Raw genomic sequence first — 144,179 nt, 5'->3', positions numbered from 1 at the left:
CTTGGAGGCTCCATCTCCTTGTCTCTCAAGGTCGCAAGGAGAACTTTGAGCCAGCCCCATGCTCATACCCACACAATGCTGGCATTGCATAGTACTCAGTAAATAGATCACAAGCTGACATTGAGTAGGCACTTACTGAGATGGATTACTTAATATGTAAATAAATATATAATATTTATATATAATAAATAATATATATAATACAAATATATATTATAGATATCTATATCTATATATTATTTAGATTAGATATTAGACAGAGATAGATTATATATTAAAAAATAAAATTAAATAATCTAGAACTTTAGATTTAGTGCTGAGGAAAAGAGATTAAAAATAATCTAATATATAAATAAATTAAATATATTGTTTAATATATAAATAATTTATAAATATATAAATATATTAATATATGATAATCCGATTAATATATTAATGTGGATATGATTATGTATACTTATATGGATCATATAATTTATTCATTACCATTTCTCTCCATTTTACACATGAAGAAACTGAGGCATACAGAGATAAGCAACCCGCCAGGCTTCAAGTGTCAGAACTGGGATCCAACCCAGGCAATCTCATTCCTCAACTTTATAGTGATTACAATTATTGATGTTGTTATGTATTCTCAATTACTAAGGGGAAAGAAGAACACATTATTTCCTAGTCAAAGTCTCCACAGCTGAAACAAAGTGAAAAGTTATTGTGGTTAAGCAGGGCCCTGTTTCACCCAGATCATCAGTGTTTGTCAGTAAATTCTCTTTTCCCAAGCCTACAAGCTCACCTCTAGGGCATGCTTTATTTCCCGCTGGCTGAACTCCAGGCTGAACTCTGCCTGGAGGAAAGAGACAGAAACGCTCATGAGACCACTCAGGGTTTGCTGGACCAGGTGCCTCAAAGTCCAAGTAGCACTGACAGCAACTTTCCCCAGCCTCACACTCATCCCCACAGCCCTGGCTTCTCTGGCCACAGTGCAGGTACCACTCCTCAATCTTTCTGCTACGCTCTGCAGTATTTGAGCCCCAAGAGGGTCAAACAGGCCTCACACCTATTTGCTTAACCCTTCTCTGCCCTGGTAATCAGGGCTTCCACTTGTGAAGGGCCTACTGTGTGCCAGATGCTATTTCAGTCAATTAACACATATTATATCATGTAATTCTCATGGCAACCCTGAAGTCATCCTCTGCACTTCACAAAAGGGAAGCTGAGCCTCGGGGAGTTGAAATAACCTCCTCATTTTGCATCTCATGCCCATCTCCTCCCTCTGACCTAAGCAGTGCTTAAAGATAGCTACTCTGGGGGGTTTTCCATGACATCCCTTTTCTCTCCCCAAGCCACAGTCTGTTTGGATGCCTGTTTCTGGGCTCACAGCGCAGAGGCTGGTCAATGCTCCTGTCACCCTGTGTTAGAATCACAGATACCATTTCCTGGCTTTCGCACTGGAATTGAAGCTTCAGTGTACATACAGAAGCTAACAGGGCATCCATGAATTAATAAACAAGTGAACAAATGCATCCCAAGGTCACATAGAGGTCATACATGTGGTGGTAAAGCACAAACTTGCAAGCAGACCGCCTGGTGCTTATCTGGCTCTCTCTGCCAACAGTGTGTCTCTAGACAAGTAGCCTAACCCCTCTGGGCCTCATTTTTCATCATATATAAAGTGGAGACAATGGCAACTGCCCCATTAGGTTGTAAAGAGCATTAAACAAGTTAACATATATAAACTTTTAAAAAGTGTCTGGCATGTACAAGCCATCAATAAAGAGTAGCGATTCTTACTATACCTTGTCATTATCCTCCTCATCAGAGCTTTACCAGGCAAAGCCAACCTTGAAGTCCACGTACTTGCCTTGCTTGGGGTAAAAATAATTATCAAAATTATGATCCTGGAAAAAGAATTAAATAACTCAATTAAAGCATTGTGAAAATCGAACTAGAAAAAAATGTAGACCTGCCCTTGATGGTGCTGAGGAAAAGAAATAGAAGAGCCCACCAGTGCTTCTTAGGTGGGCTGCCCAGCATGCTTCTGGGGGTGACCAAGCAGTGACAAGCCACAGGGCTACAGAAAGGGTACAAGCCTGAGTGGGGCCTGCTCCTCCGACCCTGTCCTTTTCACCTTGGAATCTTCCTTCTTGCCTGAAGCCAGAGAGTCCAGTGGGTGATGAGGAGAGAGCCTGGGCTGAACCACGTGGGCCACATTGCTGTGCTCTGGGCAGGGGCCTCAGGGAGCCCCCAGATATCATTAGCCATTCCATAAAGACATCATTAGTCATAGCAGATAGGCCAAACCCACCACTACTGTTAAAAACCAACTCCACAGACATATCTTCAAGAGTCTTCAGCAATATCATTCTCATACCTAAGAAACAGTGACTCCTTCTCTCTAGGTCAAGCCAGTGGCCTGCTCCCGGGCACTCACTGTGGATCCCTCCTCTGAGCCCAGCCCCTGCCCTGGAGGCCCTTTCTGCTCCATTCCACCTTTAAAGGCCTTTTCCATTCCCTATAGCTCAGGTCCAGTCACTGGTGTTTCTCCCACTCTCTGGCTTCTCTGAAATGCCCAGCAAGCACCTGGCCAGCACAGTTCTGGAACTCTTCACACCTGTGACCTGCATCCGGCCCGAGTTGTTCCGGCCCAATACCTATCAATTATTTTTCCAACACTGTGCTGCAAATATGGCAGGCCCTTAGAAAAATATGTGTAGACTAAAAGATAAGATTCAGTGGGTGATGAAATAACCCAGTGATGCTCAAAGAAGATTTGGAGCTAAAATCAAGTTCATGTGATACTGAGCGTTCAGAAAATCGTTTCTCATGTTTCTAGTGGAAATAGCTTATGGCATGCTTTTATCACTTAAACTTTGTTGGGTTTTTTCCCACAGAGTATTTTACCTCTGTTCGCCATGTGTGAAGGAATAACTATAACTCTGTGGCCTGCGGGAGAGCTAGCTCCCAGCTAAAGTCCAAAATGACGAAGTCAAGCACAAGAAGGCATTTTGAGCTCTAACGAGTTTTGGAGGGGAAGCACGTATAATTCACCATGTTCCACATGGCTGTTTTTTCCCACTCAGAGCCCTTCTTACTTAGATGAAAAATACAGATAATATACTGACACATGCCACAGTTGACTACATTCAAAGATGTTATCCTGTTCCATAATGGGAAAAAAACATCAAGTAAACATAGAGAGTGTAATAGATTACCAAGTTTTCACCATTGCTTTTTAAAGTTTCTTTTTTGGGGGTGGGCAGGATTCTGCGTAAGATTTTATATTGATTAAAAAGTGATCTGAAAATACTACAATCAAATTTTTTGAAAAGAGAGTATTGGTTTAATGATCTCTGTAAAGTTAAATTATTCAGCTGCACCTTGACTTTCAAGTGCACTTAACTCATTATCACTCTTGTTAGGGTAACACTTCTTTATAAATGCTCAAAACAGTCAGATCTTGAAAAGGGTGCCTTAATGAGGGTGGAGTGTGGTAATTGTAGTCAAATCCATCTATTTAGTATAAGCGATTTACATTTTGGTAATCAATGGAATTAAGTGATCTTGAAAGAATAACAAGTTTGCTTAGTTGTCTCTATAATTGCAGATACGGACTTGATTCTTACCATTGCTCCCTTATATAGAGTTTTAGATATTTTGATGTATAGCTATTAGACGTTGTTAAAGATAAACAAATGAAACCCTTGTTGTTCCCACTTCATGTTGTAATTATTCCTCCTGCCTTATGAGTAAGTGTAAAGAGAATATCAAAAGTCAGAGGAGACTCTACTGCTCACAAACGCTACCAATTTTCCTGTTAACACAAGTGAGAAAGTTAGATTGAGTAACTCTTCTGATGCGAAGCTGATTATTTATTTGAAAAAGGTAATGTTTTAATTTAAATTAATTTGGCACTAACTGTTTTGATTTAATTTAATGTAACTTAATTTAGGAGAGCTAAGTAATTAAACATGAGGCCAAAGTACATAAGAAAGTGACAGTCTTTTATTGCAAATATGCATACACTCTCGGACTAGGTTCTCTGGTCCTCAGGTGTGGGGGGCCAGGGAAGTCGCACCGGCGCTCTCGGGTGATGTTCTCCGGTCCACAAATGCGGGGGCCGAAGAAGTCACGCTGGCTCCTGCCAGTGGCAGACTTTTATGCATTGGTACTGGAAGGGGGAGGGCAGTGGGCAGGATAAGGGCATGATAGGGGCGTCTCCATAGGCGTGGCTGGGTAAGTTTTGATCTCTTCGGATTGACATCACCTGGAGCATGCTTGGTTGATCTGCATCTTCCCGCGCGCGGGAAAGTTGGTGAGGAAGAACCCGGAAGCAACAGGGACTGCTCCATCTTGTTCACCTTCCTCCATCTTGTCCCTTTTCCTTCACCCAAACAGGTAACATTTTTGTTTTCTGCAATTAACTATTTTATTGAAGAGCAACAGGCATAGAAGAATCACACATCTATGGTGATTTTTTTTCAAAGAAAACAATTAGTACCCATATCAAAAAAGCTAATTCAGATTAATTAAAGAACACCCACATCAGTTAAACATAATACCTCCTCTTTCACTTAACTTGCTGTATACAATGTGTTGCTAAAAAGTATTGGGCTTCAAGATAATAAAGAATGACAGTTGAAGGGTCTGGAACTTAGAAAAAACTTTAGGGTCTGTAACCATTTTAATTGCACATAATTATGGATAAGGAAGTGGAACAATTTAATTTCTGGGCCTTCATGCTATTAGAAGGCTAATAGAATAGTATCAAAATTAGTTATTTAAGTAAAATTGCAAGAAGCTGTTTTTCATTTCGAAGTATAAATGGAAACTAAATGGAAAGATGACTAACTTTTGTTCCATCTTTTCATTTATATGACATAATGGTGATTCAAGATCTGGTGGAAATTATTTATGGAGATTTGGAACAAGTAAAGTAAAATATATTTTTAAATATTTGTGTTTTTTTTATTTTAGAAAATATAGCAAATTATGATGAAGAAAATAAAAATCCATCCTAATGTGTGCAGAATGTCTCTGGAAGGAAACATAAGAAACTTGTAATGGTTGCATGAGGGGAGGGATCTGGTTGTGTGGAAGGTAGGCATTGGAAGGAGTCTTAGCTTTGACTAAATACTTTTTATTATGTTAGACTGGTTTTTTTTTTAATAAAATTAAATTAAGTCCTTAGGAAATTACCCATAACCTCACCAATCAAAGATTAGACTGTTAATATTGAGGTATGCTTCCAACACTTTCCTATGGACTAACATTCTATTTCTCTCTTATAAAATTGGGCTCACTATATATTTTATACCCCATTACGTGCTGAGCTTTTCCTGTGTTATTAAACATTCTTCTTAAGCTTGACTATTAATAGGCTAATGGTGTTCATTTATGGATGAATCAATTATTTAATTAAATTCTCTGTTGTTGGGCATTTAGATTATCTTTCATTTTCCAATGATATAAATAGCTCTGCAGTGAACATCCTTGTTCTTCACCCTTTCTAAGCTCTCCTGAGTATAGTTGACCCTTGAACAAGGCAGGAGTTAGGGGTGCTGACCTCTGCACAGTTGAAAATCTATGTATAACTTTCGACTCCCCCAAAACTTAACTACCAATAGCCTACTGTTGACCGGAAGATTTACCAATAACGTAAACAGTCAATGAACACATATTTTATATGTTACATATATAAATACATACATATATATATACTGTATTCTTACAATAAAGTAAGCTAGAGAAAAAGAAAATGTTATTAAGAAAATTATAAGGAAGAGAAAATATATTTTTGCTATGTATTAAGTGGAAGTTGATCATTATCAAGGTCATCACCCTCATTTTCCTCATGTTGAGTTGGCTGAGGAGGAGGAAAGGGAGGGGCTGGTCTTACTGTCTCAGGAGTGGCAGAGGCAAAAGAAAATCCACATATAAATAGACCCACATGGTTCAAACCCATGTTGTTCAAGGATCAACTGCATTTTCATAAGAAACATTTTATAGAAGTTGAATTACCAAGTCCGACAGATAAACACTCTAGAGCTTTTGATACATATTGCCAAAATGCCCTCTAGGAAGAGATTATCAGTTTCCACTCTTTCAGCAATATATGGGAATGTGCTTTTCAGAGCACCCTTCCCACACCAGGGAGAGACATTAGGGGAATGCATGTGTGCGAATTGGGTCTAATGAAATGTTCAAATCAAAAATAGGGATTTCTGCAAATATTTTATTCCAAATTTTGGGTGTTGTAGAGTTGCTGCCATAGTTAATTCTACAAAATACATTTCTCCCTTTGGGGCTTCCAATGAAGTAGAATGGTTTCTAAACTTCTCTATCAGAAGACCAGGACTTCTCAAAGGCCAAGAGTTGGTTCTGTGCCTTGAAAGCTGACAATATTTTGTAAACCACAAAGTGTTCCAAAGCAGGAAGTCTTGTCAATCCATCACCCAAATCCATCTTTGACACAGATTTGGGGGATGAGTTTATGATTTTATGAGAGAGTTTATGATTGAGGGTTGTATGCAACCTCCAGCGATTCAGCTTCCCCAGGGTCATCCTGTTCAATATGAGGTCTCCCTTCCCTGAACTGGTGTCACCATCTCTGACCTCCCGTTTTGGGAGGTGCAACAAACCAGCATAGGACATTGGATGTAATCCCCTTGGGACACTCACCAGAAATAATTGTAACCTGCTTTTAACTTAGAACTAAAATATATGCCTTTATGACAACACAGACACTTATACAGAATTTAGAAATTATAGACAAGCACAAAGGAAATAGATACCACCTTTAATTCCACCCTACAGAGATAATCTCTGTTAATGTTTCAGCATGTTGTTGGTAATCAATATCCAATCTTTTGTGCATATGCAGATTCTTATTTTGTAAACATGAGATACTATTATGCTTTCTGTGTTGTAACCTCCTTTTTCACTTAATATATCATGAGCTATTTTCCAGGTTATTAAATATGTGACAAAAATGTCTTTGATTCCTTTATAATATTCTGTCACATATTATAAAGTTCCTCTGTTATTTTGCAATTTAAAATTACCTTGCTTTGTCACTGTATAGATGTAACTTTTTTTAAAAATATCAACTCCTAATATTTATTTTTAAATTTGTTTGTGAAGGTAGAAACTCTCTTACTCATTGGTATAACATATAGCAAATGCTCCAGGCATGTGCAATGGCTCATGAGCTCAACCTAGAGTCCTTTGAAAAGACTAGGTAAGAGTCAGACCCAAAAAAATGTTCTATCAATTGTGGAAGAGAAAACTCTAAAATGCATGCAAAAATTAAAACTAGAATAATTTTTCACTTAAATTACTTCACAAACACTTTCAAATTCATGCCCCAGTTTAAAGAAATTAACTCTGGAAATGATAGGTAATGCCTTAAGGGTTTGTTGAATGCAAAAAAATATATAAAATCTAATCAACAAGCCCACACTCACAGAAAAGGCCTGGGCCTCATATCAAAATATTGGTAAATTAAGCACAAATAAATGTTTTAAGTTAAAATAGGATCTTTTGAGTCTAGCTCTCATGTGTCATAGTTTAGAATTCTCTGCTTTAACCCATTTTTTCAATTAATTGAGTGATAACTATTTTTCACTGTACTGGATAATAGGATTTACAATCAATGGATAACCTTGTGGAAAAAAAATCTTTATGAGCAGAATGGATGATGTCATTAATTTGTTGCTGAAAAAATAGAAAGCCATGTTGGCTCAAATGCATCATGAAAACAAATTGAATGTTAATAGTTTAACTCATTCACAGGATATATAGTCATTTTCTACTGACCTTTCTATATATGGTATAAATGGTCGTTTTCCTCCATATTCAAAATTCTTTTCCTCAGAAAGCCCTGTTTTACAGGCATGTTGCATTATCTATAGTTAGGAGAGCTATTTCTCATTTTTGGAGACATATCTTCCATGTCAGTACCCCAGGACATCATCCCTCTGTGCAGATAATGACTGGACTGAAAGACATTTAATGTAAGCAGGACTAAGGAAATGTCAGTCCCACAAGGGAGGATGGTATACTTTCTCATGTTAGAATCAATCCATCATGAAAATAAAAGGTAAGAGTATTTCCCATCTGCCAGTCTCTCCAAATGATATGGTAACCCCAGCTCATTAAAGATGCCATGTTTTCTTTGGGAGGCCAAAGCGGGAGGATCACGAGGTCCAGGAGATCAAGACCATCTTGGTTAACATGGTGAAACCCCGTCTTTACTAAAAATACAAAAAAATTAGCCGAGCGTGGTGGCAGGCATCTGTAGTCCCAGCTACTCAGGAGGCTGAGGCGGGAGAATGGCGTGAACCTGGGAAGCGGAGCTTGCAGTGAGCTGAGATAGCGCCCCTGCACTCCAACTGGGGTGACAGAGTGAGACTCCATCTCAAAAAAAAAAAAAAAAAAAAAAAATGCCATGTTTTGCCAGTAGAAACTTACATGGAACTTACTACATGTAGATGGAACCAACAATGATTTGGAATATTACCAAGTGATTCTGTGATTTTCATTATTACAGTTTTTCAAACCATAACAACACAGTGTTACTCCTCGGAAGTTGTTTAATAATATTGGTTATTGTTCCATCTTCAACCTTAAACACCATTGTTACCAATTGTTAATATTATTAGAATAAAAATTTTCCTATTATTATCAAGTTTGCTTTTTCTCTTTAGATTTTGTTTTCTTTAGTGGGTCATTTAATTATTTCCTATCTCCACAGTCGAACATCTGTTCTGATTCCCATTCCACCAACATCTCCTTTCGTTCTTCTTCTTTCAGCTTCAATTAGAAGTTTGCTGATGCTAGGATCCCTGCTCAGATCTTGGACCTTTGCAATTAATTTTAATCAGGCTTGTTAACACTTTTTTTAATATGTAAGAAATAAGCAAATATGTAACTAAAAAGCCATTTATGTCTTTTATGAAGGTAACAAATATGCAATTAAAAACTCCTTCTCTCTGTGACTTCGCAATAAATTAACTTGTTTTGTCAGTATTGTGCCTGTATAATGTCATTTACTCTGGAGTTTTGACAGTCAGATTTTTTTTATCCTTGGCAAAATTAGCAAGTAATATTAAGATCTAAGAAATGACAATTAGTTTGTGAATTAGGTGGGATATACAATGTGTTAATTATTGAGGGACCAGGCTGCACGCAATTAAAATTTAGCATCCAGATAATGATAATGTAGTAGGCTTCTGAGTATCTAATGAAGTTGAAAATATTCATTACCAATAAATTAATTCTCAGTTGCTTAACCAGTCTACACAGATATCTGTGTCTATACAGAAGAATAGATCATAATAATCACTGTTGTTCACAAGTAGTATAATAACATGAGATCTTGAAATTCTTTCAGGACTATGATTTCATTGTTAGAGTTCCTTGCATATGGACAGGGAACCTTCCCAAAGACTCAGGAATATGATAGCTGTAGAGATCTTTGCTTCTCTTAAAAAATTATTTCAAGTCATCTAAAGATCAAATAATAAGATGAAAAGAATAAAGGACATTGAGAAGAAAGATGGGTTCGGATATCCTACATTTGCTCTAATGAACCCTTAATATTTTAATGGTGATTGGGAAAATGTCGTCTTAACTTTACCTAAATGTATTCTTTGTAATTTGGAAACTCAGTTCCATGTGAATTTCCTACTGTAATAGGTGCCCTTACTGTTCTAGGTGCTAGAGAATCAGTAACAAGTTGCAACTCAAGGAGACCCAGTCTTGTAGGGGGTCAAACACAAAACCAAATCATTATATTACAGCATGATAACTGCTATGGTATAGACAAAAAGGGTGACTTACATCCTACAAAGTCGTTTCCACTGATGAACACAGGGTAAATTGTAGGAGGCAAGAGTGGGAATGGGGAGACCAGGCTGGGTATGCCATGGTCCCTATGAACAATGATGCTGGTCTACATGGTGGTGGTAATGCTGGAAAGAGGAAAAGTGTAGGATTGTAAATATGTTTGGAGATAAAATTGTGGCCAGAAGTTGGCTTGAGGAAATCAAGAGTGTATTGTTGCCTGATTTGGGGAAGACTTGAGGAAGAAGTGGTTTGCAGGGAAACCTCAAGAGTCCTATTTGGGGCTTGTTAAGATTGCAACATCCAAAGGACATTGTGTGTGTAGGTCTGCGAAGGCACTGGAATTCAGAGGTGAGGTTTCGTTGAGACAGAATTTGGGCAATCATCAGCATATAGATGGTTCTAAGGCTCTGGAATGGATGAGCATACTTAGGGAGAAAGTGTGGGGAGAGAAGAGAAATCTCAGTAACTTCAACATTCAGGGGACAAAGTGAAAGAAGAGAAGTTGGCAGAGGAGACTAAGAAAAGGCAACAAAAGAAGGTCACAAGACAACAAGGAAAGCGTAGCATCATGGACACCAAAAGAGGAGAGGGTTACAAGGGAAAGGGGGACAGGTAATCCCATACCTGTGTTAAGGTTATTCATTGAGGCACTGTTATAATAGCAACAGATTGGAACACCCTAAAGACCCATGATGAGAGACTGAAAAAGTAACTTAAGGCAGTGGTCCAAACTTTTTTGGCACTGGGAACCAGTTTCATGGAAGACAATTTTTCCACGGACTGAGTTGGGAGGATGGTTTTGGGATGACTCAAGCACATTACATTTATTATGTGCTTTGTTTATATTATTATTACATGCTCACCATGATGTAGAATCAGTGGGAGCCCTGGGCTTATTTTCCTGCAACTAGATGGTCCCATCTGGGGGTGATGGGAGACAGTGACAGATCATCAGGCATTAGATTGTTATAAGGAATGTGCAACCTAGACCCTGATCCCTTGCATGCACCGTTCACGATAGGGTTCATGCTCCTGTGAGAATCTAATGCTGCCACTGATCTGACAGGAGGTGGAGCTCATGCACAATGTGAGCAATGGGAAGCAGCTACAAATACACATGAAGCTTCACTCACTCACCTGCCACTCACCTCCTGCTGTGTGTCCTGGTTCCTTATGGGCCACAAACAGGTACCTTCATATGGAGAGTCCTTAAGTCAAGGGTCCCCAACCCCAGTACCCATCTGTGGCCTGGGGGTTAGGAACCTCTGACTTAAGGCCCACCCATACAAAAGAATATTCTGAAGTTGTAGAAAAGGAAAGGGTGGAATAATTTTCAAAATAGTACTGTTACAAAATTCACTGTTATGTGAAAAAAAAACAAAGTTCTTTAGTATGTTATTTGTGCAAAAAAAGAGAAGTATATATGGAATTGCTGGTATAAGTATTGAATATTTCCAAATATACAAACTAAGATGGTTGCCTATAGGGAAGGCAACTGAATGGCTCAGGAACAGAGGTAGAAGGCATAAGAGTGCTTTTTATCTTAGTGGTGCAACCTTTAGGACTTTAATATTTATATTTTATGCTATCTATTTTGAATAATCAATATCAAGAAATAACATTGTATTCTGAGTGTGATGGGGACACTTTGGAAGATTCTGTCAAACAATAGAAATAATATTTCTTGATGTTTATGATACTGTTTTCGATATGTAGATATGTTATATGTTTATGATATGTAGAAATAATATTTCTTGATGTTTATGATATTGTTTATCATTGTCTTTTATTTCTAAGAGTTACAATATTTACATTGCTCTAAAATGACATTTACCATGGTCATTTGACTAATTCTGTGTTTTAATTGGTTCCTATGCTCACTACTGGTCCTTTTTACATTTTCACCCCTTATTTCCTAATTCATGAAATCTTTGCTTTATTTACTTCTCATTTGGATGTTGTATATATTCAGGTAATTTTATCATAAAGAGTACATATATGTATATTTTCTGGGTCCTCAAATATGTGAAAATTTCTTTCTCTTGCTTTCATACAAAAATAACACTTTGGTAGGCATCTTAGTTTAGGTTCTGCCCAAAACAGAGCCTGAGACAAGGACTTGAGTGCAGGTAGTTTATGTTGGAGCTGCTCCTGGGAAACAGCAGTGAGGGAACAGAGAGAGAGAGGGAAGATGGAAAAATCAATAATGAGTGTATAATAGAGCTGATTAACACTGTGGGCAACTGGAGCTCACTGCTACTGGGGACCTCTGAGGACCCTGTAAAAAGTGCCTCAAAATTGTTCCACAAAAGGTGGGAGACCAGGGCATTCATCTACCAACTCTCCCCTCCAACTGGTCAAGAATTCACCTAGGAACATTATTAGCTCCCTTTGACTTCTTGCTTCTACAGCTTTGGAGGCTTGAAGTGAGAAGCTGACAGCATATCTGGAAACTGCTACCATGGGCGCTTAAAATGACAAGTGGCCTAAGAGTTGTGGTGTAGGACGCAAAAAGCATCTGCTACAGCTGACCATAAAATTCTTGCACTGCACCCCTTTTTACTCTCAAACCACCTTCATGAATGTTGTTCCACATCTTATGGAATCTAACATTGCAGAAAAGTCTAGAACCAGCCTTATATCCCTTTCTATTCTTGGTAACCAGGATGCTTTTAAGATTCAAGATATAGATATTTCTCCAGGTCTTGGCAATTTTTCACTAATTTTACCTATATGTAGTTCACCTTTCAATCCATGAATTCAGATCTTTCTTTGGTTCAGGAAAGTTTTCTTCTATCATATCTTTGACTATTTTTCTCTTCTTCAGTAAATCCACTTAGATACCTATATCTATGGAATCTCACCACTGCATCAATTAGTATCCCTCTAACTAATCTCCCCACTGTGATCTTTTCCTCTGCATCTGGAAGATTTTTCTCAAACCTGTTTCCCACATCTTACAAAAAGTTTCCACAGTGTCAGCTCTGCTACTAAATGATTATAATATTATTTTAATTTCTATATTGGTATTATCTGTTTCCATAAATTTTTTTCTTACCTATGTCAACATCTCTTTTATTTAGGTCTAATAGTATAATGAAAATCTCTTATTTCATGTAAATACTTTTCTTTTCATATTTTTATTAGGATTTGGAATACATTATTTCCTCAAACATATGTTTTCCATTATTTGGCTTCCAAACAGATCATCATTTATGGCATGGAAGTTTTTCATGATTTCCTTGTGTTCGTTTCCTGTTTTGAGTGCAGATCTCCCCTGTAGTTCATCTCAAATAAGTAGGGATGGGAACAAAATATATTCCTTGGATCCCTTCCCTGGTTCCCTGAGCACTGTAAGAATTGTCTTTGTATTTAGGGTAGAAAGCTAGATGATGTCGGTTGCTAGTACCATTTCAGCATTCATCAGCCTGTGGGGGTGGTGAGGGGCTAAAGGGGCAGGCAGGGGGCTAAGGACTGGAGCCATCCCAGTCGAGGGGAACTTTGTCCTTGAGCAGCTGTTCTCTGTCTCTGAGCGGTCTCTTGTAACTGTTCATGGGAGCCAGCCTTCTGTGTCAATTTTCTCTAGGGAAATGCACTTCGTGGAACATCTGCCCAGTGGAGAAATGCAGTGTCTCTGGAGAAATGCACTTCCTGGAACATCTGGCCACTAAGTCAGGAGCAGATCCCTTCCCATTTAGAGGAAGGTGACTTCCCTCATCCTAACCCCAGGTTTACTACCTCTGAGGCAAGGCCAGTTACATGGGTGTACACCCTGTGCCATTACTGAGAAGGGCCCTGACTTGGTCCTGCTGCTGCCGTCTTGATTTATGAATTAGGGCCCTGCATTTTCATTTTTCACTGGACCCCACAAATTATGTAACTGGTCCTGGTCAGATGTTATTCCCTGAGGTCTGAGGCACAACAGTGACCAAACAGTGCCACACCTAGCCTCAGGCCCTCCAATCCTGGTCATGCCCTACAAACTCTATTAAATGGACAGTAGAGAAGAAAAAGGATCAGTAAAACAAATGCTGTCAAGAAGGGCGAGAAGCTGGGTGCTTTGGCTCCATAAAACCACAAAAAGACGGCCTAGCAGAAGCACAGCCACTGACAGCAGAACCAGAATGCCACTTGGTATCTGAACTCTCCAGACCAAACACTGGTCTGTTCTTACACTCACTTAACTCAACGGTCTCCAAAACTCTACCACTGAACTGTCAACAAGCTGTCTAGGGGAGGCTCGTTACAGTCTTGACATAGATTTGAGTCCTATCCCTGTAAAGTGCTCTATTCCATTTTCTATTACCTTCCTTGGGTATCATCCTACCCCAAGCTCTACAAACTAAAGCTGAAGGAGAGAAGTGGCAAACTTTGCCTATCAGATCTGCGAAGCAATGGCCTTACTGTGTTCTCATCAGCCATCCCTGAGCCAGCTCACATCTGCTCTGAAAAATCAGAATCCACCTTTTCAATCACAGCATGGTGAACAGAGGTCATGTTAGCCTGCTGACCCAGTAAGCTGATTTATATTTATTTGCTAACACGAATCATTTGGTCTAATAAAAATAACTTCTAACAAACTAGCTGCTGTGATGGAAAGATGGCCTCCCTCTTTGAAAATAAATGTCAAGTCTTTACCTATCATTTATTTTTGGTAAATGCCGGGTCTCTGCCTTGGCATTTAAATAGCAGAGGGAGACTTTAATCACACCACTGAAGGTCTTCAGGACTGGCTGGAGAGGACAATTGACTTTCTGTTGACTAAGAAGTTCAAAGTGTAATGCTGACTACTGTATATTCCCTGTGGAGGTGCCTGGGGAAAGAGCGGGGAGAAATGGTTATCCACCCTTTTGGATTTGTTTGTGCATTTGAGCCAAAAGAAATGACCTTCTTGCATACCTCCTTTTGTAGAAAAAGGAGCACTTCGAGGTCATCTACTCACTCGCTTTGTGTACTCAGAGCCCCCATTTCCAAATGTCACCTGCAAGCGCCAAGGCCAAATACACCAGCATAAACCAAAGTGCCGGAAATCGGAATCGGAGACATAGAAGGTATTGTCTGCCCAGATTGATTCAGAAGGAATTTCTAATTCATTTGTAAGGCTTCTTCACACTATGCCATTAAAAACAACAATACAAAAAACCAGCACCCTCTTTTTAACCATGCTAACTAATCAATGCATTTCGTGTGTGTGTGTGTGTGTGTGTGTGTGTGTGTGTGTGTGTGTTTTAAGCATTCTCTGTTCCAATAGACAGAGGTTGTGCTCATGTTGCCAGGTTCAAAATGCAGCACATGATTAAATTGTTTGCATGCTAGTGTCCAGTGGCCAATACCACTGACTGTGGAATATGCTGTGTGCTGCCTCTCTACCTGGAGCATGGAAGCTGGCAGCCTCCCAATGCTGCTTAAAAACAATGGGAAGAACATGTCCCTTAACTAAGACAGAAAGCCACCATTGCCATTAAAAAAAAAAACAAATTAAAACCCTCTAAGTGTCCCCTCTCCTCATTCCCGGCTCCAGGATGGAGCTCACTGAGGGACAGGCCAAATGCCTCCATTACTCATGTCCTCCCATGCAGTGGAGCCCCCACACCAGGACTCACCCCTACAGCTTCCTTCCAGAGAGTAGGGGTGGCTTCCTAGGCAAGCAGGTGTCACTTGCTGCCCTGCAAACTCCAAATTACAACCTGCCAGGTGTACATTGTACAAATCCCACACCAGGTGCTTTTGGAAGCTCTGGGAACACCTGCCATCTTCAGGAGAGCATGGAGCTGTTTGCTTCAACCTGCGGCAGGACCAAGGGGCTCCACTCTGACCTGGATCAGATTGCAGTCATTCCATGATGCTAACACCAAATGGAAACTAGACAAGAGCCATTTGAGGGGAAGGGAGGATGGATTTTTATTTTCAACTTGACATTTTTAGAAACTCGAAAGGCATAGGGAAGCAGGGAGTTTGGCAAGGAGAAAGGTGCTGTTTTCTCCCTTCTGTTAGCATCTTTCTCCACTGGGGAAAGGATGTGAACATCAACGTGGCCCCACAGAAGTAACCACACATTGAGACTCAAATTCTCAGTAATTCTGGCCATGTCCTACAGGCTCTTATATTCTCTGTGGGGTTCCAGATAGACACAGGATGTAAAGTACATATGTTAACCAAGAAAGAATAAATCCATCAAAGGAAAGAGAACTGTCATTTACTAAGGGCTACAAAGTGCCACACACTGGCCTTAACATGATTTCAGTTGGCCCTTCTTAATTTACAGAGGACACCAAACCCTAGAACACGTAATTCATTCTCCCAGATACTTGGCAAGCAGCTATGTCAACACTAGAACTCAAATCGTACCACTCCAGGGCTCACACTTCCTTTGCTTTACCAATATCTGCTCTAAGGATAGTGAGGTCCCATCTGGTGACGATGCCAGGCACTTCACGGCCCTGTGACCTGAATAGTCACATAGGACTCCACACTTAAAAGGGCCCTGGAATTGTCTAATGCTGCTGTCATTGTCTTAAAATTCCTACTTTTTTTAAATTAAGGGCTCCTGCATTTTCATTTTGCACTGGACCAGCAAAGCTGGTTTTCCTTGCAGGTGTGATCTATACTCACCTCCCACACTTTCCCGATGCACCATGCCTCGGACACATTGGCTGCCTCTCTAAGACCCACATCTGTGTTTTCCCTTACATCATTATTGATACCCTACTGGGAAAAAAGTAGAGAGTAAGTGACTATCACCTACTATTCACCTGTGGGTGTCATGCTGTTTGCATTTGATCATCAAGAAAACCTATTTTACAGATAAGGAAACTGAGACTCTGAGAAGTTAACTTGCCCACAGCTGATGAAGGCTGAACTAACATTTGGACCCAGATTTCTGGGGGTTGTTTGTTTGTTTGTTGAGACAGAGTCTCGCTTTGTCACCAAGGCTAGAGTGCAGTGGCATGATTTTGCTCACCGCAAGCTTGCCCTCCTGGGTTCAAGAGATTCTCTTGCCTCAGCCTCCTGAGTAACTGGGACTACAGGTGCAAGCCACCAAGCCTGACTAATTTTTGTATTTTTTTAGTAGAGACTGGGTTTCACCATACTGGCCAGGGTGGTATCAAACTCCTGACCTCAAGTGATCTGCCTGACTTGGCTTCCCAAAGTGCTGGGAATACAGGCGTGAGCCACCACGTCTGGCCTTGGACAGATTTCTCCCTCTTTTTCCATTATATTACACTTCCTCTTTCATCCCTTCTGTCAATCCAACTTCTATGCCAGGGACTGGCAAACATTTTATAAAGGGCCAGATAGTAAATATTATTCAGCTTTGTGGGCTTTACAGTCTCTGTTGGCAACAACTCAACTTTGCCACCATAGCATGAAAGCAGCAGTAGACAATACATGAAAAAGTGGTTAGGCTGCATTCCAATGAAGCTTCACTTACAAAATAGATGGTGGACCAGATCTGGCCATGGGCTACAGTTTGCCAGACCCTGTTCTATACCAACTGCTGCTTGAAAGCCCTTCATGATGACTCCAGCTCAACACAGTCATGTCTTTATCCGAATTCCATACTTTATGAGTCATAAATCAGACAGGAAACAGAATTACACTCAGGTGGTTCAACTAAAGAAACGTTAATGAAGAAACTATTATACAGAGGTGTAAGCAGGTTAAAGGAACCAGCAAGGATATTGAAACACCCAGAGACCAGCAAAAGTGGGACACTGTTACCACTCCTCAGCTCCAGTGGCAAAAAGAGGAAGTAGTGTTAGCGAAGCCCAGTGTGTGCTGGTACCCAGAGAAGAGGCCCCTCAAAGGAGTTGTAGTTGTGTGCCATGCTGCCACTTTGAGAGACATGGCACCAAAGCAGAAGGGGTAGAGGAGAACCACTCCAACCCCTCTCTCTTCCCACCCTCTGATTACCAGCCAGAATATCCCATTGGCCAAACCCTAATGGAAGCCAGCCAAGAGGGGTACCTTGGTGATGCCAAATGGAAAGGTCATCCCCTCAGGGCATAGAGCAAGCAGTGAGGGCTGGAGGATGAATCTGGGTAGAGGCAAGTGGAGAATGAACCACACTCTTACTTATCTTTTGTTCCTCACATTCCAGTGCTCAGCTGAACACTGCATTAGATACCATGTGTAGTTTTCATGTGTAGCTCCTGACTCTTCAGTTGGCATGTAAGATCTGGCCACAGTTGTTAACAGAGTACTGGGCAGACAGTAGGTATTTTTAATGCAAGAGCCTACTGCTCATGGACCAGAGACACATGAATGCTCAGAACCCTTCTCAGCATAACCATGGGGTCAATCCATGCTCCTCCAATTTCTCCCATTTAATTTGAGCACCTTCCAAGAAACCCCAACCTTCCTGTCCTGGGGCTGATCCTATTAGATCCTGGTAGAGGATTTCTTTAAGAAAGAATCACCCAGAGCAGGCTTACTGTGATTCACATGGCCTTGGAAGTAAACAAGTTCTGAAATAACTCTACCCTCCATTTCCATGTTCATGATACCTCAGAAAATTCCTAGTGAGCTTAGGTCATCATGAAACATCTATAAGTCCTTTCTCTGCTTTTCAAGAAAAATGTGGTTCTCAAGAAACATCCTGAGGTGATTATTCTCTACAACTATCCACTGTTAAAAATAATGAATAAGGCCGGGCACAGTGGCTCACACTTGTAATCCCAGCACTTCGGGAGGCTGAGGCGGGTGGATTACCTGAGCTTAGGAGTTTGACACCAGCCTGGGCAACATGATGAAACCCCATCTCTACTAAAATACAAAAAATTAGCCAGGTGTGGTGGTATGTGCCTATAATCCCAGCTACTCAGGAGGCTGAGACAGGAGAATTACTTGAACCCAGGAGGCAGAGGTTGCAGTGAGCTGAGATTGCACCATTGCACTCCAGCCTGCGTGACAGAGTGAGATTCTGTCTCAAAAAAAGAAATAATGAATAAAAAGGACATTGAATGTATCCAATAAATTTAATAACATTATTGCTATAAATAATGTTTTGATTAGAGAATGCATTTAGTGAAAACAGAAAATGCAGTCAAGATAGCTAATGGCCCCACAATCTCCTCGTCCTTTTAATAATAAAACTGCTGTCAATGCACACACAGACACACACACACACACACACACACAGAGTCACAGAGCTAGAGACTACATTTTCCAGCTTCCCTTGCAGCTAGGCAAGGTGCTGTGACTAAGGTCTGGCCAATGGCCTGTGAGCAGTAGTGTCTTCAAAAACCCCTGGGTCATGCCCTTACAAAGGAGACTACTCAGCCTCCAGTCTTCTTTCCCCCTTCCTAGGGGCTGGAGTGCAAACACGGTTCTTTTTGAGCTACCCACCCTCAAACATGACATGGAGAGCAACACTCCTGGAAATGGTAGACCCACAACCAAAAGAACCCTGGGGCTCTGAGTGACATCATGAAGCAGAGCAGCCTGTATACTCTGTACCTCTCACCTCTGAACTGTTACATGAAAGAGAGAATGAGCCATCTGGTTTAAGCTACTGAATTTTAGGGTGCCTTTGTTACAGAAGCTTAGCCTATATCCTAACTAATACATGGATTAACCTCTTAAGATGTAGCTCAAACTCTAGGATGCTCCTAGAGTTGGCCCTGCAGAATCAACATATACAAAAAGTCAGTCTTTCTTATAAGCAGGTTTTACATCATGAGAATACTGTGTATTTTTTGTCCACATTTGGTTGAAAAAGAAATCCATGTATAAGTGGACCCACGCAGTTCAAACTCTTGTTGTTCAAGGGTCTACTGTATTTCTTTCTTTTTTTTTATTTAGCAAGAAGTCTAGTAGACATCTGCTGGTTTTGGTTCAACAGGTTCCAGAACTTCAGGACTGAAGTCTCTGTGATTCTCCTGAACTTAGCATGACCGCAAAATGGCTATTGTACCTCCAGTTATCATGCCTTATATGATGTGGATCTGTGTCGCCACCCAAATTTCATGTGAAATTGTAATCCCCAAAGTTGAAGGTGGGCTCTGGTGGGAGGTGATCAGATCATGTGCATAGATTTTCCCCTTGGTGCTGTTCTCATGATAGTGAGTGGGTTCTTATGAGATCTGACTTTTTAAAAGTGTGTAGCACCTTCTTCCTCTCTCTCTTCCTCCTACTCTGGCTATGTGAAGTGCTGCCCCTGACTTTGCCTTCCACCATGATTGTAAGTTTCCTAAGGCCTCCCTCAAAGCCAAGCTGATGCCAGCATCAGGCTTCCTATCATGCCTGCAGAACCGTGAACCAATTAAACCTCTTCTTCTTTAAAATTACCCAGTCTAAGGTATTTAGTTATAGCAGTGTGAGAACTGACTAATACAATGCCTGTACTTCTGAAGGGAAGAAGAAGGAAAGGCAAAGGAAGGTGTAAATAAAAGACTTCCCAGAAACCCTCAGTGCAGTCCGCTTCCATTTGATTGGCCAGACCATGTGCTATGGTTTGAATGTGTCCCCCAAAAGTTCATGCATTGGGAACTTAATGCCTAATGTAACAATGTTGGGAGGTAGGGCTTAATAAGAGGGGTCTGCCCTCATCAATAGACTAATGTCTTTAGTAAGGGAGCAGGCAAGTTAAAGTGAGAGGGAGTTGTTGTAAAAGTAAACTCTTGTATGTGCTTCTTTCTCCTCCTCCTCCTCCACCACCTCCTCCTCCTCCTCCTCCTTCCCTTCTCCTTCTCCTCCTTCTCCTTCTCCTTCTCCTTCTCCTTCTCCTTCTCCTCTCTCTCTCTCTCTCTCTCTCTCTCATGCTTGCTTCTTCTACCTTCCACCATTCCACCATGGGATGACCCTTGCCAGATGTTGGTGCCATGCTCTTGGACTTTCCAGACTATAGAACCATTAGCAAATAAACTTCTGTTCTTTGTAAATTACCCAGTCTGTAGTATTCTGTTGTAATAGCAACAGAAAACAGAGATAGACACTATGTCAAACGGCTATTCCTAGCTGAGATCTAGAGAAGTGAATTTTTCATTCCTCTGCCTTTCTAGTAGAAGAGAGTAAGGAGAAAGGGGCTGAAATGGGTGTTGAGTGAGCCATAATTATTAATATGATTTTTATAATAGTTCTGAAAACTTCCAGGGATGTCCCATGGGAATTTCTGACTTTTCTCAACCGTGCTGCCCCTTCCATTGAAGGCTTTGGATCTTAGGCATTGTCCTAAGTATTCCAAATGGAAAGTGGCAATCAGAGGGTTCCCCTGAGACTGCCCCTCCATAACTTGTTTTCTAAAAGCAGCTTTCCTTTGGGCTCTGATGTAAGTCATACTTGTTGATGAAAGAGGCTATGTCATTAACTAAGGAAACCAATGGAGAAATGGCTGGTGTTTGGTGTCCATGAGTGTGTAGGATGTTGCCATATTAGCAAGATTCATTCTGAGGCCCAAGGGAGCTTTGTGGGATATGGGTGTTTCCATAGGACTGGATAGATGGAGGCTTAATATGAGCTGGGCACTGTGCTGAACACTTTACAGGTATTATTGTAGTTGGTGTTTCCTAAAACCCTGCCAAGTGGACAAAAGTATTGTTCAGATTTTTCAGATTAGAAAACTGAGGCTTAGAGAGGCTCACAGGAATGGAGAGATATTTGGGGAATTTTCCTATAAACTGAACAAGATATCTCTATTTTGCTTGGAATGACCTTGGTAAAGATTTGGATGAGTTTTTAATGCTTTGTGGGTGCCAAGCTAATGTGTTTTCTGGACCTGATCCTGTACTGAGCATGGCCACCAGGCAGTTCTTTCCATGGGTTACATGCATTATCTCATTTCAGGAGGAGACATGGCAGATGACCTGTGAAGCAGGCTGGGGTTAGTGTCAGGGCTGCCTGAAGTCTGACTTCTGAGTGTGTGGGACTATGGCTCCCTTTAGAGTAGAGCAAGGAGCCCCCTTTCTCAGCTAAATTTTTACAAGATTCTCTGTGTACACTGTCTTATTGCTTACTCAAAAGCATTATCAGAGGCATATTCAGTTTCAATACGATACAAACTTGTCTAGCAAAATATTTACTCAGCCTTTGACCCTGTGAGTGTAAACTTTGATAATGACGAAAAAATCTGGAGCTGAAAATCAGAGCCACGGAAGGAAAACGCAGGGCTTTGAATAAGCTGCTGCATCGATGAAGCATCCTAGTCAATCAGGATGGCAGCTCTGTCCCTCCATGCGGTGAGGCCCTGCTGGCCACCGCAGCACCCTCTGAGGCACAGTCAGACCAATGCGCCTCAGGTCCTATCAGATTGGCAGTGACCCTCCTGAGTGCCCAAGTCCTTTCTCCCACCCAAAAAATAGTCTGAACCTCTCTCACCCCCACGCAAATAATGAATACAATGAGCCAAGTGTAAAGAAAGCCAGGAAGTTCCTACCCACTTGGATTCTGCACTACAGCCCTGGCACCTCCTCTGAGTGGGCCTACAGGGGATGAACAGCAAGAGATGACTGACCTTTCTAGAACTCTGCCTGCAGAATCCCCAGGAAATTGGGATTACATTGCTTCCCTGGGTCTTGAATGGTATCTTCTTCTCCTCCTTATTCCCAGTCTTCCTTGTGGTTTACTCCTAAATAAAAATTTTCCTCAAATTTCCAACTTTTATGTCCGGCCACCACCCCATAAACATGTGGCTCCTACATTCATTCCAGTCCTACCAGATTGCTCCCAGAGAATGTTACAGCCGCAGATGTACAGCCATCATGGCCCTTTGTAGTGGGAGTGAACACCTATTTTTGTTTGGTTAGTGGGTTTTTAGAGACAGGGTCTTCCTCTGTTTTCCAGGCTGGGGTACAGAGATGTGATCATAGCTCACTAGACCCTTGAATTCCTGGGCTCAAGCAACCCTCCTGCCTCAGCTTCCCAAGAAGCTAGGACTACAGGCACATGCCAACATGCCCAGCTAAGTTTTTTTTAAATTTGTTAATATGTAATATGCACGTGTAATTTTTATTTTGGAGAGCCAGGATCTCACTATGTTGCCCAGGCTGGTCTCAAACTCCTGACCTCAAGCTATTCTCTCACCTTGGCCTTCCAAAGTGCTGGCCACCACCCCGGCCAAACACCTATCTTAATAGCCTGCTAGGCATCCTATCTTCTGGTAATGACTCACTGATTATCCTTGAAGTTCCAACACTCCCTCATGTCAGTGCCCATGGTCTAGGTGGGGTGACCCCTTTCTCTACTCTAGGAATCTGGCTGATGAGAGCGCTGTTCGCCCTGGCTGTGGAGACAGACTTAGGAACGGGCATATAATCCAAGCCAGGTCAAGAGTACTGACTCAATTCTAAGATGTCTGTGCCCCCATAGAAAAGAGGCATGTAGCCCATGCCTTATGGATTTCATTCTAAAGGCCAAGGGAGGAAGGGACAATCATAGAGCAGTTAAACCAGAAAGTGACATGATTTGATCAAGGCTGTGAAGAGATCTATCTGGCTGCTACGTGAAGAAGCTAGGTGATGGTGATTTGGGCCAGTGAAACGGAGAGAAGTGAATGGTTTCAAGATATATTTCACAGTTCAAACCAATAGTCTCTCTGCTCTCTCCAAGCCAGATTCACATGGGAAAATGCTCTACCAATACCGTGGCACACTTTTTCCCTGATGAAAACTACAGGAGCTTCCTTATCCAGGAAGTAGCAGTAAGTGCAAGTGCATTGAACCAAATAGGACTTTGCAAGAAAGATCACAATTGAGGCACTGACATCTGCCCCCACGTAGCAATGAACGCTGTTTGCAGTCTTCATTCCCAAGCTCTTTCTTCTTGGGTTTCCTTCAGAAGATGGGAAGGCCATGGCTGGGAAGAGTGCTTTTAAAGATCCCCCAAAATTTGACTATTGCACATACCTGGGCAAGTAGGGGAAATAACCACAGGGAAATACCTTGGGTTGTCTTGCTTCAGCCGTCTATGAACCTTGGGAGAAAAATGAGCCTTAACTAGGTGTCATGAGTTGAATTGTGTCCCTTATCAAAAAATACATCGGAGTCCTAACCCCTGGTAGCTGTGGATGTGACCTTATTTGGAAATGGAGTCTTTGCAGATGTAATTAACATGTAAGTTAAGATGAGGTCATACTGGAGTAGAGGGGACCGTTCTTCCAATATGACTTGTATAGTGTCCTGACAAGAAGAGACACGGGGATAACACCACCATGTAATGACGGAGGCGGAGATTGGAGTGATGCAACTGCAAGCCAAGAAGCACCAAGGATTTCCAGCAACCACAGAGACCGAGGGATGCATGCCCCTACCAACATCTTGATTTCTGACTTCCAGCCTCCAGAACAGTGAGAGAGTAAATTTCTACCATCTTGAGTCACCTGGCTTGTGCTTTGTTGTGGCAGCCCTGGGAAATGAGCATACACTGCAGTTTTAAAAACTGAAACAACTGGCCGGGCAAGGTGGTTCACGCCTGTAATCCCAGCACTTTGGGAGGCCAAGGCGGGTGGATCACCTGAGGTCAGGAGTTCGAGGCCAGCCTGCCCAACATGGTGAAACCCCATATCTACTAAAAGTACAAAAATTAGCTGGGTGTGGTGGTGCACACCTTGTAATCCCAGCTACTCAGGAGGCTGAGGTAGGAGAATCGCTTGAACCCGGGAGGCAGAGATTGCAGTGAGCCGAGATCGCACCACTGTACTCCAGCCTGGGTGACAGAATGAGACTCTGTCTCAAAAAAAAGAATTGAAACAACTTTTGAGTTTTTGCCACAACTCCAAATGTGGGTTTCAGGATGTATATTTAAGGTATTTAAAAGCACACCTTTCAGTACTTTCCAATCATTTCATATGTAACTTTTATTTCTTGGAAAAGTCTTCAGGGTTATCTGGGCAGTCATATTTTGAGCCTTTTGGGGGTTCTGCTGCATTAAAAAAAAAAAACTAGTACATGTTGCTAAAAAATTTAAAAGCACATTCATAAACACACATATAAACACACACAAAAAAACATATGTATAGTTTCATATTATAGTTGCAAAATGGTTTCATACAGCTCTTTATTCAAATACTAGTTATTTGTGAGTGACTCCTTTTTGCGTGCCTCTCTGGGTCTTTAGCCAAGCAGATTCTCAAATATTAGTTGAACAAATGAAAATCAGTATTAATGGTGTATTAACAGAGGCAAATGATTTTCGTGGGGGAAAAGGGCATTCATCCAAGGATACCTTAATTAAAGACTCAAATCATAAATCGGAGAGCCAGGAAGGAAAATGAGGTTCTGTGTCCAGTCATTCCTCTCCCATTCTCTAGCTCATTTGAGGAGAGTGGTCTCCATTCTAGTCTCAATGAGTATTGGGCTCTCTCGCTTGTTCTCTCTCTCTCTCCCCCACCTCCAATTTTTTTTTTTTTACCAAAAAGTAAGTGAATTTGCAGCTTTACATCTCACTTTATTTTTTTTATTTTAGAACTAATTATTTCCTTTTCTATCTCCATTCTATTCTTTAAAATCTCCAGAGAAAAAATTCACAACTGTTCTTCCCAAGAAATAGCAGTGAAGCTTGCATAGCAGTATCTTTAACACAATAAAACTGGGAAGGCAAGCCATATATTGGGCCATAAAAAACACTCAGCCAGTCTCATTTCCAACTGTGAGTAGAGACTTGGTTTCAGTGTTACAGAAGCCCCCCTTCCATGTTCCCCTAGTTTTCAAACATGTTTGCAGCAATTTAAATATTCCTTCTTGCTTTGACGGGAGTTTCCATCCCATGCCCTAGGCAGCCTCCTGTTTGAAGAGTCCCACAGAGAAGGTGGGGATCAGAGCTAGGTCAACTCACAAGTCTCCTTGCTCCCCTCCTCTTCCCCTTTTAGTGACTGTGTGAAGCGCTTGCCGTAGTCCGTGGTCTGAGTGGGGCAACAGGAACAGGAAGAAGCCATTCCCACCCTGTCTGGATGCCAGGGCCCTCGCAGAGACAAGTTCACATGCGTAAGCTCAGCCCTTCATCTCCCGCCTAGTTATTATTTTTAACAGGCACCATGTGCAATTCATTGATTTTTGTTTAACGTTTTTCTCTTCCTTCCTGGGCCTTCGCAAACTATTCTCACTGTAGCAGGCAATCAAGCACAGCTGGGGAGCACACCCCACTATGAGAACCTGGTTCCTCTGAAGCCTCCCCTTTTAGATAGGGGAAGAAGGTGCCAGGGCAGGGAGGCAGGGGAAGTGGCTTGTGCGCTGGCCACTTCCCCTGGGCTGGAGGGAGTGATGTCACCCTAACTTATCAAAGGGAGCCAGGGCTATGATCCATTTATGGGAAACTGCTGTTTCTTCCAACTGAGTACATGCTATCTCCTTTAATTTCATGATTAGTGTCATTTCATCATTGGGAAGACCAAGCTTTTTCCTGTTCAGTGGCATAAAGCTAATATAAAACCAAGCGTGTGGTTCCTGGAAATATTCACACAATATTTTTTTTCAAATTGACATAGTTCAGGAGTTGGGCAATAAATTTCCTTCCTAATGAGACACCACAAAGAAGGCAAACATTTGATGTTATGCCCAAAGAGAGTCCGTTGTTGCAGATTTATGGGCAATCTGTGCAAATACTGTCCTTTCCTTTCGATGAGTTTTTAATTTTGGTTTGATAGTCTCCAGGTGTCTATATTTGCCCGTGATGTTAGATGCATAAAACTGTAGTAATAGACATGCATTTTCCTTTTTTCCTTCTGGAAACGTACCTGTCCCCTAGGCATTCACAGCAGAGTCTTACACAGCCTTGATTCATATGTCAGCTGTGTTTACATATCCATACATATATGACACCAAATAAAGACAGTCCTCTATCCACGCACACCAGCAGATGGTGTGAGAAAAGAAAAAAAAAAAAAATCTCCTTTCTACAAGTTTTCCCCAAAGAAAGATGGCCTTCCAAATAAGGAGTGCAGAGGCTCCCTGTGGAGTCTGAGACATTCCCCAGTGTAATGTTCAGAGGCATGAGGGCAGGGATGGCCGGTGATTGGGACATCTTGGGTCTTTCAGCAATGAGGCACCTGGCACACATTTACTACTAATGTTCAGATAAAACTTTCTTTGCATGGGATCATTCTGGAAGCCTGGCTGCACCAGGCCTGTTATGTCCAGTCCTGAACTATGTTGAGAAGCTATAGAGACCCCTTCAATGTCCTTTGCCATCATCATGAGCATTTCAGTGGGTTTGTGTGTTGGCATCTTTATGGAGCCACATTGCCATGTCCTAAATCAAATGGCGGACCAAAGAGGAAACATCAGAGGTCTTGCTAACGGTCAGCCAGATACACAGTGCCCAGGAGGAGCAAAAGTGTCCATTCTTTAAGCTCCTGGCCCCTACTGAGATGCACATGGTGCGAAGGCAGCTGTAGTCTCTCTGCCCTGGTTAGCTGTTCTTTCCTGCCCTGCTGGTATGCAGGGGGGCCTCTTCTTCTCACACTGGGGATACCCACACAGTCATTCCTCTTCTGATCTACTGGGTATCTCCCAAAGAAACCAGAAGATGGGAAATGGGACAAACATGCATTGCACAGAGAAACCGTAGTCACCCAGCTCTCCTACCGGGCCATCTCTCCAAGCTCCCTGGGCGCTGTCAAATTGTATGAAGGTGTCTGGTAAAGATCAAGTGATGGAAAGTACACAACACATGTAAGTTAACAAATGCAAGGCATTCTTCAGTCTGCAGAGCTCTTAGCGTATTGTAGGGGTGGTGGTGTGGTGGTGGTGATTATGGTGATGATGGTGGTGGGATGGTGGTTAGAGTGGTGGCTGCAATTAGAGTATTTTTATATATTACTATTTCTTAACCTCAGTCCCATATCCCTCTGATAAAGTATCCTATTGCTTAATAGAAATTTTTGCTAATCCTTCTTTCAGGTAGATATTAATCAAAGCAAGTTGAACGGCACAGGTACTTGGCTCAGAAATTGGCAACGACTTCTCTCAAGGAGGAGTGTCAGGCAACAGAATAGCTCTAAAAGAACAGAATCGGCCTGGTGTTTAGTATCACTGCCTCTCCTCCTGGACTAACTTTTTTTAATTGACTCAAATTTTTAGGTAAGCGAGCTGCCTATATAGGGAACAGTGGGAACAGTTAAGACATTCTTTTGGTTCACCGATCCCATTCTTGTTGGGAAAAACCTGGGCTCTGGACCTGACAGTCCTGAGTACAATTCCCATCTACCCCCAACTCAGTGGCTGGGTAACCTCAGGCAAGTGGCCTAGTTTCTCTAGGTCTCAGCATCCCCCTCTGTAAAATGAGGGCACTGATACCCGCTTCGGGGTTGAGGATGATACGAAGACTAGGCACAATGAATACACAGCACCTGGCATGGCAGCTGGTGCCTAGTGGTGCTCAAGGAATATAGACAATATTATTATTACATAAAATGTAAGCAGTCATAAAAAAGAATGAGTTCATGTCCTTTGCAGGGACATGGATGAAGCTGGAAGCCATCATTCTCAGCATACTAACACAGGAACAGAAAACCAAACATTGCATGTTCTCACTCATAAGCAGGAGTTGAACAATGAGAACACATGGACACAGGGAGGGGAACAACACACAAGGGGGCCTGTTGTGGGGTGGGGGGCAAGGGGAGGGAGAGCATTAGGACAAATACCTAATGCATGTGGGGCTAAAAATTTAGATGATGGGTTGATAGGTGCAGCAAACCACCATGGCACATGTATACCTATGTAACAAACCTGCATACTCCTGCACATGTATCCCAGAACTTAAAGTAAAATTTAAAAAAAATTTTTTAAGATTATATATATATGTACACATAAGCCAGATCATGTTGATACCATCCTTAAAACCCTCCAGTGTGGCTGGGCATGGTGGCTCACACCTGTAATCCCAGCACTTCTGGGAGGCTGAGGTGGGCAGATCACAAGTTCAGGAGTTTGAGACCAGCCTGCTAATATGGTGAAACCCCGTCTCTACTGAAAATACAAAAATTAGCTGGGTGTGGTGGTGCACGCCTGTAGTCCCAGCTAGTCAGGAGGCTGAGGCAGGAGAATCACTTGAACCTGGGAGGCAGAAGTTGCAGTGAGCCAAGATTGTGCCACTGTACTCCAGCCTGGGCGACAGACCAAGACTCCATCTCAAAAAAAAAAACAAAAAAACAAAAAAACTCTCCAGTGTAATCATATGGCTCTTAAAATAAAATCCAGACTCCATTCTCCAGGCACAAGGCCCACATGACCTGGCCTCTGTCTCCTACTTCAGCCCCATTTAGTATCTTGTGACATCTCCTCACCAAGCTGTGGTTCCTCTCGACTTCCTTCACGGTTTCAAATGCATGAAACTTTTCTGTGCTTCAAAGTCTTGGTACCTGGTCTTTCCTGACTGCAGCTTGACGTCACTCACTCTATTTTTTCACTTGTTTGTTTGTTTGTTTTGAAGCAGAGTCTCAGTCTGTTGCCCAGACTGGAGTGCAATAGTGTAATGGTGCTCACTGCAACCTCCGCCTCTTTGACTCAAGTGATTCTTGTGGCCCAGCCTCACAAATAGCTGGGATTACAGGCATGCACCACCACTCCCAGCTAATTTTTTGTATTTTTAGTAGAGATGGAGTTTCACCATGTTGCCCAGGCTTGTCTCAAAGTCCTGAGCTCAGGTGATCCACTTGCCTCGGCACCCCAAAGTGCCAGGATTACAGGCGTGAGCCACCATGCCCGGCCCACTCGCTCTATTTAAACACACACGTGTAAGTAAGTGCGCACACACACACTCCTTTTTATTATGGAAAAGTTCAAACATACAAAAAAGGGAAAAAAGAGTAGCATGCACCCTGTGTACCCATAACTCGGATTCAATTTGTGAGCAATAAACCAGGGCCATCTCTACCCTCCCTTCTTCCCCTTCTACCCAGACTTATTTTGAAGTAAATCTTAGCATAACAATGAAACTGTAAATGTTTATGTACTTCTAAAAGATACAGATCTTTTTAAAAATTATATCATCATGCCCTAATCCTAAAATTATAAAAAATATTAAATGATACCATCATATACCTAAAATATTAATAATTCCTTAATTTTATTAAGTTTCCAATCAGTATTCCCATTTCCCCCATGGTCTCATAAATCCTATTTTTTAACAGTTTATTTGCTAGAATCTAAATCAAAATAACATTGCAATTGATTGATACTTCTTCTATGTTTCTTTTTAATCTATAGGTTCCCACTCTTTCCATTTTTATGTTCTTGCAGGTTATTTGTTGAAGAAACCAAGTCATTGATCCTATAGAGTTTTCCAGTCTGTATTTTTCTGATTACATCCCCTTCATGTCATTTAACGTGTCCTTCTGTCTTCTGTGTATTCTATAAATCAATCATTAGATAGTTTAATCAAATGTAGGTGGGAGTGTGTTCTATCAGGAGATATAGAATGTCTAGCTCTCTCTTTCCCTTATGTTAATAGCAACTAATAAGCTTGCCTACATCCATTTTGTCATCAGAAGTTACAAAATGATGGTATTCTAATTGTATTTTTCTTTTCTATTTATAATAAAATAATGAATAAAGAGGAATTATAAAGAAAAGATTTAATTTGTCAACTATTTGGTTACCCAAAGTATAGAATCCTATAGGATAAGAAAGGCAGAAGAAAAATGTTTGGTTATCTTCTTTTATTTAATGATGCAGCATTAAATCACCTAGCACCCTCCAAAGGTGACAAGTGGTGGTTTCTTATATTATGAGCTACTTGTAGATTTAAACATATATGTTACATTTTGAACCAATGTAGTTTTTATTCTTAAAGTAAAACTTAAATTGCCTCATCTTTGATCAGATAAAAGGCTCCCGAATTTTTTGGGCACACCTTCAGTAAACTTTGACGTGTCCTTCCTATCTAGCATAACAAAAAGCTTCAGGTTTGTCTCTTTTATTTCCTGGCACAGACTTGGAATCAACTATTTCTCCAAAGAACCCTGTGGTATTGTTGATTTATTCTAAGTTTTCAATTTATTCTCTATTGTTCTTTAAATATATGTATAATACATGTGTATGTAGAAATATTTTCATTTCCCTTTTATGCATACATAGTACTCCACTATTTGAATGTTTCACAGTTCATTTGACCAGTCCTACTGATGAATACTTCCTGGTTTTTTAATATTATAAATATAGCTGCAATTAATAACTTTATACATGCAACTTTCATATTTTTACCACCAAATAATGCCACTATAAACATTCGAGTCTTTGTTAGAACCTATGTTTTCATTTCTCTTAAGTAAACACCTAGAAGTAGATTGCTGAATCATATGGTAAGTTATTTGTTTGGATATAGCATTCTATAAATATCAATTATGTCAGAAAGATTGATAGTGTTGTTCATATTTTATTTGCTTTTGCTGATTTTTTTTTACTATTGTTCTATCAATTGCTGTTAAAGGGGTGTAAAAATCTTCAGCTATAATTGTGGAATTGTCTATTTGTCTCTCTAATTCTATCCTTTTTGCCTCATGCATTTTAAACGTCTGTTATTAGATATCTACTACTTTGCTATTGTTATGTCTTCCAGTGAGTTGACCTGCTTTTACTACGAAATGTCATTTGCCACTGGTAATTCTCCTTTAGTGTGGAAATCTATCTCATCTGGTATCAATCAATAGATTCACTTTGGCCTTGTTTACTGTCTGCATGCTATATCTTTTCCATGTATTTACTCTCAAATTATCTGTGTCATATTTAAAGTGCATCTTTGTAGACATTATATAGTTGAATCTTGCTTTTTAATTCATTCCGACAAACTTTGTTTTTTAATTGGAGTGTTTATTCCATTAATATGTAATGTGATTATTAATATGATTAAGTTTGTGCTATCATATTATTTATTTTGTAAATGCTTTTTTAGATCCTCTGTGTCTTCTTTCTGTGATTGTTAAGAAATATTATTTGAAGATTTTATAGAATTCCATTTACATTTTTATTGGCTTTTTAGGCATATTATTTCATATTGTTTTATTGATGATTACTCTAGAGATTACAACATAGATTCTTAACTTTTTATAGCCTACTTACAGTTAATGTTATTCCACTTCACATTAAATTGTAGAAAACTTGTTGTCCAGTTAACGTCCCGTCTTTTATGCTATAACTAATGTATAATATACACACGTGTATGTAAATATAACCATACACATGTATGTATAATCTACATGTTATAGACAGTGTTATAATTTTTGCTTTTAACAATTGCATGTATCATAAAGAAATTAAAGCCTAGGGGGAAGAAAAAGCATAGGTTTTAATATTTACTGAGATATTTATCATTTCCAAAGCTTTTTACACCTTTCTGAAGATCTGAGGTAACATTTACTGTAATTGAAGTCTGCTAGTGATGAAGTTAGTTAGTTTTCTTATATATGAAAATGTCATTATTTCACCTCTACTCCAGAAATACATTTTTATTGGATATTGAATTCTGGTTTGACTTTTTAAAAAATTCATTCCTTTGAAAATGCTCCATTTTATTCTTGCCTCCATCATGTATGATGAGAAGCTTGCTGTAATTGAATCACCTTTACTCTATACATAGTGTGTCATTTTTCTCATTTTCTGCTTTATAGATTAGCTCATTGGCTTTCAACAGTTTGACTATAATGTGTGCATAGACATGGCCTCATTTGTACTTATTCAGCTTAGGGATAAGTACCATTAAGCAAGTTGAATCTGCAAATCTATGTCTTTCATCAAGTTTAGGAAATTTTGGATCATTTTTTCAAGTATATATTTTGCCCTATTTCTCTTCTCTTCTTGAACTAATATACATATGTCATTCTGTTAGATATTATCTAACAAGTCTCTGAAATTCTGTTCTTTTTAAAAAAATCTTTTTCTTTCTTTTTTTGGCCTGTACAATTTTTATTGATCTATTTTCAAGTTTACTGATTCTTTTGTTTTTGCTGTTAAATCTGTACAGTAAGTTTTTATTTGACATATTGTATTCTTTTCAGTTCTAGAATTTTTAATCATTTCTATTTCTTTGCTGAGATTTCCTAGATTTTATTCATTGAAAGCATATATACTTTTATGTCATTGATATATTTATAATAGCTACATTAACATTTTTGTCTACTAATTCCAACACTGTGGATCATCTTAGGTTGGTCTCGTTTGATTACCTTTTCTCTTGGGGATGAATCCTCATTTTCCCCCATTTTCCTGGTTCATTGTATGTCAGGTGATTTTGGATCATACTGTAGACCTTTTAAGTCTTTGTATCTTAGCCATTACTGTGATTGTGGAGAGTCTGGATTCATTTACACTTGACCAATGAGTAAGGTTTCTTTTGTTTCAGCAGTTAATTGACTTGGTTGGATACAAACTTTAACTTTGTTTCTTGGGCCACAGCTCCCATCTCAGCTCAGATTTTTTTGTCTTCAGCTGGGAAACTTTGAGTGGCCTCTGTGCTTGCAAGTTTCAGGGGTCAGTCAGAGCTACGGAAAGACAGAGCTTGAGGTCACCCTTTTTAGCTCTTTCCTGCAAGATTCCCCCTCCTGTCTCTCCAATGGCTAGACACCTTGCTCAGTGCTCTTGTTCTCCAGACCAGAAAGACTACAGTTTTTCCACAAACACCCCCACTACTTCATGTGTACACAGCACTCCACATGCCTCCAGGCTACAAGCAAAAAAAAAAACAAAAACAGAAAACTTAAATCAATATAACTCCCCTACTCTAAGCATGAACTCCACAATGGAATCTGCCTGCTTCTCTTTACACTCCAGAACCATCCAGTAGCTGCTTTGGTCCACATTTTATTGTTGTTATCCACAGAGGGTTCAATCCAGTAGTAGCTTACAAATCAGTCATTACTGGGAGAGGGCTATTTCTGTGAAGTTTTAATTTGTATTTCTCTTTTGAGCGGAGTTAAGCTTCTTTTTATGTGCTTGTTTGAATTTTTTCCCTGTTAATTCTCTGTTTACATCTCTTGCTCATTTTTCTATTCTATTTATGTTGGTCTTTCTCTTCTCTGTTTTTAGGTGGTGTTTCTATCTTAGGAACACTAATTCCTTCTTTTCTGAGCATCTCTGGGTGTGCTAGTGTAGAAGCTTCTTCTTAGGGTTTGGTTCAGCATTGGATATTTTTTCTTTTCTGTCTTTATTTTAAATGTATTATATTTTTTATTTTATTATTTTATTATTTTTTGCTAGTAGGACTGTTTTCATTTTTATTTTTAATCTTCAACTTTTAAGTTCAGGGGTACATGTGCAGGATGTGCAGGTTTGTTACATAGGTAAACGTGTGCCATGGTGGTTTGCCGCACAGATCATCCCATCACCTAGGTATAAAGCCTAGTATCCATTAGTTATTATTCCTGATGCTCTCCCTTCGCACCCTCCCCCACCCCTGATGGGCTCCAGTGTGTGTGTTCCTCCCCACCAACCCCAGTCATCCATGTGTTCATGTGTTTTTATCATTCAGCTCCCACGTAAAAGTGAGAACTTGCAGTGTCTGGTTTTCTGTTCCTGTGTTAGTTTACTAAGGAGAACAGCTTCCAGCTCCATCCATGTCTCTGCAAAGGAGATGGTCTCATTCCTTTTTATGGCTGCACAGTAAGGAATACTAATTCTGTATTATATAAACTGCAAAAGAAAAAGTTCCACTTTGACATTTATCAATCTTTTTCTTATTACATTAAGATTTTGTATTATAGTTAGTAAAATTTTTTCCTAATCCTAGATTATAGAATAATTTACCCAGATTTTCTTCCAACCCTTGCATGGTTTCACTTTCTTATATTTAAATATCTGGTTTATTTGGAGTTTATGCTTGTGTTCAGCATAAGGAATGGACCCAGTGTTCTCTTTTTCATATGGATAACTTATCCCAACTTACTAAAAAAATCCATCATTTCCCCCACTGAGCTGAAATGCAGCCTTTTTTTTCATTCTTAATTTCTATATACAATTTGGTTTATTACTAGATTTTCTATTCTGCCCTATATGTCTGTATCTCTCTTCACGCACCAATGCTACACTGTTTTGATAATTGAAGTCATACTATACTTCAGTATCTGGTAGCTATTCCTCTCCCCTGCTGGTTTTTCTTCTTTCCCCGCCCCCCACCCTCCCCCCCACAAATTTTAGGTGTTGGTTTTTGCTTTCATTTTTGTTTTTTTCTATTATTGCTTGAGAAATAATTTGAAATTATTCTTTCAAATAAATTTCATAACCAACTTTGTAGCTCCACTAAAACAAAAACCTGAAGTGAAGTTTACTGGAATAACATGGGATGATCTTCGCCACACTTTATATGAGGCTGGCTTCTCATCTTCCTTGGACTCTCTGTTTAAATCTCACTTCCTCAAATCAAAACTTACAGAACTTATAGGAAACACCATCTCCAAAATTATTCGGCATTATAGTCTTCTCCAACTGCAATACGCTAATGATTCACATCATATATTGTGGGAGTAGAAATGTGATCAAGAAAAGACAGCTCTACCTCTAATGAGCTGTGCAACCTTGGGCACCTGTTAAGCCTCAGACTCCTCATCTGTACAATGAGGGGTTTATACATGACTTGTAGATTTCTTTTTTTTTTTTGAGACGGAGTCTCGCTCTGTTGCCCAGGCTGGAGTGCAGTAGCCTGACCTCAGCCTACTGCAAGTCTCGGGCCCCGGCTTACGCCATTCTTCCTGCCTCTACAGCCTCCAGGAAGGACCACAGGCGCCCAGTCTTCCCCGGCTATTTTATTTTAGTAGAGACGGGTTTTCCCACCGGGTTAGCCAGGGATTAACTTCTGATCTCCTGACTCTCATGATCCGCCCGTCTCGGCCTCCCAAAGTGCTGGGATTACAGGCTTGAGCCACCGCACCCGGCCGACTTGTAGATTTCAAACCCCATTCTTTGGAACCCTGGAGATGCTGTGAGGGTTAATAAACTGAGTGTCAACTTGATTGGACTGAAGAATACAAAGTATTGTTCCTAGGTGTGTCTGGGAGGGTGTTGTCAAAGGAGATTAATATTTGAGTCAGTGGATTGGGAAAGGCAGACCCACCCTCAATCCTCGTGGGCACCATCTAATCAGCTGCCAGCACGGCCAGAATAAAAGCAGGCAGAAGAAGGTGAAAAGACTATATTGGTTAAGTCTTATCTGGCTACATCTTTCTCCCATGCTGAATGCTTTCTGCTCTCAAACATCAGAGTCTTCAGCTTTAGGACTTAGGCTGGCTTCCTTGCTCCTCAGTTTGAAGATGGACTATTGTGTGACCTCACCTTGTGATCATGTGAGTCAATATCCTTAATAAATTCCCCTTTATATATACCTCTATCCTATTAGTTCTGTCCCTCTAGAGAACCCTGACTAATACAGATGCCTAGGAGCTGCCAAGGGCACCCCACCCCTGCACTATCCGGGGAATATCTGTTTTAGGAGATGTAGTTCTAAGACAGATTTCATTTGAAAAATGGTTTCGCTACCATAGTAGATTCTGAAATGGCTACAGATTTTGTCCCTTTCACACTGACTCTGAATTGGCCATGTGTCTATATCCATACCAACCTACACATACCCAATCTCGTCTGAATTGGCCATGTGTCTCGCTTGGACAATAGGACATTAGGAAACATGACACAGAGATTTTAAAAGTGCTTGCACATTGGGGCTTGTTCTCTGGGTGCTCATGAAAGCCAGTTGCTACATGAGGAAGCACGGGCTAACCTGCTGGAAGAAGATGAAAGACCACAACAATCATGATCCACTCCAGCCTTCCCAGCTGAGCTCCTATACATGCGAAAGACTCAGCTGACAGCTAGCCAATCCTCCTACAGAAGCAGATAGGCAACTGATCGCAGACACATGAGTAAATCCAGCCCCTGATAAGAACAGCTCAACCAACCTGCACATTCACGAATTAAGTAAATGCTTTCTGTTTAAGTCACCAAGATTTGGAGTTTGTTTGTCTTTTCATTTTTGCTTTTTGTTTTTGTTTTGCAGTAATGGCTAACTGATACAGCTGCTAAGTAATATATTTCACACCATTGGCTTAGACAATCTCTAATGGCCTTATCAGATGATGTTCCTAAACAGCTGACTTCTATTTTTCTAAGGTAATACAGCTGCACTTTCCAGCAGTGTGGTCAGATCAATGCATGGAGCATCTTCCTACCCACTTGTCATTTCCTAGGGCATCCCTCCCCGGGTCAGGCCCTAATGCTGCCAAGGTGCCTACCTGGGATGCCCTACACAGGCACAGGGCCAGCACCCCATCATCCCAGGGAAAATGTTTCATCTCTGGTCAATTACTGCTTTTCTTCTGAGACAGGACCCCTTCGTATCTCTTAAGAGCCACTGGCCCCCCTGGTAAGCAGAACAGGGTAATATGTGTGGTAGGCAGTTATTGGTTGTCATCCCATTATCCCCTCCTGTAGGCAACCTCCCTTCCCCTATTCCACGCAGTACCAATCAGTCATGGTGCCCTGCCACAGAGGTTAGCACATGTTCTGGCTGGCTAATGAGAGTGCCCCATTCACTTTAGTCCAGGAGTGAGCATATGACTTAAGCACAAGCACTAGGGAAAGAGTTTTACCCAGGTGGAAAAGGTTGTCTATTGCCTTCAAGGTCAGGTACTGCTGTACCTGTGTCAGGCTTGCTGATGGCTGTCTTCTATGGCCCCCTGGTGAAGCCTCTTGCTGGCAGAGAAAAGGAAAACAACATAAAGAGAAAGGTAGAGTCAAGAGATGGAAATGAGAAAAAAGAATCCCAGTGATCACCTTTGAGTTCCTATATACAGCTATGCCTGATGCCAATTCCATTTCTTAATTTCAAAGGACATAAAAGCCCATGAAGTGCCTATTTTGCTTAGCTCATTGGAACTGCTCTTCTACCACGTGGAAGTGAAAGCTTCCTGACCAGCCACTGTGATCAGGAGCCTGATGTGGTAGGAGGAGCTTGGGACCTCTTGGGCCTGCTCTGCCTTGATCTCCCAAGGGCTGAGCCATGTCTCACTTTCTCCAAGCCCCTTCCTCTCCTCTATACAGTGCCCTGCACAGAAGAGGGGACCAGCAAATGCTTGTTGGACTCAATAATGATGCATTGGCAGGGATCTGATCCGAGTGCTCAGTGCCTCGGTTTCCTCCTCTGTAAGATGAGGATAATAATACATGCCCTGCTTAGTTCACAAGACCAACATAAAAGCCCATTGGAGCAAAGGTAAATGAATGCACTTCATATTATATAAAGTTCTGGACAAATACAAAGTCTTAGTTTTGAGAAAATGTTTGCTTTACACTTTATAATACATAATCTCTATGAGCTCTTCCAGGTCTAACGTTAAAAATATTTTTAAATGTAAGTGTGTAATTAAATTACAAATGTTGCATATCTCTGCTTGTAATTCATTCATGTATTCCATGGGTATTTGTTAACCACAGATGCCATTGTTGATGCATTATATATAGTGGAAATATAGGTCTGCATGTAGATGTCTCTCAGCTATACCAAAAACATACGTCTTCACCAACAGCAGCTGCCCTGTTCTGTGTGCAGAATGGGGAAGGAGACTAGCGGTATTCACCACCATGCAAGACACGTGCTAGACGTGTTCCCATGATCTCTTATTTCATGCCCTCAACCCCATTTTACAGACAGGAACATTAAGATTGCCCAAAGCTCAACACCAGAAAGTGGCTAACCTGTCAGGCCACCACTTGCTTTTGGAGTCAGGATTCAGCTTCCAGTTTGACTCCGAAGCCCTGTCTCTTCTAACCTCACCAGGCAACTTCCTTTGGGGGGAAAGTCAAACTCTGCCCACCAGGCATTTTCCTGCCCAAACTGGGTCATGTCTGGATTGAAGTGGGGGACAGGGGTCACCTCAATTGCTAAAACGTAGCTTATGCAGCTCCTCCTCGGGAGGCGAACAGTGCTGAGGCTCACCCGGGCGAGGAGGCCAGGGCTCACATGGGTGTGATTTCTCCACTGCCCGGCGTTCCATTGCCGTCTCGTCTTCCCTGGCACCTCTCTGAGATGGACAGGGAATCCTGGGATTCTTCTAGAAACTTGAATTAGCCAGGATTCACCTCCTGCCCAAACAGGTAAAAATCACAGAGGGACGCCTCTGCCTGACTCAAGAAAAGGGACTGTCATAGATGGCGGGCAAAACCTATAAGGCTTCTCTCCTTCAGCCCGGAGCCAAACACACAAACCTGCCAGGCGGCACTGCAGAAGCCTTGGTGCCATCTTCTGGCCATGTTGAGGATGGCGCTCTGGGAGGTTGAACTGACCTGGAAGAGGAGGTGGCTGGATCCACACACGCTCCAGGGAGTAATCTGCTCCATGTGCTGTGTGGACTCGGGATCAGCAGAGGACAAGACAAGGTCCCTGCCTCACAGACCATCTGGAACATCAGGCACATACCAAAAGAAGATGCATGACTGGTGACTGCCACAGGCACGTGCTTTCTGGGTCCTGAGGATGGAAGTAGGTAGCGTGTCCCAGAGGAGCCTGGAAAGCCAGCCTGGGAGACATGGGTTAGAGGGATATGGCATTCCAAGGGTAGGAAACAGCAAGAGCCAAGGTGGGAAGCTGAACTGTGCCTTCCTTGGTCCTAGAGCAACAAACAGAGCTCCACAGCAGCATCATAGGGCATGTTAGGGAAGTAGGGGCGAAAGCCTTGGAAATGCGGATCGAAACCACTTGAGAAGGGCCTTGAATGAGTCAGCAATGTGGGGTGTCAGTCTCCCAGTGAATCCCAGAGGGTGCCCAGTGGTGATCTAAGGGTTTGAACAGAAGGAGAAACATGGCACACTTATTCAAAGATTTAGGAGGAAAATGGCAGCAATTTTAAAGACATTTAAATTTAAACAAACGCATATGTGTTATCCAGTAGGATACAAAAGTCCCTACAATTTTTAAAGACCAAACAGTAGACTTCAAAGACATTTTCCACTTGCAGCAGCTCTGTTTGGGGTACCCAGGCACCGCACACTCTATAGCCGGGGGCATTAGTGACAACTACCTCATAGGCTTGCAGAGGCAGAAATGAGATAGTCCACAAAAAGCTTCATGCTTACCACAATGCCTGGAACATGGTGACAGTCAGTGTCATCTTTCAGTACTCTGGTCCTGTCCAATACAGCTCTTTGTCTGGTTCCTGCCTGGCTTCTGATTCCAATTCAGCCTTTGGCTTCTGGGTCTTCCCTGCATCTCTACTCTCCACCACATCTCCCAGTGCCCCCTCACCCCAACCTCACCCTCAGCCTCCTCCCTGACTTCTTTCTCTTGACCTCCCACCTTGTGTCCCCAGTCCTCCAAGTCCAGGCCCAACAGGACACGTTTTTCCAGAAAATAATTGCCTCCTCTGCCAAGTGATGCGCCCATAGGGCTAGTCTTCATCCCCAGATGCCTGAGTGGACCCAGGAGTGCTCCCCAGCACCCTTCCCCACACTGATGGCTTAGAGACTCCCTCACACCTCTGCACCCCAGACCTTGGGTTTAGTAGTTTCTCCACAGCAGCCCACATGTGTACAGCCCTTGTGGACTGCAGCTGGCATATCCGATCCATCCCTTCCCAGTCCTGGGGGAGCTCAAGCTCACCTTCTAGCATGAGCCACCTCTGCAACCTCACATGGCTTCTCCAAAGGCCTAGCTCCCCAAACAAAGCCAAGATGGGTCAGGGAGTTACCTCCCATGTGCCTGGCAGGTGACATTTTTTTACTGTGAAACATCATAGCAAACGAAGCCAGAGAGGCCCGCCTGGGAAAGGCTGGGTACCTGCTCAGGCCAGAGGAAGGAAGATGCCGCTCCTCCTTTAGAGCATCAAGGACAATGTTATCTACGAGCTACTCAACAGATCCCGCTGCCCCACAAGCACCCGCAAAGCTGTTGTGTTTTCCACATACATTTCATACAAACCGTACATGGGCAGTTCATTCCCATTGCTCCAACCCTGATTTTGTGCTCTAAATAATATTTCTTAGCACCCTCAAAGACCTGGTTTGTCCCAAATTCCCATGATGGCACAGAGCTGCAGAAAGGACAGTGGCCTTAGAAAAGTGTTACAGGTTTTCTAAGTATTTCTAAAAAATACAGGTGCGGAAGTATTTGCTATAAAATTGCAAAAGCCACAGTTATACTTTTTCACTAACCTAATATTTCAAGCATTAAGGGAACATGGGGAACAGCCAGGTTTGGCTCTAGTTTTTTGTTAATTTTTACTTATATTTTACTTATATTTTCTTATATACTTATAAGTAAATATATGTAGAGGACTACGTGCTCGCAAAGGAAGTCCTGCTCTTGCAAACGAAGCAGGGCGTTCCCGGTAAGTCCTGCTCTTGCAAACGAAGCAGGGCGTTGTGGGCTTGTTTATGTGTAAACATCTTGAAAATCCAGAAAGTCAAGGAAAGGTCAGAAAAACAACAATGTGTCTTGTGACTTGGCAACATTCCACAAACGACTGTATAAAATAAAGCAGAGCGCGCCATTCGAGGCGGCCGCCATGTTTGTCTTGTCTTGTGTTGTCTTGTGTGTTCATTCCTTTGTTTAGGAAACACGCGGACCCCAACAAATATAAGATTTATATTACTTATATTTACTTATATTACTTATATACTTAAGTTATAATATACTTATAATTTTTACTTATATATTACTTACATGCATTCAAAAGAAATATTTGCATATTGTAAGATGTTCAAAATATTACAGAAATATTTGCTCTAATAAGCAAAAGTCCGCAATAGTCTCACCTCTCAGAGTTAAATATCAATAGTGGTTCAGTGCATACTCCCCCAGGCAGCTTTTGTTCATGTGCATATTTTAATTATTTTTTAAAAATAGAATCATAATATATGTGAAATATTTTTATCAAACAACAAATTTTGCACCTGTCAAAACAAAGAGATCTACCTGTCTTGATCTAAGAGTTGTGCAGTATTTCATTGTATCCCCCATAATTTATTCACTCTGTCCTCTATCAGTTGACATTTGATTATCATCTCATTTATCTTATCTTTTTTTTTTTTTTTCCAAGACAGGGTCTCACTCCACCACCCAGACTGGAGTGCAGGAGTGTGATCTTGGCTCACTGACAACCCCACCTCCTTGGACTCAAGCAATCCTCCCAACTCAGCCTCTTGAGTAGCTGGGACTACAGGCATGCATCATGACATCCAGACAATTTTGTTCATTTTTTCTAGAGATAAGGTCTTACTATGTTGCCCAGACTGGTCTCAAACTCCTAGGCTCAAGGGATCCTCCCACCTCAGCCTCCCAAAGTGCAGAGATTGCAGGTATAAGCCACCATGCCCAGCTTTATCCAACTCTATAAGTGAGAAATTGAATCCCAGAGAGGTTAACTGCTTTGTGCAAACCTCATCCCACCCAGCCAGTCTTTCTCCTCTCCATGCTGTCCCTTGCGTTTCAATTTCTTATTCCAGTTCTCATGGGCAGGAGCAGGGCCTTTCCTGGAGAAAAACTGTTTGTCCCAGGGATTCCAGAGAACTGAGGATGACTGGCAGTCACAGCAAACAGAATGCCAGCCAGGTCCTTTCATTAAGGAATGAGTTAGATATGTGCCTATTGAATTCGTAAGAACTTAGAGACAAAGAACATGAAAGAATCTAGAAGGGGGGAAAAACTGATATCTTGTCCTTAAATCAATTTTTGATAATGAGTGTCATATATTTAAATGTTCGCACATAATCATCACATTAGCATTAACTATACCATCAAAGACAGTCTGATTACTAATATGCTGCTTCGTGCATCACCACCATGAACTTGTTAATACATGTAATTATAAATGGAAAAGTGGATTGGGGGTATATCCAGTAGAGGCGTCTGGAAGTCTGAGCATGTTTTCCTGCTGTTTCCCATCAACTTGAGTGATAGGTTTTCAGGTCATCTGATCAGTGGGAATATTATATTTAATTGAGCTCCTTTCAACTTTCAAATCTGTGTATTACTACAGAATAAATGGCACTCCTTTTTACACCAAAATGATGGTAGCGTAATCCCTATCTGGCTTCAACTGGACTATCACTCTCTGCTGACTGTCCCACACATTTTTCTGGGAGTCCCTAAGAGGATTCTCACAGTCATGCAGTGGCAGTCACCACGTGGCATTTGTCCCCACTTCCCCTCCTGCCGCAACTCCACTTACTCACATCTGGGTCCTTATAGCGTCACGAGGTGCCTGTTGTGGACACTCCCATCATCAGAGCCCCAGGGGCCACCTGCATGACCACAGTGCTCTCCAAGTCTTCTGGTCTAAAGGTGGCGGACCCCTTCTGGGTGTTATTGTCTCCTTCCTTTGTCATCTGAGCCCCAAATCAGCTATGACTTTGCCCAGAGTCTAACAAGATCCCTTATAGAACCAAATCTGTCCATTCCAACTCTCATTCCTTCAACCACAGTAGCTCCTACTCTATCCAAGGGATCAGCTAAGTGGCAAATCCTATCAACCCTCTTCCTCCCCCATTTATCCCATGGTCTGCTCCCACTACCAGAAGTCCTCCTCCTTACCCCAGTTAAAATACAAACACTCCTAGACAAATCCATGGATACCAGCAGATCCCAAAGGTGGGAGAAAGATGCAGCCCTTATTAGTTGCATTTGAACTCCTGCCAAAAATGCCCACAACATGCAGTTCTTTGAATTGGACAGATGCTGAGAGCAATAAAAGTGTAAAGAGAAGTAGGCAGAGTTTCTCAATTTCAAAATAATCATTTGCATAAGGCTGGATCCTGAAGACATCTATCTTCATAGGTACCAGCGGCTATAGACTGAATGTCTGTATACCCTCAAAATTCATATATTAAAGCCCAATCTCCAATGTATTTAGAGGTAGATCCTTTGGGAGGTGATTAGATCATGAGGGTAGAGCACTCACAAACAGGATTATTGCCCTAATAAAAGAGACCACAGAGAGCTTATTTCCCCCTTTTACCATGTGAGAACACAATGAGAAAGTCCTGTATGAACGCAGAAGCAGGCTCTCACCAGATGCTATTAATAAATCTGCCAGTGCCTTGATCTTGGACTTCCCAGCCTCTAAAACTGTGAGACATAAATTTCTGTTTTATATAAGCCACCTGGTCTATGGTATTTTGTTATAGTTGCCCAAACTAAGACACCTGCTCTCAGAACCAGCTGAAGGAGATACCCAGTGACTAAAAAAACAAGAGATCTCTGACATTTAGTCTTGGAGATAACCACATACCTACGGTGAGAGCACTGTGACATTACATGAAGTACTTTAACCCTGGAGCAGAGAAACCTGGGTGTAAATCCCCTCCTACTATTTCCAACCTGAAAGACGTTGAGCAAGGCCCCCTTCACATCCTCAGTCTCAATTTCTTTATTGGGTTTGATAATGTATGTGTGTCAAGCATCTGGTATGTGGGAGATATTAATAAATGATAGCAATTATTATTATTATTACTGGCTGATAGTGGGATGCACAGGCTATTCTACTTTCTTTTTCTACCCATGTCTCTTCTAGTTAAAAATAAGTTTTAAAAAATTGTCTGGGCCGGGTGAGGTGGCTCACGCCTGTAATCCCAGCACTTTGGGAGGCTGAGGGGGGCAGATCACCTGAGGCCAGGAGTTCAAGACCAGTCTGACCAACAAGGAGAAACCCTGTCTCTACTAAAAATACAAAACATTAGCTGGGCATGATGGTGCATGCCTGTAATCCCAGCTACTCAGGAGGCTGAGGCAGGAGAATTGCCTGAACCCAGGAGGCAAATGTGGTGAGCCAAGATCGCGCCATTGCACTCCAGCCTGGGCAACAAGAGTGAAACTCTGTCTCAAAAAAATTGTCTGGAACGTGTTCAATATTTATTGTCAAATTGCCCTTTAAAGACCTATCCAAAATCTTATATTATTTTAGCAAGAAGTTATAGAAATTTCATCTATCAGATTTAAGACTGTTTTCTGTCTATTTGGAATTTCCATTGAGCCATATATTGAAGGTCTCTCTCCTCCACCCACTGACTGGGTCTACACAGGCAGCCAGTGGCCCTGGACTGCCTACGACATGGCTGTAATGCAGCAGCAGGCCCAGAGAAGCCCTCCGGGCCGGAGCTTGTTGGCCGGACGTCCTTTGGTGGAAACATGGCACTTCACTTTATCCTTTCAAATGGGAAACAGAAATGCAATTATGCAAATTTTTAGATTATTTTTTAACCATGGAAAAAAGCAGGGAAATTCCTCAAGGAGGCATTGCTAACTAATCCATCATCGGATATGGATGGCTCCCCTGAAATGACCTTCAAGGTCACTGCTAGACCTTTGACGTTGGTGTGACTATCACTTCACAACTGGAAAAGCCTCCGGTTTGGTACCTACATGGTAGCCATATACATAGGAGCTGGGCTTGGTGCTGCTGCTATAATAAGAGGAGTGGGAGGAATGAGCCAGGAATCAGGAAGGAGAAGGAGTCTTCAGACCAAGAATTTGCTTCTCCCACCCCTTCTTTGCTCATCTCCCTGGGTAGACCAGCTGCCTCTGTTTCTCTGCTGGGCTCTGCAGAGATTCTGGTGTTTCCATCCATATTGGTGGGAGGCAAAGCTCCCTATGGACATTGTACCCCATTTCCAGTGAGTAGGTTGGAAGATGGACTTGAACATATGTTAAATCACCATTGGCCAGTGGAGTAGGCAACTGGGCAGAGGCAGACAGGAAGGAATCGTGACTCTCCAGGTACTCCTTGTCTTTCCCTCTTTCTCTATCCTTACTCCTTTCAGAAACTCAAAATCTTACAGTAAATTGAAGCTGAAATTAACCCAGATCTTCACTAAACTGGATTTTTAAAAACATCTTAGAAAAAAAGGCACAAATTTGGGGGGTCAGAGACAGGGGTAGACGTTCATTTAAAGGATATATTTCACTAAGGTATGGGCCGGGAACCATACGTCTAATCCTGGGTGAAGACAAATTTATCATTGTGGAATGATAAGCATCATGGCTGAGACCCCAACATCCTGGGTCTTGAAGGAGAAATTTAATTATGATAGGGCTATTTTACCTAATAAGTTAGAAAAGGATGGGGGAGAGAACACATTAATAGCTTTTAGAAATGTTTCAAACATCAAGAGTTGGCCACAAGAAAGACTATTGTGTCCTGTACTGTATCATCCAGGAAACTGAAGCCCAATATCTTTTGGAAAGATCTTTGTGTTAAGTGAAGTTTTACTGTCAAATGCAGCTCCAAGGGTATAAGATTCAATTCCCGCAAACTCACAACTGGATCTTTTCTAAGAGACTTCTCAGGACTTTAAGAGTGTGTGGTGTGTGTGTGTGTGTAGTTTATCTAATGAACATCTTCATTTTTTGTGACAGTGAATAAGTGTATAAAAGTTTAAAAACTCCATATAGCTTTGAGTGTCTCTGAGAGGGTATCTCAGGACCAATGGAGTCAGATTTTAAACAGCTGGCATTGTTACAGGACTGCCAGAAACAGACTCTTTAAGCCTCCGATGTCCGTAAGATTGGACTTATGGGTGGGTAGCACGTGCTGTCGTATACAGCCTCTTTTCCTCTGCCTCTGACCCCTGGTAGGAGGAAAACGGAAGAATTCCTCACTCTCCAGCCTGTTCCCATAGGACTTCACAGCCCTATGGATACGTGCCCAGAGCCAAACTCCATCGCGGCTGACTGTACTCCAAGGTGACTGTGTGACCATGTGATTCAGGGTTGGCACTAGTCCTCCCCTTGGCAGCTCTAATTTTGCTCCCCAATTTATGAACAAATCTAATTCACTCTGTTGTCCCCTGCCCACTATTTCCTCTTTACTTCTTCCTCTTTTTCCTTCCTTTTCTTTTCTCTGCATTGTGGCTTAAATTGAGAAGGAGGGAGAGGGCTTTGGTCAGAATTGGGAGCAGGAGTGGGGAGCCACTGGCCAGGTTTATGATGGCAACAATTTCAAATGTCTGCATGCCTGTCTGCTTGCTTTAGTCCATGGCTCACAATTCATCCAAGAGAATCTACCTTGCCTGGATTGCTGTGACAGATTCCTAGTTGGAGCAATTTTAGAAGATACAAAATGCATGGGATAATGTTCCCAAATCTTAAATGCATCTCAAAGGTGTAGTCTGATGAATTGTTACTTTTGTATATACATGAGTGGCCATACCCAGATCAAGACACAGGACACTTTCAGCCCCTAGAAGGCCTGCTGCCACTTTCCCAGTCAATACGCCTATTGAATAGGAAACTAATATTCTAGTTTCTAACACCATAATAAATTTTGCCTGTTCTTGAACTTTAAATGAATGGAATCAACTAGTACATACTTTTGTATGTTGGCGTCTTTCACTCAATGTAATGTCTATAAGATTTAGCCATGTTATTGCATGCAACAGTTGTCTTTTTTATGGCTATATGATATGGTGGTGTATGAATATGTTGCAATTTATCCATTCTACTATCGATGGATATTTGGGTTATTTCCAGTTTTTTCTATTACGAACAAAGAATATATGCATGTTCTTCTATGAACATTCTTGGATATGTCCTTTTGTGGGCATATGAAATCATTTCTCTTGAGTATATATCTAAGTGTAGAATTACTGGGTCACAGTGTAAGGTGTGTGGTTAGCTTTAGCAGATACCACCAAATAGTAATTTTCCAAAGCAGTTGTGCCAATTTACACTCTCACCAGCAATGTATAGGAGGTCTAGTTATTCCGTGTCTTTGGCAACCCTTGGTATTGTCAGACTTTTAAATTTTAGACATTCTGGTGGGTGTGTTGTGGCATCCCATTGTAATTTTATAATTTTCATTGCATTTCTTTGGTAATTAATGATGTTGAGCACCTTTTCACATGTTCATTGGACATTTAAATATTCTCTTTTGTCAAATACCTATTCAAACCTTTTGCCCATTTTTAAAAAATGGATTATCTCTTCTTATCAATTTGTAGTAGTTCCTTATACACTCTGGATACCAGTTCTTTGTCAGACATACGTAATGCAAATATCTTTTCCCAATCTGTGATTTGCCTTTTCACCCTCTTAATGATGCATTTTTTGAACAGAAAATTCTTAATTTTATCAAACTTTTTGCCTATGGGTAATGCGTTGTATGTTCTCCTTAAGAAATCTTTTCATGAATAGTTCTTGTATTTTAAATAATTTTCCTATATCTATCGAGATGGTTAGATGATTTATTTCTTTTATTCTGTTATTGTGTGAATTATATCCATTAATTTTGAAATATTAAGTCAATTTTATTAGGTAGGTGCAAAAGTAATTATTACGGTTTTTGCCAAACTAATGACAAAAACTAATGCAACAACCTAATATGTTCCTGGACAAATCCCACTTGATCACATAAAGTATCAGTTTTATACATAACTGAATTCACAGAGCTAAAATTTTTCTGCGGATTTTTGTGTCTGTTTCTAAGAGATGTTGGCTGGTAATGTTTCCATCGGGTTTGTTGTGAGAGTTATACTAGCCCCATAAAACAAATTAGAAAGTATCCCTTCTTTTTCTATGATCTGGAAACATTTGTAAAATTAGTATTATTTCTTCCTTATATATTTGAATACTTCTCAGTAAAGTCATCTGAGTAATGAACTTTCCTTGAGGAAAGACTTTTAGTTATGGGTTCAATTTCCTTATCAAATGTTGTAGTTTTCAGATTTTCAAATATTTTTTGTGTGAGTTTTGGGAAGTTGTGCTATTCAAATAATTTTATTCATTTCATGCAAATTGTCAAATTCATTGTTGTACAGCTGTTCATAATATCTAACTTTATTAATGTCTATGGGATATATAGTCATGTTCCCTCCTCTCTTATTCTTATTGATAATATGTGTTTTCTCTTGTTCCTCTTGATAAGTTTTGCTAGGGTTTTCTCAAGATTATTAACGTACCCAAATACTCAACATTAATCTTTTCAAATTTTCTTTACTGTATGTTTACTTTTTATATCACGGATTTATGCTCTCTCCTCTATTGTCTCCTTTCGTCTACTTTCTTTGGGTTTAATTTGCTGAAGTTTTATTTTTCTAGCTTCTTGAAATGAAATCTTAGATCATTGATTTTCCATCTGTCTTCTTTTTTATTATATGCACTTAAAGCTATAAATTTTCCTCTAAGCACCGTTTAAGCTGTGTCTCACAGGTTTGGATGCAACATGTTTTCATTTTCCTTCCATCCAAATATTTTCTAATTTCTCTTATTATTTCTTCTTTAACCCATGAGTTACTTAAGAATATGTTGCTTAACTTCCAAGTACTTAGGTATTTTCAAATTTTCTTTCTTTTGTTGATTTCTCATTTAATCCTACTGTGTTCAGAAATATACTATGGTTTTAATCATTTTAAATATGTTGAGGCTTGCTTTATCATTCGGTGTGTGATCTACCTTGGTGAATACTGAAAGCTATGTGTATTCTTCAGTTTGTGTGTGGGTTCCATAAATGTCAATTAGATCAAGCTAGTTAATTGTGTTAATCTAATCTCTGCCTTTACTGAATTATTTATTTATTCTATCAGTTGCTAAGAGGGATGTTAAAATCTGCAACTATAATTGTAAAATCATGTATTTCTTCTTTTAGTTCTATCAACTTTTATTTTGAAACTATATTATTAGTACATATATATACAGGGTTGTTGAATTTTCTTGTTAAATTGATCCTTTCATCATCATGAAGTTTATTCTCTATCTCTAGTTAAAATTTTTGCCTTAGAGTCTACTTCACCTGGTATTAATATGGCCAGACCAACTTGTTTTTGGATATTGTTTTTGTGGCATATCTTTTTCCATCCCATTACTTTAAATATATCAATGTATTTGTCCAGGCAAATGCTGCATGATCTCACTTATATGTGGAACCTAAAATAGTCTAACTCAATCAGAAAATAGAACGGTGGTTACCAGGGGTTGAGTGGTGGGGAAAACAGGGAAATCTTGGTCAAAGTGTACAAATTTGCAGTTATATAATGAATAAGTTCTGGAGACCTATTTTACAGCATAGTGACTAGAGTTAATAATAATGTACTATATACTTGAAATTTGCTAAGAGAGTAGATCTTCAATATTCTTACTACAAAAACATACCTACACAAAGTATTAGATATTTTAATAGCATAATTGCAATAATTATTTTATACTATTTACATCTATCAAAACATATTGCACACCTTGAGTATAAATAATTTTTGTCTATTACACCTTAACAAAGCTGAAAAAAAATTTAATTAAGATACTCACTTATATGTATATATACCTGTGTCCTTACTCTATTAGCATTTCTCTTACAAATAGCATGTAATTGGGTTTTTAATCTGGTCTGATAACTTTTGCTTGTAATTAGAGTTTTCATTCCAGCATCATCAAATAGCATTTTCTGTGATTATGGAAACATTCTATATCTATGCTGTCTAATTCAGTGGCCACAAGCTATATATGACTTTTGAGCGCTTGAAACATGGCTAGTTCAAATGAGGAACTAAACTTTTAATTGTGTTTAATATTAATTTATTTAAATTTAACTAGCCACCTGTGCCTACTTGCTACCACACTGGATGGTTTAATCGAATTGAATCAATTTACATTTAATGAAATTGATTATACTGTTGGGCTTAGACCTACTATCTTGCTCTTTTTTACCTACCCCATTTGTTCTTTCTTCCTTCATTTTTTCTTACCTTCTTTTGGTAAGCATTTTATATTTTTCTCCACTATCAGCTTTTCAGTTTGGACACTGAATGAAAAACACACACATTTGACTTATTAGAATATACTTTAACTTAGTACTCTTGCCACTTCAAAAAAATGAGAATTTTACAATTAATCTCCATTTAGCCCTCTCCTCTCTTTCATGCTATTGATGTCAGACATCTTACTTCTGCATATATTTTAAGCCATACCGTGTATTATTATCAGTCTTGTCTTAAATAGTCAATATCCATTTATGTTTACTCACATATTTACGCATCCTGGTATTCTTTATTCCTTCCTGCATGTCTGTGCTTCCCTCTGAATTCATTCCTCTACCAATTGTTTTTAATATTACCTGTAGTACAAGTCAGCTAGCTTTAAATTCTCTCAGCTTTGGTTATCTGAAAACATCTTTATTTTTCCTACATTTTTAAGAATATTTTTGCTGGCTATATAATTCTAGGTTGACATTTATTTTCTTTCAGTTCTGTAAAGATGTCATTACATTTTCTTCAGACTGCCACAGCTTTTGTTGAAAAGTAAGCCATCATTCCAATCTTTGTTCCTCTGAAGGTAATGTGCCTTTTTTCTCTAACTCCTTTTAAGATTCTCTCTTTGTCCTTGGTTTTCAGAAATTAACTATGCCTAAATGTAATTTTTATATTTATTTATTCTATTCGAGACTCATATTCTTGAATTTATTATTCAATGTCTTTCATCAGTTTTTGGAAATTCTCAAGCATTATTTCTTCAAATATTACTTCTGTCCTATTCTCTGCCTCCTTTCCTTCTGGAACTCTTAGTAAACAAATGTTAGACCTACCACTTACTATCTTATCCTTTTTTCCTCTATTTTATATACCATTTTCTGTGTGTGTGTGTCAATCTGGATACTTTCTACTGACCTACATTCTATTTCGTTGTGTCCTGCCATGTCCAATCTACTACTGAATTCCCAATTTTAGGCATTGTATTTTTTAATTCTAGAATTTCCACTGGACTCTTTTTTATGGAATCCAGGTTACTGTTTAAATTCTACATTTTTATCTTCATTTTCTTGAACTTACTAATCATTATTTAAAATCTGGTTCCTGAGAAATTATCTGAATCACCTGTTGGTCTGTTTTTGTTTTTGTTTTTGTTTTTGTTTCAGACGGAGTCTCACTCTGTCACCCAGGCTGGAGTCCAGTGGCGCAATCTCAGCTCACTGCAACCCCTGCCTCCAACTATCCTGCCTCCAGCCTCCTGCCTAGCTGGAATTACAGGTGCCCACTACCATGCCCAGCTAGTTTTTGTATTTTTAGTAGAGACAGGGTTTCACCATGTTGGCCAGGCTGGTCTCAAACTCCTGACCTCAGGTGATCCGCCCGCCTCAGCCTCCCAAAGTGCTGGGATTACAGACATGAGTCACTGTACCCGGTCTGGTCTGTTTTATTGATATTATTTCTCTTAATTTCTAGTTAAATAACCTTTTTTAGGCTGGGGGTGGTGGCTTATGCCTTTCATCTCAACACTTTGGGAGGCCAAAGGCAGGCAGATCACTTGAGGCCAGGAGTTCGAGACCAGCCTGACCAACATGGTGAAACTTCATCTTTACCAAAAATACAAAAAAAACTTAGCCAGGTGTAGTGGCGTGCACCTGTAGTCCAAGCTACTCAGTTGACTGAGGCATGCGAATTGTTTAAACCCAGGAAGTGGAGGTTGCAGTGATCTGAGCTAGTGCCACTGTACTCCAACCTCAGCAAAAGAGAGAGACTGTCTCAAAAATAATAATATTTTTAAATCATTTTTTATAGTTTTTATTAATAGACATTGTGAATCAAAACAAAAATGTGACGCTCTGAATTATGTCATCTCTCTCCCAAATGGTTAATATTTTTCTTCTTTTTCGTTTTGGTAAGTCAGCAGATCACCTTATTCTATTGAAAGGAAGTTTTAAGACTTTCTTAGAGATCATCTCTTTCAGTTTTTCCTTCTCTTACAGAGCATGGTCCTTCTGAGGTCTTAACAGAGAATCTGAGGCATTAACCAAACCTCTCCCAATTTGAAAGAACTTAAATTCCAATTTCTAGCTCCTCAGCAATGGTAAGCTTTGGGATCTCTACTCAGAAATCCAGCCTCCCAACTGCTGCTTTCTGCTTGGCTCTTTGGAATCACTCTGTATGTGGAAATCTCAGGAGACAGCGAATGACCTACGAGGCATTTTAGAGCTCCTCTCATTGTAGCTAAGTCTTCCAGAATTTTCTACCTCAATCCTTTCCTGCTCTGGCAGACTCAGACTCCATCCATTGTCTCCTTGGCCCAGTCAGATTATAGCTTTCTGCTTGGTGAAGACCTACTGGTTATTGAACTGGAATGTGCTTGCCCTTAGGGGGAAAGCTGAGGTGAGTATCTAAGCATGGAACTCACTTCAAGTATTTCCTTTCATTCAGGGATTGTGCTTCCTTCAGTTCCTGCCTGTTTTGGCTGCTCTCCAGGGCCTTCACATCTGTATTTCAGCCTCCACATCGGTGGGTTTCACATTCACAGATTCAACCAACCACAAATTGAAAATATTCAGAAAATAAAAATTAAAAATAACAATACAGCAATAAAAACAATATAAATTTAAAACACAGGATAACTATTTACATCGGATTTGCATTGTATTATGTATTATAAGTAATCTAGAGATGATTTAAAGTATACGGGAAGATGTGCATAGGTTATATGCAAAAACAACACTTTTTTCTTTTTTTTTCTTTTTGTTTGAGATGGAGTCTCGCTCTGTGCCCAGGGTGGAGTGTATTGGCACAGTATCGGCTCACTTCAAGCTCCGCCTCCCGGGTTCACGCCATTCTCCCGCCTCAGCCTCCCGAGTAACTGGGACTACAAGCACCGGCCACCACGCCTGGTTAATTTATTGTACTTTTAGTAGAAACGGGGTTTCACCGTGTTAGCTAGGATGGTCTCAATCTCCTGACGTCGTGATCCGCCAGCCTCGGCCTCCCAAAGTGCTGGGATTACAGGCATAAGCCACTGCGCCCGGCCAAAAACTACAACACTTTCTATCAGGAACTTAAGCATCTACAGATTTTGGTATCCAGGAAACCAACCCCCTGAACTATAACTGTACATATATCTATATCCATAATGTGGATAATTTTTCCTCCAGCTTTTATTATTACTGTCAGAGAAGAGCTAACTCAATACATGCCATTTTGACAGGAACTGGGACACTAGTTAGAACAATTTTTTATTGTGAAAGGAAACACATCCACAAGACTGTCTTCAAATGAAATATTATGTAAAGCCTAATATATAATACAGGTGAAAGAAAATCTAGTCTAGTGTTGATCAGTTCAGTAGAAAGTGTCCAGATTATCACCCAGAAGGTGGGATATACGGCTGGTTATATTCTTTGAGACTCTGGAAGTTTGAAAATCACCAAGAACAGGAAGAAGTGTGGGTTTCAGATTCAAAGAGACCTCAGTATGAATACCAAACCTACTGCTTACTAGCTATGTGTCCATGGGTCAATGATTCAACTTCTTGCAAGCCAGGCTCCTCATCTACAAAATGGAGACAGTCATGCCTACCTTGCTTTGTTGTGAGAAGTCATTATAAGAATTATCACAAAGTACATGAAAAGTAGCTTGCACATTCCTAAGTGTATAATGGACAGAATTATGTGCTTCTCAAAGGCAAGGATGTTTTCTCTACTTTTCTAACACACTTACCTGCCATCCCAGCATTGAACGCTTGGTTGCTGAATAAATACTTGTTGTTTTACTTGCCTTTTCTCCATTAAAAAGATTTTCATGTAAAACTAGGCCTCCACAGCCCTAAATCCTGAGCTATTATTATTCTGAAATAGCACAATGGGACACAAGATCATATTGAGAAGAGTTAGGCTAAACAGAGCTTTTAAATGCAAATGGAAGACAAATGAAGATGGGCTCCCATATATGCACACATGTGAAAATTGACAGTTCAGATAGTGATATAAAATTGAAACTGTTACCTATAATGCTTGATATGAATTATAAACTGATCTTCTATAATAGCCTAAATATCTCTAAAGACATTTAATGTAACCATTCATAGCATGCTCCTTTTAAAAAATAAATTTCCTTTACTGAATGTGTAAATGGATTAACTGAAAGACAATCATGAAAGGCTTTGCCACTGTGTGATGATAATCTTGTTAATAAAACATCATGAAATTTTTCTAGAAAAAAAAGATGAGTTTTCTGATTTCAAAAAAAGGGGAAAATGTTCCTTGCAGCACAGCAAATTTAAGAAAAGCAAGAGAGTAAATATTAAAAAGAGATGTTAATTAATCAGAAAACAAGAAAGAACACAGTAAAATAAACAGATTTCCAGAAAGTACTGTTTTTTAAAAAAGGAAAACAGATATTGAGAATTAGAAATAAGTAAAGAGATATAAACAAAGATATGTAAGACATTTTAAGTCATGGGAAAATAACATGTATAATTCTGTATTAATAAATTTGAGAAACTTGATAAAATAGATGGTTTTTTAAGAAAATATAAATTTTCAAAATTATCAAAAAGTAAATGGTAAATCTGAGCAGACTATTAGCTCTACAAGAAATTTAAAAAGTAGGCTAATTATTGAAAAACACAATTTAGAAAGATCCTGGGCCTACTTGGTTTTACAGGCTATATTTTTCTTTGAATTTTCAAGAAACTATCACTTCTATTTTATATATTTCCATAAGTCTGTAAAAAATAGTAAGTTTCCCAATTCAATTCATTAAGCCTAGAATACTGTTGACACAGTATCAAGAAAATAAAAAAATTTGCATGAATATAGATACAAAGTAAATTTACAAATCAAATCAAGTAGTGTTTTGAAATGATAATAACACCATAACCAACCATGATTTGGAATACAAGCATGGTTCAATACCAGGAAAGCTATTAATGTGATTTATCACGTCAGTAGATCAAAGAAGGCGTAACAGTAAGAACAGAATAGTTAGAGGCCAACAGTCAGATTTTAAAGACAGGTCCCCTGGGCTAGAAACCTGGTTTTTCCACTTCCACTGTGACTTTCATCAAGCAGTCTAAGCTCTGTGCCCAATTCTTTTGTTATGACATGGGATGGGATGTATTGTAAATGTTTTTTCTTAATTTTCTATATATTATAATGTTTTGGTGCCTTTAAATAAACTTTTCTGGATGGGGAGAGATTGTCCTTCCTAGGGCTAGTTAATTCTTAGAGATTACTAAGGGTCCAGCCTGCAGCATGCCTTTGACACGCAAACTCGCCAGTCCAGAGCCACACCTCCTCTCTCTGGCCCTGCATTCCAGGAGACAATATTCCTCTGCCTTAGTCATCCCAGGGCCAGGTACCAGGCAACTGGTGACCACTACCCCTGTAGCCCAAAGCTCACTGAAATTATCCAGACTGGCCAATCCTAAACTGTTTCCACTGACCTTCCTTGCCTTGCCTTTCCCTTGGAAACCCCAAGAAAAGGCAGTGACCTAAGTCTTCCCCTACCCCTGTCTTCTCTCTCCTGACTATCTGGTGTCATTCCCATGTGGTCCTGCATGGTGTGCCAGTGCTTCCTGTCTCTTGGACCCATGAGTATAATAAACTTAGTTTTTTCCAGAGCCTTTCATCTGTCTCCTTTTGTGGCCACATGTGACAGCCACATAAAATAATACTACAAAATATGAGAATACTAACATTACATACTTCGTGGGGATATTGTGAGAATTAAATAAACACATGTAAAAGATGTTTACATCAATGCCTGGTATATAGTAAACCCATAAAACAAATACTTGCTAGATAAAATAAAACCTAAATCATCATCTATATAAATGCCAACGATAAAGTTTATCATCCTTCTCTGTCAGAAACTCTTGGTAAACCAGGAATAGTTCAACACCGTAAAAATTCTCTATCCCAGACTAACAACTAATATCACTCCTCTGAGACAATAAAGGGACACCCACTAAAGCCAGGAGTAGGATCCCAATGGCCACTATCACCCCCTTGGCCTCCACCAGACAAGTTCCCAAGGCAACCTGACCACAGGGAGAAAGAAATGGCTCTCTAACTGTGCAATTTTATTTTTTATCAAATTTCCTTCTTCATTTTCTTGATCCTAGGTTAGGATTAAAATAATTTAAGTTATTAAATCATTTCCTCTCCCACCAAGCCTGGCACAAAATGCACAAAGTGAGAAGCAAAGTGGCGAAGTGTCCCAAGGATGCTGTCAACAGTGATGCATAGCTCTATGGTGAGATGTTGAGAGCTTCACTGGGGATGCAAACTCCAATCAGAGAATTTGACACTGGAAGAGAATTCATTACTTCTTCTAAGTCACTTTTCCTCTCTGACCTGGGTTCCCTTTTATAGCATAAAAATAGTGTGATCCAAGTAACTTTTGAAGACAGTATTTAGACAACATGTCCTCATGCTAAAACTTAAAAAAAAAAGAAACCTCTGAACAAATACTGAACTCTAGTTAATAAGGTACTTCCTCCCCCTCCCTTCCCCCCCACAGAGCCATGGGTTAGTAATTCTGAAACTAGGACTGAATAAATAAATAATATAGCGAAGAACATGGGAGCCAGTTTTCCCACTGGTAGAGAAAGGAATTACAAATACAGGAGAAGGAAGGCAAGAATATGCTCTGTAAGACATGACTGAAATTGGGGGTATCAGTGGGAACTAATGAGTTTTAAAATATACACATTGCTCAATACAAAAATAAAGACAGATGCATGTGCATGTGCATTCATTTATTTCTAAGCTCTGCCTACTGCGAGGGCCTAGAAGCAATGACATCCACCTAGTAATAAACTCCTAGCACTAAAACATTGGAGCAAAACCCATCTTAAAAAAAGAAAGAAAGAAAGAAAAAGAAGGAAAGTTCTTCTTTACAAAGGAGAACCAACAAATAATGTATTAATAGAAGAAACGATAAAATTAGAAAATCACCATCACGATAATGATTGATTAAAGTCAGAATAACATATGAATCCTTAAACTAGTGGGTGAAATTTTTATTTTTACACATGAATATGTACATAGTCACAAATTATCTCTCCATAAGATATTTATTAATGATAAATAGCAAACTAGTAACTTGACAGTAGAGAAACTTAGCAGATACCACCTTAATCAAGTGATTGATGTTAACATCATCATTTATGAGTCAAATTGAGATTATGTGCCTCCTGATACAATGCACTGAGAAGAATACAACATCACTTATAATGTACTCCTGCCAAAAGGGCATAACCTGAAACTGACAATGAGGAAACACCAGACACACCCAAAGGAGGGTCATTCTAAAAAATGAACTGCTCTATACTCTTCAAATGTAAATATATGAAATACAAAGCAAGTCTCAGGGTCTATTCCAGTTTAAAGAATATTAAGGAGTCATGGCAACTGAGTACCCCACACAATCCTGGGTTTTCTTTGGTTATGAAGACATTTATAATGTATTTATAATTTATAATTGACAATTAGATCTGAATGTGACCTTATAACAGAAATAGTCATATTTGTTGATTTCCTAATTTTGGACATTGTACTATGGCTATATAAGAGAATGTCCTCGTTTTTAGAAATACACATAGAAGTGTGTAGAAATAAGGAAGTATCACAGCTGCAACTTATTCTGAACAGTTCAGCAAAAACAAATAATGTAGACATATATAGAGAGAGAAAGGGATAAATTTTAAAGACTAAAATTTGGAGCTTGGTGAAAAGAATACAGCAATTCTTTGAACTATTCCTGCAACTATTCTGAAAGTCTGAAATTATGTCGAAATTTAAAAATTAAAATTAAGAGTGTTGGAGTTTTTAAACATGGCTATGAATTCCACAGTACTCCTCCCATCGGAGAGGTGGCCTACATCCCCACCCCTTGAATGCAAATGGGCTTGTGTCTTCTTCCACCTTTGATTGTGCTGAGATTCCACAGAACTTCAAGGCAAGGTCATTGAAGACCATAAGGCTGCCACCTTGTTCCCTAGAAAGCTTGCTGTTGGATCCCTGAGCCACCCTGAGACTACCATACAGGAGAGACCACATGGAGGCTTCCCGCAGTCAAGAGTCCCACCTGATCCTGATGGCCCCCAGCAGCCCCAGCTCCGGCAAGGGAAAGTTGAGTGAAGCCACATTGGAAGTGGATCCTCACTCCCAGCTGTTCCCACCTCTAGCTTGTCACATCACCCCCCATCCCAGCTATTTGAATCATTCCCACCAAGGTCCTGGCTGACACTGCAGAACAGAAAAGAATGACCCCTCTGTTCCCTTCCAAAGTCCTGATCCACAAAATCTGTGAGCGTAATAAAATTGTTGCTGTTGTGTGCCACTTGCTTTGGGATGGTTTGTTACACAGTGATAGGTAACTGGAACAAGTACCCCATCTGACTAGGCACCAGGCACTGTGCAGAGTCTCTGGCACTCCTTTCCACAGCCCTGTGTAATAAACACCATTATTCTCCCCATCTTACAGATGAAGAAACTGAGGGCCAAAGTGCTGTAACAACTTGCCCAGGGCCACAGAGCTAGGCAAGTTACAAACCTAAGATTTTTTTCATCGAAGCAAGCACTGACACCGGGGCATCCTGTTATATTTCATCTCCCCAAAAGCATTCATTCTCAGCTCAAATAAACCTTATTAGAGCTGGAGACACCATGGTGAACAATGCAGATGTGGTTTTTGTCTTCATGGTACTTACAGTCTGGTGGGACTGACAGAAACCAAACAAACAGCATCGGCATCATCAGGACATTGGACCTAAGGCCCCTGCAGTCCCTTTTAGAGCCGAATTCCTGGGTTCTGGCAGCCTCTCTTCTTACTCCGCCAGTTTAGGGTCCAGAAACGCCACAGACCCCTTGGGCTTGGCTGGGCTGGGCCCCAGTGGGTACGGGGCAGATGAACTCATGAGGCTGTTTCTCCAAGAGTCCCCCCGAAAGGGAAAAGAGAGTGTATGAAACATGGCTATTGTCCCCTGTAATTCAATCAATAGAAAAAGACAGGTTTCAAATAAATCCTAATGCCTCCCACTACCAAAAACATTTTTTAAAAGATCTGGTAGGGCCTGAGAATTTGTTTGTCCCTCCTGGTCATGTGTTCTGAGCTCTTACAGCGAGGAGAGGGACCCCAGCACCCCACCATGCACCTCCCTCTCTGACTTCAGAAGAGTAGCTTTGACCCAGAACTGCAAGAATCCAGCCCCGGTGTGGATGCCAGGACCCCTGCACATCCCCTCCCTACCCTCAGTGCCCCCTCCCAACTCTCCTAACGGGGCATCTGTGGGAGGTTAGCATTCCAGGCTGCGGCTGCTGCTGCCGCCTGGCAGAGCCCAGGCATCATTTCCATTCCGCAGCTTTAGCCTGACATCTGGTGGAGGGATGGGAAGCGGTGCATTTAGTCAAATGACAAGGAGGGTGGCTGCAGCCCTGGGCAGTCAGAGTCTTCCTCCTATGGAAAGTGAGGTGTCCAGAGTCACCTGGAAGCTTCCAGGAGTCAGAGGCTTTTCCTTCAACCAGTAAGAGCCACCATGTCCTTCCCCTATAGGAGCCCACCAAAGCCTCAGAATGTGGCCATTTGGTAGCTAAGACCTTCCTCAAAGCGGGAAAATGATCCCCAAGAAAGGTTCCCCAACTCTTCCCAGTCAGGCAGCTGGGAGTGGAAGCAGCTGAGGCAATCCTGGGTTATCTGATTTCAAAATCGTAGTCTTAAGGGCTCTGTCACCTTGGCCCTCAGTGAGTCAACTGAGGTGTATGGGGGAAGGAGTCTCCATGGGGACACTCAGGTCCGTGGCCATTCAACACCCTAGGTTCACAGACATCTGCAGAGCATGGGACACAACCTGCCTGATGACGCATATCAGGGTCCCAAGTTCAACATGCAAGTTCAGGGCCCCGATTGCAGCCTCTGCATTTTAACCCACCCCAGGTGCTCACTGCCTTCAGGTGAACCTGGGAGGCGTGGCTCTGCTGTTTCCTGCCCAGATGCGGTGGCCTAGCCTCATGAACGGGGTGGGAGGTGGGTGAGGTTACCGATCCCTACTCACCAGGGGCCACTCTCTCACACCAAAGAGCACACTCCAAGAAGGGGGCAGGGGTGCTCCCCCCAGAGCCAGGGCCTGAGACAGGGCTGGAGGCTTCCTCCCAGCCTGGTCATTCTCTGGAGGTGCCACGCGGTGCCTTAAACCTACTGTGGGTGGCTTCTCTGATGCAACATGGCCAAACCAGAACGCTTGATTTTCACACTGGACCTACTATTCCTCCAGCTTTTCCATCTAAGTCACTACACCACCATCAACCAGCTACCCAGACCAAAACCACAGGGGGCATCATGCTTGGTCCCCTTTCCCTCCCCATGCCCCACATCCAATCCATTGGCCAGCCCTGGTGGTGCTCCCACAAAACACATCCCAAGTTTGCCCCCTCAATGTGGTTCCTACCCAAGTCCCAGCCTTCACCTTTGTCCAATAGGACCTGGCAGAAGCCCCCTAACTCTTCCCCTCCCCTCCTACTTTCTCTCTTGCCCCCCATGTCAATTGTTCAAGTGACCCTTTTTATTTTTTTTATTTTTTTTTCAAGACAGGGTCTCACTCTGTTGCTCAGGCTGGAGTGCAATGGTGTGATCTCGGCTCACTGCAACCTCCGCCTCCCAGGTTCAGTTCACTGCTCTATCCCCAGGGCCTAGCATCTGGCACTGGCTCCCAAATATGGAGTTGTTTACATAATTAATGATTCCTCTGCTATGACCCAGGCTGTTCCCTGTTGTATTTTGTACAAATGAAGCAGTTGACAAAATGAGACACTGAGAGACTCTAACGCCCAAATGGGAGTGGCACAGACGATCAGGCATGTTTCCACACACTCCAGGGAGAAGGCTAGGGCCTGGGGTCCCCTTAATTTGGTCAGGTCTCCCCCAGCTGAGGGAGACCAAGATGCTGGCAGAGATGGTGAGGTCACAACCAAGCCTGGGCCCTCAGCATACCTGAGTCCTGCCCCTGTGGTGGGGTGGCTGGTAGAGAAGCTGCAAAGCCATCCCACAGCTCGGGTGTTTGTGAACTTTGCAGGGCTCCAGGGAACCTGGCTCTGCTGACCAGTCTGCTCTCCTGGCTCATGTGTGTAAGATGATATGGTGAAAATGACTTCAGTTCCATGAACACAGGCTCAGGGTGGAGGGTTCCTATTTTAAGCTGTGCCTTCTGAGTTTAGAGTGTGCAATCATGCACTGTATAGACAAAGAGCTCTTCATTGATGGGACAAGCGCTGGAGTCAAAAACCTGAGCTGAACATCAGCTAAGGGGTAAAAACCAATTTCACTCAGGACTATTGCAATAAGGAGAATAGAGAACCAGGCTCAACTCCCACTTATAAGGGCAAGTGGAGTCTTGGAGTGAAGGAGCAGCGTGGGCGTCAGTGGGTGGAAATGGCTAAGAGGAAACATTAGGGCCAAGGGGATTCTTGCTGAAGACAGGACAGGGAGATCAGACCTCCCCAGGGCAGTGGTGAAAGATGAGGAACCCGATCAGTTATTGAGGGTGATCAGAAATGGAGAATGACAGCCAGGAGTGGAGGGGTCTAGCTAACCTGATTTAGGAGGACTCTTGCTAAAGCTGGATTTTACAAGAAGTGCACAGAGGTGGGCCTAGGAGAAGGTGCAGGACGCTGACTGAAGTTTGGCTAAGCAAAGAATCTTTGTCATTGGCTAGGGGAAGTATTGGTCCTAAAATCCTGGATAGGAAGACAAATCATAGGCCAGCAGTGAGAGAAGAAATATCTATGTCAAGAAAGTTGGAAATGTGTCAGAGACTAATTTTAGCCCTGGGAATACGTCCATAGGAAGAAACAGAACGGAAAATGGGGAGTCTGGGAGAAACCACCGACGTTCCTTCATCAAGCATTTATGGTGTGCCTGCTCTGAGCTGGCCTGCAGGGTCTGTAGGAAGAGACAGTGCCTGCCTCTCCAGGGCCCCCATGGGACACTTCTCATAATCTTTTTATATATATATACTTTAAGTTCTAGGGCACATGGGCACAACATGTAGGTTTGTTACATATGTATACATGTGCCATGTTGGTATGCTGCACCCATTGACTCGTCATTTACGTTAGGATTATCTACCAATGCTATCCCTCCCCACTCCCCACACCCCACAACAGGCCCCAGTGTGTGATGTTCCCCTTCCTGTGTGCAAGTGTTCTCGTTGTTCAATTCCCACCTATGAATGAGAACATGCGGTGTTTGGTTTTCTGTCCTTGCGATAGTTTGCTCAGAATGATGGTTTCCAGCTGCATCCATGTCCCTACAAAGGACGTGAACTCATCTTTTTTTATGGCTGCATAGTATTCCATGGTGTATATGTGCCACATTTTCTTAATCCAGTCTGTCATTGATGGACATTTAGGTTGGTTCCAAGTCTTTGCTACTGTGAATAGTGCCACAGTAAACATATGTGTGCATGTGTCTTTATAGCAGCATGATTTATAATCCTTTGGGCATATACCCAGTAATGGGATGGTTGGATCAAATGGTATTTCTAGTTCTAGATCCTTGAGGAATCGCCTAACTGTCTTCCACAATGGTTGAACTAGTTTATACTCCCACCAACAGTGTAAAAGCGTTCCTATTTCTCCACATCCTCTCCAGCACCTGTTGTTTCCTGACTTTTTAATGATCGGCATTCTAACTGGTGTGAGATGGTATCTCATTGTGGTTTTGATTTGCATTTCTCTGATGGCCAGTGATGATGAGCATTTTTTCATGTGTCTGTTGGCTGCATAAATGTCTTCTTTTGAGAAGTGTCTGTTCATATCCTTTGCCCACTTTTTGATGGGGTTGTTTGATTTTTTTCTTGTAAATTTGTTTAAGTTCTTTGCAGGTTCTGGATATTAGCCCTTTGTCAGATGGGTAGATTACAAAAATTTTCTCCCATTTTGTAGGTTGCCTGTTCACTCTGATGGTAGTTTCTTTTGATGTGCAGAATCTCTTTAGTTTAATTAGATCCCATTTGTCAATTTTGGCTTTTGTTGTCATTGCTTTTGGTGTTTTAGACATGAAGTCCTTGCCCATGCCTATGTCCTGAATGGTATTGCACAGGTTTTCTTCTAGGGTTTTTATGGTTTTAGGTCTTATGTTTAAGTCTTTAATACATCTTGAATTAATTTTTGTATAAGGTGTAAGGAAGGGATCCAGTTTTAGCTTTCTACGTATGGCTAGCCAGTTTTCCCAGCACCATTTATTAAATAGGGAATCCTTTCCCCATTTCTTGTTTTTGTCAGATTTGTCAAAGATCAGATGGTTGTAGATGTGTGGTACTATTTCTGAGGGCTCTGTTCTGTTCCATTGGTCTACATCTCTGTTTTGGTACCAGTACCATGCTGTTTTGGTTACTGTAGTCTTGTAGTGTAGTTTGAAGTCAGGTAGCATAATGACTCCAGCGTTGTTCTTTTGGCTTAGGATTGTCTTGGCAATGCAGGCTCTTTTTTGGTTCCATATGAACTTTAAAGTAGTTTTTTCCAATTCTGTGAAGAAAGTCATTGGTAGCTTGATGGGGATGGCATTGAATCTATAAATTACCTCAGGCAGTATGGCCATTTTCACGATATTGATTCTTCCTATCCATGAACATGGAATGTTCTTCCATTTGTTCGTGTCCTTTTTTATTTCATTGAGTTGTGGTTTGTAGTTCTCCTTGAAGAGGCCCTTCACATCCCTTGTAAGTTGGATTCCTGGGTATTTTATTCTCTTTGAAGCAATTGTGAATGGGATTTCACTCATGATTTGGCTGTCTATCTGTTATTGGTGTATAGGAATGCTTGTGATTTTTGCACATTGATTTTGTATCCTGAGACTTTGCTGAAGTTACTTATTAGCTTAAGGAGATTTTGGGCTGAGACGATGGGATTTTCTAAATATACAATCATGTCATCTGCAAACAGGGACAATTTGACTTCTTTTCCTAATTGAATACCCTTTATTTCTTTCTCTTGCCTGATTGCCCTGGCCAGAACTTCCCACACTATGTTGAATAGGAGTGGTGAGAGAGGGCATCCCTGTCTTGTGCCAGTTTTCAAAGGGAATACTTCCAGTTTTTGCCCATTCAGTATGATATTGGCTGTGGGTTTGTCATAAATAGCTTTTATTATTTTGAAATATGTCCCATCAATACCTAGTTTATTGAGAGTATTTAGCATGAAGGGCTGTTGAATTTTGTGGAAGGCCTTTTCTGCATCTATTGAGATAATCATGTGGTTTTTGTCTTTGGTTCTGTTTATATGATGGATTATGCTTATTGATTTGCATATTTGAACCAGCCTTGCATCCCAGGGATGAAGCCTACTTGATCGTGGTGGATAAGCTTTTTGATGTGCTGCTGGATTCAGTTTGCCAGTATTTTATTGAGGATTTTTGCATCGATGTTCTTCAGGGATATTGGTCTAAAATTCTCTTTTTTTGTTGTGTCTCTGCCAGGCTTTGGTATCAGGATGATGCTGGCCTCATAAAATGAGTTAGGGAGGATTCCCTCTTTTTCTATCGATTGGAATAGTTTCAGAAGGAATGGTACCAGCTCCTCCTTGTACCTCTGGTAGAATTCAGCTGTGAATCCATCTGGTCCTGGACTTTTTTTGGTTGCTGGGTTATTAATTATTGCCTCAATTTCAGAGCCTGCTATTGGTCTATTCAGGGATTCAACTTCTTCCTTGTTTAGTATTGGGAGGGTGTATGTGTCCAGGAATTTATCCATTTCTTCTAGATTTTCTAGGTTATTTGCATAGAGGTGTTTATAGTATTCTCTGATGGTAGTTTGTATTTCTGTGGGATCGGTGGTGATATCCCCTTTATCATTTTTTATTGTGTGTATTTGATTCTTCTCTCTTTCTTCTTTGTCTTGCAAGTGGTCTATCAATTCTGTTGATCTTTTCAAAAAACCAGCTCCTGGATTCATTGATTTTTTTTAAGGGTTTTTTTGTGTCTCTATCTCCTTCAGTTCTGCTCTGATCCTAGTTATTTCTTGCCTTCTGCTAGCTTTTGGATGTGTTTGATCTTGCTTCTCTAGTTCTTTTAATTGTGATGTTAGGGTGTCAATTTTAGATCTTTCCTTCTTTCTCTTGTGAGCATTTAGTGCTATAAATTTCCCTCTACACACTGCTTTAAATGGGGACACTTCTCATATTCTAAAACAGTGCTTGCCAGGTCATGTTGTGTTATCTGGGTTCTCCACCCCTACGAGGACTGGAGCTGGTTCTCACCACAGGTGGAAGCTGAGCTTGCATCTGCCGCCCAGCGGGTTCTCCACATGGTGGGTAATGTTCTGTGTCCCTGGCATGGAGTCCCGAAAGGCCCAGTGCTATTCTACTATCTAATTCACGAGTTATTCTGGTTACCCTCTTGCCACAGTTGAGGAGACTAAATGGTTCTCCATAGGACAGGCCGTGCAATGGCATCTAATGAGTCCTTTCTCTCTCCCTCCCTCCCTTCTTTCCTTCCTTCCCACAGCTGAAGCATTTTCCTGGGAAAATGTCCAGGTTGGGCACGGTGGTTCACACCTGTAATCCTAGCATTTTGGGAGACCAAGGCAGGTGGATCACCTGAGGTCAGGAGTTCGAGACCAGCCTGGCCAACATGGCAAAACCCCATCTCTACTAAAAATACAAAAATTAGCCAGGTGTGGTGGTGGTGGGTGCCTGTAATCCCAGCTATTCAGGAGGCTGAGGCAGAAGAATCGCTTGAACCTGGGAGGAGGAGGTTGCAGTTAACTGAGATCAGGCCACTTCACTTCAGCCTGGGCGAAAGGGCAAAACTCCGTCTCAAAAAAGTCCATCCTAGAAAAATTCCACTCTTTGCCACAAGGTGGTGATCAAGGCTCACATAGTTTTGGACCTACACTTTGCCAGCTGAAAGTGATCGTCCCACCCCACGAGGATTTTGGGTTTTGTTTTGGTTTTCCTTTTTAATATCTGGAGGGGAAGCAAGTGTTCCCAGGCAGCTCCCCCTACCCACCACAATCCAACTGTTCTTCAAACCAGACTCTGGTCTGTGCAAACAGGCCATAAGATGGACTTCTGGAGTTCTCTGGGCACCTGGCTGTTGACTTTTCAGATGGCCGTAAAATGTGGAGTGATTTGAGTTGCTGCTTCTCTGTTCTCAGTCAGCACATGGGACAGACTAGATACTGCTGCCTCGCTGGCCTTGAACACATGGGTCTGATCCGAGGCCATTGCCTGACTTTATTGGAATTATTGAGGTCAAGAAATTCCAAGAGGCTGAGGCAGGAGAATCACTTGAACCCGGGAGGCAGAGGTTGCAGTGAGCTGAGATCATGCCACTGCACTCCAGCCTGGGTGACAGAGCAAGACTCCATCTCAAAAAAAAAAAAAAAAAGAAAACAAAACAAAACAAAAAGAAAAGAAAAGAAAAAAAAGAAAAAGGAAAGAAAAGAAATTCCTTCACAGCAGGGCTTGCTGGTTATAAAGCTGTATGCCTGAGCTGCCCATGGGTGAGAATAGCACAGAGGAAAGGAAAACAGCACCAAAGATGGGGAGACAAAAGCCTGGGGACCTCATCTGAGCCCGTGGACGCTGAAGCCAGCCCAGCTTCTCAGTTGCATCAGCCAACATCAGCCAATAATTCTCTTTCAGCTTAAAGCCAGTTTGAGTTAGGTTTCTCTCCCTGCACTAAAAAATCTCCTGCTACTACATGTGAAGAAAGGTCCTTGTTCACATGAAATGGTTTTTATAAACCAAAGGTAGAGGTAGTGGCTTGGCCTTTGGCGACAGCTACTTGCTTTTGAAGGAGGGAGTCCAGGCACCAGCTTGAGGAAGCCCAGAGACCACCTCAGAGTTGTCCAGCATCTGGAATCCAGACATCGTGCCAGGCACTGGGAGTCTCTGGGCCTTCGGAGGCTAGAGCAGTAAGGCAGCCTCCAAGTTCTAGCTCTGTGGTAATAAGGCTGACCAGTGTAACTAACCTTGCATGAGTAATGTGTGCTAGCCCCTATTTTAAGTGTTTTATATGTGTTACCTCATGTAACCCTCATGACATTCCTACACAGCAGGTGCATTTGTCCTCCCTCTCAACAGGTGGGGAAACCGGATCTGAAAGAAGCTAAGACACTCAGCCAAGGTCACTTGCTGGTAAGAAGGAGGCTGGATTTGAATCCAAGAGGCTGAGAGGAAGAGTCCACATGAGGCTTCTCAGAGCCGGCACCCAGGGTCCAAGCTGATGAAATATAACTGCCCAGGATGAGTCATCTGATCCACCAGTCCAGGCCTTCTACCCCAGCTGGTCCTAACTATGGGTGGAAGCTGAGCTTGTATCTGCAACCCTTTGTCAACAGAGGCCTAATGGAAAACCTGAATGTCTACCTCATCTAGCAGTAGTGAGGCAGTGCCTCCCGCTTCCCCATCGGGGTGAGGTCACAGCTTCCACCTACAAGTTCTCCAGCTGGTTCGCCATGGGGACAGAAGTCACTGGCATGAGTAGTTGAACTTTGGAGTTGGAATGTGTGTCCAACTCCTGGATGTGCCGCTTACCAACCAGCTGGGTACTTAACCTCTCCACGCTTTCGTTTCCTTGTCTGTAAGATTGGGATAATTTTAAAATGCCTGCTTTACAAGACTGTTGGATTCCAAAAGATCATACCCTGGCTTTAGGCTCTCATTAAAAACTCATTATCATACTTACAATTTTCTATGCAATAGGGAGAAAGTGATAAGAAAATGACCAAAAGAATAATAATACTGAAAGGCTCTGGCTCATTTCAGACTGAGGCACAGCCGTGGAAAGGTAGCAATTCTATAAATCAGTGGTTCTCAGCCTGAGCAGCCCATTAGAATCACTTAGGAAAGCTTTGTAAAAATCATGCCTGGACTCCATTTCCAGAGCAATTAAATCAGAATCCTTGGGCTTGGGGCACAGACATGGGTTTTTAAAAAGCACACCAGCTGACTAATGTTTGGCGGAGATATAAAGAGCCACTTTTGGGGTATACAAGAGGTTTTTCTGGCAGAAGAGAGTGGTGGGCCCCTCAGCAGCTTTCTTCCCAAAATAGAAGGGGGTGGTCTCTCCAGCAGTGAAATCAAAGCTCGGGATCTCACTCTGACAGCTGAAATGTACAAGGGGTTTGGACAGGTCTGTCCTCAGCCTTGGCATTGCAAGTAGCAGCTCTTCCTGGCTTCAGTGGCATGGTGGCAGATGGATGAAATGAATACACTACAAGATTAAATAACGAGGAGATGTTATGCCAACAAAATTAACTTGTCCAGCCTGTTCCTTAGCAACTGCACCATTATTTCAGGTTTCCTTCAGAAACCTCTAGTTGTTCCCTCCACTCCTTTTCATTAAAATGTGAGGCGCAGTTATTTCTTACTTTAATGAAAAGGATAGAAAAGCAAGGAATGAGGCAAAAGAAACTTCTAACCACCCCTCAAATTGCATCAGGCCTGCCCTAGACAAATAGGATCAAATTGGTAACTTGTCAATTGGGGTGCTTATTTCATTTTCCTGCAGATGTAGCTTTTCCGGCCCTCCAAGGGCCTCACCATGCAGTCTTGCCTTTTATGAAGACGCGGTGCATTTGCCAAACCAATCTGAGGCTGCCCAGATAGCCATTGTTTGGGAGTCAGGCCCTGAACGTTGGAATTCAGCACACAGTGTCCTCAGAGGAAAATCACTTTTGTGCAGCAGGAACAGGCGCAGAGTGAGTCATTGGCTGGTTTGGGAAGGGGTGTGGGAGGCTTCTTGTTTCTAAGCTCTGCCCAATTGAATTGTCAAAGACCCACTGTCTTCTCAGATGCACCTTTCCCGGGCGATCAGCAGAGGCCAGGGTTTCACGGGGTTTGCCCACTTGACTGACTCAGCGTCCATGGTCCTGGGCAGCAGGAATCCCGTGTTTGGCTCAGAAACTTGGCTTCCTGTCATCCCCTAATCAGATCCAGCTGTGCTCTTGGCTATCCTTGCCTGATCATCTTATGTATTGATCGTTGTGGGCTTTTGGTCTCAAATGATTTTTTTTTAAAGTCTGCCAGAAATCTCTGCTTATAAGGTTTGCTGTTGTTACTCTGGGCTTGAGGTTAAAAATGTATCCAATCTTATCCTTAAAAGCAGGGGCTGTGAGCCAGGGTTAAGGATTCAGTGGGTCTGTGAAGTGGGATCAGAGAACAATTGACTTTTATTTTTCACTCATCTATAACTAAAATCTGTCATTTCCTTCCATTATAAATGTGGACAAAAAAGCAGGGCTGTATGAGAGAAACCAGTGACTCTGTCACCAGTAGGAATCAGATCATTTGACATTACCCTGCAACTGTGGCAATTTCTCAGAATATCATTTATGCAAATTATTATTTCAATATTACAGTGACCATGAGACCTGCCACTAGATATTGTATATACTATAGTAATAAAGAAACACATATATTAATATATCCCAAGTGTGGACTTTTTAACAGTTTAAATGTTTTAGTATAATTGATTTCCCTTGTAAACCTCTACATAGTATTTTATGCTTTTAAAAACATTATCTTGGAACTCCTGCTTCCAGGAAGAAAATAGATTTACTTTTCCCTATTGCTCCTGCCAAGTACAAATAAAAATCCTGGATATTACAGAAAAGAAAATATAAGAAGACTCTGAAGGGTGGAAAGGAGACAGACCAGACAAGGACCGCAGACTCTGGGGTACAACACAGTGGAGAGTTCCCTGGTTTGTCTTTTTGCTTCATATAGCCCAAAAAAGCCCCCCAAAAAAGTCTGCTGTCTCTAGCCAAGCCCAGGAAAGAAGCTTAGCAAGATAGGTAACCTTCAGACGATAACTGCTCCACTCCAGCCACAGACCACAGAAACACTGTGGCCAACACCCATGTGAGCAAAGCCAGGTGGGAAGCCCAGACTTCCACCTTCACAAGGCACCCGAACACTCCCACGGGGTGGGATCCGAAGAGGCCAAGCAGGGAGCCAGGACTTCTATTCCAGCCGGACCTTAATGACCCCCATCTCCTTCTCCACACCCCCAACCTGCCAGTATCCGTGGAGCTGGGACATCCACCCCACCCAGCAGTAATAAGGGATCCCTCCCCCTCCCTATTGGGGTAGTATCGGAGGGGGCCTTTAGTAGGGTCAAGACTTTCACTATTATACAGCAGTAATGAGAAATAAGTTCCCTCTAGAGTGTCAACGGAGGCCAAATGGAAAACCCGAACGTCTACCTCCCCTAGCAGTAATGAGGCAGTGCCTCCCTCTTCCCCATGAGGGTGAGGTCACAGCTTCCACCCACAAGTGCACCTCTACCACCCTCATTGCCAGGGAGGTGCTTAGCACTCAGGGCCTGGCTGACCTCTACAAAGGCCTGGTGCTACTCTCCTTAAAGATATTCCCTTCTCCAGCATCTTCTTCCCACCATTTGCCAAATTTAACCACCCAGGGTTCAATGAGCTTAATGGAAAGGCATCCTCTGCTCGTTCCTTCAGGTCAGGCTGTGCAGCAGGTTCTAGTTTGTGATCACAGTGACATCTCTGGACATTCTGAAAACTTGAGTCCAAACCCTCAAAGAAGGCCTGGGTGAGGACATTTACAGCAGGATCACCTACTGTGCCAGGAAACTCTGGAGTCCTGGCCCAAATATTTTCACTGGAGATTTCTACCAAACACTTAAAGAAGAATTAATACAAATTCTACACAATCTCATTCCGACGATAAGAGGAAGAACACTTTCCAATTAATTTCATCAGGCTAGTATTACTCTGAGACCAAAATCAGACAAGGATAGTACAAATCTTTTTAAGAACAGACCAGCATCCTTCACTAACATAGATGCAAAAATTCTTAGTGCAATATTAGCAGATATAACTCAGCAATATATAAAAAATAATACGCCATGACCAAGTGGGGTTTATTCCAGAGATGCAAGGCTGGGTCAGTATTTGATAATTAATCAGTGTACTCTACCTTGTTAACAAGCTAGAGAATAAAAATTTCATAATCATGTCATCTGATGCATAAAAGGCATTTGCCAAAATTCAACACCCATTGTTATGACAATAACCTCAGAAAAATGGGCATAGAGAGACACTTCCCCAACTTGATAAAGAGCATCTACAGAAAAGCTACAGCTGACATTAGGGACAAGGCAAGGATATTTACTCCCGCCACTTTTATTTAACATAGCAGTGGGAGCAGTAGCCAGTGCAATAAGGAAGTAAAGGTAATACAAAGTAAATAGATCACAAAGGAAGGAAGAATTAAAACTATCCCTGTTTGCAGATGACATGATTGTCTTTGTAGAATATCCCAGGAATACACAGACACACACACACACACACACACACACACACACCCCCACACACACCCTCCTAGAATTAAGTGACTTCAGCAAGGTAACAGGTAAAAGATAAATGAAAATCAAAATCAATTGTACATGTATACATATGCAATGAAAACTTGAATATGAAATTGAAAATTTAAAACTATGTACCGTTGCTCAAAAAATGGAATACTTAGGTATAAATCTAGCAAAACATTTATAGGACTCGTGGGCTGAACATTACTGATGAAAGAAATCAAAAAAGATCAAAATAGAGAGACATACCATGTCCATGGTTTGAAAGACTCAACGTCATAAAGATGTCAATCCTCTGCTTCCTCTATGCATATTAACTGTGTAGAAAAATGGGGAAAATATATTACTTAGAACAAATTTGGAAATATTTGCTTTGTTTTCTAGGGAGGTAGGGAGATAGAGGCAAGACAAATTTTCCACTCTGCTTGCTCCTTTCGTTTACAGTGAAATGAAGAATGGTGCCAAGGGAAAGGAACTCCTGAAATTTCAATGCTTCTCCTAGTTTTCCTGTGATACTAGAGGAGGGATCTGAAGATGAGTAGAGTCCCTTTACTTGGTAGAGCACACAAAGCATGCTGAGCACTGTGATGTGTCACCCAGATCTGCCTTCAGGGAAAAGGGATGTATTCCCCAGCTGCTGGGAGTGCCGGCAGAAGACAGCTCTCAGCTGTCAGCCCTCTTCAAGGATTGCTTCAACGGGAAAGAAAATTGCCTCCCCCAAGATCCTGTCTCTTTTAGGGACAGGCTGCATCTAGTATCTAAATTGGTGCTGGGAAATAAAGACCCAACTCCTTGCTCCAAATCAGAACAACTCTGAAGAATCATCCCAGCTTCAGAGCAACCTGTCGGATCAGCTAAGGCCTCCACTGACACTTAATAGAAATCAATTTCTCCTTCTACCTTCCCGATCTTTCCCTTTCCTTCCACAGATATTGATTCCAAGAGCATTTCCTAATAAATACCCCCATGTGCTAATCTCCAATCTGCTTCCTGAGTAACCCAACCTGCAATCACGGGTGCCAAGAATGGTCCAAGAAAGCACACGCTGGTATAGAATCATGCAACTGGCACGTGGACCCCATCACTTACGGTGAAGCTCAGATAGCTCCTGGTGATGCTGAAAGGGTGTTGGCTGTCGCTAAACTTGATTGTCACTTTGAAACCCCATCTCTACTAAAAATACAAAAATTAGTCTGGCATGGTGGCGGGCACCTGTACTTGCAGATACTTGGGAGGCTGAGGCAGGAGAATTGCTTGAACACAGGAGGCAGAGGTTGCAGTGACCCGAGATCGCACCATTGCACTCCAGCCTGGGTGACAAGAGCAACGCTCTGTCTCAAAAACAAACAAACAAACAAACAAACAGCTGAGGGTAATTAACTGGCCACTTAAAGCTACGTGTAAAAGCCAGAGAGTTTTCCTGGGAGCATATAAGAAGGCTCTGATCTGCTGCCAAAGGGCAGAGAAAGCTGAGGACCAAAGCTAGACTTAATTGCAAAGGTAACCAAGCTCTTAACCTAACCTTGTTACAGTCAAGGCCCCACTGGGAAAGAATGGGATGCTGACACATGGGACAGGGATATCTGGGCTAACATAACCAAAATTTTGATCCAGAGATTGAGAATAGTCATGTCAATAAAAAGTCATGGTCCTGTGTCCAGTTTTTGTACCCAAGCCAATTTTCAGACCCAGAATCCATTGACTAAAGCAGAGATAGGTCTTAGGAGGAAGGATTCAGCAACACCCGAGCAAGTATACATGGTAGTGATTCTTGCAGTCTTTCCCTAAGAGGTCCTACAGCCGTCTACTTAGGCTACTGTACACTGAGGGAACAGGAATACCCAAACAGTTCAAGGACTGTCAGCACGGGATATCCATTGGCACTGACACCTAGAGACCCAAAGCTCCATCATGCCCCCCCAATTATAGTTGGGGGTATTTGGGGGCCAGGTAATATATGAACTCTCAGCCAGATTTGACTTGCAGTAGGCCTACTGGGTCTATGGATTCACCTGGTGTTCATATTTGTGGTTCCCAGATAGTTAGAATAAACTCACTTGATAGTATAACATCTACATTAGTTTCATGGTCTCTGGGATAAGACCTATCAGAATGGGGAAGGCCTTCAGAAAAATTAAAACAGCCCCTCCCAGCCAAAACAGTAAATCAAAAGCAACACTGTGTCCCAGAGGGAATGGCACAAATTAGTGCCACCCTTATAGACCTAAAGATGCAGAGGTTGTGATTATTCATTACCTCCATTTTATTCACAAAGCTGGACCTTGTAAAAACTAGATAGATGCTAGAAGATGACATTGGAGTGCTGTAAACTCAGCCAAGCAACTGCAGCTGCTGTGCTGAATATGGTGTCTTTGCTATAAATTATTAACCTGGCCTCTGATATGTGATATATAGCCTTTCATCAGGCAAATGCATTCTTTTTCATCCCTATCAGAATAAAAGTATCAAAACCAGTTTGCATTCAAGATACATTTGTAGTTTTGCTCCTGGTCTATGTTAACTCTCCTGCTCTCTAGCGTTATAGTGCAAAGAGATTAACCTGGTTTTGTTCCCGTGGCCACACAGAGCAGGGAACCTGACTGCAGTCCCACCTATCTGGAACTACAGAGAAAGAGTTAATTCCACCAAAGAAAGGGGAAGTTCCGTCAGGAAGGGGCAATGGAGGCTGGGCAGCCCCAAACACAAATGTTCCTAGAATCATCTGACTACAGGGAGAAGAGTGTCTTGCCTCTTTCAGATGCTTCACTCACACATCCATTCACATACTCACCTACTCATTCATATTTTTTCATACTAAGCTGTCTTATCTGGGAGGTACAAGAGATGAAACATGGTCTCTGTCACTGGGTACTTACCATTGTCCTGGGGTCAGAAAACAGGCATGAAAACCATGATTAAACCACAGAGGATGGAGTACAGACCAAAGACTGGAGCAGTTGTTATCCAGTTACCAACAGAAGTCAATATCCTTAGAGATTTAAATGAAGTGGGCCAGGGGAACAAAGTCAAGTCCATCATGTATTCCCTCCCTGTAATTTTAAGCTTGATCTGAGGGAGACAGAGAGTGGAAGAAGGTGGCATTCATTCATCCCCACTGTGCTCCCCACTGGACCAGTCTGGCTTCTTATTGAATAAGCTTATGAAGCTTCTTGCTGCCATTCTTGGGCAAGATAAACTCATCTCTTAGCACCTAAATTTCTTTGATATTAAATGCATACACTACTACCTATATCTTAAAAGTTACTGTAAAGATATATATGTCAAAAAAAAAAAATAGTAAACACCCAACAAGAATTCTTGCATTGTGGGAACTCGCCCTAAGTGAGTCCCCGCTATACCCTCTCCTTTCTCTATTTGTCCCGGAATCCAACATTGCAGCATCATGCTTCATGATGGAAAAGTGAGGTATAAATCAACATCTTTGCTTTAAATAAGCTTCACTGGGAACTGAATCCACTGACCTGCTGTCATTGTAAAAGCTGAGTGTGTTCAATAAATTGTTTTAAAAGAAATCCATCAATCGATGGCTATCTGCTATTCAATTATCTGCCAGTTCTAGTCTCCTTGGCTAATTTATTCTTTTTTTTTTTTTAATGGAGATGAGACCTCGCTATGTTGCCTAGGCTGGTCTCAAACTCCTGGACTCAAGCATCCCTCCCACCTTGACCTCCCAAAGTGCTGGGATTACAGACGTGAGCCACCACACCTGGCCCAGCTGCTTTATTCTTAACTGTGTCTGAAATAAGCCTAATCATGCATAAACTCACAGTGATATTCTTGTAGAGTTTAACAAACCACTTGCATTTTTCCATGTCTTCCTTATATTTTTATATATTGTTTAGTTTAAAAATAAGACGAATGATTTATAAAGTCAGAAAAATAATGATACTAAGAATTGAAACAAAATCACTGACGTATGTTCCTGCTGTGTCACTAACACAGGCTGTGTGCCCTGGGATAAGCCCTATACCCTCTCTGGGCCTCAGTCATCTCATCTGTTGAATGAGAGGAATGAATCAGATGTTCCCTCATGGTCCTTCTGAGGATCTTGGCCTCTACGTGTATGTCAGTCTCTCCCCGCCCGGAATAGGATATTTTACAGCATGACTAGCCAGCAGGAAACTCAATCTTCTCCAAGTCCCAGCAGGCACAGCAGCAAGCAGAATTCTGTAAAGTGGGCAGTGCCTGGCGTGTCCCAGAATAACAGTCAACAATCAAATGCAGAAATCAGCCTTATTGCTGTAAAGTGCAAGGCTGTGTCTGCTCCTCTTAGGTTCTGTTCCATCAGCTGCAAGCATCCAGGAGTTGGCCTGTTCACCGTGAGTCTGGTTTGCAGCCAAAAAACAACACGATGAACTATGCTCTCTGAGCAGGTGCGCTGACCACAGGGAAGGGATGCTGAGTGTTAAATAAACACAAAACCAAATCACCCTTAATGAACAGATTCATTGAGACACACATCCTAACTACCTTGACAATAAGCATGAGAAATGGGTGCGTAAATACAGTCTTACCATGATTTTTCTTTTCTTAGTCCAACCAGGCTGATTTCTATTCAGGCTTTAGCTGCGGCCCCCGAGTATTATTACCTGCTGATTATCATAATAGGCACCTGAGCAAGAATGGCTTGATAAATTGCTCATGCACTGGTGTATTTAGTAGGGCATTCATTCAAGCAGCCAGAGCATTCTTCATCCTTCCATTGGAGTGGAAAATAACCAGTAGCAAAGGCAGAAGAAAGATATGGGTAATAAATGTTATGAGGGAGGGAGGGTAAGGAGAGAAGGGAGGGAAAGGAGGAGAGAAAGAGAGGCAAGGGAAGTCTATCTAATGACAGAATATCAGACCTCACTTGGTCAGCATCCACAGAGGGTACGGGTTGGCTTGGGAGACCCACTGTGGGTTTAGCTTTGTCTCGAGGCCAGCCTTTGCACAACATGTGCCAGGAGACCAGCTGTCTGGACGTCGAAGGATACTGGCAAACACAAGCAATGGGGACAGGGAGAGAGAAAGCACAGTTCAGGAAAACCCATCACATGTTAGGAAACAGTACAGTTCTCGAGAGGCAGCATGGGATAGTTGGGAAGGAATATGGGCTTTGGAGAAGCCTGCCTGAGCTTGATTCCCAACTTTGCTGCTGACTTACAAGCTGTATGGTCTTGGCCAAGCTACTCAATCTCTCTGTTACGTACTTTCCTGACCTACAAAGTACGGTATACATAGATTGGCAACGGCCACAAATATTTTGTAGCTCTTTCCTTTGAGAGGTGGAGCCTATTTCCCCACCCCTTGAATCTGGGCTGCCTTGTGGCTGATTTTGCCCAATAGAATAAAGCAGGGGTACTGTTGTATGAGTCCCAAGCCTAGACTGTGATAAATTTAGAAGCTTCCACTCCCTCTGTTGGAATTCTACCACCATGTGAATAGCCCAGGTTGGCCTACGAGGATGAGAGGCTATGTGAGGAAGAGATAAGTGGTTCCAGCTGAGGGTCCCTAATACAGTAGCCTGCCAACCACCAGACTTGTGAAGGCACTGTAGGTTGATTTGTGAGGTCAACTAGTCCCAGCCAACTCACCAGGAGACGGAAATCAGCTGAGCCAGCCAGAGGATCAGAAGGACTGCCCAGCTGACCTACAGAACGGTGAGCAATAACTTTTTATTGATTTAAGCTGAATGGTAAACACACCTGATAGCAGTAGTGTAAGCATGCCCTTAGAATGACCCTATGGCAGACGCACCTGAGTGTGTGTTTTGAGTTAGGGAGTCCAGGTGTGGCCAACTCAGACATTCATTCCTTATCTATGAGAATCATCTGAGCCCCTGGTCAGTCCCATTAAATACAGGCTACACAGATGATTTGGGGCCCTGAGTTTTGGGTCAAATGAAGGTTGCCAGGTGGAGGTTGTTAACGGGAGGGTGTTAAGTCAAAATGCTACAGAAATTGCAGGCTGTTAGCAAGTGGTTGTGGTATCTTGCCCAGCCCACTACCACAGGGCTGTGCAGTTATGTTGTCTAGCCCACCACCACTAGGCCGTTTCTGTATGTAAGGCAGTTCTCCCGCCCAGCCCACTACCACTGGACTCTCTCCCCTGTATGTAAGCCCCTAATAAAACCCCATGTCTCATTTGCTGGCTCTGGGTCTCTTCTTTAGTCTCTTGAACCTGGTGCCTTCCTTATTGGAGTGGTTAGGGGTTTGACACAGCATGAGCCACTATGTTTTGGGGCGGTTTGTTACACAGCCAAAGCTGACAGATACATGGGATTTCCATAATTCTAACCTCATAGAGTTTCTATCTATCTGTAAAATACTTCACTGCCTAGTATGTAGTAAATTTTCAATAAGATGTCTAATCAGGGGCTCAGATGCTCCTAATAGCCAAGGAATGAATCTCTGAGTTGGCCACACCTGGGCTCCCTCACGCAGAACACACATTCAGGTGCATCTGCCATGTGGTGATTCTAAGGGTGTGCTTAAGCTACTGCTATCAGGTGTGTTTCAATAGTTATTACTATTATTGTTTGTCATTATTATTATGTCCATTGTGTGAGGTAGGACAGTGTAACAGAAAGGGGTTTAGGGACCAGACAGGTCTGGATTCAAATCCCAGTGCCACTGCACTGTGGATAAATGACTTCTGTGAGTTTCAGTCTGTTTATCTGTAAAACTGGGATACCAGTATCAATCCCGCAGGGCTGTTGTTGGTGTTGAAGATGTGTGAGCACAGCTTGGAGTAGGAATCTCAGGAAGAAACATGACCCCACCGCTTGTGCTGACTTTGCATTGCAAGGACAGCAGGACCCCAAGCACCCACTGTGTGCACCATCCCGAGCCCACCAGGCTGCCCCCAGTTCCTGGAGAGAGCATAGAGCCCTGAGGCACCTGCAGGGCTTACTTCACCCTCCAAGAGTTCTCATCTCTTGTTTGAAGTTGGACTGAGAAAATGCTCCAAAGAAGATTGCACCTTACACATTTGAGGCACCTGAGAAACACCCGCCCCATGACCTAGGCCAATTTGCTACTAGAATTCTGGTTCAGTAACACAAGGATGTGTCTCCTAGCAAGCTTGATTTTGTTTTCTTTTGTTTTGTGACAGGGTCTCAATCTGTCGCCCAGGCTGGAGTTCAGTGGCATGATCTTGGCTCACTGCAACCTCTGCCTCCCAGGTTCAAGCGATCCTCCTGCCTCAGCCTCCCGAGTAGCTGGGATTACAGGCACACCATGTTGGGCTTATTTTTGTATTTTTAGTAGAGATGGGGTTTCAACCATGTTGGCCAGGATGGTCTTGAACTCCTGACCTCAAGTGATCCACCCGACTTGGCCTCCCAAAGTGCTGGGATTACAGACATGAGCCACCATGCCCGGCCGAGCTTGTTATTTTTAACATGTTCACTACATCAACATTTTTTTAATTGATTCCCAAACATGACATTTTGAAAATATAGTTTCACATCAAGGGTTTCTTATCTAGTAGGTCTCGGGTAGGTACTAGGAACCTGTGTTTTTAAAAAGCTGTGCAAATGATTCCAATGCACAGCCAGGTTTGGGAGCCTTTCAATTTAGTAAAATCAGATAATGGTACCTGCATTCTGAAGCAAGTCATTTAACTCGTTTGTTTTTGCTATTTGAAGTTTCATAATCTCTGATCTCATAGTTGTGTGATTAAGGGAGCCTCTAAATGAGAAAAACAAGAAGGGAAATCTAGTACATTCCTGAACAAGTCATTTATGGGTACTTTCAAAGACAATACTGGGAACATAATGGAAATTCCCCTGGCAAAAGCCTATGCCCAGCCCATGGATGGAGGCACTAACCTTGTGGTCATAGCCCTGTTGGGTGCAGCCTGGCTCACTGCAGGGAAGTGCGCTGGACCCTGGAGATACATGGGTGAAGAAAGGAGATATGGCCTCTACGCCCACAAAGTTCACATCTCATAGAGAAGGACAGACCAATGTGTCATGACAAACTGTGATGAGCATCATGAAGAGAAAAAGCAAAGCGATAAACTAAAGAATAAGAGGCCAGAGCCCTTTAAATGAAGGCAGTCAGAGAGGGCATCTCTGAGGAGGTGACATTTAAGCTGAGACCTGAAGGAAAAGATCTCTTCCTCCAGGAGAGCAAGGTAGAAGATGCTGCAGTAGGAAATGGGGTGTTATTCTAAACAGCACTGCAGAAGCATTAGGCCAACTGTAGGACGGATTGAGCTACCCACGGTTCCTAAGAGGAGGAGGCCATGTGTCACCTCAGGGTTATCTCTTAGGGAACAGCTATGCCTTCCTATGGTCTTCTTCTCTGAGGGACTTTGTCACAGAATCCTGGGCCTGGTGAGATTCAACGTGACTATGCCTCAAAACAATGGAGGTTGACTTTGGCAACTTCTCAGAAAACTGGAGGTTTTGAACCCTGAGCTACAAAAAGTATACAGCAGGCACACACTAGCCCCTGGCCCTAAGGGAAGGTTGACCAAAGGTGCTGTAACAAATGCCAACATCTGTGCAGGGACCTACATGTTGGGCAGAGCGGGAATCCTGCACTTCAAAATTGCCTTAAAATGACCAGGGTTGGCCGGGTGTGGTGGCTCACGCCTGTAATCCCAGCACTTTGGGAGGCTGAGGTGGGCAGATCACGAGGTCAGAAGGTAGAGACCATCCTGGTTAACACGGTGAAACCCCGTCTCTACTAAAAATACAAAAAATTAGCCAGGCGTGGTGGCGGGTGCCTGTAGTCCCAGCTACTCGGGAGGCTGAGGCAGGAGAATGGCGTGAACCCAGGAGGCGGAGCTTGCAGTGAGCCGAGATCGCGCCACTGCACTCCAGCCTGGGCGACCACCAAGACTCTGTCTCAAAAAAAAAAAAAAAATGACCAGGATTCTGCATTGTGGGAGTTTGGCAACAGAGCAGGTAACCAACTCTCCCTCTTATCATTATCTGGAAGCATAAAAGCAAGAATAGCATCATAACATAAAAATGGGGAAAAAACTCAGCAGTGAGCACAGTTATGCTTTAGCATCAAGTACCTTTATGTTGGTTTTCATCCATTTTCATGGCCGTCGAGTCTCTATGCTTTATGATTACCTTATGACATTTTTAAAAATGAAATTAACTTCAACTTTCTAGCAGCTATCTGCTAAGACACAGCTGATGACTCATAAAATGTGAATCCCAACACTGGCAGGCCTGACTGGAAGCCATTCGTGAGCAGTGGTTACTCAGGCCCATGTTCCCCGAGTTACAATCTGCCACTTTTCAGAACCCAACACGTGTTTGTTCCCTCTCATTTGGGAAGCATATGGAACAAGGGCTCTCGAATATGGAACAAGGCCTGAAGAAGATGCCGCCCCAGACTTGTGGTAGCCCTGTGGGCCGGATAACCCAGTGGCCAGTATGAACCTCCCATTTTAGAGGCGTAAAAGTGTTTCTTTCCCAGCCTCCCTTTCAGTTAGGGGTATGTCACCCAATTCTAGCCAGTGATACATAACGAGAGCACCTGAGAAAGCCTCCGCCTTCCTGCACTGAGGGAGAGCTGCTGGTGTTTCCCTTTCCCCTTCCTTCTTGCCTTGGATGTGGATGAGTATCCGGAGTTTTAGCAGCCATTTTGAAGACCTGAGGTAACAGCATGAGGACAAAGGTGAAGCAGTTAAGGATGAATGGAGGCAAAAGACAGAGAAAGATTTTAGGTCTTCAATGACATGTTTGAGCTACTGGGCCAACCTGAAAAGCACCCATCTCCAGACTTCTTTGTAAATCAGATGATAAAGAACCCTAGGACTTCTGCCTTGTGATTAGTTTGGTATTCTGTTACTTCCTGCAGAAAGCATTCCTGATTGATGTGGGTATTGAGCACCTATGGACTAGATCCTATATGCTACCTGTTCTTCCTGGGGCAAACGTGAAAAGTTGAACCAGGTAAGACATTCAGATATCTGATGCTAATTTTTCTAAGACCCTTTTCCACTTATCTCTTCTTCATCTTCACTTAAACTGCCCCACTTCCAGTCCTGATTCTCTCTCTCCAGGACCATGCACTAATTCCTTAATGTATTTCCCCACTTCCTGCCTTCCCATTCCACACTTTCCCTTTTGCCAGCATTAGGTCCCAGAGTACATTCCTAAACAAGTCATGCTTTTATTTCCCACTCACCCTAAACCTTCACTGGCTCCCCACTGCCTCCCAAGAAGAGCCAGACTCCTTAGGTTGAAACTCAAGGCAGGACTTTACAAAAGTGGTTAGGAAGGCAGGCTTTGGACTGAATCCCAGCTCTACCACCTCCCATACATCACACCTTGGCAAATTGCTTGACTTTTCTAAATGTCTGTTTTCCTATCCGTAAAATAAAAATAACAATGAGAATGTCTACTTCCTAATGTCCTGAGAAATAAGTGATGCAATGTAAGGTACAGCACTGTGCCTTACACACAGTAAGAATTCAGCAAACCTAACTGGTATTATTAATCTTCCTGAATCTAGTTTCAGCAAACTTTTCACCACTCTCTCTCGTAAGCACAGCCTGCACTCTTTCAAATGGGCATCACCCTTTCTTTCCTTTGCTAACTGCCTTACCCTGCCCATAGCATGCTCTCCTGCCACTACTCTCTTCGTTACATAAAATCCCAGGCATCGGCCGAGGGTAGTGGCTCATGCCTGTAATCCCAGCACTTTTGGGGGCCAAGGTGGATGGATCATTTGAGGTCAGGAGTTCGAGACCAGCCTGACCAACATAGTGAAACCCTGTCCCTACTAAAAATACAAAAATTATCCAGGCATGGTGGTGGACACCTATAATCCCAGCTACTCGGGAGGCTGAGGCAAGAGAATCACTTGAACCCAGGAGGCAGAGGTTGCAGTGAGCCAAGATTGTGCCACTGCATTCCAGCCTGGGCAACAGAGGGAGATTCTGTCTCAGAAAAAAAAGGAAAAGAAAATCCCAGGCATCCTTCAAAGTCTAGCTCAAATGTCACCTCCTGCATGAAGGCTTTTCTGACCGCCGGGGTCATATGTGAATAGCCCCACCATTGAATTCGCATGGCATTTGTTTATGTATCACTTTTCTGACACTTAGTACAGAAGTCAACTGGCCCCATTTCTCCACCCCAGGCTGACCTCATCCTTCCATCCTGGGCTGTCCCCATCTCTCCACTCCAGGCTGGCCCCATCCTTCCACCTGAGGCTGGCTCCATCCCTCCACACCAGGTTGGCCCATCCCACAGTCCCAGGCTGGCTCCATCCCTCCCCACCAGGCTGGCCCCATCCCTCCACCCCAGGCTGGCTCAACCCTCCATCCTAGGCTGGCTCCATCCCTCTACTTAAGGCTACTGCTCATCTGGAGACAGTCTCCTTTAAGTGATTCTACCCTTGGGAGTTTCAGCAAATCCTCCCTGCCCTCTGGTCTCTGGATTGAGAGATAACAGCTCCTCTGCTTGTAGTAGCTACTGGTTCCTGCACTATACTTCATATTTCCCTACCCTTCACCTTCACCTTTGTTGACAAAACCTCAACAGTATTAGGGCCCTGCTGAAATGCTTGCCTGTGGGCAAATAAGGTGAAGGATTTGACTCTTCATGGACCTGTGCCCATGTGGATTCATGGCTAGAAGAGGGACCCTACTATGCTCCCGACTCCTGGGAAAATCCTTCCCTGGGTGGGCAGAGTCTCATAGACAACAGTTGCTGACTGCCAGAGGACAGCTGGCGGGCCCACCCCAGCCCTGATGGGGTGCTGTGCAGGATCTGGAAGCAGCTAAGGGGAAGGAGTCCCACCCCACCACTCAGATGGTTTTGGTCTCTTGGAGAGCTTCAAGGAGGACCTCACCCTCCAAGGACAGAGGGACAGCTTTTCAGTGGCTGTGATTAGACTTCGACTCCTCTGCATTTCCTGCGGGGCTTCGGGGACCTTCTAAGTTCAGATTTGTCCCTTCCAACCCACACCACTCACTGGCTGAGAAATGATTGAATAGTAGTCTATCCAGGCATGGATTCCTCTTCAGCCAGAATGAGTATGACCCAACATAGAAGTCTTCTTTGATATAATCTTAGGAGGAGGGATGTGGAAGTCAGTTACACAACAGTGATGTAGTTTAATCGCATTTTGGTAAAATACTGTGAATATGTTTGTGAATACTCCTGGAAGGGCCTAGGAAGGAAAAGCACAAACTGTTAAATCCTCCCAGGGAAGACAGGTGGGAGATATTCACTTATTAAAGGAAAAAAAAAGTTGATTTTGTAATTAAAAAAAATCTACAGCTGTCTTTGCTATTCAGCAGGACTAGCTTTAGATCAACGAATTGCCTGGGGCAACGGACTAACAGGTGGGTTTGGCTTTTCTTCTGGGCTGCTGTGGTTCCACCAGCTGACCCCTCCTCTTCCAAAAGCCTAACGTATGAATTCACCACGTTGCAGGAACCTCGGCTTTCAGTGCGTGTGGACTTAGCTGGGGGCTGCACACCCTGGAAAAGCAAAGGCAACTGCTGCTCCAGAAGCCCCGCTGGGAGAGCCCTGCGGGGCGACTACCTCTTGACCTGCAAATTTCCTTCCCTCTTTGCCCCTAGTCCGGACCATTTCCTCTAGCAAGGAGTTCGAAGGATGTAGACTCCTCGAGCCCCCATCACGCGAAATAGGTGGTTTGTGCTGCTTCGAACTTGGAGGTGATGCGCAGAAAACAATGACCAAGGTGACGCAATAATGCCAGAGCTGGACGGGGAGCCCAGCACCTGCCAAGCGGCCCCGTGCCCAGTCACCCACTCTCGAGGATGCTGGATCGCCCTGCTCTGCGCCGGCCAGCGCTCCACCATTCGGGAGCTCCGGATTTCCCTCTTGGAGGTGGAGACGTCGTTTCCACAGTGATCAAGGGACGTCTGAAGGAACTGAGTGTGGATCACCTGACCAAGGCGACAGAACCTGCCACGGAGAAGGGCCCCAGAGAGCGTCCTCTGTGCTCCTGGGGAGCTCCCCGTGCCAGGGCTGGACACACAGCTAGCCAGGGCAGGAGAGGGTCCCCACAGATTCCCCGAGGACCCGGCTTGTGAACGAACATCCGCTCTCACCCCCGCAGCCAATGGCTGGGCCTCTAGAAGAACAGCGGGTCCGCCTCAGCAGGCAGGTGGGCCCAGGACCCTGGCTGCGCACGGGTGCAGGGACCCGGGCACCGCAGCGCTAGCACACGCCATTCCCCACCACTTCCGGCCCAGCAGCCTCGGTGCCCCGGGCTAGGACCCGGGAAAAAGCCAGCAGCGGGAGGAGGGGAAGGGGCGTGGGCAGAGGCCGAGACACCAGGCATGGACCCTGGCCTCCATTTGGGTTTGGGGAGTAGAAGAGTGAGGGCGACAGGCAGAGGACGGAGACCAGAGGCAAGGCCCGGAGTTCAGCAAGAACTGAGAGCATCCAGGGTGGCGCTGGTGTCCACGGCGCCAGGGGTGGAGCAGTTCGAGGCACTGAAAATAGCGTTAGGGATGAGGTTCATGTCCAGTCCCTGGAGCAGATGAAAGAGCGCAAGGGGTGGCAGCAGATTTCGCACGTCACCCTGGAGAGCAGTAGAAGGCGCCGCGACCCTGCGGCCACCCTCCTTCTGGGGGCGCCCGGTGGCCGGGGCTGGCAGCGCTCAGAGACGGCTGGGAGGACCGAGAGCCTTCGTCAGAGGCCACAGGGAGGCGAACAGGGGGTCGACTATATGGCATGCCCTTGGCGGAGATCTGGCGCTCTCCACCACTACAAGGTCAGCTAAATAGGTGTGCAGCCTCCTGGGAACGTCCAGCGTGGGGCTCAACCGCCAAATAGCCACGAACTCATAAAGCGAACCACGGCGAGGACACCTAGCGCGGCTACACGAGGACCACAAGACAGCGGTGCATCCAGCACCGCGATTCAACTGCGGAGGCCGAGGTCAGCGGTACCCGCAGGGGCACAGGAACACGTGGGTCACGCTGTGCAGGGGCCGGGTCCTGCTGCTGAGGTGGGTAAGTAGGGAGTTACCCACGACCCCCTCCGAGGTGTCAAGAGCACAGCCCACGATGAACAGCGGCTTGCAGCACCCCAGGAATGACCGCCCAGGAGGAAGCCTTTGCCTTTCGAGCGGATGAGTGGCCCCAGCAGCCGGTCTGGGACGCACAGGCGGCCTGGGAGCCAGCTCAACCTAGCAGGGAGGGAGGCTCTGGTGGTGGCGCCCGGTGTGCTGGCGCTGCATACAGGCCCAGCAGGGCTCCCGGGTTCCCCTGCAGCTCTCTGAACATGTGATCTTCCTCAGCCCTGAATCAGAACGCCTCCTTCGCCACCAGATTACCATCCCATGGGCAGCCCGGGTGGAGCCTAATTCCCGGCGGGCAGGTGGAGGCCGAAGAGTTCCGGCCAGGTCATTTTGCTTTGGCCCAGCTGCACCGTGAGACTGCTCCTTGTTAATCTCGCTCTAGGCTTTCCGAAGACATCCCGTCCTCTCCCAGAAACTAACGTTGATGTGTCAGTGCCACAAGCTCTGTAGTTATGTCATAGAAAGAGTTTGCTGAAGGAGTCTGGGATAAGAAGAAACTAGGGTAGAAGTAAATAGGAATTGAGGTCTGTCCTTAAGAGTCAGTTACTGGCCCTGCGCGGTGGCTTAGGCCTGTAATCCCAGCACTTTGGGAGGCCAAGGTGGATCACGACATCAGGAGTTCGAGACCAACCTGGCCAAGATGGTGACACCCCGTCTCTACTAACAATACAAAAATTAGCCGGGCGCAGTGGCAGATGCCTGTAATCCCAACTAAGGAGGCTGAGGCAGGAGAATCGCTTGAACTTGGGCGGCAGAGGTTGCAGTGAGCCAAGATTGCACAACTGCATTCCAATCTGGGTGACAGAGTGAGACTCCGTCTCAAAAAAAAAAAGTTATTGCCATTGAAGGTGCTTACCAGTGCTCCAGTTTTCCACCTGTAGCTGCTCCTGGGTCTTCTTTCTAAGGTCAGTGTGCCCCTAGCATTTGCCCTGCAAAAGGCAGTGGCTTCAGAAGGACATTCTCCTCACAGGAACCTGCTTGTGGGCATACGGGCAGTGGCCAGGCTACCACATCTGACTGCCAGGGCATATCATGATGCAGCACTGCACCTCCTACCCAGGTGGTGGGCCAGCATTCTGGGAAGAAGACCCCAGAGGGACTGTGGTATAGGCTAGGGAGGAAAGCCCAGTGCCTGACTGCTAACCTAGAGCTCAAACCTGGAGTCTTTGCTTAATTTTTCCAGGTCAAAAGAGTGTTTTCATTGCTTGGCAATAACTGGGCGGGGGGCAAAGAGGAGTTTCACCGTATAACTTTCTATTTTTCATTGGATGCCATTTCAGAAGGAGGAGATGGGTCCTGAGACCAGGGGATTTAGTCATCAGCAAGTTAAGAAGAGGATATTGTGAGAGCTGAGGGAGGCAGAGAGGCAGAGAATGCTTAAAAGCAGAGACTATTTCTCCTTTGCTTTTTTTTGGACTCCAGTTTCTTTACTCCAGCACCAAACATAAAAACGAAACACATTTGACCTTTCATTGTTAGGCTCCTCTGGAGAGCTCTCTGTGAGACTTACCAGGTTGACAGCCCTGTGGAGAGTCTGTGCAAACTCCTGTTATCCACCTGAGCCTGGAGTTTCACTGCAAAATGACCAATTGTGTGAACTCCGAGAACCCACAGTGGGTGGGAAATAATAACACACTGCAGCCTTGTAGGAGCTCGGTGCAGACTGCCTTCTGCAGTGGAATTAGCCAGGGTTCTCACCATCATCTTTCACTTTGTAGTGATTGACCAGGAGATGGGTACTTGAATCCCACCAGTTCCCCTTCACTGAGGCAGAAGGGGCTTCAGAGAGGAGATATAGATAATATAAAAAATTAGCAGAAAAAGGCATGAAAAATAAAGTGTGGGAAAGAGAGGGATTGTGTTAAAAGCAAAGAAAATTCAAAAACCTGTGAGAGGAGTGCATGTTCAGTTTTCAAAATAAGACTTTCTGCTTCCAAAGATTGATAGGAAAATGTGCAGTCTTAACAAGATTGTAACTCTCATCCATCCAAATATTTTACATTTCCCACATCTGTATACTAGTTTCCTTTGCAGGATAAGTGGGTCGCTGAAAAGGTATACATATGTCCATTTTTAGATGGTATTTTAGGAGTACCGAAAAATCTTTGACTCCATCATGAACATTTTAGAAACTTCATGATTTTGCTTATAGACCCACATGTGGGACGTTAGACCTTCCCAAGTTATATGTGAGAAATGGGTGATAAAATGCAAACATTTAAATAACTGATATTTGATGGTATAGAAATTAGGCATGAAGTTCTCATTTTGATGGACCCATGGATTTAGGCACATGCAGTCTTGGGGAGTAGACAGCTTGATGCCATATATTTAAATGCCGGCCTTACTGAGGTTGGGGGCAGGGAGTCACAGAAGACCCAGAATGAACAGTTCATTTCTGAAATAAGGTGGAGTTGACAAATCTAGATGGAGTAGCCTGTTTTCCTTGACATGATTTATCCTTGCTTTGACTCTGGCTATCCTGAGGTTGTGGAGTTACCCCATGTGTATAACTGGCTTGGTTTATTAATCCCGTGACTGAAGACTGTGCTGATTTAGTATTTATTGAGCTCCCACAAAATGTCAAACAGTATAAACCCCAGCATGTAGAGCTTCACATGTGATTCAGCAACATGTGCATTTTACACAGCAAAGACATCAACGCAGGGAGGTAAATCAATCAAGAACCTGCCTTGGGAAACAAAGGTGCTCCTGACCTCTCGTCTGTGAGGGGACAGGCCTTGGGTTCAACCCCAGATCTAACCACACTCTTGAGGTTAGTTTTGTGCCTTGCATTTGAAAGACTACTAGATGTTCAGGAAGGAAATCACAGGACAGAGGTGGTGGGTTAGCCTACCTGAAAAAACAAACCTGGAACTTAGCTATCCCAGTAAAACAGCAGATTGAAAATTCACAAGGACAAAAAATCAGATGGTTATAGGAATTGGAATCATTACCTTAGCATCTCTCACAATTGCTATTTCCAGGTAGCTGTTGGAGCATACATTGAAACGCTCTTCTGCCAGTTTAGTGAGATAAATCTATTGAATGGCTGCCAAAAGTGAGACCTGGTGACAATGCTTGCAAAGAGGATTACAGAACCTCCCATCAGCTTTGAGAAGGGCTGCTGCCAAGTACCACTGGCTCAGTTCCCAGTTTGCCTGCCTATATTACTCCTTGCAGGAAGAGCCCTATGTATACATCTTAGATGCTTGATATTAACCAAAATGAATTATTAAATTTTTCTACCTACAATCCTATGCAGTTCTCTCTGGGACTCACCTCTGATTTTTTTGAAATTTGGTTTGATTTATAAACTAGTCCAAAACAGATACCAGATGTTGTGAGAATTGCTGTTCAGTTGCCAGTTTTCATAATATATAAAGATGTTTATAAGCACAACCTAATTCTCCAACCTCTTTAGACTGTTTATAAAGTCCATGTAAGTGTTTCAAACTTAAGTTGTAGGCATGACAGAAACCAGTGGCAACTTTTCCAGTAGTTAATGGAGATGCTTGTTCTTCATAGTTGATATAAACTTAAGCTAATCAGGGAGCACTTTTTCTAACACCCTGACAACCAGGATTCAAAATAATTCATGCTATGTAAATTATTTTTGGTTTTTTGTTTGTTTGAGACTAGGTTTTGCTCTGTCACTGAGACTGGAGTCAGTGGTGTAATGACAGCTCACTGCAGCCTAGTGATCCTCCCAGGCTACAGTGATCCTCCTGCCTTGGCGTCCCAAGTAGCTGGGACTGCAGGTGTGCACCATCATGTCCCTCTATTTTTTGTAGAGATGGAGTTTTGCCGTATTTCCCAGACTGGTCTTGAACTCTTGGGTGCAAGCAATTCTCCCCCTTCAGCCTCCCAAAGTTTTGGAATTACAGATGTGAGCCATGGTACCAGGCCATGGTATGTAAATTTATAATACAATTGAACTAAGGTTGAATGATGACATTCCTTCTGACTTGATTGGACTGATACAAAAGAAATATGTAAGTAAACTGTTGAATGAATCCCTATATATTTGGATTTCAATAATTTGCCTCTGATTGAGCAGGTATTGTCTGAAGACTAAAAGAGTATTCTCTAAGTATGACATGTAACACCATCCAATTCAACTCCAAATTATTAACACCTTTCACAGGTGCAACTAAAGCTTCATTCGGACGTTTCTAAGATTCATTAGAAAGAGGATATTTCCCCACCCCCACCCCCACCCCACCCAACCCCGAGACGGAGTCTTGCTCTGTCACCCAGGTTGGAGTACAGTGGCACAATCTCAGCTCACTGCAACCTCTTCCTCCCCAGGTTCAAGAAATCCTCCGGCCTCAGCCTCCTGAGTAGCTGGGATTACAGGTGTGCACCGCCACACCCGGCTAATTTTTGTATTTTTAGTAGAGATGGGGGTTTCACCATGTTGGTCAGGCTGGTCTCAAACTCCTGACCTCGTGATCTGCCTGCCTTGGTCTCCTAAAGTGCTGGGATTACAGGTCTGAGCCACCACTCCCGGGCCTAGAAAGGATAATTCTTAAGGTGCTTAATTTTGGTTTCACATTAAAATCCCCTGAAGTGCTTTGGAAAATGCTAGTGTCCAGGCACCATCTCAAATCAATTAGACTCTTAGGAGGAGGGCCCAGACATCAATTTAAAAAAAAAAGTTCCCCAGGTGATTCTAGGAGTAGCCAGGGCTGAGAACCAGTGATTCAAACCTTCCAACAAAGAGCCCACAATGAACCAGATCCCTCCCCAAATAATCTCTCTCCTTCCCCCTACCACCTACACTCTCCACACATGACCATCAAAGGAATCAAAGGGAATGGGAAATGTCTGGCCCTGAGCCTCCCAAGTAATAGAGCTGCTAGAAGCAGAGAAGCTATCCTCAGGATGCCTGGGAGATGAACTCATCTGGGGCGGGGTGGGCTGCAGTGTTAGCACACAGGTTCTTTGTTCTCCAATCCATGGATGAAGCTCAAGTTCATTTAGCACCATTGCCAGAGATAGCCTCCATACCATCTTTGCCTGCCTTTTCCTTTCTCCCAAACTAGCCTTTCCTACCCTTTATTGTGTGCAAAAAGTCTAGCCCAGTAACTACTAAAGACTCCTATGCTAACCAGCCCAACCGTGATCACTCCCACTCCCACCGTGGTTATTGACATGAATGTAATAGGACTAAACACTTGTCATTCCCGTATCATCCCTCTTTCCTTTTAGTGCACATTTTAATGAAGGAATGAGCTTATTTCTGAGAATAAGAGAAGCAGGAGGAGGGAAACAGTGATTCTTGTGTTCAGTGAGTTGGGAAAGTAGTTGAACCTTACGGATGGTGACTGAGTTACTGGGAACACAGAGGCTGATGTGACAGCTGGATATTATGTATCATTTCCCGAGACTCCTGTCCTCACTGCCCGAGTTGCTGTTCCAACAGTGTGGAGACCCTTGTCCCAAGGCACTTGTCCTCATTTACAGAACTCACAGGAGGTTAAGGTGATGATTATCAGCCTGGTATCATGCTCCACAGTCTTCACCTGTTCCCTTAACCCTGGAAGTAATTAGTGTTTGATCTACACAGCATGTGGATGGTAGCTTATTCTTCTGTTCTGTCCTTAAGTAAACTTCTGCTGGTTCTTGATTTCTGGGTTGATCATGTTCCAAGAATCACTATAGAGCAGGTGCTGAGCAGTCAGATGACAGCTGTTGATCTGTTGCAAGTGAGCAATTAGAGACTGCAAGAGAATGCCATGCCACACAGTTTACATTGAGTATTCAGAAAACCAAATATTTGAGTGCCCACTTTGTGGCAAACACTGAATGTGTACACACACATACACAAACACACATACACAGAGGATGTCTGTCCTTATGTACAATTAAATGCCCTCTTAAGTGAATTGGACCTTTTCCTCCTTATCTGTTTTTATCTATCTCTTCATTGACTAATTCGTCTCAAAATTTTTAGATAGTAGTTGGGGAGGAAAGGGGAGAAACAAAAGCAAGACCTTTCTAAAGGGAGCTTGTAGGTGTTTTTGTACTATAAACTCAAGTGGTTTTAAAAGGACCCTTTGGGCATATAAAGGTCTTATTCAGGAAATGCTGAAATCCTAGACGTAGATTTTTAATACATATTTACCTGAAATTCTAGAAATGCAAGGGTTCAAATGCACTAAGCAATATCAGGATCCTCTCAGCTGAGTCCTTTTTCTGAAGGCAAACTGAAAATCTTTACCAAGCCCAATGCATTTCTTTTAAATCCCATTCACACTGTGCATTTCACCAATGAGCAGGAGGAGGGGATGCCAGGAAGGCAATCATGGTTCTGAAATACTTTTCTGAACATGGAGAAAAAGTTTTTGTTTGTCCTTCAAGGGCATAAAGAAGAAATAATAAATCCTCTTCCCTCTCTCTGGCTTACCCCCAAGTAAAGAGCAAGACTCTCACCAAAGCCCACTTAACATTTTACAAAGACACAAGGACAAGACAGACAGCCGGACAAGAGGGCTGGGCTAGAAATGTTGCCCTCTGTTGGCTTTGCTAGCTCTGGTGCTGAGAATAAGCTCTCTAGGTTGACCTCGAGTGGTGCCCTCGGAGGCCAGTGGAAATGCAGCTCCTTGACCAAGGCCTGGCTAAGTGGCATCAGATGACCACGCTGACGGTCATATTCTGGCCATGGGGCGCGATCTTGCGTGGCCAAGCGAGCAACAGTTTGCGCAGCTCCTCGCGGAAGCTGTCGTGCAGCCAGGCGTAGATGAAGGGGTTGTAGCAGGCCGAGCTCATGGCGAGCCAGTGGCAGAGCAGCTGCACCAGCCCAAACGCGTAGGGGTCGATGGCGCGCGGGTCGAGGTCCCGCAGCAGGTTGAAGATGTGTAGCGGCAGCCAGCAGACGGCGAACACCACCACGACCACTACCAGCAAGCAGAAGGTGCGCCGGCGCCGCGCGCGGTGCCAGTCGGCCTGGCTCTGGGTCACGCAGCCGGGCACCACGCGGTTGCGGAGCTTCACGGACACCCGGACGTAAGACAGGAGGATGACCAGCAGAGGGAGCAGATAGGTGACCAGCAGCAGCCCCCAGGCGTAGAGCTGGCGCTGGCGCTCCTGGGAACCCCAGAACTCCTCGCAGAGGCGCACGTCGTGTGGCTTGAGCTCCACGTGATAAGTGTGCATGGCAGCAGGCAGCGCCAGCACCGCGGACAGCGCCCAGATGGCCAGCACCGCGTAGGCGCTGAGGCGCAGCGAGATGCGCCGCCGCAGCGGGTGCACCAGCACGACGTAGCGGTCCACTGCGATGGTGGTGAGCGTGAACACCGACACGTAGACGGTGACCGGCTGCAGGAAGAAGACCAGGTGGCACAGGCCGCCGCCGAACACCCAGCCGCGTGGCTCGAAGGCGTAGGCCAGCGTGAGCGGCACGCAGGCGGCGCACATGAGCACGTCGGACAAGGCGAGGTTACCGATGAGGAAGTTGGTCACGTTGTGCAGCCGGCGCACCCGCGCGATCACCAGCACCAGCAGGCAGTTGCCCACCAGCCCCACGACCACAACGACGCTGTAGAGCAGCACGATCAGCCCCTTCAGCTGATGCACCAGCTGCAGGCTCTGGAAGGGCGTGACGGCCGGAGCGTCCGCGCCAGCCACCGACCCGTTGCCCGCCGAGGCCTCTGCGCTCTGGTTGGCGGGAGTTGTGACCGCCGGCGGCAGCCCAGAAAATAAGTCAGAAACCCTGGGGCCCCGAGTGGGCGATGAGGCCATGGCCACCTGTTCGAAGGTAATCAAAGTCCGTCACTTCCCTTCCCATTCTCCATCCGACCTCTTACACCAGCCGCGCCCCTCCCCCATCGCCCGAGTCCTCCCTTGGGAATAACCGGCCACAGAACAACAGCAAAAGTAACAAAAAGGGCTGTCCTCCCACCCCTGTAAAATAAACCTAAGCACGGTTAGAACATACGGCTTATTTAAACGCTTCCGCCTCTATTTACGGTCCTCGCAGTCCACGCAAGCAAACCCAGGAGCGCGATCCTACCTGGGAGTGGGGTTTGGAGGGCGGGAAAGCGCTCGCGGGAAGAAGGGGCAGAATTTCTGCTGGCCCCCGGCAGTCCTCTGCCCACGTCGGTGATCCGGTCTCGCTTCTCCACGGGAGCTGAACGGATCCAAATGTTCCCAGTGGGCTAGCAGCTTCTGAGGGGGACTGGGAGCGCCTCCCCTCAGCTCCGCCCCCCACTCCAGCTCCCATGTATGGAAAACGGGGGTGGAGCGCGCTCTGCCCTGCTCGGTGCTTAGAGAACTAGTGAAGAGGACAGTGTGGGGAGGATGGAATCCGAAACGGGAGGAGGGGCCGGCAAACCTGGCCAGAGCAGCGAGGAGGACGAATCTCGACTGCAGGAGCTTGCACGGCCCCTGGAGGGTCACGCTCCGGAGGAGCGCGCAGTGGAGGAGGGCAGAGGAGAGGCGCGAAGCGTCAGGCTATCGGGAGGACCCGGTGCAGTCTTAGGAGGGAAGGAGCAGGGGAGGAAGTAGCGGTGGGAGATTACAGTGCAGCTGGGAGCTTGAGAGAGGCACGACTGACCCGTTCTTAAGCGCTGGGTCCTGCCTAGCGGCCAGGTTGCGGAGGGCAGAGACGCTAGAGGGCTCGGGCTGGGATTTAACAGCAAAGCCTGGCGCTGGTCGCGGACCTGAGGACCCTCAGCCTCCCGCGCCCCCGCCACACGAGCCCCCTGTTTGGCTGCAGCGCGCTCAGCGGGCGGCGGGTCCGGCCAAACCAACGGCAGAAGTCAGCACCACGGACAGCTCCCGCTGGCTCTGCCGCGCCTCGGGCGGATGCTGTAGGGAGAGGCAGGGGACAACGATTAGAGAATTCCTGCCCCTCTCTGGATCCAAGGTATTTGGAGAAGTAACCTTGCCCGGTTCAGAGCTGCCTCGCCGCCTGCTTTCTGGACTGGGTCTGAGAAGAGTAGGGTGGAGTGGAGGCAGCTGAGTCGGGGGCTTGGGGGTCGGAGGGTCATGACTTTTGCTCCTCTTGCGGGTCACCGCACTCAGTGCCAAGTATGGCGTCGTCTTTTACCTCCTGGGGTCAGAAAATGCAGCCCTCCTGCCAGTTATTCTACACAGGCACACTTCAGTGTCTGGCCCAGTGACTCCCCGGCTCACCCTTTCTCTCGCTTTCTTTCTCGGCTACCGCGACCTGTGCCGTACTGCCTGTTTCTCCCAGCACAGAGTAGTTCCTGGACTGGGACTCGACCCTCTCCCTCCTTGAATGAACACCCACAGGCCTCTTCACTTCATTTTAGGATTTTAAAAAAATACTGGTAATTGCAGATTTCAGCTAGGGCAACAAAAGCAACAAACATTTGAGAAGCTTAGGCGTTTCATAAAATCTTCAGTAGTATTAAGTCCTCATTGAAATGCAAATTAGCCTGGCCCATGGGGCAGGAGCCAGGGGAGGAGGGGCCTTTGTAAGCTCCCTCCTTAGAAGCTATCTCATTCCCTCAGCCTCTTGTTTCCTTTTTCCAGAGGATGGAGCTTCATTGTCTCCTCTCTGATAAGTCCTTGTACTTTGTCCTCTGTGGCTGCAGATATTCCAGTTAGACTGGAAACTAATAGCAATTTATTCCATCCTCCAAATTTAAATGAATCACTCATATAGAAAAAAAAGTCAACACTGGAACAAAAGTAATCAATGTAATGCACCTCTATCCATCCTAAACTGACGGTCCCTGAGTTATAATCAATTTAGCTAAAACCAGTGTGTGTGTGTATACATGTATATGTTAGGACAAGATCTCACTCTGTCACCCAGGCTGGAGTGCAGTGGTGCAATCATGGCTCACCGCAGCCTTGACCTCCCAGGCCAAAGTGATCCTCCCACCTCTCAGCCTCTCAAGTAGCTGGAACTACGTGAGTGTACCACCAGCCTGACTAATTTTTGTTTGTTTGTTTGTTTGTTTTGAGGCGGAGTCTCGCTCTGTCACCAGGCTGGAGTGCAGTGGTGCGATCTCAGCTCACTGCAACTTCTGCCTCCTGGATTCAAGCGATTCTCCTGCCTCAGCCTCCTGAGTAGCTGGGACTACAGGCACGTGCCACCATGCCCAGCTAATTTTGTATTTTTAATAGAGATGGGGTGTCTATTGTATTTTTAACATTCACCATGTTGGCCAGGATGGTCTTGATCTCTTGACCTCGTGATCCTCCTGCCTCGGCCTCCCAAAGTGCTGGAATTACAGGCATGAGCCACTGCGCCCGGCCTTATTTTTTGTAGAGGTGAGGTTTTGCCATGTTGCCCAGGCTAATTAAACTCCTGGGCTCAAGCAATCCTCCTGCTTCAGACTCCCAAAGTTTTGGGATTACAAGCATGAGCCACTGCGCCCAGCCTCAGTATTATATATGTATTTTTATTGCAGAGTTCTAAATAGGATACAATCAGTGCCTGCCTAATACCTTGCCCAGTAATTTTTCTCATCATTTTCACCTGCAGGGTTTTATGCATGCAAGAGCAGGGGCACTCTTTTGTTTCAAAATCTCTTAAGCAGAGCAAATTGCAGTAAAGTCAATGAAAAAGGATTTGGGATGTTGTTAGGCCTCCTAACTAGAGCCATCATTCTGGTCAATATTATTATATTGGTCAATTATCATATGTAATAGTAAAAGTAATAATATGAAGAAAACTTTTTCAATAACTAAAGGTCATGCAAACAAGGATATTTGAAGTTTCAATATTGGTGCACCCTCCAGAGGAAAGAGTTGATCATTTGCCAAATTCCAAATAAACTCAGGCAAGCATTTTAGTATTATCAATATTTGCAAGGTGGAAAGGAAGTGAACAGCTCTCCTTTGAAGAGGGAATGAAGATTTAATGTAGCCTATTAGAGCTTCATTCCCTCTTCTCACTGGAGTTAAGGCTAGTCCCTCTCCCAGCCAGCACATCATGATTACATCATACTAATGTTCAGACTGTCCAGTACTAAGAGTGCTCCAAAAACCTGAGAGAGCATAAATAAACAAAAAAATTAGGATAAATGAAGGAAAGATAGTACTTCATACAGTAGACAGCAAGCTAAGGGATTTTACTTCCTTCCATTCTCCAAAAGTCTTCAATAGCCCATCAAACCAAGGCCAGATACTTTCGCATGGTATTTCCAAGCAGTGTGCACTCCCTTTCTGACATGCCCTCATTTTTTCGGTCTAGCTTCCCACTTCTGTCCATTTTACTCCCTATGTACAAGCCAAACTTTGCTGGGTGCTGAGATATCCTCACCATTCCTGTCTAATTCCTCTCTTAGGCTTTATTTCTTTTCTCCAGAATGTCAGTTGTTTAATCCCCACTCAACTCTACCTGTCCACATTCTTCACATCCTACAAGACCCAACTCAAAGACGACTGTTCTCAAAGACTTCTCCCTTCCATAATCTTTCTGTCCTTTATTACTTTCTACCTTGAAATTACAAAAGTGTTTAGCTTCCCTGCCTCCACCAACCCTGACTGTGAATTCTTTATGGACAGGGCCAATGTCTTGATACATTTTGTACCTACAACATGCCATGAGCCCAGCAGATACCCAATACATGTCTTTTTCTTTTTTTTTTTTAATTGAATGAATAAAAATTACCATTTACTTAGGGCTTTAGGCACACCAGGCATTGCTAAGTACATCACATAAATTCTCATTTGATTCCCCTCAAAATTATTATTATACCCATTTTACAGATGAGAAAACTGGCTCTCAAGTCTAAGAAACTAACCATAATGGTACATCTAATATGCAGTGGGGTTAGAATTTCATCTTAGATCTGCCTGATTCTGGTACCACACCGCTCAACTACTACACTTTACTGCCTACGAATGAATGGCAGATGTACCTGCAAAGACTGAAAATACAAGCAGGTTCAAATGAGATTGAATAAATATTGGAATCCCTCTGTCCATGGTTTATTAAAGAAAGCTCTAGAAAATTTAGCTACAACTCACACCTTATCATGTTTAAGCTAAACAGATCTTTATGCCTTACCCCAAATGTTTCTTGCTTCCATCCCATATAGGAAACAAAACCTTGGGTCATAGTGTTACTGGCAGGTCTTTGCTCCCAGAGCTCCCAAGATGGTGATGGGCTGCTCCCAAGATGGCGGCAAGCCTCTTGCACTCTAACCTGGAGTTCTGGCCTCAGGGATTCCAAGGAATGGAACCTTGGGCCGTGTAGTGACTGTTATAGCTCTATTAGAAGCCGTGGGTCACGGAAGAGAACCGTGGAGCCCAGCGACTAGGGTTCAGCTCGATTAGGATGAACCCGGGCATTTTGCTGTGCAGGAACAACGGGGAGACTGTATCCCGATCCGGAGCAGCAATGGGCGCCGGGCTGGATCAGAAGCACAGCAGACACCCTGCTGGATCCAGATGAGTGGAAGTCATAGGCGGGTCTGTGACGGCAGCAATCAGCAGTGGTGGACGGCGAGTGAATGCTCAGCTCGAGCTGGAATAAACACAGACCAGAAGAGTGTGCAGTTGCAAGATTTCATAGTGAAAACAGAGCTCCCATACAATGGGAGGGGACCCAAAGGGGGTTGCCACTGCCAGTTCGAATGCCTGGGTATATACCCCCATCATTGTCCCTCCCCCTGTGCGCTCAGGCAATAGATGATCTGACTATTTCTTTACTTCCTGTTTTTAGCCTAATTGGTATTTTAGTGAGCCCTCTTTACTACCTGATGGGTCGGGTGTGAACTGAGTTACAAGCCCCGTGTTTAAAGGTGGGTGCGGTCACCTTCCCCAGCTAGGCTTAGGAATTCTTAGTAGGCCTAGGAAATCCAGCTAGTCCTGTCTCTCAATAGGAACTTCAGGGGATGGTCTTTGCTGATGATAACAGGTGACACTATGTGGAAAACAGAAGACAGAGACGACAGAAGTAAGGACTGCAGTTAGAGTTTTAGGAATCTTGGTTAAAGGTTATCTGAGGGATCTGAAGGGATCTGAAGATTTGACATCAACTAAGTCCATGCTGATACATTGTAGTTAGCCCAGATATACGGGAAACCACTAGATATCAGTTTTGACTACTAGCACAAAGAGCTAATTGCTAGCACAATTGTTTGACACTTGTCTAAGGGCAGGTAATAAGAGGGCAGAAGCCCTCCCAAAGTGAGTTTTGTCTTCTACACCTGCCCTGTGTGCTTTCCAAAGGCTAGATGTCCCCATGGCTCCTCAGGCTGAGCCAGGCACCAGTTCTAAGTCACTGCCTGTCCACACCAGGACTGGCCAACTAAGACAGAACAGCCTGTGGCAGGCAGTGTAAGAATGAATACAACCATTCATACAAATGTGAAGAAAACCCTGTGTGTTTCCATCAGATGTCTTTGAGTAAGTGCCTTTTGTCGCACCCTCCAGACATACTCATTATTAGATTTTGAAAACATTTCATTTCCCAGGCTGTCCTCTCACTCTTGAAATAGCAACAGGTCAAGTGGAAAAAAATGATGTTTTAAAAAAGAAGAAAGCCCAGACATAAGCCAAAGTCAATTACCAAAGGGAGTAGATAACTCATCACAAAGTTCCAAGTCAAAATGAGAGGTGACAACATGCTAGCAGCCCTTGCTCTCGGGGCCTCCTCAGCCTGGGTATCCACTCTGGCAGCGCTTGAGGAGCCCTTCAGCCCGCCACGGCACTGTTGGAGCCCCTCTCTGGGCTGGCCAAGGCCAGAGCCGGCTCCCGCTGCTTGCAGGGAGGTGTGGAGGTGTGGAGGTGTGGAGGGAGAGGAGCAGGTGGGAACCCGGGCTGCGCCCAGCGCTCACAGTCCAGCACAAGTTCCAGCGGGCACCAGTGCGGGCTCAGCGGGTCCCGCACTCAGAGCAGCCGACAGGCCACCACCACCGGCCCAAGGCAGTGAGGGGCTTAGCACCTGGGCCAGCAGCTGTGGTGGGTGCGTGCGCCTGGTTCCCCAGCAGTGCCTGCCCTCCAGCACTGCACTGGAGTTCTCGCCTGGCCTCAGCTGCCTCCCCACGGGGCAGGGCTCGGGACCTTCAGCCCGCCATGCTCGAACCCCTCCCCGAGGTGGGCTCCCGCGGCCCGAGCCTCCCCGACGAGCGCCGCCCCTGCTCAGCGGCCCTGGATCTCATCAACTGCCCAGGGGCTAAGGACCAGCAGGCGGCTCCACCCGTGGCCCTGGTGTGGGATCCACTAGGTGAAGCCAGCTGGGCTCCTGAGTCTAGTGGGGACTTGGAGAACCTTTATGTCAGTACTCTGTATCTAGCTCAAGGTTTGTAAATACACCAATCAGTACTTTGTATCTAGCTAACCTAGTGGGGACTTGGAGAACTTTTCTGTCTAGCACTCTGTGTCTAGCTAAAGGATTATAAATGCACCAATCAGCACTCTGTGTCTAGCTCTGGGATTTTAAATACACCAATCAGTACTCTGTGTCTAGCTCAAGGTTTGTAAATACACCAACTGGTATATTTGTATTGATACAAATACACTCTGTATCTAGCTAACCTAGTAGGGACCTGGAGAACTTTTCTGTCTAGCACTCTGTGTCTAGCTAAAGGATTGTAAACACACCAATCAGCACTCTGTCAAAATGGACCAATCAGCTCTCTGTAACATAGACCAATCAACTCTCTGTAAAATGGACCAATCACCAGGATGGGGGGGGGGGGTCAGATAAGGGAATAAAAGCAGGCTTCCCGAGCCAGTAGTGACAACCCGCTGGGATCCCCTTCCACACTGTGAAAGCTTTATGATTTTTTTGCTCTTTGTAATAAATTTTGCTGCTGCTCACTCTTTGGGTCCATACTGCCTTTAAGAGCTGTAACACTCACCACGAAGGTCTGCAGCTTCACTCCTGACAGCCAGACCACGAACCCACCAGAAGAAAGAAGCTCCAAACACATCTGAACGTCTGAAGGGACAAACTCGGGACAGACCATCTTTAAGAACTGTAACACTCACTGCGAGGGTCTGCGGCTTCATTCTTGAAGTCAGTGAGACCAAGAACCCACCAATTCTGTACACAAAAATAAGAAATAACACACAGCTGTTGAACTTGAATGACAGCTCTACCACTGTGAATGTGAGTCATTGGACAGATTCTCTACTTTGGAAGAGCCCCAGTTTTGGAAAATCTAATAATCCCTACCTCTGGGGGATGTTGGGAAAACCCAGTGATATGACACATGGGAAGGTCTGGGTGCAGTGGCTCATGCCTGTAATCCCGGTACTTTGGGAGGCTGAGGCAGATGGATCACCTGAAGTCAGGAGTTCGAGACCAGTCTGGCCAACATGGCGAAACCTCACCTCTACTAAAAATATAAAAATTAGCTGGGCATGGTGGCATGCGCCTGTAGTCCCAGCTACTCAGGGAAGCTGAGGCAGGAGAATCGCTTGACCGAGGAGGCAGAGGTTGCAGTGAGCCGAGATCATGCCACTGCACTCCAGCCTGGGTGAAAGAATGAGCCTCCATCTCTAAATGAATAAATAAAACACGTGGGAAGGAACGCAGCTGGCGCATAGTGACAGTGGCTACTCTTGGAGAACCCTTTTGTTCTGCCTTGTGGTGCCGCCTCTTGTCAAGGAGGTTTTCGGGGTGCAGTTCCCAATTCGTCCAGTCACATGTGACAACCTTTGTGGTTAGGAGAATTTGCTGGTTTTTTAAGTCTACTTGATTCAATCATTGTTTACCAAGCATACAAAACCCAGGACCAGATATTGCAGGAAAGAATCGGAGACCAAACAAAGAAAAAATATCATCATTGTCTAAATACTTGCAGTCTAGTGAGTGAGAGACAAGCCTACAAAAATCACTGTGATGCATGAACCATGATAAATGCTACTACCACATACTATGAAAGAGACATAAGAATACTCACTGGGGAATATACTAATTGCTTTAGTAAATTAGAATTGTGTTCCCTCTTATAGATCATATTTATTTAAATGCACAAAGGTCTTTAAAGTGTTCATAATGATTTTTTAGCTCAGCCATATCAACACTGCACATGTGGCTTAATTGTGTCTCTCTCTTCCTATGTTTGTATACAGCATACACAGCAATGTGGGCCCATTATGAATCTCCATGAATTTATTTTCTCAGATGGCACAGATGAACCATTCCTCACTCTTTCACCAGCCACGTGTGTAGCATCCTTTCTTCCCAGGGGAGGGGCTCCCTATGATTCCCTGCATCCCTAAGAGGCCTTGGGTTAGAGCATCAGGGTAAAATTGTTACAGGGCGCCATCCCTTTCTCCTGTTTTCTGATCATGTTATCTATTTTTGAAATGTATGTCTTTAAAAATATCCCAAGTGGCCCATGAGTGATGTTGATAATAGGGCCTATTTTTGCTGCAATTATCCAGGGCTGGATAATTATCCAGGGCTGTGGGGAGGCTCAGGCAGGCTGAGTTGATGAGAATTTTACAATGGCTCCATTCCCTGCCCTTGGTTCGCTGATCACAAGCATCCCTTTCTGGCCATCCTGAATCTCCCTGGATTCCTGAAGATTCAGGCCCCAGCTAGGACACCTTCTTTGGTGGCACTCTGTGCAAAGATACCACCCTTAAAATATGTCATTGACCAACCTGCCCAATTCAGGATCTTAGCAGGCCTTCATTTTTTAACTTTTGATTGATCCCTTATCAATACTCAGATATTAGCAGTATGAATGGTGTATCTCAGCTTAGCCTATTGGGGTAGATGATATACACAAATACAGCAATACACACAGAGACCAAAGCAGAACACTTGAAAACCATTTCTATAATGTTCTTTCCCAAAGACAGGGACAAGGCAATTTGCTTTCCCATTTTGCTTCCAACCCTCCTTCATTATCAACTAGAAATGGCTTTTATGGATGGTAAAAACCATGTGGCATCTGCACTGTGGTATGTAGCAGTGAAGAGCTCTTTGCAGTTACATTCAGATGGGGACCTTGACCCTGCAAAAGCTCTTCATTTGGGTTTCCATTAATATATGTCTCCTGCCAAAGCGCAGTGATGAACCCAAGCCACATCTCATTATGCTTTCCTCTGAATTATTATCTGAACACATCTAGGTTCATGCTGGTGGCCTTATGTAGTGTGAGATATTTTCCTGATTTTTTTTTTTTAAGACAAAGTGGAGAATGAGAACAGCCCTCGGGTGCTTTTTTCAGTTGTGTCATACATGCACATGCAGGCACACACACGTGACATTCAGGGCTGGGAGTCTGGCAGCCTGGGTAGGACAGTGGATCCTCCCTGTGCCCCATCTTGGCTAGTGGACCTTTGTCACAAGAGAAACAACCCTAACTTTCATCCTTAAGGAGACCATGAGGCAATGTCTCAGGAAAGGGTAAATAATAGGAAAGTATCATTTTTATCTTAGTGTGGCCCAAAGGCCACCTTCATCAGAATCAGCTCTGGTGCTTATTAAAAATGCAGAGTGCTGGACCACAAGCCAGGCTCATTAAATCAGAACCACTGAGGGTGAGGCCTGGGAAAACAAATTTCTAACGAGCACTCTGAGTTATTCTGACACACTTAGGGTAAGAACCATTATCCTAAAGTCTGTTATTAGCAGGTGAAGCCATGAGCCTGGCTCCCTCCTCCTCAAATGATTGGAATGTCAGCCAGGGGCACAGAGCAGATGCAAACCCAGCCTGCCCTCCTGCCTTGACAGCCCAACAGCTGATCTCATCTCTAATGCCTCCCTTATCTCTAAAATCAGATTGGGGAAAGAGAACTAGACAATCCCTAAGGTCTCTATAAGCTCTGACAGCCCAGGAGTCACAGACTGTGGTTCTGAGATATTCCTGTCTAGTATCCACACGCCTAGATGACACTACTTCTCTGCACACACCTGAATGACACCTTGCCCCACTTCTATCTTTTAAAAAGCTGTATATCTATCTGATATCCTCAGACATCCTCCTCAGACTCACTTTAGCTTTTTCTCCACAGGTCTGGCCTTCCTACATATATGGGAAATAACCTTAAGCCCTTGGATTCACAATTCACTGAGGGAAGAATCCCAGAGGAAATCATTTCGTTCGTGCCTACTCCCAGCAATGTTTCCATTCTCAAGCTGTAAGCACCGTGAGGCAAGTCAGCCTGAGCAATCGTTGGCCGTCTTCTGAGTTTAGTAAGTGGTGTTTGTTCGATTCCTGTGATTCACCAGATCCAATCAAAGCAATTACTAACTCACACTCTTCAAGCGTTGCCAGCCATGGGAGGGCTCTGCTTGTTACATTGATGCTTCTTCATGGAAGATTTTCTTTTTTAATTTATAACAGTCTTTCTACCAGCTTTCCCAGCTACTTTTTTCTCACATGGCAAATTTCATGAACATAATTAACGGATGTGGTGGGGCTTTTTCTTACATCAAATGCGCAAAATTAAACAGCTAGAGAGTTCCCTGAGATGTTTCTTATGCAAGTATCTTCATTAATGATAAAGAAAACACAGAGGATACGAAGCAATTAAATGCTTTCTGGGACTGTCTAGTCATAAATCAAGGGTTTCAGCAGCTGACAATCCTAGGAAAATACTGGGACCGCAAGACCTTCTTGATTCCATTTCTTCCTTTTATTTTTTTAAATTCTATTTACTGGCCTACCAAAAATGCATTTAGATATTTTAGGGGCTCACCTCCCAAGGTGTGATTCATAGGGCAGCAGCAGGAGCATCTAGGATTTGGTGAAAAATGAGAAGCTCAGGTCCAGCTCAGACCTCGTGAATCAGGATCTGCATTTTAACAAGGTCCCAGGTGACTGATGCCCACATTTCCGTTTCAGAAGTGTTGTGCCAAAAGCTTCTTCATCTTGCCTCCAGTTGGGTGCCCAGAATTGCCACCCTCATTTGGCATCTGAGTCAATGCATCTGAGCAGACACTCCAGTATCATTTAAGAAAACCTCTTTCTGAAGCTCAGGCCAAAATCAGGCCCTGAAAGGACCTGTCTAGGATGTGCCCAACCTCATCTTGGTTTGTCTAATGGAAATGCTTCACCCTCGCCATGGGCACCAGAAAGCATTTTGGTCACCCAAATCCCCCCAATTCCTGTTTTTCACAGTGTGGGTATGCATGTATTCGGGGGTGGGGTACATATTTGTGTGTGTGTGTGTGTGTGTGTGTTAACTTCACGTGGGGAGTTAGCCCTACTCCTCAGTGTATGCCCATTATCATCATATGAGCAAAGCCCTTCTCTTGTAAATGTCTATTTTTTCCTCATTTATCCCTCTCCTTGGACACTGACTCTAATGATTTCATGTGTGTCCTTGAATAAATGTGTATATCCTCAAAATAAAATAGTGTGGGTTTGGAGAGAGGCTGAATTTACATAGACGTTACTGTGCCATAAATCTTGTTGTGGGTAATCGTTATTACATTCAGTACTATGCTTTCAAGGTCTATCTATTTGGGAACATGTATTTCTAGTTCATTGCTTCTAACTGATGCTTTGCATTCCAGAGAAAACAGCATAGCCTGTGATAAAGGTGACACTTCACATCAGTGTGGAAAGGATGAATTGAAGAGGTAGCATTTCACTCTCTTAGTACAAGAGCAGTTGTTGCATTTATATTCAGGCTAAGCTGCTTTTCTAAGCGACCCCAAATACAGAGTAGCTTCAATAAGAGAAACATTTCTTTTTTTGTTTTGTTTGCTTTTTAACATTTATTTTAGGTTCAGAGGTGCATGAGCAGGTTTGTTATATAGGTAAATTGAGTGTTGTGGGGTTTTGGTGTACAGATTATTTTGTCACCCAGGTAATAAGCAGAATACCCAATAGTTTTTGTCCTCTCCCTCCTCTCACCCTCCACCCTCATGGAGGCCCCAAGAGAAACATTTATTTTCCTTCTTGAAGTAGCCCAGCAATAGGTGTCCAGGACTGGTGGGAGCTATGTGTGGTTTTCCTCAATGTGTGGTTTTCATCTCTGGGTCTAGTTCTCTTCACTCGCTCATCAGAAGGAAGGATGTAGACGACGACCAGGGAAGCGCATGCCCAATCTTTACCGTGGAAAGACCCAGGAGTAAGACACTCCTTCTGCCCAAAACCTCCACAGCCATCCCTTGCTGCAAGGGAGGCTTGGGAACACAGCCAAGCAATACAATTCTATTGCTTATAAAGACAGAGAGAGTGACTACTGGAGACAGCCAGTCATCTGCCACGTTGTGTCACAGGATCCTTTGGGTGTCACTCTGCCAGCCAGAAACCTCTGTGGCTGGTGGCACCTCTGCTTGAGTTTTGCTCATGCCTGCTGGGCTTGTTCCACACACTTGGCCCAGCAGGCTGCATTGGCTCATACTACTGGCCTGGATCCCACACCTGCCAAGGGTGAGCCAGGTGCAGAGCAGCGAGGGGTGTGTGAGCAAGTGAGTGCGGGGTCAGGCCACTGCACACAGCCAGGCACCCTGGCTGCTCCAGCACTGTGGGTGGCTCCAGGTGCCAGAGCAGGCACCAGCTCTGTGTGAGGCTGCAGCTGGACCAGAAGTGCCATAGCAGCTTCCATGGTGGGCACTAGCATTTGGATGAGGGGAGCATGGTGGTACTTGAAAGCCTGGAGATGCCAGGAACTACATAACCCCAAAGAGGGTATTACAGCATATCACAGCCCTGGCTTGGGGAGCCCCGAGGTCTGGGCTCCCAAAAGGACCACAGCTTCTCTCTTATCACCCACAGTGTGGTGACCAGGGGCCCGTGTTTCAAAAGGCATGTTTCAGCTCTTTCTGTCCTGCCTCTGCACTCCAGTCCATGGCTGCTGAACTGGCCCAGCCCTACTGCTGCTTCCCTTTGCATGGGGCAGCCCCCCAGTGCCAGCAAAGGGTGGGAGGGCTATGGTGTTATAGCTCTGGCTCAGGGAATCCCGAGGTCTGGGCCCTCAGAAGGGTTGCCACTCTTTATTCCCACAGTCCAGGAACATGTCACCACCTGCAGCTCGGCCAGGAATGTGTTACAGCCCTTTAGCTCCTACCCACAGCTCAGCAACCCAACCAGGAAAGTGTTATAGCTCCTTTTGTTCCTGCCATTCAGTGGGTCCTAAATTCTTGTCCCATGTCCAGGAAGAATGAGGTTACATGGACAACTGGAGGGTGAGCAAGGTGGAGAGGAGCTTCATTGGTCAACCCAACAGCTGTCAGTGGAGGGGAGACCCGAAGTGAGTAGCTCCTATCTGCAGGCAGGTAGTCGGACAAGTGTCTGAGTCTGGCTGAGTCTGGGGGTTTTATTGGCTCAGAATGGAGAAAGTGTATGCTGATTGGTCTATGGGCAGGCCAGGGGAAAGCACCACTTGATTGGCCGAAAGGCATCAGAGAAGTTCTCATTTCAGGTCACGGACTTCACCCAGAATTGGCAGCCCATTCCCCAGGCTTCCCTCCATTCCTGGCTTGAAGGTGAGATTTCACCAGGGACCCACCCATTCCCACCTAAGAACCTGTCTGCCTCCCACCATCATCAATTACACTTCACCTAAGTGAGTGCACAGGCTGGGAATCGTGCAACTGACTACAGGCTGGGAATCATGCAACTGACTGCACCTGCCACTTAGTGCTGAGGGCTCTCAAAGCCCCATGTGTGGACATTTCATGTGAGCACGGAGGGTTTCAAGGCACATATTTGGATACACGATGCACTCTTGCCTTCCTGTTGTTTCTCTAGTCCTGCTTCATCTCCACTCTGCTTTTCTCAACTACTGGAAATGATTTATTATTTATAATCAGTCTGCATTTTAAGGAGAGAGACTCCCCTAAAAAGAATTATTTGCTTGCTCAATAAAGAGAGAAAGCGAGAAGGAGAGAGAGAGAGAGAGAGAGAGAAGAAAGGAGAGAGGGAGGGAGAGGGAAAGAAGTTACTCTAGATAGGAAATAGGATGAATATATGGGAGTAGATGGACAGATGAAGTCTTGTGGGGCAAGAACAGAGATGTCATGAGGAAGATTTGTCTCCTCCGTCTCCTGCATAACCTTTGGTAAGCCTGTACCTTTCACTAATGCCTTTGCCATTTGCTACTGGGTTATGCTACTGGATACAGCAAGTGCTGAGTCTGGCACCTAGGTGGGCCTGGGTGAGAGCAGGTGCTGTCCTAGGGACCAAGTAATTTCAGATTGAAACTCCAGTTTTGTGAACAGCCCAAGTGCTTCTGGTTGGAGAAGGTGGCGAAGAGCTAACTGTTGACAACATGATGCCGTCATATCACTGGCTCATTCTCACCACACCTGGATGCCATGGGGCCCTGGCTGCTGAAGAATTCATCTCTGGCACCCAGGGGGTTCCCAAGGAGCCCAGGGAGAAAGATAACAAAACTGGTTAAGAAATTTTTACAGAGGAAGAGGCTGAGGCCAGGCTGAAGGACACGCCAAGGTCATTCAGCTATTCAGTAGCAAAGCGAGGCCAAGGCCCCAGCTCTCCAGAACTCACACTCAGGGAACTTTTCAGCTGCACTTAGGATGTTCTTGTGACACTAATGGGCACCTGAAAGAGTATCAGATTCCAAATAGTGTCCCCGACCTTTATGACATGTCTCTTTTATTCAAACTAGAAAACCATGCCGACTGCACATAAGAATAAAAAGAGAGGAAAGAGCTCCGTGCTAGAGGTCAGCTTTGTTCATTCCCAACTCAATGACTTTCCCTAGGCTGTGCTCACTCCCCATAAGCCAAGGGCGTCCTCAATCATTTTTATCTTTTAAAATCCTGTTTCCTTTATAAACCCAAGGGAAAAAATGGACCATTTCAAGCCTACACTGACCTCTTCCTCTTCCCAACTCCTCCAAAGCCTGATGCCTCTCCTGTCCTGTGGTCTGGCTCTCATTTAATGTTTGTCTTTCTCTTGGGTTTTATTTATTTGGATTAATTGCCCCCATGAGACCAGCCAGAGATGGCAATTTAGCCGTCTCCTGTTCCCCACAGCACTCTGTGGCTTCTGGTTAAATTAAATCTAGAGGAAGGAGGCTTGACAACTTCCAGAACTGGTTGAAGCCAGGCGTGAGCAACAGTATTCCTATAAGACATGATATTTGTTCCAGCCAGTTGGGAGGAGACAAGAAAAACAGTTTTCCCTGGAGGTCGAATGAGACAGTACCATGTCTGCTTCATAAATTCAGCATTTGCTTTCTTCTTTCAACTCCTTGAAAGAAGAGCATTGATTTTATAGGAGAAAGAGTTGATTTGTACAATGTCTATTCACCATCCTTTCCACTTAAAATGGCCTTTGAGCCCAAGCAGGCACCACTGCAGAGGCATTTGGCTTAGAGCAAAGAGCAGGTGGGTTTTGGTTTCCCTGCAACACTAAGAGTGAGATGGGGCCCGTGAGCTGTCAATGAGCCTGTGTCTGGCAGGTTATCTCGTTGCATTGGGCCCCACTTACTCCCTGCCATCCCCAGAGTCTTGAGATGTGGACTATCAGCATTAATGCAGCCACATCCTCTGAATTAATTCCCTGAGTGTAACCCGCATTTTCTGCCGCACAGTCCTGTGGCCTACCCTGTTCATTATTCTTTGTGCCAAGAGAGGTCTGGTGTCCTAAGCTCCCCCTAAGCTCGGTTGCTCCAGATCACAGACCCCAAACATCCAACCCCACACAGAGTTTCAGGACCAAACCCAGAGGCAGAGATAGGGGAAAGGGAACAGGTAGGAAAAATACTCTCACTGCCACACCTGCAAAAGCAGCTGCTCTGAAAGTTGAAGTCCAAGGGAAGACATGGGGCAGGCCTGGGAGAGGGATGACTCAGGAGACCCCCTGCACTTGGGAACAAGTGCGTCATGTCCAAATGCACATTCAAGGAAACACTGAGGGAAATGAGTGGACACCAAATGGTAGCCATGGAAAAGGTTCCATGGACAGGGAGCAGAGACACTTGGAAACCACTTCCTCTGGAGGTCTGTAGTGGGAGCAGCATGCCAGGGGTCAAGGACATGCACTGTAACATCCTAACCATTCCTAGGTGCTGCTGGGTGAATCTCTGAGCCTAATGAGCCTCATTACCATCAGGTGTGCCTGACGACATACCTCATTAAAGGGCTTCCTGCAGGTCCCTGCCTGTAGTTAGTGCTCAATAAATGTCAGCAACTAATAGTGGCCCCCTGCAGTTTTTCTTGGTGCTCCCAGCATTCATTGACTTTTATAGACTTAGAAACTGAGCCTCAGAAAGATGGAATGATTCCTCAAAGATCCTCTGCTAGAGCGGCAAATCTGAGTACATACTGAGACTGAGGGTCCATCAGCCTCTTCGCTCAACTCCTCATGGGAGGGCACCAGACTTCAGGACGTTGGGTGGTTCTAAAAGCACCGTGGAGCTTCTGAGCTTGCAAAGCCTTTCACTCGACGCAAAAAGACTCACACATACATTTGATCCTTCATAAGACAGAGAAGGCAGCAGCTTTCCCATGCCATACAGTGTGGGGTTAAGAGTGTGGATTATGGAACCAGACTGTTGGGTTCAAATCCAGAATCCACCACTTCCCAGATGGTGGCTTTGGGCTGTTACATAACTTTTAAGTGGCCTTAGTTTTCCCAACTCTAAAATGGGCATAGTAATTTTTATGCCTGACTCAAAGATCCTAAATGACGAAAGTGCTTAGAACAGCAGCTCCCCACAGTAAACTCTCAGTAAATATTAGCTGTCATTATCCACATTTCACAGATGAAGATTCTTGGCATTGGAGGGGCAGAGACTCAAAGACTGGTTTCAAATATTCTTCCTATCCTCCCTTAAGAGCCCAGCTGATGTGCTTGTACCAGATCTGCTGAGTTGGGGAGATTGAAGCTTCTTTGGTGGCTCAGTTGTGCGTCAGCCACTTGCTCAAATGATCAACTACCTCCATGTAACTCAATCTGTGCATAATTCCTCCTCCTATCACTAGGCTTCTTTTATAAAATTAAATACATTTTTTTTTATTTCCTGAAGCTTTGTCACTTTTTAGCATACACTCAAGAATTAAAAGCCTCAGGGGTGCACAGCAATGTAATTATGCCAGAGATTAAATCAGTATTTGAAAGCTAATTTTGACATGTGCCTGCAGCAACGAAAGTTGGAATGAATTAAGCAGATTGAAGGCATTAGTGAAAGCACACGCCAATCCTAGACTCTGATGGGAAATGCTTTCAAGTTCAGGTGAAAACATTGTCTGGAAATATAATACGCTTTCCTTTTCTGTGGTTAAATAATGATCTAATTAAGTCACAGAATTTGCCATAGAGGACTTCAATGAATCCATGATGTAACTGAATAAACAGAGGAATTGCAGAAATGTAGTGAATAATCACACACGCACAGATTCATGCCATCAAGACCCAGTGTTGCTGGGACTTGCGTAAAATGGGTATCAAGCACATACTAGCAACATTGGGACTACTGCCAAACTGTATAAAAGTACCTGATAGGCTGGGCACGGTGGATCATGCCTGTAATCCCAGCACTTTGGGAAGCCCAGGCTGGTGGATCACTTGAGGCCAGGAGTTCAAGACCAGCCTGGTCAACATGGTGAAACCCTGTCTCTACTAAAAATATAAAAATTAGCCAGCAGTGGTGGTGCACGCCTGTAGTCCCAGCTACTCAGGAGGCTGAGGCAAGAGAATCGCTTGAACCTAGGAGGCAGAGGTTGCAGTGAGGCGAGATCACGCCACTGCACTCCAGCCTGTGCAACAGAGTGAGACCCTATCTCAAAAAAGAAAAAAAGTAACTGATAATTCTAAAACCATTTTAAAACTTCAGTAGTACAAATTCTCATTTTCTTTTCTTTTTTCTTTTCTTTCTTTCTGGGGGTGTTTTTTGTTTTGTTTTATTTGACAGAGTTTTGCTCTATTGCCCATGCTGGAGTCCAGCAGCACAATCTCAGCTCACTGCAACCTCCACCTCCCTGGTTCAAGTGATTCTCCCACTTCAGCCTCCTGAGTAGCTGGGATTACAGACACACGCCACCATGCCTGGCTAATGTGCTATATTTTTAGTAAAGCCAGAGTTTCACCATGTTGACCAGGCTGGTCTCAAACTCCTGACCTCAAGTGATCTGCCCACCTCGGCCTCCCAAAAGTGCTAGGATTACAGTTGTGAGCCACTGCACCCAGTCTCAAATTCTCATTTTCAAATGACGGCAGATCTTAGATCCTTGTTTCCCACTCCAAAGTAAGGGCTTAGAATACAAAGATGGGTGTCTCATTTTTACTTCTCAAAAATCTTTTCTCCAGGCTAGGGGAAAGTTATGTAGACAAGGTGTGTAGACAAGGTTATCTGGCTCGAAGCTCAGCAGGAACGCACTGGGAGGGGTCCTTATTCAGAAGACTAGCATGCAGTTAGAGATAACATTAATAATAATGATGATGATTAACAGAAGTGCAGGTTATGAGTTTAGGGAGACGTCTGTCCCATTATCCCATTTATTTGCATAGGGCTCATAAATATATTTTTAATATATATTTATAAATATATAAAAATATATATTTGCATATATATGAGAAAAGAAGACGTGCAAGCTGAGGAAAGACCTAGAAGCCACATGTAGGAGGAAAAGTTGAAGGCCTTGAGGCTGTTTAGGTGAAAAAGAAACAAAAGAATAGCAGTTCATAAGACAGGTGCAGAGAGAGGAAAGATTCAGGGGCCCAAGAAAAATATATTAAGATTATCTTGAATACGAAGATTTCTGCAAACGTATTGTTTATTCACACAAAGAATATAGGCAAAAGAATTGTTTATACTCAGAAATATTCTTTGTGAATATATTTTCTTGACACTACTTTCAGATGAATTAATTATATTCAACGAATAGATCATCCTAGGGCTCTAGTCTTATGACTATTCCTTATAAATATGTTCCTGTTTCCCTGTTTTCCCGCTTGCTCCTCTGGGACTCTCCTCTCTCTGCCCCCATCATCATTTACTGTTTTCAGCCTCTGGTTTTGGCAACAGGGAGCCAGGGGAAAAACATTGAATATTTCTTAAAATACTGCTATGAAGACAAAGGGAAAACCAGTAAATTAAAACTACCCAGGTTTATTTTATTTGATTGTTAGTAAATATGGTGCGTTGATAGTTGAGCATTCAGCTGATTTGATTTTCTATGAATTAACCTGTTGGCAGGTAATGTGGAAAGGTTTTCGGGGCGCGAGGGTTTGAGTTGGCTACCAGTCCGGTAGGAACTCTGTGAGGAGTAGTTAGTAAGAAAGCTAACTCATATTTAGACAACATTATTAAATTTTTTTATTTTTATATGTGTATGTGTGTATGTATTTCGGAGACATGGTCCCACACTGTTGCCAGGCTGGAGTGCAGAGGCATGATCCTAACTCACTGCAGCCTCGAACTCCTGGGATCAAGCAATCCTCCCACTTCAGCATCCTGAGTAGCTAGGACTCCAGGTACATGCCACCATGCCTGGCTAATTTGTTTATTTTTAGTAGTGATGACAACATCTCATAATTTTGCCCAGGTTGACCTCAAACTCCTGGGCTCAAGCAATCCTCCTGCCTCAGCCTCCCAAAGCACTGGGATTATAGGCATGAGCCACTGTGCCCAGCCAGACAATATTATTAATAATAATGGCCCTTGCCCATGACCACAGTTGATTGAGTCAGAGGTGGGCAGCTGACCCAAGCAAGGCCAATCAGAATTCTTCCCTAAAACTTTTCAAATTGAGATTGAGAAAGTGAGCCTTCCCTAAGTTATCTTCCTTGAGAAGAAGTAAGACAGGGAACAGTGGGCAAGCTTGTTTCTCAGAGGTGAAATAAGCCCCTACCTTCAGGGAGAGAAAGGAGCTGACTGGCAGACGAGCAAAGAGCACAGAGCAAGAGAGTCCTGGCAGAGTCCCAGCACCTGGATCCTGCTCTTCCTGAAGCCCACCTGCATCCTTGTCCTACCCGAAGGAAGGGGTGGCTGGTTCCAACCTGAGGGGATGGGTCAGGTTATGCTTGGAGTGAGCCTCAGAAGATAAAAAAGAAAATGCCAACCAGGCATGGTGGCTCACGCCTATAATCCCAACCCTTTGGGAGGCTGAGGTGGGCCGATCACGAGGTCAGGAGATCGAGACCATCCTGGCTAACACGGTGAAACCCCGTCTCTACTAAAAATACAAAAAATTAGCCAGGCATGGTGACGGGCGCCTGTAGTCCCAGCTACTCGGGAGGCTGAGGCAGGAGAATGGCGTGAACCCGGGAGGGGGAGCTTGCAGTGAGCCAAGATCGTGCCACTGCACTCCAGCCTGGGTGACAGAGAGAGACTCTGTCCCAAAAAAAAAAAAAAAAAAGAAGAAGAAGAAGAAGAAAAGAAAAAGATAAAGGGAGAGGAGAGGAGAGGGGAAGGGAGGGGAGGGGAGGGGAAGGGAGGAGGAGCCAGGCCAGAAGTACCAGAGGCATGGACTGCTAAGTGGAGTTGGTAGTGGGAAGACTCAGACACCCAGAGAAGGCAGGCTGGGGAGGCAGGGCCAGATCTGGAAGGAACCTGTAATCACACTAAGGAGTTTACGCTTTATTCTCTAAGAACCAGGACCCATTGGTGGGTCTTACACAAGAGAGTAGAGTTTCTTCAGGCAGGAGTCTGGAGGGTGAATTGCAGTGGGGAAAGGCAGGAACTGGGGTGCCCTTTGGGAGGCTGCTGCAGAGGTCCAGGTGAGAGGGTGGAGAGCCCAAACAGGGTGGAAAGAAGTGACACAGAGGAGCATTGCTAACTCCCATCTCTGGGTGGGACGAACTTCTGGGCAGTGGGAGGGAACGGCCTTCTGGATGGTTTCAGAGGCTACCTTAGAGAGCACACTCCCACCTGTGCCCAGCCTGGGTTCTTCAAATGCTAGATTTCCTCCCAAACACACACGAGGTAGCAGGCATGGCCAAACTGAATATTTATTCCAAGGCCTATCAGAGCCAACAGGAGAATCCCAGGCCAGCAGCTCCCAGGAGGGTCTCTCTCTCTCTTTTCTGGACACACGGACTTCATGACACGTTCTTTGTCTGTCACACATCCCAAATTCCTGTGCCCAGGTAGTCCCCACAGAGTGGAGCCACCACACCACATGGGCCCTGCCTCTGATTACAGTTCACCTGCCTCCCTGCCTTGGCTTATCCTTGTTTTAATGCCAGGGTGGCAAAATGGGGACCTATTGCCAGGACAATGCAGAGTGGCATGTGCCTTGACAGGGCCGTGTGACTCTGCGACTTTGTCTGATGTCCACCACGCCCTCAGCCACCACCCCACCTGGGCTGCCTCCTCTCGTTTTCCTCACTTCCTCCAAGTTGCCGCATTCCTTCCCCTCAAGGTCTGCAAAGCCAGCACCTTCCTTCTGAATCTGCTCCTTTAGCTCCTATGTCTACTGGCAAACTTGATGGATTTCCCCTCCTCCTAAATCTGAAATCTATGTCCCTTCTGGCATCAATCGCTCTGCCCAACCCCCTTGCCTTTTTGACAAGTGGCATTCTAAACTGTCTCAGAAAGGAGTCAGATGTGATTATTTCTCCCATCCATCCTTTTAGCTGCGTTTTCCCCTCATATTGCTCTGCCCTAATATAATACTAATAAAATAATAGTGAGAACCCCGCTGATGTCATTTCTCTTATTATGCCATATAATCGACCCCCAAACTGCTTCCAGCCCAATTGCTATAGTCAGATGCTTTTTTTTTTTCCACCACTGCACCTAGAGGGCTTTGACTTGCTTCTCTGTTCCTTTGTTCTGTGTAGCTCATGCCCCTGCCATCTTTCACCACGGTTTTCTAAGCGCCGTGTTGCCCATTGTGTAGGTAGGCTGCTTTCCAGATGAAGGCAAAGTTCCTTTTTTTATTCACTGCATTTCAGGGCCTTTTGGATGTCAAGAGGGATGTCCTTAAGAGCACCTGTTTCTTGGGCAGGAACAGATACAATGTACTTCAAGAACACTCTGTGACTTGTTGGCTCCTCTGCATAGAACTCTCTCCATCCTTGCAATTGGCTGCAGCACAAGGGGAGGCTTCTCAGATGCCCCATTCCTCACTTCCTTCCTCTGGGGTTATCCTAGTACCCCCACAGGTGGGAGTGCAGATGTGGGCACATGCATTTCAACAGACCCAGCTGCAAACAGACGTCAAAACCAAGGGGCTTTCACGCAGCAACTTGTGGACATGGCCATCATGCCTTCCCGAAGGGATCTCAGATCTGTCCCCAGGGCCACTGCTTCAACTTACAGTTGAACAGCAAGACGCGCTTCTATTTCCTACTTGGGACACAACCTTCCTTCCCTTACAGCCATATTCAGAACTAGATGAGATCCAGCCCACACCCACTTCTGGACCAGCTGTCCCATAACAGTTCCCACATGGCTGGGGCCCTGATGATATCCTGCAGCCCTGCTGGCCACCAGTCACCAACCCCGGCCGCCAGCGAGCTCACAGCACGCACCAGACACATTACTCACAACCCTCCTCCTTACACATGTATCTGTATACATTGGTGCCACCCTGTTAAAAAATAATGCACCTTCCCCGTAAGAACGGTCCGTTCCTCTCCTGGCTAAACACACAGAGCTTGTGTTTAAATAACTGTTTCCTTCAAGGATTGCAAGTTCCCGTTTCCTTGTCTGTTTTTAACTTTCGGCTCAGCTTCCTGGAATTTACTTCAAATTGTGTAGAAGTAGACATGACCTGCCCAAGGGCATCATTTGAGAACTAACCAGCTGAAAAGAGAAACTCAAATCTCTCCCCGGGGAAACACCAAAGAGCCCTCAACACAGAGCACCCAGTGTCATTGAAAAAACAAAACTCAAACACCTGACAAAGATAAAAATGAAAGGGAGAGCGCCACAGAAGATATTAGCTCTTGAAGTTTTGCTGAGAACCCTTCTCCGATTTTCTCCACTTGAGCTCCATGTTTGAATTTGTTTTCTGTTCTTGAAATTGTTTCTTCACCTTTGTCAATATTCATTTCCCTATCCCAGGCATCTTTAGAGCTGAGCTCTAGTTTCTCAGAGAACGTGGATACACACATATTACCTTAGTGTTGTTGTGTTACCTTAGTGTTGTTGTATTACCTTAGTGTTGTTGCCCCACAATTCCTTATACTCACTGAGACTATCAGAAAAGGAGAATCAGGCCAGGCGCAGTGGCTCACGCCTGTAATCCCAGCACTTTGGGAGGCCGAGGCGGGCAGATCAGGAGGTCAGGAGATTGAGACCATCCTGGCTAACACGGTGAAACCCCGTCTCTACTAAAAATACAAAAAATTAGCTGGGCGTGGTGGCGGGCGCCTGTAGTCCCAGCTACTCGGGAGGCTGAGGCAGGAGAATGGTGTGAACCCCGGAGGCAGAGCTTGCAGTGAGCGGAGATCATGCCACTGCACTCTAGCCTGGGCAAAAGAGTGAGACCCTGTCTCAAAAAAACATAAAAGAGAATCAAATTAATATCCAGTCACCTAAGAAACATGCTGTGGTGGCCGGGTGAAATGGCTCATGCCTATAATCCCAGCACTTTGGGAGACAGTGGCAGGCATATCACCTGAGGTCAGGAGTTCGAGACCAGCCTGGCCAACATGGTGAAACCCCGTCTCTACTAAAAACACAAAATTAGCAAGGTGTGGTGGCACGCGCCTGTAATCTCAGCTACTCGGGAGGCTGAGGCAGGAGAATCGCTTGAACCTGGGGGGGTGGAGGTTGCAGTGAATGGAGGTTGCACCACTGCACTCCAGCCTGGGTGACGGAGCGAGACTCCATCTCAAAAAAAACCCAGAAATGTGCTGTGGCAGAGACTGTTCTGTCTTCACCAAACTCTGCTTCGTTTTTCTCCTGAACATGAGCTAGGCTGTATTTCTCAGCCTTCTGTGCAGTTAGGGGGGACATGTGACTAAGTATTGGCCAAGGGAATGCGGGTGGGATTGGTAGACACTTCATGATCTTCTCCCTTAAAAAACTTCCTTCATGAACTTTTCCTTTCTGCTTGCTGAAGCCCCTAAATGACAGTACAGAGCAGACTAAACCTTGTCCCCATTTCCCAGTGACCACTTTTTAAGCCACACTGAACTGTGACATGAACAAGAAATACAATCAGTATTAAGGCACTGAGATTTGAGAAGTTTTGTCGTATCAATTATTCTACCCAAAATTACACATGTGCCAGGTAAGACAATTTCAAAACTTCCACCCAAAAAGTTTATGTAGAACAACCTCCATTGCTCATATATCTTCCATATTGACTGTGCTGTGTCCCTCAAGAATCAATCCACGAAAGGCAAAGACACAACCCAATTATGAGATTTCAGTTCCAATTCTGTGGTCAGCTTACATTCAGATATTTCCCAGTGTCATTACAAATAACAACTATTGTTTTTATCTCATCCCCAAGAATTTTGATAGCCACACTAAAACATGAAATAAAATTCAACATCACAACTACAGGAACTTTGGGTGCAAATATCTCAGTGTTTGCACGGATGAACTCAATGTCTCCATGCCTACACCCTTAATGCTCCTCCGCTGAGAAACCTCCTTATCAAGGGGTCTCAGCTGAGACCGTTTCTCCACTCTGACTCAACACTTTTTCTCTCCAAACCCCCTGGATCCAAAAGGCAAGAGCGAAATGGTTTGGCTCTGTGACCCTGCCCAAATCTCATGTTGAATTGTAATCTCCAGTGTCGGAGGAGGGGCCTGGTGGGAGGTGATTGGATCATGGGGGCGGATTTCCCCCTTGCTATTCTCGTGATGGTGAGTTCTCACGAGATGTGACAGTTTTATAAATGGCAGCTTTCCCTGCTCTCTTCTCACTTGCTCCTGCCATCTTGTGAAGAAAGTGCGTGTTTTCCCTTCTGCCTTCTGCCATGATTGTAAGTTTCCTGAGGTCTCCCCAGCCCTGCAGAACTGTGAGTCAACTAAACCTCTTTTCTTTATATTAGGTTGGTAACAAAGTAATTGTGATGTTTGCCATTGAAAGTAATTGGAAAAGTAACAAATTACCCAGTCTCAGGTGTGTCTTTATAGCAGTGTTAAAACGAACTAATATAAGGAGCCTTTTTGTTAGGGGCTCCTGAGCTGTAAGGTAATTTCCTCTGTCTGCACTGCATCTGATGGGATGCCACCCCATCATTGCCCAGTGCCATTCTAGGGGGAAAATGAAACCATGAGGAGCTGGTGCCTTCCTCTTTCTGGCTCCTGGCTTGTTTGCTCTATTACAGTATATGAGAAAAGGCTTGATTGTTACTTTTGGTTTGGTTCTGTGTCCTAATTAACCACCTCAACAGCTGGCAGCTTCACAGTTTGTTCTTAACTGCCAGAGTTTGTCTCTATGGCTCCCACCCAATCAATTCCAGAAACGCAAATGCATCCAATTCAAATGCATCTTGGAGTTAAGGCCCAGTTCTCCCTTTTCCGTGTCTCTCCTTCTCCAATTCTTTCTCTCCTCAAAATCTGGCTGAACCACCAGATTTCTCCTGAGTTTATCAACTGAGCTCCTAGGAGTTTGTATTTAACAATAGCTAATAGTTATATGTTTCCTATCATCCTGTATCCTGGATATCCTCCTGATCAACAGTTGCACTCACTCAGGTTGAGAAAATAAATTATGACCTAGAGGAAGGGAAAAGGCTTAAGAGGTAGATTCCAGCGGCTCTGGCTTGTGTGATGAAAGGAAAAATTCACTTAGGGGAAGATGATTGTTTCACTTTGCGACGGGCTGTGTTTGAGTTGCTATCATCCAACCAACTGGAGATGCCCGGTGTGGATTAATGAATCGGCTTGGTGGGTGCTTTCCAGTGCAGACGGAAGATAAAGCCATGGACCGCCTGCCAAGCACGCATTCCAGGGACTTCTGCACCCTGGGAGCAGTTGGGGCATATGGACTTCGGGGATGGAGCCCATTCCACAAAAAATAAAAAGAGGTACTAACATCAGAGGCATTAGAACCAGAGCGACTCCATCTTGAGTGAGGGCTAGGAAAAATGAGGCTGGGGCTTGCTGGGCTACATTCCCAGAAAGGTATTATTCCTGGCCTCTAGATGTTTACGGTTAAGTGAGCAGATTGATAACATTTACTAAACAGACCCAGACTTAAGAGTGTTCTGATATCCTAATATCTTAACAGAAGAATTCCTAATTTTCCTTTAAAGATAATATTCTTGCAAAATATAGTAATTAAGAAAACTAATCCTTTATCACAAACCCTTATAGGAGAGCACATCTCCCCATTATCTTTTTTTATCCTACATACATATAAAGTGTTGTACCTAGGTTGGACACCTTCCTCCTCTTACTTTCGGGAGCACCCTACTCTATGGAGTAGCTGTTCTTTCACCACTTAACTTTCTTAATAAACTTGCTTTTGCTTTGCCTTGTGGACTCACCCTGAATTCATTCTTGTGCGAGATCCAAGAACCCTCTCTTGGGGTCTGGATCTGGACCCATTTCCTGTAACACTAATGAAGCCTCTTCCCACTCAGCAAAGGGTGAGGACAATCACATCTCTACCAGAGAAACAAGCCCTGCATCTTGCACTGTGCCCTTTCAGTGAGAAAACAAAGCAGAAAATCAGAGCTCTGCTTCCAGGGAAATACCTACTCTGCAGGGTCAGAGTGACCTGAGCTCACATGAATTGTTTTTTTTTCTCCATCACAATAAGGACTCTCTAGAAACACAATTATCTTCACGTGGTCAGCACTGGGCTTTGGCCAAGAAAGCTGAGTAAAGACCCTGTTATTGAACCAACCTGGGGTCTGCATGCCAGGTGGAGTAAGGACAGAACATCCACACCAAGGTTTGCAGCAGAAGACGGGAAGGCATTTATTTGCTGGGCAACGCTCCCCGATTTTCCTTACTTGGTGCCTGGCAAAAATGCTTTCCTCTCTTCCTTACTTGGTGACTAGCAAATAATCCTGACCTCACTGATGGCTTGCAGGTAAGAATTTTTAAAGGTGGGGCTCAGCTTCAGGAAAGCAGAAATTACAGGCAAAATTGTAAATCAGTAGACAAAGGTTACACATTGGTTTTGGCCTAAAAGGGCAGGATATCTTGACATGGGGGCTTACACGTTAATAGGTAGATTCAAAGATTTCCTGATTTGCAATTGGTTAAGGAAGAGAAGCTTTATTTAAAAACTGGGGGTCAGGCTGGCCGTGGTGGCTCAGGCCTGTAATCCCAGCACTTTGGGATGCTGAGGTAGGCGGATCACTTGAGGTCAGGAGTTTGAGACCAGCCTGGTCAACATGGCGAAACCCAGTCTCTACTAAAAATACAAAAATGAGCCAGGCATGGTGGCACATGCCTGTAATCCCACTACTTGGGAGGCTGAGGCAGGAGAATTGCTTGAACCCAGGAGGCAGAGGTTGCAGTGAACTGAGATCGTGCCACTGCACTCCAGCCTGGGCTGTGGAGCAAGGCTCCATCTCAAAAAATAACAAAATAAAAACTGGGGGTTAGCAGAAAATGTTAGCTCCGACTCCTGGGTGTGACTTCCTCTAGACACCACAGGAAGAAATTTAGAGGAAAGAACAGTTGTCTGAGGTCAGTCCTCAGTTCCCGTTTATCTGAGGTCTACGAGCCAGTCTGGTGGGGGTCCAGGTTTCTGAGAAACAACTCGGGCACATACATTAAGATGTTGCCTTTGGTTTCTATAGGGAACCAAACAGCCTGTGATTCCAGCTTCCTTGGCTATTGTTCTAAGCTACTATTACCTTCTTGCCTATCAAGTTGCTTGTTCACTTCTCAGAGCAAGCTAGGTAGGTGCCTGGAATTTCCCTTGAAGGAACTCAAGATGTTCCTTTAATTCCGTGCTTGGGGGCTGGAAGGCTTCTTGGAGGGTGGGTGGGTGGGGGGGCCTGCTCCATCTCAACCCCATGGAAAATCCCAGGTGGGAGGGAGAAAGGAGGTCACAAAAGACCCAGCTGGAGGTCAATGGGGCCCTGTGCCCTCCCACTGGCTGTAGCAAGAAGGAAGCTCTGAGCCACAGGGCCATTGAGAGAGGAGCAGGCTCAGAGCTTATGAGTCAGCTGCACTGGATCAGGAAAAGCACCTCCTGGTGACAGCAGCTCTGTGACCAGTGTAGTCCCCACCCCCATCCTACTCCTTGGCCTCCTCAGGGTTTGGCGGGGCTTGGTGGGAGTAGCTCAGCAGCCTGGTCCCATTTCCAAACATGCAGCAGGGGAAACTTAGAAAGGCAGGGGCTGCTGGGACCTGCCCAACCCCCTTGGTTCTCTGCTTTCTGATGCCCCTCCAAAACTAGGAGGAGATCACCGCCCCTCCCCCCTGACCCCCGGCAACAAAATATTGTGGAAAGATCCTTGAACTAAAGAGACCTGGAAGCTGATGCCCCACCTACTTCTGACTTGCTGTGTGACTATGGGGAAATCACTGCCCTTCTCTAAGACTTGGTTTCCTCTTAAATGCACAAAAAGTCATTAGCACAGTGGGCTCTCATGGCAAACTCTCTGTGAATATGAACTATTTTTATGATGATGAAAAGGTTAAATGGGCTTTTGGAATTACCCATTTCCAAGACCCTTTCCTGTCTTGTAGCTTGTTTTAAACAAGCTGATATAATCATCATCATAGATATTGTTTATTAAGCACTTTTGTGCCAGGCACTCTGATCGTATCATTTATTTACTTCTCATAAAAACCTGCAAGGGGCCAGGTGCATTGGTTCATGCCTGTAATCCCAACACTCTCGGAGGCCGAGGCAAATTACCTGAGGTCAGGAGTTAGAGACCAGCCTGTATCTACTAAAAATACAAAACTTAATTGGGTGTGGTGATGGGCACCTGTAATCGCAGCTACTTGGGAGGCTGAGACAGGAAAATCGCTTGAACCTGGGAGATGGAGTTTGCAGTAAGCTGAGATCACGCCACTGTACTCCAGCCTGGGTGAGGGTGAGACCATCTTTAAAACAAAACCAAACAAACTTGGCCGGGCATGGTGGCTCATGCCTGTAATGCCAGCACTTTGGGAGGCCGAGGCAGGTGAGGCACCTGAAGTCAGGAGTTCAAGACCAGTCTGGTCAACATGGCAAAACCCCATCTCTACCTAAAATACAAAAATTAGCTGGGCATGGTGGCACACGCCTGTAATCCCAGCTACTCAGAAGGCTGAGGCAGGAGAATCACTTGGACCCAGGAGGCAGAGGTTGCAGTGAGCCAAGATCATACCACTACATACCAGCCTGGGAAGGAGAGTGAGATTCCATCTTGGGGAGGGGAGAGGAACCTTGCAAGGTAGATAATATTAGCCCCTATTTGGAAGGTGGCACAGCTGGGGTCCAGATAGATGAAGTAACTTGCCCAAGGTCACACAGTTAATAAATGGCAAAGCTTGGATTGGAGCCCACATCTTCTCATTATACTATAGATGCTGACCCCATAAAAAGAAGTCCTATACCCAAGTCCTATACCTAGGTCCTATACCACATGACTTAGAGTCCAAACCAAAATATTTCATAGGGTGACCAACCATTGTGTTTTGCCCAGAACTGAGGAGTTTCTCAGGACAAGGGTCTTACAGTCACAAAACAGGCATAGCCCTGGGCAGACAGGGACGGTTGGTCATTCTACCTCTGAAGGTGAAAGGGAGCACGATTATTCAGTTTGGGATACGTTTTTATTTCCTTTGTGATTTCTTCTTTGACCAATGGATTGTTTAAAATTGTATTGCTTGATTCCCAAATATTGGGATTTTCTAGATTTTTTTAATTTAAAGTGTAATTCCTTTTTGGTTTGGGAACATGCTTTATATGATTTTAACCTTTGGAAATCGGAGATTTATTTTGTGGTCCAGCACATGGTCTATCTTGGTGAATGTTCCATTTGCATGGGAAATGGATGTGCCCTGCTGTCAATGAGTGGAGGGTTCTGTAAGTGTCAACTGGGCCAAGTGGTCCATAGTGCTGTTCAGATCTTCCAGATCCTTGCTCTATCAGAGATCCTTTGTGCTACCAATTACTGAGGGCAAGGTAATAAGATTCCCTATGACAGATCTGTCTGCTGCTACCTTTAGTGTGGTCAATTTTTGCTGCTTATATTTCGAAGCTCTGTTACTAGGTGCCTGTACCCTTAGGAATGTTATGTCTTTGATGAATTGGCCCTTTTTATCACTACGAAAGGTCCCTCTTTATCTCTGGCAATATTCCTTCTCTTGAAGTCTATATTAAATAATTCATAAGCTCCTTGCCAACTCTAAAAAAGGAAAAGCATGTATGTCCCTGCAGCTGCCCTGAGTCATTTAATTAAACGATATTCATGGGTTGTTTTTTCCACTCCCTCTTGGTACATGACAGATCTCAATGTTTAGCACATCCTTTTATACAAAAACAAATAGTCTGTTTGGTTAAAACCTTCCCAGATGTGATTCCAGTTTGGCTGTTGTGAAAGCAGCTGTTTCTGTCAGCCAACTTGATGAGGCACTTTGTCTTGGGAAGAGGTGGCAATTTATCAGTTCTCATAAACCCAAATCTCTGGGCTCCCAAATACATTGCACTGGTGAGGCTAATGCTAATGCTGCCCTTTGGAAACTTCAAAAACACAGGTGACCTTCTCAGTAACAACCTCCTTCCTTACAGCTTGTCTGTCATTTTATCTACACAGAGATATGCTTGGATATGGTGGGGCCTCGGGGCTCACAGTGATGCCAGAACGTAGAGCTGCCATGCACATGGGTGGCGGGCGGGTAAAAAGAGGCTTATATGAGGTTGTGTGGTTCCTAGTTTAGAAGACGGGGAGAATGGTGTTTCCAAAGACTGGAATAGGGTCGCTCGTTGGTACCATCTTATTTCGTCGTCATTTCCCCCCTGTTCAGCCCAGTGGTAAGCATCTAGTAGAGGCTTAATACATATTTGTGGATGATTCAATAAATGAGTAAATGAAATTGAAGTCAGAATATGCTCTCAGGAAGGAAGGGAATAAATCAGGGGTCAAACACTCCACTCCTTCAGGGACTCTATTGGTCAGGTTTCAATTGCAGTTCACAGTAGCCACCCTAGCTAGTTTAAGGAGAAGTGAATTTAAGTCAGGGAATTGGGTACGTACAGGGGCATTGGAAGGGAGGGAGGAATAAATAGTCCGTAGGCTAAGTGGAGATTCCCAAAAAACATCACAGAACTGCTCCACCAAGGGAAGGCAATTGCCACTTTTGCTGTGATCAAAAAGCTGAGAATGTACCAAGTAGCTACTGGCTGGAGGTCTACACCACCGGTGTCCAGCGTTCAGGAAGCTGCTCCTAGAGCTGTTGGCTCCAGAGCCACGTTGTGCCTGCTGAAATCTGGCACAGAAAATAGGTGCTGCAAACCTCCCCACCTAGTTCTGAATTCAAGTCCCAAGCAAGTGCATCTGATTGATAAATCTGAATCCTATCCGGAGCCATTCCTGCAAGGAGCTTGGGACAGGCAGATCTTAGCTTTCCAGCCTCTGCCAGAGAGAAGGGTATCCTAGAAGTGGGTTGGAATGGATGCTGAGTGAACCCACCTACCGTCTCTACTGGCAGTCTACTCGAGTGCCAATGTGGTTAGTATAAGACAGTGGGCCTGGTACCTGATGGAGGTTTGAAATGATTCAAGAGCATTGTGCTGGCCAGGTGAGACACATCTCAGTTACACCTGCCTCACTCTGGGACCATGAGGCTCCTGGTATGAACGAAATCTAGAGAGGCTGGAGAAGAGCTCCGGGTGAATGCCCCAAGTGGGGAGGAGGGAGGAAGAAAAGCCAGTAAAGCAAGCATGAAAGGAAAAGGAGCAGGGAAGAGAGAGAAACCAGGAAGATGGGAGTGGCCACCTGTATTAGTCAGGGTTCTCTTAGAGGGACAAAACTAATATGATAGATATATAGGTATTTATAAAGGGGAGTTGATTAAGTATTACATGATCACAAGGTCCCACAACAGGCTGTGTGCAAGCTGAGGAGCAAGGGGAGCCAGTCTGAGTCCCAAACTGAAGAACCTGGAGTCTGATGTTCAAGGAAAGATGTAAGCTGGAAGGCTAGGCCCTTCTCTCCTTTCCATGTTTCTTTCCTGCCTGCTTTATATTCGCTGGAAGCTCATTAGATTGTGCCCACCAGATTAAGGGTGGATCTGCCTTCCCCAGTCCACTGATTCAAATGTTAATCTCTTTTGGCAACACCCACACAGGCACACCCAGGATTAATGCTTTGTATCCCTCAATCCAATCAAATTGACACTCAGTATTAAACCATCACACCACCCATCATCAGAGAAGAGGAGGCCCCTGTAAGACGTACAGGGGCAGCAGAGGAGAGCCGCGCTGGAGGGAGTGAAACAGGCCCTTTGGCAGGACCTGGTAAAGCTGAAAATGTACACCCAGTCTCCTTTTGAGAGACTCACACACAGCCTCAGGGAGGCAGGCACAGGCACAACCACCAGAGTTAGGGGGAAATTCCCACTTGGATGTCCAGTAGTCATTGTAAAGTGGTGGGTTCACGTAATACTTTACAGTTAAAAGGAAGTGTGTGTGTGTGTGTTCAGATCATATATGTCAACACAGATTTCAAAAACGTTGGATGGGAAAAGCAAGATGACAAACGCGTCTAGAACAATGCCATTTGTGTCAGTGTTGAAAACACACACATAGACGTATGAATCCTGCTCAAGGACCTGGAAGCATGTGTGTGCTCATTGCAGACTGGAAGCATCCACAGTAACCTCCTGCTCCAGGTTAATTCAGGGTGGTGGTGGGGAGTGAAATGGGATTGGTCAACATAGCTTCACAGGACTTTACCTCCATTGCTAATGCTTATTTATTTATTTACAAGTACGGAAGAAAATAGGATGTTAACAGCTCTTAATTTAAGTGGTGACAGCATGTCTTGGTTATATTCTTTTTGTACTTCGGTTGGTTGGTTGGATTTTTGCTCCCCCAAAAGCTCACATTGAAATTTGATCCCCAGTGTTGAAGGTGGGGCCTGATGGGAGGTGTTTGGGCCGGGGGGTGGATCCCTCGTGAATGGCTTAGTGCTTCCATTGAGAGTTCTCCATGAGAACTCCATTGAGAGTTCCATGAGTGAGTTCTCGTTCATTTCCGCAAGAGCTGGTTGTTGAAGAGTATGGTACCTCCCCTCTTGCTCTCTTGCTTCTTCTCTTGCCACGAGAGCTCTGCACATGCCCGCTTCCCTTCACCTTCCGCCATGAGTGGAAGCAGCCCGAGGCCCTTGTCAGAAGCTGAATAATAATTGCCAGTGCCATGCTTCTTGTATGGCCTGCAGAACCATAAGCCAAAGAAACCCCTGTCTTTATAAATGACCCAACCTCAGATATTCCATTATGGCAACACTAAATGGACAGAGACAAGTACTTTTCCATGCAATTTAATTTCTCACAAAATAGATTTTTTTTGTTTTAAGAACAGAGGGTGGGTGATTCTGAAGTGGTTTTACACATTTAATGCAACTCAGTGAACATTTGTTTCTCACTGACACGGTTGGATGCTATGACTGCTGTCTAGTGGGAGAGGCAGGATTTGCCAGGGCCAAGGTTTAGGCAAATTGATGGGGCTTCAAGCAGCTCATCTCTGCATTTGGAGATGCAGTCTAAAAACATCCCAGCTCTGCTGCTCTGGAGGGCAGATAAACAGATTTGGTAGACTGGCAGGGAGGTGAACAGGTACCCCCCAACCAGAGCCTGGCTTTCCCTACTCTCAGGATTAGTGGTCCCCTCCAATCCCTCCTCTGAACTTTTCCCCCTCGCCCTAAGGAGTCAGAGGGCAGTGAGAAAAGGATCCCAGAGAACAAGGCAGTTGTTCTCTCCAAGGAGAACAGGTGAACCAAAGCAGGGAAGTAGAGAGTCCTCACAGGAGACAGAGCCTCGACCCTTTCTGGTGAGCCTGACCTGTCCTGGTTGCTTATCTCAGGCTATCTCCTCCACTTTCATAAACTCTGATCTCCTGGGCAGAGATTGGGAGAAATCCCACTGGATGAATGCCCATGTATACCAGGCTCTGAGGCAGGCACACACACAACAGATTCACTCTCTGCTGTCTCCCAACAAGCCTGTGGGTGACTTAGGGCTCCTTGGTTACAAGCAAGAGAGACTAACCCTGGGGAATGTAAACAAAAAGGAGTCTATCAGAAGGTTATTGGTTAGGCTCATGGAAGTGACAAGACTGGATAAATGGATCCGAAGAGGACCTGGAAGCTGGGCAGATCCCAAGTTCTAAGGAATAGCATCTCTCAGGAGTCTTGCCAGGGCCTGCCTGTCAGAATGAGGAGCATGGGTCATTCTAGGGGTATCCCTGGATCCAGTCTGATTGGCCCACCCTGTACAAGTCCCTCTGGGATTGTACACAGTGGAGAAGGTAATTCCCCAAAAGGAAATCAAGGAACTGTTAAAGAGGGAGAAGAGGTGCTGAGCAGCCAACAAAGAGCAAATGTCCACCAAACTTTAAGGATGGTTATAATCCCACCCATTTTACCGATAAGGAAACTGAGTCCCAGAGAGATTAAATAATTTTCCTACGGCCACACACTTAGTACTGAACTGGGATTCCAGCTTCATTCCTTGGGCCCCAAAGCCCGTACTTGTCCCACTCACCATTCCCAAATCTCCAAAGACCCGAGACGGGTGAACAGGACAAACATCACCCATAGACTCAAGGCCCCTCCTGAGTTTTATCTGTGTACACAGGTCATCTGAAAACTGCAGCTTTTCAAAATTTCAGTGCTTTCTCACCCCAGATGGAAATGAAGGCCATAACGAAGCTCAGGACTTGTTGCTGTGCTATGGGATGCTGCTCAAGTAATTGCCTTATTATAGCAAGCCCGGAGACGTAATTTCTCAAACCAGCTGGCTGGAGTACGTGCCTGGGAAGGAAGAATTAAGATGCCCTTGGAGAGACTAATCAAATAATAAATGGCAGACACACTCCTGAGAGCCCTGGTTCATGGAGAAGTAGCCCTGGAAGCTGTTAAGGACCCTGCACCCGGGACAGACAGGCCTGTGTGCATCTGCCTTTCTGCTCTCCCTTTTAGAGAGAGAGAAGGCTCCCTCTGTCCATCCTGCTGGCGAGTCGGGAGGGGAAGGGGACAGGAAGCTGAGTTCCAAATGGGGAGCATTCAGCACAGATGACATGAGCTTGTTTCTCTCCTGAAGAGCCCAGTTGATCACACCTGGGCTAAAACATTTCCGCTACAATCCCCTGCTAATCTTTTCACCATGATAACAGCCAATATTTCAGCTGCACTTTTCCCTCAGGAAGACTAGGAACAAACAGCAGGGGGAACAGAAAGGCAGCAAGACTGACTCGTAGCAAGACTCTTCCATCCAAGAGTAGCCTTCTGAAGCAAGAGCAGGCAGCTTGGAACTGGCCTGAATATGTTTCAGATGAAGAGGTGGCACCAGGCTAGATATTAAGAGACACTCTCCTATTGACTAGCTCTGAGTTAAGGGCATATGTGTGTTTGGGGGTGGGGTGGGCATACACCCTGCAATACACAAAGCAATCAGAACAAGCAAGAATCATCCAGCCCAACATATGCCAGGGTTTCCTACCCTCAGCACTACTGATATCTTGGGCTGGTTAATTTTTTATTGTGGGGTGTCCTGTGCATTGTAGTTTAGCAGCATCTGGGGCCTCCAGCTGCTAGATGCCAGGAGCACCCGACCAGATCCAACCCACCCCATCTCTCTCCAGACCCTTCTTCCTTCCCAAGCTCATTCCCCCCACCCATCCCATCAACAGTGTCAACAGCCTAGGTCAGAAACTGCTGGGCTGTGGCTAAATTGGGCTTGCTTTGGTTTGCTGGTGTTTTAAGTTCTTTAATTGACTGGTAGAAGAACAAGTTTAATTTTCAACTTGTCCTGATAATTTCAAAACTTAGAAAACACAGACTTCCCTGGCCAACTCCAGGGTCCCTTGTCCCCAGAGCAACCTCTAGTCCTACTCACACCCACTCCCCTGACTGATGGGACCAGCCCAGCCTTCTAGGTGTTTGTGCCCGTGGTCTGTGCAGATGCTGTACCTGAAACCTTGAGCCCTAGGCCCCCCTGTAAATACTCTCTCCTGACCCAAGGTGACCCTGAGACCAAGGATTCCATAGTATTGTTTCCAATCCTTCTTTCCTATAATGAGGCCTCTCACTGTGGAGCACCTCACAGCGTACAAGGCTCTCTCACAATGTCATGGTCATCCTTTTCGTCTTTGCAACAGCCCTGGAAGATGGAGGCATAGGTACAATGTCCCCCAGACTACAGGAGGGAAAACTGATTCACTTTACCCAAATGACCCAACTTATTGATGGAGGAGCTGGTTGGAGCCCAAGGCTCTGGTCTAGGGTTTGCTCCTATTATAGGAAATTACAGTAGAATCCTTCAGATTCATATATTGAAGCCCTAACCCCCAGCGTGGTCATATTTGGAGATGGCACCTCTAAGGGAGTAATTAAAATAAAAGCATAAGGGTAGGGCTCTGATCTGATGGGATTTGTTTTAAGAAAAGCCACCAAGAGCTCCAAATTTCTGTCTCACTCACTCAGCACACGTACAGACACACACACACTGAGGAAATGTTCTATGAGCACCCAGTAAGAAGGCAGCTATCTGCAAGCCGGAAAATGAGCCCTCACTGGAAACCTTGATCTTGGACCTCCAGACTCCAGAACCACGAGAAAATAAACACCTGTTGTTCAAGCTCCCCAACCTATGGTAGTCAGCACTAACACCTCTCAGCAGGGGCCACCTTTGCACAGTGATCCCCTGAGGACTGTGCCCCAGGACTGAGAAGCTGGTTGGTGAGTGAGCAGCAACACCAGTGCCAGGCACCCACTCTGCCTCTGCTCACTCTGCTTCAGCTGCACAAGGGCGATGCTGCTCCCCAATCTGCCACCCCAGCCTCAGGACTTTGCCTGGCTCTTCCCTCCACCTGGAGCTCCCAGGTCTCTATTCTGTTTCTGCTTGCTTCCTCCCACTCAGCTCCTCTGCTTTCTTTCCCTTAGAGTACTAGTCTCTATGTTGCATTATATCATGAAGTCACTTGCCTGCTGTCTGCCTCTCCTACTAGAATCTAAGCTCATAAGCAAGGTCGTCTGTCTGGTTTATCTCTGTGTCCACAACAGAGTCTAGCACATAGTGGACACTTAATAGCAATCTTGTTTTTTTTCAGACTGCTATAATAAAATACCAGAAACTGGGCAGCTTATAAATAATAAGTTTATTTCTCACAGTTCTAGAGACTAGGAAGCTCAAGATCAAGCTGCCCGCAGATTCAGTGTCTGGGGAGGGCCGACTTTCTGGGTGAGAGATGGCACCTTCTCTCTGTGTCCTCACATGGTGGAGGGAGCAAGCAAGCTCTTTGATCAGGGCATTAATGCCATTCATGAGGGCTCCACCCTTATGAGCTAATCACCTCCCAAAGGTCCCACCTGTACATGCCATCACCTTGGGAGTTAGGCTTTCAACATTTGAATTTTAGGGCTACAGAAACATGCAGATAATAGCAATAGTCTAATTGCTGAATTCAGCTTATGTACTTGATGTATTAAAAGAAAATTGAGCCATTATGGTTTTTTGTTTTTTGTTTCTGTTTTGAGACAGCCTCACTCTGTCACCCAGGCTGGAGTACAGTGGCATGATCTCAGCTCACTGCAACTGTTGCCTCCTGGGTTTCGCGACTCAGCCTGGGAGTCGCTGGGACTACAGGTGCACATCACCATGCCCAGCTAATTTTTGTATTTTTAGTAGAGATGGAGTTTTGTCATGTTGACTAGGCTGGTCTCAAACTCCTGGTCTCAAGTGATCCACCCACCTCAGCCTCCCAAAGTCCTGGGATTATAGGAGTGAGCCACCGCACCCGGCCATTGTTTTTATGATTATATAAGAAATGCATGCTCATAAAAAATCAGATAACACATCAACTTACAAAGAAGGAAATAATTCTGACTCCAATCTCGTCCACCCTCTCTACCATCTCACACATATCAAAGCACTTGTTAAAATATTTATGGTCTTCCTTCTCTTAGATCTTTTTCTAATACTAAAATACTTAATATATACTGGGGTCCTTTGCCCCTCAGATCCAGATGTGACTGGTAAGACTGCTAATTCATAGCCCACTACAGTCCCCAGTTCCTGCTGGTTCCTAGGGGCCTCCTCTGCTCCCTGGTCCCCTCAGTTGTGGACCCTGCGCCCCATGTGCTGTGCCTGCTTCTCCCCCTAATTCCCCATGCATAGAATTCAGCTGTCTTGCCACTGTCTCAGGCATTTTGACTTTCCTGAATACATGGGGGTCCTACTGCCAATGTTGTGGTCACTCCTGCCTGACTCCTAGACTGCACTGGCATCTCCAAGCCAGCCCACTCCCCATCAGGCAAAGAGAGCTGATGCTTCCAGCTTCACCCTCAACCTGGTGCTCCCTGCAGGGATCAGCAGAACAGAGCAGGCCCCATCTGACCAGAGCCACCCTTCTGAAAACACGGTTGTTATAAAAAGCAACAACGACAAATCTGTTACATATATATACACCTTTTTACCCAAACAAGATCATACTCTGTTATGGACCAAACTGTCCTTTCCCCCTTCCCTTTCAAATTCATACGTTGAAGCCAGTACCCCCAGTGTGACTGCATTTGGAGATAGGACTTTTATGGAGGTAAGTAGAAAGACAATTCAGGTTAAATGAGGTCATAAGGTCATTGAATAGAGCCCTAATCCTGTAAAACGGGTGCCTCTATAAGAAAAGAGACACCAGCAGTCTCACTTTGCACACATGGAAAAGGCTATGTGAACACACAGCAAGAAGGTGGCTGTTTGCAAGCCAGAAAGAGAGCCCTCACCAGAAACAACCCTCTGGCCCCTTGATCTTGGACTTCCCAACCTCAGAACTATGAGAAAATAAATATCTGTCTAAGCCATCCGGTCTTGGGTATATAGCAGCTGGAACGGATCTACACATACTCTACACACTATTTTATAAACTGCTTTTTCACCTAGTAGTATATGGTAGATACCTTTTGGGGTTCTTTCCTATAAGTGCTCCCTTGTTCTTTTTAACAACTACATTCAGCTTATACTACATGTTTCTGAAATTGAGCCTTTTAATGTGTGTCCAAATCAATGTGTTCTGCCTTAGAACAGAAACTTCCTGAGGGCCGGGCACAGTGGTTCTTGCCTGTAAGCCCAGAATTTTAGGAGGCGGAGGCACATGGATCACTTGAGCCAAGGAGTTCCAGACCAGCCTGGGCAACATGGCAAAACCCTGTCTCCACAAAAATTACCAAAAAATTAGCCAGGCATGATGGCATGCACCTGTAGTCCCAGCTACTTGGGAGGCTGAGGTGAGAGATTTCTTGAGCCTTAGAGGTTGAGGCTGCAGTGAGCCAAAATCACACTACTGCACTCCAGCCTGGGTGATGGAGTGAGATCCTATCTTGAAAAGAAAAGAGAAGAAAAGAAACTTCATGAGAGCAGCATCCTGAGAACCAGGAGTAGGAAGGCCCAGTCTCCAAAGATCCTACAAAGCAGAATCTACATCCCTGGCAGTTATGCAGGGATGAAGGCATTGTCATGTTCCCCCAACCCTGGGATAAGACCCCTCTCTCACAGCCCCTCCTTGCAGTGTGGTCAGGGGCTTCCTTCCCCTCAGACTGTGCCCCCTCCCAGAAAACTGTAGCCTCTGAGACAAGCAGGTCTGCAGCAAGACCGCTTCTCTCCCTTCCTCAACGTGCAACTCGTTCTCGAGTTGCTGCCATAGGAACTTTTCTAGGCAGACGTTAGTGCCTCATAAATGTAATTAGTGATAATGGCCCTGAGTCAGCCGGGAGGTCTGTTTTTTCAGCTGGTTTTTCAAATTAGGACAGAGAAAACATTTTCACTGCCACCCAGGCTGGCTGAGTGCTGTCCACGTTGCCACCTTCCTGTCTGGCCCAGCCCTTTCAGAAATAGAAAAATCCCACTTCCAATTAGAGGACGAGAAAGGCACAGCTCCAATCACTAGAGCTGTTGACAAAAATCAGCCAAATGCTGAGGCAGGTCTGCCGACCTGTTCAGACCACGTGCTTTCACAGTGCTGGTGCTTGTACCTGGCCCTGGCTGGGTACAAGAAACCTACAGGGGTCTCTACAAAATGAGGGCGTTTTGGAGACAGGCGGGCAGGGCTGTTTGAAAAACCTTGAGACAGATCATCTGCCACCCTGCTGGGCAACCCTCCCCTGACCCCGACAGAGTCCCTCATCCTTCTTGCAGCTGCCCCAACCACTTTCCAACTGGAGATTGATGACCTGCCTCTGTTTCTTCCTCCCTGTAGGTCTTGGGGGTAGGCAGCTGGACCTCTTCTCCTCAGCTCTTCTTCCCTCCCCCAGGGACGCTCCTCTAAGATCTCCTATTCCTCCCCATCCCAAAGACAATGACAATGACAAAGAATCACTTACGGAACAGCGGGGCTTCATCAGACGGCATCCTTTCTGTGGACCATCTCACCGAATGCTCAGTTTATCTCCAAGTGGTAGGTCCTAATGCTATGCCTGCTCCACAATGGGAAAAGCGAGATGTCCCAGGGTAGGGATGGGAGAACATGACAGTACCTCAATTTCTTTGCCTGCAGAACTGTCAGGGATGTGGGTTCTGCCTCACAGGACTAGAGTGGGAACGTGTGGAACCTGCAGCTGGACATTCCTCTGGTACCACCTGCATCTGATGTTTTGATTGGGTCTAATGGTCATGGCAGGGAGGAGTCCCCACCCATGCTGTAAACCCTCAGAGGCACAGCAGCATCAGCTAGCCTTGTCTGGTACAGGTCTTTGTGCATCCCTTGAGGCCTCATGCCAAGACGGAGTGCCCACCAGAAAGGTTCCCAGCCTCCCACAGCTGGGCTGGGATCATGCCTGCCCCTGCTCACCCCTGAGGCTACTGGGAGCCCTCAGCTAAATCTCCTCAGCAGGAGCTGTCCAACCCTGCAGGCCTGAGTTCAGCCCCATACCCCAGCAGTTGCTCCATCTTCAAAATCCCCCGCAGAAGGTTCCTGGTCATTTCCACTCCAATTTCCCTGGCTTTGTTTAGCCCTTGACACCTGTCCTGTCCAGCCTGTTCCCCACTGGGAGACCAGAGCAAGGGAGGAAAGGTCATATGGGAAAGACCCCTGGGGACAGAGTCCATCCCTGAATCAGAAGGCGGGGGCCAGGTCGGGGCTTTCTTCCTCCACTGATTCACCTCTTGGGGTTCAGTGGCCTCATCTGTGCAATGAACATGAAAGTCTCCAGCCCACCTAAAGGCAGAAGCTTATGCAGATGAACTTCTGAAGGCATGTCCTACCCTCAAGCTCTGTAATAGATAGGTCTAATAGGTCACAAGTAGCGCTGGGGATCTACAGGTGCTCGGGAAGGCTGCAGAGCTAATCTTCCTCCTGGTTTCTGGGGCAGGGTTTGAGTCTCACCAGTCAGTTACTGCAAATGGGCTCTGGGATAGGCATTTCTTCCCCATACCCCTTCCCTTCTCTTCTCTTTCCCTCCCTGCTGCAGGATACTTCCTGCCCCTGCTAAGGTGGCTTCCCCCAGGACAAGGTAGGGACAGTCCAGCCCTGCAGGAGTGTGTGCTTGTTCTCCAGGTGAGGGCTGAGTTGCTCAGCTGCTGCCTTCACTGCAGCTTTGATGATGTTGCTGCTACCTTGGTTCCAACACAATGGTCATTCGTGGCTGCAGGAGGATTGCCCCTTTCTAGAATAAAGTGGCAGATGGCTGGCAGGCACAGGCATCTGTTCTCTGGCCTCTACAGCCCTCTGTGAACTTAAGATTAATAAGTAGCCTTTGTTGCCACTGCCAAGAGGGAGGGAGATGGGACCAGGCAAGCCTCAGAGGGAGACAGTCCATGGCACTAGGGTTGCGGGGAAATTGAGGGTGCTGACTCCAAACTCCTCAGGCGCTGCCTTCAGCCTGGGCACCTTCTGGGCTGTCAGCTGGGCAATCCCACCACCAGGAAGGTGAGCTGGGGGCATCAGGGGCTGCTGAGCCATGGGCCTGGGTCTGCCTCAGTTGGCACCACAGGGTCTACAGCATCTCTCTGGACTGATGGCCTAGGCTGTGCAACCTCAGGCAACGTGCTTAACTTCTCTGAGCCTCACGTTTCCCAAATGTCAAATGTACCATTTGGATACAAAGATCTAGTTTTCAAACACTTTTAGCAGCAGATCCTCCAAATGTACAGGAGGTGACGGCAGAGCCTGATGAATTTGGGAGGTTCTGGGATGGTTGGGGCCTCACCCAAAGACCTACCTATGTAGTCAAGCTCCCCGCCAAGGGCTGGCTGAATTGAAATATCTTACAGGTAAACTTTCACGTAAATATCTTACATGAAAAGTTAGCATAAACTCAAATTCTCAGATGAATTGCTGGCAATTGACTTTCTGCTAGTAAAATTTCTTAAGCATGAATTTCCCTTTAATAACCTACTAAATATCGTGCTTCCCAAATCAAACAGGAAATCTGGTTACATAGACAAAATGGTCATTTGGCAAAATAATTGGTGAGTTTTGTTAGAATGCAGAAATGTGGTCTCCACCCCAGACCCACTGAATCAGGCCCTGCATTTTTACAGGATCCCCAGAGATCCCTACTGTCCTTCAAGTTTAAGTGCTAAGTTAAAGCAATCGTATTTGCATCACCCCAGGAGCGCTTGAGAAATGGTCAGCATTCAGGCCCCCACTCCAGGGGGTTCTCTGTTGGCCTGGGGTGAGCTCCATTCAGGTGCCCAGGTGTTGTGAAATTCCCCAGGTACTGTCAGTGTGGATGCAGGGCCTGACTGCTGGGAGGGCCAGCAGCCACGCTTGTCTAAATGTCTTCATCTTCTCCCTCTTCTTTCATTCCCTTGGGGGCCTTGAATCTCTAAGCTCTGGCAGATGCTCTCACTGGAGCCTGATTTCTGTCACCTAAACTGACAGTCACAACAAGCTGACAGCCAGGGAGATGCATCCCTTTCAAAGCAACTGAGTGGCGTGTCAGTTCACACTTTGCATGGGGCTAACTGCTGGGAGGGTAACAGTTGCAGAAGCGACCCAGGGGGGACAGAGGCAGGGCCACCCTTCACTGACCACTTACTTCTTGGACCATCTCAGGGCAATTGGTCTGGGCAGGAGAGCCCTGTGCAAGCAGAGACCACAGGGCAGCCGGGGCAAGAGGGAGGCTGCTGGGGCTAGAAGAAGGGGCTGTGATGAGGACCAGGGGAAAGAGTAGGAGCTTAGAGCCTCCATCCCACCAGCTGGGACTCAAAGCCATGATTCTGAATGCCCTTCAAGACCTGCTTCTCAAGCTCCAGCCTACATCAGAATTACCTAGGGGCTTTTTAAAATATAGACTACATGGTTGCCGCTGTCGGTGCAGGGGAAACCCCGTCTCCGAACTTCCCCGGATGAATTGCTCCTGAAAGGCAAAGCGGTGAAGACTGAGGAGGAGCTGGAGGAGGATGACGACGAGGGGCTAGAGGAGTCCCCGTCGGAGAGACTATGGGGCCTGATGGGGATGTTTCCAGAGAGGGTCAGGTCTGTGACTGGAGCCACTTTTGGTCTCTTCCTCTTTGTGGCTCAAAAAATGTACAGGTTTTCGAGGGTAGCCTTGTGGACTGGGACCACTTCCTTTATGATCCTGGTTCTTCCTGTTGTCTTTGAGACTGAGAAGTTGCAAACGGAGCAAGAGCAGCAACTGCAGCAGCGGTGGATACTTCTAGGGCCTAACACAGGGCTCTCAGGAGGAATGCCAGGGGCTCTACCTTCACTTCCTGGAAAGATCTAGATTGTTACTACTGTTTGAGCTGTCTCGGTGGGAGAAGTTTGAAATTCAGTAGTGTTTGAACTGTTGATTATTTGGATTTTTTTCTTTAACTTTGACACATTGATCTATCTAAACCTGGTGGGGAGAATTTTCCCCACATTGTCTCATGGAAAGACTCAGCTTGCAACTGTGCCCTCCACACTGTCCTGACTGACTTCTTTCTTCCCTCTGATACCACAGTGCAGCCATGTAGACGGTTATTCCAGCTGTAGCCACTCCTTTCACCAAATTGTTCCTAACTGGAAGATCTCACTTTCCCCTTGTGGGGTAGGAACCGATGCCAGTGGGAAGGATGTGCCCCTGACCATGAACGGCTGCTTTTCTGTTTATTTATTTTTAGAATGGAGCTGTTGGGGAGGGACAGGCCCTCAATGTGAAACAGACAAAATGCATTACACCTGTAGTGGAAAGTCGCCACTATGAATCCCTATGTGTAAGAGGAGGGAGGCTGGCTGCAGCTTCAGCCGCGGAATGGAGACTGTGGAAGACAGATCAGAAGCTCATTTCCTCTGCACATTTTGGCTGTTTGACCTGTGTGTGTGTTTATAAACACCGAAGTCAGTGCTTGCTTTTTGTATTTCAATATTAAAAATGATTCTAACTGAAAAATAGACAGCTGGCCCCACACCCAGAGCTTCTCGTTCGGTTGTTCTGGGGAGGGGCCCCAACATTTGCATTTTTAATTAGTTCTGAGATGACGTTGATATTGCTGGTCTGGGGACCACACTTTAAGAACCACTGCCTTTGAGACTACAGCCCCTCAACCAGAGACTGTCTAGTATATTGGTTAACGGAGCCAGCTCAGAAATCGGCCAGATCTGGGTGTGAAGCCTAGTACTTCTACTCCTTAGCTGTGTGACCTAGGGCAAGTTACTTAACCTCTCTGTGTGCCTATGTCTGTCATCTGCCAAGTGATGCTAAAGACAGTAGCTACGCCTTAGAGTTGTGGTATGGAGTAAGTGAGGGAATGCCTACAAGGGTCCTGAAGCATAGGCAAAAGCTTTTGTGCTCATTCACTGAGCTGTGGTCAGCACTAGCCTGGAGTATGCCCATGGGCCTGGCCCCTTCCAGGATTCAAGCGCACTTTACCAAATTATTCCTTTTAGTAAAACACACACACGTACACACAAAACACTTTAAGAGCAGATACTAGTAATACCTCCATTTTACAGATGAGAAAAGCTGCTCAGAGTGGCTGAATAGCTTGCCCAAGGTCACACAGCCTGGAAATGTGATAGGGCCTGAATTTGAACCGTAGCTACTGGCTCAATTACCATCTTACCATTTCGTTCATAGCCACTGAACTGATACGACCTCAGCCTTACTGGGCACAAACAGTTTATGTGCAACAGGGCCTTAAAATAAGAATGTAAAAGTTCAAATCAAAATGAAGCCACTTTTTAAAATACATATATAAAAACAGAAAACCCTGACAGATAGAGCTGGGGACGACTATAAAGAGAAGAGTTCTCGTGCATAAATGCCCGATAACAAAAACTGCAATCCTGCACAAAGGCCATCACGACCTTACACAGAAAATGCTCCTGCCGGGACATCTGTGCAGCAGTGTCTGCCCAACCTCAGACTGCTGTCACCCTTGTTATTGATCCTTATAGCCAAGAATAATCTCAATTATGTAATCCTTCTCATTGTATTAGTAATAGCAAAAAACACAATTCCTTTTGCCCCAGCCTAATACCTTTAAAATCCTTTGTCTTGCCTCCCTGAATATGTACAGTTTACTGTGGCACATGTATTCCCATTGCAATGCCCTACTCCTAAATAAATACCATTTACTTTTAGAAAGTCTCTCTGTTATTTCCATTTGACAAATAGTTTAGAGTCTCCTGGAGTATGGGAACCTCCAGTTGCATAATGTGGTTAATGCAACTGGGAATTCAGTTCCTCAGTTGCATGAAGCACATATCAAGACCTCAATAGCCATGTGTGGCCAGTATTGGATGGTACAGATCTAGAACATTCCCATCTCCACATCAACTTCTATTAGACAGTATAGCTCCAGAGACTTGATCCAATTCTCTCTACTTTTCTGCATTTTAAATTTTTTCCATGATCAGGAAGAAGGCAGAGCGGATTAAATAATATCTCCTAAACATGGAAAAGGTGCTCAGCCTCAGTGTTGGAGAAATGCGAATTGATGGTACTGAGATACCATAGTTTGCCTACATGGATTAGGAATAACTTGAAAGGCTTTTCTTTTCATTGTTTAAAAAGTAAGAATGAATAAAATTATTTATTCTTTAGCATAGCCAAGGGTACCACCTTATTCTTTTATGTCAATAGGTTTTTGGGGAACAGGTGGTGTTTGGTTACATGGATAAGTTCTTTAGTGGGGATTTCTGAGATTTTGGTGCACCCATCACCCAAGCAGTTTACACTATACCCAGCATGTAGTCTTTTATCCCTCACCCCCTCCCACTCTTTCCCCTGAGTTGCCAAAGTCCACGGTGTCATTCTTATGCCTTTGAGTCCTCATAGCTTAGCTCCCACTTATGAGTGAGAACATACAATATTTGGTTTTCCATTCCTGAGTTATTTCACTTAGAATAATGGTCTCCATTTCCAATCAGGTTGCTGCAAATGTCACTTCATTTTTTTTTTTTTTTTTTTTTTAAGATGGAGCCTCGCTCTGTCACCCAGGCTGGAGCGCAGTGGCGCGATCTTGGCTCACTGCAAGCTCCACCTCCCAGGGTCATGCCATTCTCCTGCCTCAGCCTCCCAGTAGCTGGAACTACAGGCGCCCGCCACCATGCCTGGCTAATTTTTTGTATTTTTTTAGTAGAGATGGGGTTTCACAGTGTTAACCAGGATGGTCTCGATCTCGTGACCTCGTGATCCGCCCACCTCGGCCTCCCAAAGTACTGGGATTACAGGCATGAGCCATAGCGCCCGGTCATTTCATTCCTTTTTATGGCTGAGTAGTATTTCATGAGTAGTATTTATGGCTGAGTAGATCTATATATATCTCACATTTTATCCACTCATTGATGGGCGTTTGGACTGGTTCCATATTTTTGCAAGCGTGAATTATGCTACTATAAACATGCATATGCAAGTATCTTTTTTCATATAATGACTTTTCCTCTGTGTAGATACCCAGGAGTGGGATTACTGGATCAAATGATAGATCTACATTCAGTTCTTTAAGGAAGCTCCACACTGTTTTCCATAGTGGTTACACTAGTTTACATTCCCACCAAGAGTGTAAAAGTGTTCCTTTTCACCACATCTATGTCAACATCTATTTTTTTGTTTGTTTTTTAATTGCCATTCTTGCAGGAGTAAGGTAGTATCATATTGTGGTTTTGATTTACATTTCCCTGATCATTAGTGATGTTGAGCGTTTTTTCATGTTTGTTGGCCATTTGTATATCTTCTTTTGAGAACTGTCTATTCATGTCCTTAGCCCACTTTTTGATGGGATTGTTTTTTTTTTTCCTTGCTGATTTGAGTTCCTGTAGATTCTGAATATTAGTCCTTTGTTGGAAGTATACATTGTGAAGATTTTCTCCCACTCTGTGGGTTGTTTGTTTACTCTGTTGATTGTTTCTTTTGCTGTGCAGAAGTTTTTAGTTTAATTAAGTCCCATCTATTTATCTTTGGTTTTGTTGTATTTGCTTTTGGGTTCTTGGTCATGAAGTCTTTGCCTAAGTCAATGTCTAGAAGGGTTTTTCTGATGTTTTAGAATTTTTATGGTTTCAGGTCTTAGATTTAAGTCTTTGATCCATCTTCAGTTGCTTTTTGCATAAGGTAAGAGATGAGGATCCAGTTTCATTCTTCTACATGTGGTGTGCCAATTATCCCAGCACCATTTGTGGAATACGGTGTGTTTTCCTCCACTTTGTTTTTGTTTGCTTGGTTGAAGATTAGTTGACTGTAAGTATTTAGCTTTATAACTGGGTTCTCTATTCTGTTCCATTGGCTTCTATGCCCATTTTTATACCAGTACCATGCTGTTTTGGTGATTATGGCCTTATAGTATAGTTTGAAGTCAGGTAATGTGATACCTCCAGATGTGTTCTTTTTGCTTAGTCTTGCTTTGACTATGTGGACTCTTTTTTGGTTGTGTATGCATTTTAGGATTGTTTTTTCTAGTTCTGTGAAGAATGACGGTGCTATTTTGAGGAGAATTTGCATTGAATTTGTAGAATGTTTTTTGGCAGTATGGTCATTTTCACAATATTAATTCTACCCATTCATGAGCATAGGATGTGTTTCCATTTGTTTGTGTAACAACATCATGTGTCGATTTCTTTCAGCAATGTTTTGTAGTTTTCCCTATAGAGGTCCTTTACCTACTTAATTAAGTATATTTCTAGATATTTTATTTTCTTGCAGCTATTGTAAAAAGGGTTGAGTTCTTGATTTGATTCTCAGCTCAGTCACTGTTGGTATAAAGCACAGTTACTGATTTGTGTATATTAATTTTGTATTCTGAAACTTTGCAGAATTCATTTACCAGTTTTAGGAGCTTTCTGGATGAGTCTTTAGATTTTCTAGATATACAATCATGTCATCAGCAAACAGCAACAGTTTGACTTTGTCTTTACCCACTTGGATGCCCTTTCTTTCTCTTGTCTGTTTGTTCTGGCTAGGACTTTCAGTACTATGTTCAATAGAAGTGGTGAAAGTGGGCGTCCTTGTCTTGTTCCAGTTCTCAGTGGGAATGCTTTCAACTTTTCTTTATTCAGTATAATGTTTGTTGTGGGTTTGTCATAGATGGCTTTTATTACCTTAAGCTATGTCCTTTTTATGCTAATTTTGCTGAGGGTTTCAATCATAAAGGGATGCTGGATTTTGTCAAATGCTTTTTCTGCATCTATTGAGATCATGTGATTTTTCTTTTTAATTTTGTTTACATAGTGTATCACATTTATTGATGTGCAGATGTTAAATCATCCCCTGGTATGAAACCCACTTGATCATGGTGGATTATCCTTTTGATAATGCTGTTGAAGTTGGTTAACTAGTATTTTGTTGATTATTTTTGCATCTGTGATACAGGTATTAGTCTGTAGTTTTTTGTTGTTGTTATATCCTTTCCTGGTTTTGGTATTAGGGTGATATTGGCTTCATGGAATGATTTAAGGAGGATTCCCTCTTTCTCTATCTCATGGAATAGTGTCAATAGGATTGGTACCGATTCTTCTTTGAATGTCTGATAGAATTCAGCTGTGAATCTATCTGGTCCTGGGCTTTTTTTGTTGGTAACATTTTAATTATTTCAATCTCACTGCTTGTTACTGGTCTGTTCAGAGTTTCTATTTCTTTCTGTTTAATCTACAAAAGTTGTATATTTCCAGGAATTTATCCATCTCCTCTAGGTTTTCTAGTTAATGCGTGTAAAGGTGTTCATAGTAGGCTTGACTGATCTTTTGTATTTCTTTGGTATTGGTTGTAATATCTCCCCTTTTGTTTCTTTTTTTAAATTATACTTTAAGTTCTGAGATACATGTGCAGAATGTGCAGGTTTGTTACATAGGTATGCATGTGCCATGGTGGTTTCCTGCACCCATCAACTCATCATCTGCATTACTTATTTCTCCTAATGCTATCCCTCCCCTAGCCCCCACCCTGCAACAGGCCCTGGTGTGTGATGTTCCCCTCCCTGTGTCCATGTGTTCTCATTGTTCAACTCCCACTTATGAGTGAGAACAAGCAGTGTTTGGTTTTCTGTTCCTGTGTTACTTTGCTGAGAATGATGGTTTCCAGCTTCATCCATATCCCTGCAAAGGACATGAATGTATCCCTTTTTATGGCTGCATGGTATTCCATGATGTATATGTGCCACATTTTCTTTATCCAGTCTATCATGGGCATTTGCGTTGGTTTCAAGTCTTTGCTATTGTGTGTGCATGTCTTTATAGTAAAATGATTTATAATCCTTTGGGTCTATACCCAGTAATGTCAGTGCTGGGTCAAATGGCATTTCTGGTTCTAGATCCTTGAGGAATTGCCATACTGTCTTCCACAATGGTTGAAGTAATTTACACTCCCACCAATAGTGTAAAAGCATTCCTATTTCTCCACATCCTCTCCAGCATCTGATGTTTCCTGACTTTTTAATGATCGCCATTCTAAGTGGTGTGAGATCTCATTGTGGCTTTGATTTGCATTTCTCTATTGACCAGTCATGAGCCTTTTTTCAAATGTTTGTTGGCCACATAAATGTCTTCTTTTGAGAAGTGTCTGTTCATATCCTTTGCCCACTTTTTGATGAGTTTTTTTCTTGTAAATTTGTTTAAATTCTTTGTAGATTCTGGATATTAGCCCTTTGTCAGATGGATAGATTGCAAAAATTTTCTTCCATTCTGTAGGTTGCCTGTTCACTTTGATGATAGTTTCTTTTGCTATGTAGAAGCACTTTAGTTTAATTAGATCCCATTTGTCAATTTTGGCTTTTGTTGCAATTGCTTTTGGTGTTTTAGTCATGAAGTTTTTGCCCGTGCCTTATGTCCTGAATGGTATTGCACAGGTTTTCTTCTAGGGTTTTAATGTGTCCCAGGAATTCTGGTATGTTGTGTCTTTGTTCTCATTGGTTTCAAAGAACTTATTTATTTCTGTCTTAATTTCGTTATTAACCCAGTAGTCATTCAGGAGCAGATTGTTCAGTTTCCATGTAATTGTGTGGTTTTTGAGTGGGTTTCTTAATCCTGAGTTCTAATTTGATCGCACTGTGGTCTGAGAGATTGTTTGTTATGATTGCGTTCTTTTGCATTTGCTGAGGAGTG

The 144,179-nt window shown here is 44.1% G+C and overlaps 2 protein-coding genes and 3 long non-coding RNA genes across 7 annotated transcripts; 2 read left to right on the top strand and 3 right to left on the bottom strand.

Annotated features, from left to right (window-relative positions):
• Positions 1-37,347: 37,347 nt before the first annotated feature.
• On the bottom strand, positions 37,348-84,705 carry LOC103887770. 2 transcript variants are annotated; one of them, XR_001891589.3, is made up of 5 exons: positions 84,100-84,705; positions 83,729-83,926; positions 81,284-81,399; positions 72,027-72,094; positions 37,348-39,225 (listed from the first exon to the last, which is right to left on the bottom strand). It is a non-coding gene; the product is annotated as an uncharacterized LOC103887770 (long non-coding RNA). The 2 variants fall into 2 exon arrangements; XR_004176878.1 differs by having other exon boundaries at positions 83,729-84,705.
• Positions 84,706-84,810: 105 nt separating this feature from the next.
• Positions 84,811-89,073, top strand: LOC103887768. 2 transcript variants are annotated; one of them, XR_002524475.1, is made up of 2 exons: positions 84,811-84,892; positions 88,801-89,073. It is a non-coding gene; the product is annotated as an uncharacterized LOC103887768 (long non-coding RNA). The 2 variants fall into 2 exon arrangements; XR_002524474.2 differs by lacking the exon at positions 84,811-84,892 and adding an exon at positions 86,579-86,718.
• On the bottom strand, positions 88,357-94,676 carry PRLHR (prolactin releasing hormone receptor). Its single transcript, XM_003904314.5, has 2 exons — positions 93,831-94,676; positions 88,357-93,565 (listed from the first exon to the last, which is right to left on the bottom strand). The coding sequence occupies exons 1-2, from the start codon at positions 94,038-94,040 to the stop codon at positions 92,447-92,449; spliced, it is 1,329 nt and encodes a 442-aa protein (XP_003904363.3). The 5' UTR covers positions 94,041-94,676; the 3' UTR covers positions 88,357-92,446.
• Positions 91,008-98,339, bottom strand: LOC116269412. Its single transcript, XR_004176879.1, has 2 exons — positions 97,809-98,339; positions 91,008-91,539 (listed from the first exon to the last, which is right to left on the bottom strand). It is a non-coding gene; the product is annotated as an uncharacterized LOC116269412 (long non-coding RNA).
• A 17,690-nt stretch (positions 98,340-116,029) lies between these two features.
• LOC116269383 lies at positions 116,030-139,793 on the top strand. Its single transcript, XM_031651916.1, has 4 exons — positions 116,030-116,147; positions 133,917-134,114; positions 135,127-135,212; positions 136,954-139,793. The coding sequence occupies exons 1-4, from the start codon at positions 116,030-116,032 to the stop codon at positions 137,386-137,388; spliced, it is 837 nt and encodes a 278-aa protein (XP_031507776.1). The 3' UTR covers positions 137,389-139,793.
• The last annotated feature ends 4,386 nt before the right edge of the window (positions 139,794-144,179 follow it).

This window comes from Papio anubis, chromosome 11, assembly GCF_008728515.1.
Source record: "Papio anubis isolate 15944 chromosome 11, Panubis1.0, whole genome shotgun sequence".
Lineage (NCBI taxonomy): Eukaryota > Metazoa > Chordata > Mammalia > Primates > Cercopithecidae > Papio > Papio anubis.
The sequence above is the reverse complement of the archived record's forward strand: the minus strand, read 5'-3'. Positions and strand labels throughout refer to the sequence as shown.

Coding starts and splice junctions, on each gene's coding strand:
- LOC116269383 (XM_031651916.1), top strand. CDS start 116,030: ATGGCTGGGGCCCTGATGATATCCTGCAGCCCTGCTGGCCACCAGTCA. Junction 116,148..133,916: donor CAACCCTCCTCCTTACACAT/GTATCTGTATAC, acceptor TCCTCCCTGTAG/GTCTTGGGGGTAGGCAGCTG. Junction 135,213..136,953: donor AGTGTGTGCTTGTTCTCCAG/GTGAGGGCTGAG, acceptor TTTAAAATATAG/ACTACATGGTTGCCGCTGTC.
- PRLHR (XM_003904314.5), bottom strand. CDS start 94,040: ATGGGAGCTGGAGTGGGGGGCGGAGCTGAGGGGAGGCGCTCCCAGTCC. Junction 93,566..93,830: donor CCTCCAAACCCCACTCCCAG/GTAGGATCGCGC, acceptor ACCTTCGAACAG/GTGGCCATGGCCTCATCGCC.